The 144,179-nt window shown below is 47.5% G+C and overlaps 2 protein-coding genes and 2 pseudogenes across 5 annotated transcripts; 3 read left to right on the top strand and 1 right to left on the bottom strand.

Moving 5' to 3' along the window:
• The first annotated feature begins 72,342 nt into the window (after window positions 1-72,342).
• Window positions 72,343-116,528, top strand: LOC125537133 (AUGMIN subunit 3). 4 transcript variants are annotated; one of them, XM_087543849.1, is made up of 18 exons: window positions 72,343-72,768; window positions 73,421-73,457; window positions 73,629-73,732; window positions 74,143-74,338; window positions 74,793-74,859; window positions 74,987-75,090; window positions 84,867-84,906; window positions 86,015-86,069; window positions 112,368-112,487; window positions 112,834-112,903; window positions 113,417-113,474; window positions 113,563-113,618; window positions 113,701-113,856; window positions 115,335-115,446; window positions 115,516-115,666; window positions 115,873-115,948; window positions 116,022-116,117; window positions 116,221-116,528. In XM_087543849.1, the coding sequence occupies exons 1-18, from the start codon at window positions 72,377-72,379 to the stop codon at window positions 116,347-116,349; spliced, it is 2,019 nt and encodes a 672-aa protein (XP_087399975.1). In that variant the 5' UTR covers window positions 72,343-72,376; the 3' UTR covers window positions 116,350-116,528. The 4 variants fall into 4 exon arrangements, with proteins under 4 accessions (XP_087399975.1, XP_087399976.1, XP_087399973.1 ...); XM_087543847.1 differs by having other exon boundaries at window positions 72,351-72,768; window positions 112,356-112,487; XM_087543848.1 differs by having other exon boundaries at window positions 72,432-72,768; window positions 112,356-112,487; window positions 115,525-115,666.
• Window positions 100,778-104,176, bottom strand: LOC147985037 (uncharacterized). Its single transcript, XM_087543851.1, has 2 exons — window positions 103,938-104,176; window positions 100,778-102,029 (listed from the first exon to the last, which is right to left on the bottom strand). Exons 1-2 carry the CDS (start codon window positions 104,174-104,176, stop codon window positions 101,567-101,569), a joined length of 702 nt encoding a protein of 233 aa, XP_087399977.1. The 3' UTR covers window positions 100,778-101,566.
• On the top strand, window positions 102,684-106,631 carry LOC147985036 (uncharacterized; annotated as a pseudogene).
• On the top strand, window positions 105,989-107,014 carry LOC147985035 (uncharacterized; annotated as a pseudogene).
• Window positions 116,529-144,179: the final 27,651 nt, after the last annotated feature.

The raw sequence follows: 144,179 nt of genomic DNA, 5'->3' as shown, positions 1-144,179 counted from the left end.
CGAAGGGGGACTTGCCGGTTGTTGAGTGTCTTGCTCGGTTGTAGGCGAACTCGGCGATAGGTAGGCACTCCTCCCACTCCTTGATGTTCTTCTTGATGAGTACCCGAAGTAGAGAGGAGAGTGTGCGGTTGGTAACTTCCGTTTGGCCGTCGGTTTGTGGATGATACGCCGTGGACAAAAGTAACTTGATTCCGAGCTTGGCGCATAGGGTCTTACAAAAGTAGCTAAGGAACTTGACATCGCAGTCTGAGACAATAGTCTTTGGCACTCCATGTAGACGCAATATTTCCCTACAAAAGATATTAGCAACATGTGAAGCATCATCTATCTTGTTGCGAGGAATGAAATGTGCCATTTTTGAGAAACGGCCCACAATGACGAATACCGAATCCTTCCCATTTCGAGTCCTAGGCAAACCAACTACAAAGTCCATGCTAATATCTTCCCATGGTTGATATGGAATTGGTAGAGGCATATAAAGGCCATGAGATTGAGCTTTGGACTTAGCTTTGCGACATGTAGAGCAACGGTTGGTGAAACGATTGGCATCGCGAAACATCTTTGGCCAAAAGTAGTTCTTCGAGAGCGTGGTGAACTTCTTGTCTCGTCCAAAATGTCCCATTAAGCCTCCTCCATGAGATTCCTGCAAAAGCAAGAAACGAAGAGAAGACTCGGGGATGCAAAGTTTTTTAGCTCTCATAAGATATCCATATTTGATGTAATAGCGTTCCCAAGATGTGTGCGATAAACAGTTGGCATAAGGAGTAGAAAAAGTAGGATCATACTCATACAAGTCTTTGATATGCTCAAAACCTTAATGTACTTGATGACAAACACTTGACATCCAATTCAAGTTGAGTGACAAGCATGCATATGCGGGAAAGGGCATCCGCCACAATGTTTTCTTTGCCCTTAATGTACTTGATGACATAAGGAAAAGACTCAATAAATTCACTCCATTTAGCATGACGCTTGTTGAACTTGGTTTGGCCCTTAAGATACTTGAGCGTTTCATGATCGGTATGAATGATAAACTCATGTGGGCGAAGATAGTGTTCCCATTCATGCAAAACGCGGACTAAAGCATATAGCTCTTTGTCATTGATGGGATAATTGAGTTGCGCGCCGGAGAGTTTCTCACTAAAGTAAGCTATGGGGCACTTCTCTTGCGTTAACACGCCTCCTATGCCATTACCACTAGCATCGCAATGAATTTCAAAGGGTTTGTCAAAGTTTGGTAAAGCAAGCACGGGAGCATAAGTAAGAAAGTTCTTAAGCCCATTGAAAGTGGTATCTTGGGATGGTCCCCAAGCAAAACGTGCATTCTTCTTGCTCAAAGCATGCAAAGGCGAAGCAATGGTGCTAAAATCCTTCACAAAGAGACGATAGAAACCTGCAAGTCCAAGAAAGCTACGCACTTGTTGAAAATTGGTTGGTTGTGGCCAAGTCTTACTAGCATTGATCTTGGACTCATCAACATGAACACACTTAGAAGAAACAACAAAACCCAAGAAAACGAGCTTATCAACGCCAAAAAGGCATTTCTACATATTAGCATAGAGTTGCTCTTTTCGAAGAGTTTGCAAAACGGTTCGAACATGGGTGACATGATCTCTAAGAGCTTTGCTATAAACAAGGATATCATCAAAGTATACCACAACAAATATACCAATGTAAGGGCGAAAGACATGATTCATAAGACGCATAAAAGTGCCCGGTGCTTCCGAGAGACCCATAGGCATGACTAACCACTCATACAAGCCAAACTTGGTTTTGAAAGCGGTTTTCCATTCATCACCCTCTTGTATGCGTATTTGATGGTAACCACTCTTGAGATCAATTTTAGAAAATATAGTGGCACCGCTAAGCTCATGAAGCATATCATCTAGGCGTGGAATCAGATACCTATAGCGAACGGTGATAGCATTGATAGGTCTACAATTGAAGCACATGCGAAAGCTACCGTCACGTTTTGGCACAAGAATGACCGGGACGGCACTAGGGCTCAAACTTTCACGCACATGTCCATGGTCCATGAGATGCTTTACTTGTCTTTAAATTTCTTTGCTTTCTTCGGGGTTGACGCGGTAAGGAGATTTGTTTGGAAGCGGTGCTCCGGGGATGAGGTCGATGCGGTGCTCAATGCCTCGTAGTGGAGGTAGTCCCGAAGGTACCTCATCGGGGAAAACATCGTGATATTCCTGCAAAAGAGAAGACAACACTAGAGGAAGAGTGTGAGAAGTGTTAGTTTGTGGTGCATTGTCCTTGCACACAAGGACGTAGTGTAGGACACTAGATGGGTTCTCACACACTCCTCATATCTCACTTTTGGTGGAAAATAGAACTAAGTTCTTCTTGTCGCTCATCGTGGAGGTGTTCGATTTGGGCTTGTGGCGCTCACTCTCTTTTTGGTGGCTCACTCTCTCACTATGATCTCCACGATGGGTTGCTTGCTTATCGGCGACAACTTGGCTTGGAGACATGGGACGAAGTACATACTCCTTGCCCTTCATCTTGAAGATGTGGTGGTTCGTTCGGCCGCTGTGGATGACTCCTCTATCGAATTGCCATGGGCGTCCAAGAAGAAGATGGAAAGTGGTCATTGGAACAACGTCGCACTCCAAGATGTCTTCGTAGGCGCCAATTTTGAAGGAGACTTGTACTTGGTGATGAAGCTATGTACCTAGGGTAGGGTCATGGACCTGTCCAACATACCCTCCCCAAGGACATCTTTACAAAGAATCAGAAGCAGTCGAAGAGAAATCATCATCCACTCGACCGTGGAGATGCGCTCACTCGACCACCTTGAAGACACTCGACCACCAGAAGATGAGGAACCCTCCACTCTGCAACGGTTAGGACTTAAACCATAGCATTATGAGCATTTATGACATTTACTGTAGACGTTACCAGTAACGCCTTTCCTTTATGAGCATTGAACTCTATGTAACGGAGGGGAGCTGGGGTCCTGGCGCACTCTATATAAGCCACCTCCCTCCTCTGGGACAAGGGTTCGCACTTTTGTAAACACACACACACACACACACACACACACATATATATAATCCAGTCGACCACCTCAGGGCACCGAGACGTAGGGCTGTTACTTCCTCCGAGAAGGGCCTGAACTCGTAAAACTCATGTGTACAACTACTCCATAGCTAGGATCTTGCCTCCTCATACCTACCCCCCATTCTACTGTCAGTCTTAGATCCACGACAGTTGGCGCCCATCATGGGGCAGGTGTCTTAGCGACTTATTGGAGAAGTTGCAATTTTTTCGATCCCCATCATCATGGTTTCAGGCGGAGGTTTGGCCGAGGGCCGCGAGATCCGTCTCGGCGCGCTCGTGTTTGTCGCCGACGACTCCGCTTGGCTTTAGGAGGCACCACTCGACATCGACGCGCTCCCCGCTCGCGGGGCGATGCACTTTCACGCGTGCGTCCACGGCGTCCTCCTGCGGCAACCGTCGACCCAATACCAGTCGACTCCAACGGCTTTCCCCCTCCCTGCGACCCGCCGGAGCAAGCGCACCGGCCGGTCGAGGATTCAACGGTGGGTGAAGCATGCGGTGGCCCGCCAATCGGCCACCCCTCAAGTCGTGGCGCTTGAGCCCGACGAGTCTCTCTACGGCCTGTTCGATCCGTCGACTGGCTCCATAGAGACTGCATCCGTGTGCGGCAGCAATGACTCGACAACTGAAGTCCTGATGGTCAATGGACCATGCGGTCCTCCTGGCTTCGATCGTGAAGACGGAGGTGACGGGAACGGCGATCCGTCGCGCGTTAACAAGGAGTACCGCCCCGAGCCTCTCTCCTCGCAGCAGAGAGAAGAACTTCGTCGCCAAAACATGGATGCCTTGCATGCTCCTATAGTTGGAGAAACACCCGAGGCCCAGGCCTTGGAACAGGCTCGCTTGGCCAATCTGGCTGAGCACACTCGGCTGGAGAACCTACAGCGCGCACTCAACGATCGCGCTCGTCAACGTGCTCCTGAGTCCAGCCGACGCCAACTTTTTCCACCTCCGGCTCAGGTATACCGGACACCAATCCAAAACCTAGCAGCTGCTGCCCGGATAGCAGAGTCGATTCAACCTTCCCAGTCAGAAGCTGGCCGAGGTCTGGCGCAGATCAGGGCCTTGCTCCGGGCAGCAGGAGAGCAGAATACGGTCGTGTCTTAATCGCGGGATAGGATCCATAGCAGATCTATGGTCGCAGATATGGTCCAGTCGACCCATAGCCCGAGATCGCCCCCGAGGCGTGAGGGACGTGGAGAGCGGTGTGATTAGTACAGAAACCAGGAGCAGTATGATCGTTGAGCTGATCACGATGGTCGCCGTCGAGTGCCCACGCCTCCTCCAAGGAGTGGGTCATACGTGCCGCGGCCACATGAAGACAGGCGCCCTAATAGCGTCGGAAGAGGTATTCCAGTCGACCCCAGGGAGCCAGGCTTTGATGCGAGATCTATTCTCGTACAAGGCTTGGTCGACAAAAACAGAGCTCATCGAGATGGCCATGACAGAGGCCCGCAAACCAGCAATAGGGTGCATGTCTCTGGCCCAGAGTGCTTCAGCAGAGCTATCAGAGCTGCAGTGATTCCCCCCAACTTCAGGTTGGCGACTGGAGTCAGTAAGTTCACCGGAGAGTCCAAGCCTGACACCTGGCTCGAAGACTACCAAGTGGCTGTCCAGATTGGTGGCGGCAATGATGAGGTGGCCATGAAACACCTTCCTCTGATGTTGGAGGGCTCGGCTAGGGCGTGGCTGAATCAGTTGGCACCTGGCAGCATCTATACTTGGGAAGATCTCGCCCGAGTGTTTGTCAGAACGTTTGAGGGTACTTGCAAGCGGCCAGCAGGTTTGACAGAATTACAGTGTTGTGCCCAAAAACCGAATGAAACTTTGAGAGATTATATCCAGAGGTGGATCACCCTGCACCACACGGTGGAAGATGTGTCTGATCATCAGGCAATTTGTGCTTTCAAGGAAGGCGTCAGGTACTGGGAGTTGAACCTGAAATTCAGTCAGACAGGAAACATGACTCTGACTCGGATGATGGAAATCGCCACAAAGTATGCCAATGGTGAAGAGGAGGAACGACTGCGGAGTGGCAAGCACAAAGCAGTCGCCCACGAAGCTGGAGGAGGAAACTCTAGTCGGAAATAAAAAACACAAGGCTGAACCAGCTGCTCCGGGTGAGGCCTTGGCTGTGGTTCAAGGAAAGTTCAAGGGGAATCCCAAAGGGCCGTGGAACCCCAAGAAAGTAAAAGATCAGGATGGAAATGACGTGTTGGATCTGCCGTGCCATATCCACACTAAAAAGATGAAGAAGGTAATTTCATTTACCCGAAGCATACCACTCGACAGTGTCGGCTCCTGATCCAGCAGTTCCGAGAGAAACAACCCAAGGAAAAGGAGAAGGAGACAAACAAGGCTGAGAGTGAAGGGGAAGATGATGATGGTTATCCTCACGTGAATTCCACTCTGATGATTTTTGCTGATGTTGAAAACAAGAGTTGATTGAAAGTCATCAACAGAGAAGTGAACACGGTCGCTCCGGCGACACCCAGTTACTTGAAATGGTCACAGACTGCCATTACATTCGACCAGTCTGATCACCCAGCGCACATCGCCACCCCGGGGAGGCAAGCACTGGTGGTCGACCCGGTGGTCGAAGGCACTCGACTGACAAAGGTCCCGATGGACGGTGGCAGTGGCCTGAACATTCTGTATGCAGAAACGTTGAAAGGAATGGGCATTCCGATGTCTAGACTCAGTGAAAGCCATATGAGTTTCCATGGGGTCATCCCAGGCAAGAAGGCTACGTCCCTCGGTCAGATTGCACTCGACGTGGTTTTCGGTGATGCCAAAAATTACCGCAAAGAAAAGTTGACATTTGAAGTCGTGGATTTTCAGAGTGCATATCATGCAATTCTAGACAGGCCGGCTTATGCACGATTCATGGCTCGACCTTGTTACGTGTACCTCAAACTGAAGATGCCAGGTCCCAGAGGAGTGATCACTATCTCTGGTAATCGGAAAAAGGCGGAAGAGTGTTTCCAGAAGGGCTCAAAGATCGCCGATGCCTAGATGGTCGTGGCAGAATTGCAAGAATAGCAGAAAAATGCAGACCCGAGTGCCTTGTTGCGAGCGAAGAAGCCAGCCACGGATTCAGCATTCCAGTCGTCTGGCGAGACGAAGTCTGTTCACATCCACCCGACGGACCCCAATGCAGCTCCGACCCACATTTCGACCACACTCGACTCCAAACAGGAAGAAGCGCTCATCTAGTTCCTCCGTGAGAACTGGGACATCTTTGCATGGAAGCCTTCTGACATGCCAGGTGTTCCCAGGGGACTGGCTGAGCATCGTTTGAGAGTCAACCCGAAAGCGAAACCAGTCAAAGAGCATCTTCGATGGTCCGCCGTCCAGAAAAGAAAAGCAATCGGCAAAGAGGTGGCTCGGCTTTTGGCAGCTGAGTTTATCCGAGAGATTTACCACTCCGAGTGGTTAGCCAATGTTGTCATGGTCCCAAAGAAAGATGACTCACTCTGCATGTGCATCGATTTCAAGCATATCAATCGGGCCTGCCCGAAAGATCACTTCCCTCTCCCTCGCATCGATCAGATAGTCGACTCGACTGCTGGGTGCGAGCATTTGTCCTTTTTGGATGCCTACTCCGGGTACCACCAGATCCGTCTGTACGGACCTGACGAAATAAAGACAGCTTTTATCACCCCGTTCGGGTGCTTCTGTTATGTCACAATGCCATTCGGCTTGAAGAACGCTGGAGCCACATTTATGCGAATGATTCAGAAGTGCATGCTCACTCAGATCAGTCGGAATGTGGAAGCATACATGGATGACATTGTGGTCAAGTCACGTAAAGGTTCCGACCTGCTGATCGACCTCGCTGAAACCTTTGCCAACCTCAGAAGGTATGATATCAAGCTCAATCCATCAAAGTGCACGTTTGGAGTTCCAGGCGGAAAGTTGCTCGGTTTTCTTGTTTCCGAACGAGGAATCGATGCTAACCTAGAGAAAGTAGGCGCTATACTCCGAATGAAACGCCCTGTGCGTGTGCATGATGTCCAGAAGCTTACTGGTTGCTTGGCCGCCCTAAGTCGATTCATTTCTCGCCTCGGTGAAAAGGCGATGCCTTTTACCGACTGATGAAGAAATCAGATAAGTTCGAGTGGACTCCAGAAGCTGATACAACATTTGTAGAGCTAAAAGCCCTGCTTTCCACCCAGCCGGTGCTTGCTGCTCCAATCAGCAAAGAGCCTCTTTTGCTCTATATAGCACCACTGGACAAGTCGTCAATACAGTACTTACGGTCGAGCAGGAAGAAGAAGGAAAAGCGTACAAAGTTCAACGCCCAGTTTATTATATTTCCGAAGTCCTGACCCCGTCAAAGCAGAGATATCCTCACTATCAGAAGCTTGCCTATGGAATTTACATGACCACGAAGAAGGTTGCACACTACTTCTCAGGTCACTCTGTTACAGTCGTCAGCGAAGCTCCATTGTCAGAGATTCTGCACAACAGGGATGCAACTGGTCGAGTGGCAAAATGGGCGATTGAACTCCTTCCCTTGGATATCAAGTTTGAGGCAAAGAAAGCTATCAAGTCCCAAGCAATAGCATATTTCCTCGCCGAGTGGATCGAATAGCAACTGCCGACTCAAGTTCACTCTGAGCACTGGACCATGTTCTTTGACAGATCCAAGATGTTGAACGGTTCTGGTGCTGGAGTAGTTCTGGTATCCCCCCGAGGAGACAAGCTCAGATATGTCCTCCAGATTCACTTTGATTCCTCCAACAATGAAGCAGAATATGAAGCACTCCTGTATGGGTTGTGCATGGCCATCTCACTCAGCGTCCGTCGCCTCATGGTCTATGGCGACTCAGATTTGGTAGTTAATCAAGTGATGAAGGAGTGGGACGTCAGAAGCCCAGCCATGACTGGTTACTGCAACGCGGTGAGAAAGCTTGAGAAGAAGTTCGAGGGGTTAGAACTCCACCACATCCCCCGATTGAAAAATCAAGCAGCCGATGAATTGGCAAAGATAGGTTCCAAGAGAGAAGCCGTTCCCAGCAATGTGTTCTTGGAGCATATTCACACGCCGACAGTTCAGGAAGACCCTTTCACTGAAGAGCCCCCACAACCCAAGAGCGCCACGGATCCGACTGAAGTCGAGGTCCCAGCTGTGGTCGACCTAATCATGGAGGTTCTGGCCATTACTCCCGATTGGACGGTGCCCTACATTGAGTACATCCTCAGGAAAGAGCTCCCAGAGGATGAAGAAGAAGCTCGACAGATCGTCCGCCGATCTAATGCTTTTACTGTGATAAGAGGGCAGCTGTTCACAGAAAGTGTGACTGCAGTCGGTCAGAAGTGCATAACACCAGAAGAAGGTCGAATGATCCTCAATGACATCCACTCGGGGACCTGTGGCCACCATGCGTCCTCTCGGGCCATCGTGGCTAAAGCATACCGAGCTGGATTCTATTGGCCACGAGCAAATGAGATGGCGAAAGATATAGTCAACAGATGTGAAGGCTGTCAATTTTACTCCGATATGTCTCACAAGCCAGTGTCAGCCCTGAAGACCATTCCCCTCGTCTGGCCCTTCACTGTTTGGGGACTGGATATGGTCGGACCGCTGAGGACCGGCAAAAGCGGCTTCACGCACGTGCTCGTTGCAGTCGACAAGTTTGCCAAATGGATCGAAGCCAAACCTATCAAGAACCTTGACGCTAGCACCGCTGTCAGTTTTATCAGAGAATTGACATTCAGATATGGAGTCCCACACAGCATCATCACGGACAACGGATCAAACTTCGATTCCGATGAGTTCAAAATTTTCTGCGCCTCTCAGGGATCTCGAGTCAACTATGCTTCTGTTGCTCACGCGCAGTCGAACGGACAAGCAGAAAGAGCCAATGGCATAATTCTCAAAGGACTGAAGCCCCGACTGATGCGTGATCTCAGACACGCAGCAGGTGCTTGGGTTGATGAACTTCCGTCAGTTCTGTGGGGTTTAAGGACAACTCCTAATCGATCGACTGGAAGAACTCCTTTCTTCTTAGTCTATGGAGCTGAAGCTGTTCTGCCAAGTGACTTGCTCCACATCGCGCCCCGAGTAGAACTCTTCTACGAAGCAGAAGCAGAGCAGGCCCGGCAGGATTCAGTCGATCTCTTAGAGGAGGAAAGAGAGATGGCCTTGATCCACTCGACCATTTATCAGCAAGATTTGCGTCGATTCCACGCCAGGAATGTGAGGGGTCGGGCCTTTCAAGAAGGAGACTTGGTTCTTCGAGTGGATCAACAGAAACCACACAAGCTCGCTCCAACTTGGGAAGGCCCCTTCATCGTCACCAAAGTTCTCCACAATGGAGCATACCATCTTTATAGTATCGAGCATCAGAAAGACAAGCCATGGGCTTGGAATGCGGAGCTGCTCCGCCCCTTTTATACTTAAACACTCGTTTGAATGAAATGTAATAAGCAACACCTTTTGTAATTCATTTATCAAAGACAAGAGCTTACAGTTCTCTCATTCGATTGTGTTGTTCTTATTTACTCCTGAAATCCCCCAGTGGGTGGGCTTAGTCGCGAATCCGTTCCGCCTAAGTTTGAAAAAATCCTACCAAGTGGAGAGCAATTCTCCCACTCGGGGGCTTAGCTGCAGTCGAGCACTCGCCTAAGTTCTCTCACTAAGAAGCTTAACAGCACTCCAGCACTCGCCTAAGTTTGAAAAAATCCTACCGAGTGGAGAGCAGTCCTCCCACTCGGGGGCTTAGCTGCAGTCAAGCACTCGCCTAAGTTCTCTCACTAAGAATCTTAACGCAGTCCAACACTCGCCTAAGTTTGGAAAAATCCTACCGAGTGGAGAGCAATCCTCCCACTCGGGGGCTTAGCTGCAGTCCAGTACTCGCCTAAGTTCTCTCACTAAGAGGCTTAACGGTAGTCCAGCACTCGCCTAAGTTTGGAAAAATCCTACCGAGTGGAGAGCAATCCTCCCACTCGGGGGCTTAGCTGCAGTCCAGTACTAGCCTAAGTTCTCTCACTAACAGGCTTAACGGTAGTCCAGCACTCGCCTAAGTCTGAAAAAACCCTACCGAGTGGAGAGCAGTCCTCCCACTCGGGGGCTTAGCTGCAGTCGAACACTCGCCTAAGTTCTCTCACTAAGAGACTTAACGGCAGTCCAGCACTCGCCTAAGTTTGAAAAAACCCTACCGAGTGGAGAGCAGTCCTCCCACTTGGAGGCTTAGCTGCAGTCGAGCACCCGCCTAAGTTCTCTCACTAAGAGGCTTAACGGTAGTCCAGCACTCGCCTAAGTTTGGAAAAATCCTATCGAGTGGAGAGCAATCCTCCCACTCGGGGGCTTAGCTGCAGTCCAGTACTCGCCTAAGTTTAAGATCCATCCCTATCCGCAAGGACGATGAGGTGCAGGTCGACTGCAACCTTCTCCTTTGGAGCTGCGGCACAAATACAACGTCTGCTCCATCCCTATCCGCAAGGACGACGAGGTGCAGGTCGACTGCAACCTTCTCCTTTGGAGCTGCGGCACAAATACAATGTCCGCTCCATCCCTATCCGCAAGGACGACGAGGTGCAGGTTGACTGCAACCTTCTCCTTCGGAGCTGCGGCACAAATACAACGCCCGCTCCATCTCTATCTGCAAGGACGACGAGGTGCAGGTCGACTACAACCTTCTCCTTCGGAGCTGCGGCACAAATACAATGTCCGCTCCATCGTTATCTACAAGGACGACGAGGTGCAGGTCGACTGCCACCTTCTCCTTCGGAGCTGCGGCACAAATACAAAGTCCGCTCCATCCCTATCCACAAGGACGAAGAGGTGCAGCAAGCAAAGTCCATCCGAAGGCAAACACAAGCACATTCGGAGATAAACCAAATTCAGATAAATACTAAAAGGTTCCAAGCAGCAAATCAAAGGTACTCGGGCACCAAGCCCGAAGGAGTTTAACGGTTACAGAAACCACTCGGCATTCCGAGGCAAATTTAAAGTGTATCCAAGTTGCATAAGATTGTTCACTCGGCCGGAGGAGGGCTGGCAGGCTCCACGAACGAGTCCAGATCGATCCCATCAGCGATCTGAGTGGCGGCAACAATGAAAGTCTCCATGAAGGACTGGAAGTCGTGCTTTTTGGTGTTAGCGACTTTGATCGCAGCCAGCTTGTCTTCACGAGCCTCCTTGCAATGGACTCGCACCAGGGACAGCGCCACATCAGCACCACACCGGGCGGAGGATTTCTTCCATTCTTGCACTCGGTCAGGGATCTCGTTCAGTCGAGTCATTAGAGATTCCAGATCATTCTGAAGCGTCGCCCCCGTCCAAAGCGTCAAGTCGATTCGACAGACAACCTCCTTCAGGCGTGCGAGGTAGCTTGTGGCGCTGGCAATACGGGACTCTAGTCAGAGCACGTTCATCGCAGTTTCGTCGCAGACCGGGGAAGCGATAGGGTCCAGACCTGTCTCGACCCTTCCAGTTTCTTCGTCAAAGTCTTGACAGAGTTCTGCAGCCAAAAGTCAGCTCAATCAACCGAGCAAAATCCGATGGCAAGCATCAACACAGTCGGATTAAAATAAATACCTCCCAGCATGAGATAAAGCTTCTTGGTGAGGGTCCTCAGATAAGCTTTTGTGTCATTCCTCTTGCGGATCGCAGACTCCAACTTTTCGTTCAGGACGACCTTATCCTTCTTTAGGCTGGTCACTTCGCGGTTAGCTTCATTAAGACAAGATGTCAGTCTAGTCACCTCTCCTTCAAGCGTTTCAACTGAAGCAAGCTTCTTGTCTGCGAGAACGGTTTTGTCTTGGGCTGCTTTTTGCGCGGCGGCGAGGTTCGAGTCCTTCTTGTCCAGAGCCAACTTCATTTTCTCTACAAAAGAAATAATCGAATCAAAAAAGAGATCAAAGAGATATATTGAAGTTCAGTCGGCAATCAGTTACCTTCCATACCAGCGGCCTTGTCTTGAGCTTTTTTTAGATTTTGCTGAGCCAATTCCAAGTCTAAGTTGAGTTGCCTCTGCTTCTCTTCGAGTTCGGCAAACTTGGAGATAAGAGTACAAGACTTCTGCAGGAGGCAAGAGACAGATCAATCGATAGGTTCGAAGGCAGTTCATTTCTGAGTGAATAAAACCTAAAGAAGTGGACAACAAGCTGTTCAGACCCCAGTCGACTGCCAGCAGTCGACCGCGATCCCGGGGACTACACCCAGTGGGTGCACTTGGTGTGCCCCCACCGGTTCTGATCACACTCGACTGGCCTGCCGGAGTCGAGTGCAAGGAGTAAAAAAAGAGAGAGAAAGAACAATTGCGCCGTCAAGAAAGAAGAACTCAGACCACAGTCGACTGCCAGCAGTCGACCGCGGTCTCGGGGACTACACCCAGTGGGTGCACTTGGCATGCCCCCACCGGTTCTGATCCCACTCGCCCAGACCGAGTGGAAGAGCGAAACTACCAAAAATGACAACAACACCCAGTGGGTGCTCTAATGCAGCGCGAACAACAGGAGATTGTGCAGAAGAAGATTTTTCGAGAACAAAAATAGTCGGAAAGTCTACTCACCTGGACGTTGGCCCGAAGGGTGGCACTAGCGTTGTAGGCAGCCTGACTGCTCTCGTGCACTATCTTCACCCGCTCCATCATCATATCAGCCTGTCGGATGGCTTCTGCAGCCTCTTCCGACTAGTTGTCTGGGACGGGGTAGCTGGTGAGAAAATGTGCAGACGACCCAGGTGTGGCTGCTTGAGGCTCCATGATGTGGAGTTGGATAGTTGAAGGAACCATAGGCGCGGTCGACCGCGTGGGATGCCCACTCGGCAAGGGTGCAACAAATGTCACAGTGGCCCCGCCCGCATCTTCATCTTGACAGACAGGAGGCGTTGCAATTGGTTCTTGCCGAGCCACCCTGCCAGCTGTTACCTTCTTGCTCTTCCTAGGCTTAGGAGCCACATCTTCGTCGTTGTGCGGAAGGTCAATGATGTTGGGTGGAGCTGCAAGACAGAACATTCGACCCCAAGTGAACCACTCGACCCTAAAAGGATCAAGAATCGAAATCGCAAGAGTTCATACCTGGGTTAGAGGTTATCGCATCCTCCATTTCCTCGTCCCGGTACTGGTATGAAGAGGTCCCTGACGTAGCAGCACTGCAAAGGCCCGCATTCAGTCAGTTACACCCAGTTAATCGAATCCACATAAAGGACAAGTCAGATGGTTACCCGGAGATAGTAGGAACGGTCACTTTGATCCGAGGCAAAGCTTTGGGTGGTTTGTAAGAGATGGCTTTCGGCACTTTCGGCGCTGGAAGCGGCGTGACCTTGGATTGCTTTGGAGGCTTCTCAGTCGACGTCGGGGAAGACGTTCTGGGCCGCTTCGAGGATTTCCCGATCGGCGTAGCCACCAAGTCTGGAGCGCGTGCCGGGTCATGAGTGTGCTTGGACCTCCTCTCCCTGCGAGGAGGCGAGTCGACTTCTTCCTCATCAGTCGATTCATCGCTCTCCTCGTCCTCCTCGGCTTCCGAATGCTCCTCGCCGCTCTCGCCCCCGCTGCCTTCTTCTTCAGCGCCGGGGTCCTGCACTCCGTTGGGCATCGAGTACATTTCAATGAGGGCCTGAAAGGATAACAATCAAAAGACATTCAGTCAACCACAAACGGGACATCACGTGGTGAATCGGAAAGATACTTGATAAAACAGAAATATACCTACTCCGGCTGGTGCGAGTTGTCAAATGGAATCACCCTCCTGGATCCCCGAGGGTTGTCTTTGTTGCCAGTGATTCCCCTCAACCAGTTCTCCAAGATATCCTCGCTAACCTCCTCCGGGTGGATCCGAGTGGTATCCTCGAGCCCAGAGTACATCCACATCGGATGATCGCGCGCCTGAAGAGGTTGGATGCGTCGACCGAGAAAGACCTCCAGCAGATCCATCCCGTTCACTCCGTCGCGGACAAGCTGGACGACCCATTCAACCAGCTCCTTGACCTGCGCCTTCTCTTCTGGAACTACCTTCAGGGGAGCAGGCTTCTCCACTCGAGCCAAGGAAAAAGGAGGAAGTCCAGTAGACTGGCCAGGGGTTGGCTGATCCTTGCAGTAAAACCAAGTCGACTGCCAGCCCCGGACCGAGTCAGGAAGGATCATCGCTGGGAAAGTACTCTTGCTCCTCATCTAGATCCCTAGACCACCACACATCTGGATCACCCGCGTCCTCTCGTCACTCGACTTGGCCTTTTTGACCGACTGGGAACGGCAAGTGAAGATGTGTTTGAAAAGCCCCCAGTGCGGTCGACAGCCCAAGAAGTTTTCGCACATGGACACGAAAGCGGCCAGATAGACTATGGTGTTCGGAGTGAAATGGTGGAGCTGAGCCCCAAAGAAGTTCAAAAAACCCCGGAAGAAAGGGTGGGGAGGCGGTGAGAATCCGTGATCTACGTGGGTTGCTAGGAGGACACACTCACCCTCTCTAGGCTGCGGCTCGATTTCGTCCCACAGGAGCCGCGCCGACTTGTGGGGATCAATCCCCCCTCCACCAGGTCGTCGAGGTCGTCCTGCGTGATTGCCGAGCAGATCCAGTCGCCCTGGATCCAGCCCGCCGGCAGGCCGGACCTCGACGAGGATCCGCCCCGGCTGGTCTGCTTGCCCTTCACCTTCGCGGTTGCCTTCTTCGCGCGTTCCAGCGCCACCGTCTTATCCTTCCCCATGGTGGCGGATCGAGCTCGAGCGGAGGTCCGGCGACGAGGCGGAAGTGAGAGTGGCGGAGGGATCGGGAGAAAGAGAAGAGAGAAGAGAGAATGGTGGCGTGCAGAGCAGAGGCCTGGCCCGAGACCTTTTATAAGGCCTTCCACCGAGTGGCTGACTGGTGGACCCAAGCAATCTAAACAAATCCTGCAACAGTCGCGCGCGTGATACGTGGCGAAAAAGGTGGCGCAGGGATCGAGGAGACTTACCTAATCCGTCCTGATAACCTCGGCTCCTCCCGTCTGGCGCGCTTCCCAAAATTCGAATCCCGCGAGATCAGCGGAGAGCAGAACAACCTGTCAGACTGAAGACAAACACCCTCTACATCATCATTCGGAATTCTACCATGAAAGTTCACTCGACAACAACCAAGAATGGACCAAGGCGATTGAGAAAGGAGTCGACGTCGTCTCCTCAACTCATTGTTTCAGGACAAGGCATATTCATAGCACAAAGAGTGGGTTGGAAGTGTTCTCAACCCCTTCCTTACTCAAAGCCTGATCCATTCGGGGGCTAATGATGAAGCTATGTACCTAGGGTAGGGTCATGGACCTGTCCAGCATACCCTCCCCAAGGACTTCTTTACAAAGAATCAGAAGCAGTCGAAGAGAAATCATCATCCACTCGACCGTGGAGATGCGCTCACTCGACCACCTTGAAGACACTCGACCACCAGAAGAAGAGGAACCCTCCACTCTGCAACGGTTAGGACTTAAACCATAGCATTATGAGCATTTATGACATTTACTATAGACGTTACCAGTAACGCCTTTCCTTTATGAGCATTGAACTCTGTGTAATGGAGGGGAGCTGGGGTCCTGGCGCACTCTATATAAGCCACCTCCCTCCTCTGGGACAAGGGTTCGCACTTTTGTAAACACACACACACACATAATCCAGTCGACCGCCTCAGGGCACCGAGACATAGGGTTGTTACTTCGTTCGAGAATGGCCTGAACTCGTAAAACTCGTGTGTACAACTACTCCATAGCTAGGATCTTGCCTCCTCATACCTACCCCCATTCTACTGTCAGTCTTAGATCCACGACACTCGGTTCTCGACTTGGATGGTGCCAGATTCTCTAAGGCATTGCACTTTGTATGGATGTGGGTGCTTTGTCTTGGGCAATTGGAGCTTGGAGCAAAGTTCTTCACTTGCGAGATTATGACAACTCCCTCCATCAATGATAACCTTGACGGATCGTCCATTGATGCCGGCCTTAGTGTGGAGGATGTGGCATCGTTGGTCTTCTTCTTGGTGATGTTGGAGAGTTAAGACCTTGGAGACAACGAGAGCGGGACTTGAATCTTCATCGCAAAAGACTTGTTCCTCTTCATCGTTTACTTGCCGGTGCATGGTGACTTGCTCTATGGCGTCCATTTCTTCTTCACTCATTGAGTCGTAAGTGCCGTTGTCGTTGAGGATCATGGTCCGCTTGTTGGTGCACTCATAGGACTTGTGGCCTCGGCCTCCGCATGTGAAGCATTTGAAGGAACTTGTCTTGACGGTCTCATCAGTTGGAGTGGATGATGATGAAGCTCTCGGCTTGAAGTTGCTCGTAGTAGGAGGATGACTTGGAGTTGACGAAGCTTTCTTGGAACTCGACTTGTCGATGTTGCTAGTAGAAGGCTTGGTAGTCGGTGTTGGAGTCGTTGAAGCTTGTTTGTTGGAGAAACCATATGTCTTGAAAGAGAACTTGGCATACTTGAAATCATATGCACTTGGCGTTCCGCTTTGGTGGCTTGATGCACTAGCTCGATGAGGTTCGAGTATGGATGGAAGTCGGCGATCTTCTTGATAGGGTGGTTGAGTCCATTCAAGAAACGTGCCATAGTTTGCTCATCATCTTCCGTGACATTGGGTCTTATCATTGCAATCTCCATTTCCTTGTAGTTCTCTTCAACTCTCTTGGTTCCTTGCTTGAGTAGTTGGGAGTTTGTTGAAGAGGTCGCGGTTGTAGTAGGTAGGCACGAAGCATGCTCTCATGACATCCTTCATTTGTGCCCCAAGTAGTGATGGGTGGTTCACCTCTTGCCTCTCGGCGCTTGATAACTTGTTCCCTCCAAATGAGGACATAGTCTTGGAACTCAAGGGATGCCATCGCGATCTTCTTCTCTTCTTCATAGTTGTGCAAACGGAAGATTTTGTCGACCATCAATGCCCATGAAAGGTACTCTTCGGGATCGTTGCTTCCGTTGAACTTGGGCATGGTGAACTTGAGTTTTCCGTAGCGTTGCTCTTCATTGTGTTGGGGTCGGGGATGATGATGCCCGTGTTGTAGATGATTGTCAAGATCGTGTTGCTGTTGGTGAGGAGGGTTGTCAACTTCATGTTGCTCTTGTCGTGGAGGATTTCGATTGTCGTCTTGCTCTTGATGAACTTGGTGTTCTTGGCGATCTTGTGGAGGAGCTTGTCGAGCTCGAGGAGGATCTGAGGAACTTGACGATGCACGCGAGCTTGAAATCTCCGTTCTTGAAATTCTTCGTGAAGTGCTTCTCCTTGTTCTCGAGCTTGTCGGCATCGGTTGGCTACGACTCTACTTGAATCTTGGAGGGCTTGTTGCACCGCAAGTGCTTGAGCTTCACGGAGTTGTTGTTCTTGGCGTTGTGCCTCGGCATCTTGTGCAACTTGGTGTAGACGCGCTTACTCTTCCTCTTCATGTTGGCGTTGTCGTTGCCATTCTCGTGCTAGCGCAAAAGCCTCTTTGGTTTGATGTCGTCGAAGCTCTTAATAATCGGTGTCGTGTAGCGGATTGAGGCTTGCTTGATGATCGTTGCGCGCGACACGGTGTAGAGTGTTCGATGTCGGTGTACTTGAGCCGGAGAGGGTGAAGTCGGAGTGTCGACTTGAGCGAGCCTTCTTGATGAGGATGAAGTGGAAGAAGAGCGGTTGAGCAACAAAGCGCGAATTTCGTCCATCCTTGCGTCATTCTCTTGCTTGTGATCGTCGAGCTTGTGGTCAAAGTAGTCCCGTGTACGTTGCTCGGAGAGTCGCGGGTCGGCGGCGAGGTTGTCGATGCGTTCACTCATGGCTTGTTGCTCTTGATGCAAAGCACGTTGTGCACAAAAGAGGTGACTCTTTGTGATGTAGGAGTTCATGTCGTTGTCGTGCTCAATGAAGAGTGGGTCGGTAGAAGTACTTGGCCTATCCATCATTCCAAGACAAATGTGAGTGGTAGAAAGAGAATAACGAATACCAAATGTACCTTGTCCGAAGTTGAAATGTATCGATGCTTCACGAACCAAGATAGCAATTGTGTATGCGATGACAACTTTGTGACACAAGAGATGATACCAATATATGCAACAATGATGTATGTATGCTATGGGAAGTATGATCACTAATGTGCACAAGTCTCGTTGCTGGCAATACTTAATGGCTAGTCTCGATGGGTAAGCAACACAAAGGAATAAGGCTATGATGGCTATCAATGTAATGGCAAGAGTGATATTTCCAATACCAAGACGAGGTTACCGTTCTTTGGTTCCACGTCCGTAAGCAAGAAATTCAGTTTCGTCAGGGTCGGTCGGACGTCCGGTCTGGGCCGGTCGTCGGATGTCCGGGCTGGGTCGGACGTTCGGTTCCTGGGCGAAAATCGGGCACGGGATGAACAACTAGGGTTCGAGGTGGAGATGGCGAAAAAGGTGAAATCCTGGGGATTTTGTGGATGGAAAGGGTGGGGAAAGGGGGGAAAGCTAGATCCACTAAAAACAAAGCAAATCCACAGATCCAAACCAACAAAATCTCAACACACTAACAAATCAAAAAAAATCTTGGGGCTATTTTTGTGGGGAATTTTCGAATTAGGACGAAAAACAACAAAAACAAGGTTAGCAACACAACGGGGAGGCTCCGAAATCATGATCAACGTGGCTCATGATACCAAGATGATGTAGGGTAGGAACCCTATAGGCCGATCTTTCATGATAGGAGCGGATCCCGCGATGAACACGAAGAAACGAGGACGGAAACAAGGGAAATCATGGGGGAAACACAAGAGAAACACTAAACCAACATGAACAAGTCACACATGTGCTAGATCCTCGAATACATAGGGTTCACATGGTACACGATCAACCAAGGACGATACAAGGGTAACGGTCTTCTCCGTGAGGAGGTCTTGATGTTCTTCCCTAAAGAGGGGTCTTGAATCCTCTTGGGGGATCTTCTCCGTAGGAGGCTTGAATCTCCGAGGAGAAGGTAACCAAGTGGATGAGTGAAGCTCTCACATGAAATATGAGCTAATCCTTTGCTAACCCTAGCTAGAAGGAATAGGAGGTCTATATATAGTCTTAGTGGAAAAGAGGGAGCGAAGGGGTACATGGGCTGCGGCCCAACTCGAAAACAGCACACAGGCGTCGGACGTCCAGGAGTCACCGGTCGTCCGGAGGCTCGCGAGGGTCCGTACATCCGGTGCCTGTCGGACGTCCGTAGATTCGGCTCGGGTGGTCTTCTGTCGGACGTCCGGCCGGGGTCGGCCGTCCGGGCGTTGGCCGTCCACTGAGTTCCGGAAATCCGTAGATTTGGCTCGGGTGCGGTGGCGTCGGTCGTTCGGTCTGGGTCGGACGTCCGGAGCCTGGAGATCATCGGACGTCCGGTCCTGGCCAATCGTCCGGAGCCTGTAGCTTCCTCTTCATCACTTCTTCTTCTCTGTCGTCACACCCACCTTCCTCTTCCTCTTCTCCTTGCTCCTTAGCTTCTCCATGATACCTGAGCATGCACAAAGTGTCCGTATGAGGTAGTAGCCATGTCTCATGTGCGTCAAACTGGAATTGTGAGAGGAGAGATGTCACCTTGGTTTCAAGAGCTCTTGCACGTGCTCGTGTCATGGGTCCAAGAGGTGTCGTAGGAGATGTAGTTGGGTCCATGGGGATGGCCTTGGGATGCTCTGCATCACTAGACAATCAAACACACAAGATCCACAAAGTACATGAACAACATAGGGAAAGATACAAGGTAAGGTTCATCTCCAAAAGGAGGTATTGACGATATCCTAGACGGATCTTCCCATGAAGGGGTCTTGACGATATATCCCGCGGGATCTTCTCCTAGATGGAGGTCTTGGCCTCCAATGGAGTAGTAGTCTCTCTCTCAAGAGTAGAGTGGTACAAGGAGCAAAGCTCTCTATCAAATGAGCTACCACTTTGCTAACCCTAGAAAGGATGAGGGGAAGGTCTATTTATAGTCTAAGCCATGAAGGGGTATGTGGGAGAGAGAGACAAGGCCAAAGGCCCGGCTGTGCACAGGCAGGGTCGGACGTCCAGTCGGTGTCGGACGTTTGGTCGCTCGCGGGGGCCCGGTCGTCCGGAGGGCGTCGGACATCCGTCGTTTTGCTTCGGGATGGGTGGCATCGGATTTCCGGAGAGCGTCGGACGTCCAGTGCCTGGGACTTGTCAGACGTCCGGTGTTCGTCGGTCGTCCGGCGGCTGTAGAGGGTCGGACGTCCGGTGGCTTCCGGTCGTTGTAGATTTTGCAGCTCCTTCTTCCGTCTTCTCTTCCAGGCTTCCCTCGCGGATGGTGTAGTTGTACACTTGCGCTCGCACTCCTCCTCGTCGTCCGTACCATTCCGACAATACATATGCATGCACACGAGTGGAGTGTCACGTAGTATACCATCCTCAAAGGGGTCAAGTGAGCACGTGTAAAGGAGATGATTCACCTTTGTGTATGTGAAGTAGATGTCGCATGTGTCACTTGCCTAATGGAATCTTGACATGGTGATGTCCGTAGGATGCTCCGCATCAAGAATCCTCCTTTTTCACCCACGCCTTCTTCTCGCTCCTGCCTTCCCATCTCCAAGCTCCAACGCCCAAACTTCAGCCTTTCCCACCGCCACCAACCCCTCCATCCATGTCTGGATCCGGTTCTAAGGGCAAGTGGGAGGCCTCCTATGTCACGGAGAAGGACATCAAGGAGCTCCGAGGTGCGGGCTACTTGCCCGCGGATATCACGCACCGGCTTCCCAACAAGGATCAGATCATCCCCACTCCGGAGCCTGGCGAGAGGGTAGTGTTCATCCGCCATTTCCCGCGAGGTCTAGGATTTCCCCTTCATCCCTTTGTCTGGGGCCTCATGTTCTACTATGGGCTAGATTTCCATGATCTAGCCCCAAATTCTTTCTTCACATCTCGGCGTTCATCGTTGTGTGTGAGGCTCTACTCCTCATCCCCCCACACTTCAGCCCATGGCTTAAAATCTTCAACGTGAAGTCGAAGGTAGTCGACGGGTAGCACGCGGATTGCGGCGGCACTATGGTGAGAACGCTTCCCAACACCATCTGGCCCAAAGGGGCTTTCGTGGAGATAGTCAAGGTGTGGCAGTAGGAGTGGTTCTACATCACCAAACCCCGCGATGCCAAGTGGGTGGCCACACCTGACTTCAGATCCAGACCCCCAACAAGACTCACCTCGTGGAACGCCAAGGGCCTTGATTAGGGGTCCCAGCCGGAGGTGATGATGCTGCAAAAGCGCATCTCCAATGTGTTGGGCAAAAACACCGGACTCACAAACGTGATCTAGGTGATGCTCTTCCGCCGTGTTCTCCCCTGTCAACTCCGGGCCTCCCCTATATGGGAGTTCAATCCGGATAAGCCCCGGACCTTGAAGCGCTTCTTTGGCACCACACACAAAGATATATGGAAGCAGCTTTTGAAGGCCCAGAAGAATTGGCCCATGGAGACCGAGGACAACGGGGTATAAATTGAGAACCCGGCCTCAATGGTTAGCGTGACCCTTTTGAAGACTTATTTAATTAACACTTCGGATGTGATAAAATTATATTTCCCCTTTTCAAACAGGGCTGGATGAAGAAAGCAGAGCAGATCGACTGCCTGACGCCACTGCCAGAGAATCCTACCACTCCCTAGCTAACGGAGATGCTGATTCTGGTGCCGTATCAGGCGCCAGAGAAGAAGGCCAAGAAAAAGGGCAAAGAGTCCAAGGGCGGCCCTCACCACAAAGGTCCTTTGGACGCCATGTCCGGAGAAACCGAAGCCCTCTCCTCTCACGATGGAGACGAGGAAGAAGAACAAAAAGCGACTGCCCCCGAAAGGGGAGGAAGAAGAAGAGGACGGCTCCGAAGACCCGGATGGGGAGGCGTCCAAGAGGGGGAAAATCGTCCTCCAAGACAGTTTGGATTCAGAGTCTGAACAATTCCGTAAGAAGCTACCTAGGGCGAAGCCCCTGGCCGCATCATAAGTGTTCGGATACTCGTTTTTTATTTTTAGTCATCCCTTTCTATTATATAAGTTATTTCGTTATGTGCTCTTCAGCCCTCCATGCGAGCTTCCGAACACTCCATTATCAGAGGGGAGCTCTCTGTTGCCCGAGATGGCAAAGAGCAAGACGCCGCCACATGCCTCCTCACCTCTCGCCATGGATGACACTAAGGTGTTGTCCCGAAGGACCTCTCCAGGCCGCGGAGGGGTGGGCGAGGCTGTCAAGAAGGCGCCCAAGGGCAATACCTTGGTCGCTGAAGACATAGGGGAACCGATCCCTATGGCAACCGACGGTGGGGATCCCCAACAATCCAGGCCCCAACCAGACACCGTTCCGGAGACCAATGCAGCTCCGAGATCAGGTGAGCACCCCCCTTCAATAGAGGGGGGAGGAGCATCGGCTCCACTGGCGACCTCCACTAATCCAGAGGCGCCGAACACTCTAACGAAAGCACTACAATGTTCTTCCATCATGGAGGAGCACCACACCCTGATGGGTGCGGTAGTAGAGAAGGTTCAGTCTACTAAGAGCGGACTAAACAAAGCCTTCCATAGCCTACTAACATGCTTTGAGGTATGCGACGTAATGTCCTAAAACATTTTTTGTTTCGTATAAAGGAATGTACCTGTATATAGACAATAGCCCCTTAGCCTCTGTCTGGTTTGAAAAGCTGGATAGAGTATCCATATAGTATTCGATAGAGTTGACATATTGTTCTATTGTTGTAACAGGCTTCCCTACTGGCGGCGACCGCCCAGGCCGCAAAAGTGTCCGAACTCAATCGGAAGCTTCAGTTGGCCGATGAAGAGATCAACCGCGTGAACAAGCTGTTTGATGAAACGCAAGGTATGCCTATAGTGTTAAAAGTGTAGCTGTATCTCATAAGTAATAGTTATATTCGGAAACTAACTCATGTAATGCTTCGATTATGAGCATAGTTGGGGAAGCCGAGGTCGAGACCCTCAAAGGCGCCCTGATGAGGACATCAATACCATTGTTACACCCACAACCCCTGCTGCTATACATACTGGACCGATTACTAGAGCTCGCGCACGCCAATTGAACTATCAGGTACTTTCGTTTCTTGGTAACGATTCTAATGTTCATGAGAATATGATGCTGCCTAAATTGGATACATTTGTTTTGCTTACAAATGAAGGGCTTAGCTTGGACAAGAAAGATAAACCTTGGAGCAAGTTCAAGCATGGAGATGATGGCATGCGCAAGGGGAACAAGAACGGAGTTACAAGTGATGATTCCAGGACTCTGAAGCCACCATAATGAGTGCATGAAGCATGGGACGGAATATACAAGATTCCACTTCATAAATTTCGTCCAGAGGCTATTTTAGGTGCCGCGTCACCTTATTATTGGGCCAAGCCCATGTATTTTCGAAGTACTTAAGTATAGGCTGTTTTTAGAGTCCGTATGTGTGGGGAAACAAGAGTTAGGGTTGGTTTCGGACCCCACCCTCAAGGGCCACGAAATTCCCCCCCTCTTCCTCCATATATACAGCCCTTAGGGCGTCGTTTAGACTTTGGGTTTTGTTTAGATTAAAAGTTCACCATAGCTGCAACTTCGCGTACTTCGTTTGTGTCCAACGACCAGACCAAGACGTCACAAAACCCCACCTTGATCAATAAAGCTTTCATCTTATATTCGCAATATCCCGATTGCAATCTCAGTTTCTTGCTTGTTCTTGGTTTGCTCGCAGGAAACAGACCCTCGTGGTCAGGTTGATCGTGCTCCGGCGTGGTCAATAACCCTCGGAAGTTGGTTTAGCGATTGCTAAGGCGCGACGTCTCGCACGTTCGTAGTCGGATCGTCAAGGTCGACTCCCACAGAAAACGATAGCCACCATCTCATCAAAACATCGGGACACCTTTGCCTTTAGCAAGTGGTATCAGATTTTCAGGTTGCTCGGTGAGATTTTTACAGTTTTTTTAGATTAGATCGAGTCTGTTCTTCATACCTATAGTCCACGAAAAAGCCAAAAAAATTAGGGTTAGTTCATCCTATCCGAACCAATCAGAGCCTTTGCATAATCTTTTCTGTATCCTCGGGACATCTTTTTTGTATCTCATAAGTAATAGTTATATTCAGAAACTAACTCATGTAATGCTTCGATTATGAGCATAGTTGGGGAAGCCGAGGTCGAGACCCTCAAAGGCGCCCTTGCCAAATCCCAACAAGAGGCAAAGGCTAACAAGGCTGCCGCTGACAACGCTGCTGCAGAGCTGAAAACCGAGCAGGCCACCCGCCGTCAACACGAAGCTCGGGTGGCCGAAGTCGAGCAGGAGATGAAGGACGCCATCCTCAAATGCGAGGAACTGGAGGAGAAGACTTTGGCCCAATCGACCAAACTCGCCAAGGCTCTTCAGGAGGCTAAGGAGGCGCGTGTCAAGTCCCGGAGTGCTCGCGAGAAGATCTGGCTAGCAAAGCAGATAGCAGCTGGTAAAGCCTTTCTTTTACAGAGTATATTCAAAGGTCAAAGATATGCTTTGCTTACTCAGGTGTGGAGTTCTATAGATGCGTTTGCGGATCTACCGAGGAGTGCTGCCGAGGCCGCATAGTTCTTCCGAGCCTAGGAGGGGAACTCGACCGAGAAGCTGTTTTGGTCGTAGTTTATTACGCCGGAGCATCCGACGGCCTTGAACGACCTGATGAAATGATAGAGGCTAAGGTGTGCCGATGTTTCGATGAGATGGTGGCTATCGTTTTCTGTGGGAGTCGACCTTGACGATCCGACTACGAACGTGCGAGACGTCGCGCCTTAGCAATCGCTAAACCAACTTCCGAGGGTTATTGACCACGCCAGAGCACGATCAACCTGACCACGAGGGTCTATTTCCTGCGAGCAAACGAAGAACAAGCAAGAAACTGAGATTGCAATCGGGATATTGCGAATATAAGATGAAAGCTTTATTGATCAAGGTGGGGTTCTGTGACGTCTTGGTCTGGTCGTTGGACACAAACGAAGTACGCGAAGTTGCACCTATGGTGAACTTTTAATCTAAACAAAACCCAAAGTCTAAACGACGCCCTAAGGGCTGTATATATGGAGGAAGAGGGGGGGAATTTCGTGGCCCTTGAGGGTGGGGTCCGAAACCAACCCTAACTCTTGTTTCCCCACACATACGGACTCTAAAAATAGCCTATACTTAAGTATTTCGAAATTACATGGGCCTGGCCCATTAATAAGGTGACGCAACACCTAGAATAGCCTATGGACGAATATTATGAAGTGGCATCTTGTATATTTCGTCCAAGGCTTCATGCACTCCTTATGGCGGCTTCAAAGTCCTGAAATCATCACTTGTAACTCCGTTCTTGATCCCCTTGCGCATGCCATCAACTCCATGCGTGTTCTTGCTCCAATGTTCATCCTTCTCCAAGCTAGGCCCTTCATTTGTAAGCAAAACAAATGTATCCAATTTAGGCAGCATCATAATCTCATGAACATTAGAATCATTACCAAGAAACGAAAGTACCTGGTAATTTAATTGGCGTGCGCGAGCTCTAGTAATTGGTCCAGTATATGTAACAGTAGGGGCTGTGGGTGTAACAATGGAATTGATGTCCTCATCATCCTCCCCTTCTTGAAATGAAGTCGTCCTCGACGGAAGTGCATCTTCCTCACCCAAATAAGGCTTCAAATCTGCAATGTTAAAAGTGGGACTAACCCCAAAATCTACAGGTAGCTCAAGTTTATATGCATTATCATTTATTTTCTCTAACACCTTAAAAGGACCATCAGCACGTGGCATTAGCTTTGATTTGCACAGATTAGGAAATCTATCTTTACGCAAATGTAACCAAACAAGATCTCCAGGCGCAAACACAACATGTTTTCTACCCTTATCTCCAGCAAGTTTATATTTAGCATTCATACGCTCAATGTTTTCCTTAGTTAACTCATGCATTTTTAAAATCAATTCAGAACGTTCTTTAGAATCAAAATTAACCTTCTCTGAAGATGGAAGAGGCAACAAATCAATAGGTGCACGAGGTAGGAAACCATACACAATTTCAAAAGGGCACATCTTAGTAGTAGAATGCAATGAACGATTATAAGCAAATTCAATATGAGGCAAGCATTCTTCCCACATTTTCTTGTTATTCTTCAAAACAGCCCTAAGCATAGTAGACAATGTTCTGATGGTCCTTTTGAAATTGCGTCTCATGATCAGAATCGTCTCCACCGTGTTCTTCACGTTAATAAGAGCCAAAGTCTCCTCATCATAGTCACTAGCGGACTCATACCCACCATCCTCAGTAACAATCATCACATGCTTAGATGGGCATTCTCTCGCATAATGACCTCCACCCTTGCAACATCGACAAATAGTATCATGTGTTTGCCCTGTTGATGCCATGGATGAAGAAGAGCTCTTTGCAGGCCCAGAAGGTGTGCTCTTGGCAGATAGTGGTGATTGTGCCTGCTTTATTGTATCACGGTGGGAGGTGGCAGCCGACGGAGGCGCCGGTGTAGCAGAACGTGTGGAAGTAGATGATGCACGTGGTGTCCATGATGAAGGTCGACCTGCAGAAAAGTTAGTCTGCGCCAATGCCTGTCGATCCTGCACTTCACGTTCAGCTTTACAAGCAAGATGGAATAAACGAGTGATATTAGTATACTCCTTATACTCTAGAATCGTCTGAATCTCTCTATTTAATCCACCCATAAAACATGCAAGCATAGCTTCATTCTCCTCAACAATACCACATCTAATCATGCCAGTTTGTAATTCCTGATAATATTCTTCTACAGAAATTTTTTCCCTGTCTTAAGCGCTGCAATTTTTGAATTAATTCACGTTGATAATATGGTGGAACCCAACGAGTACGCATAGCAGTTTTCAAAGCAGCCCAAGTAGCCGGAATAGGATATAATCTACAATGCTCAGACCACCAAACACATGCAAAACTAGTGAATGCACAAACAGCAGCAGGAACACGTCTCTCCTCGGGATATTGTAAACATGTAAATCGTTGTTCAGTTTCTAACTCCCAAGTAAGATATATATCAGGAACATATCTACCCTCAAATGGTGGAATATTCAATTTTAGTTTAGGGAGATGGTCATGATCTCGTACCTGAGGGTGAGCCCTACCATTGCCATTATTTGCATGTGGACGACCTGGTGGTTGCTATGCTGGTGGTGGCACGTAGTTCTGATTTTGATCAACCTCATCCTCATAATCTCCCACATAATCATCCTCCTCCACATCAGCAGTAGGAGCCACAGAAGTATCAACAGCAGCACCAGCAGTTTGGCCCGACTGAAGAGGGACACGACTCGCTCGGCGGAGGGCTGTTTCCCGACGTGGAGGTAGTCGATGTTGTTGCTGTTGTTGCTGCAGAGGTGCGGCAGGAGCAGCCGGTGGTGGTGGTGGAAAACGCGAAAGCAATTCAGCAAACTTGTTATCGAGATTTGTTTCAAACGTCTTCTCCATGCCATCTATCTTCTCCATGGCCTCTTCAAATCTGTTTATCACATCTTGCACCTGTCCACTCATCATTTGCTGAAACGTATCATGAAGCTCCTTGTTCGTCAAGTTCTCCCAGTCAGTCTCGTCGGCTTGTGATCCTGGCATGGTTAGCAGTAATAGAAACACACAAGAATATGATGCTACAGACTACTAACAAGTGGTGGTGGTGGCGGGTGTCACAAATCCGTCAAGCAAATCTCAAATTCTTACCAGTTCTTACCCAGCAGCAGGCGGTGATCGGCAACCGTTGTAGTCAAAACTCTCAAAAGCTTGGATAGAGCGATTGCCAGGGAGAGTCAAACGCACGACGTAGATGTATGTGGAGCTGGGAAGGCTTATAGTATGGTAGCAAAAAGGGTCAGCAATAATCAATTCAGAGATGCAAAGTTGAATAAACGCTCAACGATGGTACTGTGCTGGTCCTAGGCTAGACCGTGCTAGAGACGCGAGCCTAGAACACTAACAAAATCACGGCGCTGCACGTAAATAAGGGAAAAGCACACTCTGGAACTCTTTTTTTCGCTCTTTTTTTTGCGCTCCTTTTTTTTGCGCTCCTCTTTTTTTGCGAAAAATCACTATAATGGCGAGTGTCTCAAAACTCTTCCCTCGTCAAACTGATAGGATGGGCACGAAATTTTTTTTTTCACTTTTTTTCAGAAATCAGGGCAGCGACGACGAAAAAAGTGCGACAAAAAATCACTATGATGGCACGTGGCTCAAAAGACTCAGAAAAGCCTAAAAATAGGATAGGGAAAAAAATTGCCCGTGAAAATTTTGGCCTAAAAACTGCCCGTGGGTCTCCAGACTTTTTTTTTCCAAGACCTACGCAGGCAAGGAAACACGAATCGGAATTTAGATTGATCTCAAGAACAAACCTAATATGAGAAGAACTCGGATTGGTGGTGGATATATGGTTGTGGTATATGGCAGCGGTGGTGGTATATGGATACAGATTGGTGGTGGTATATGGATACGGATTGGTGGTGGTATATGGATATGGATTCAGAGCGGTGGCGGGTAAGCAAAAGTGGTAGATGGGCGATGATGATGGTGCGGCGGCGTCACAACTTATGACCAGAACTCGAAACTCTAAAAGACTAGACTCTAAGACCAGCAACTTGACACGATGATGCAACCGCAAATTCAACAAAGCAAAAACCCTAAAAAGATTATGCAAAGGCTCAGATTGGTTCGGATATGATGAACTAACCATAATTTTTTCTGGCTTTTTCGTGGACTGTAGGTATGAAGAACAGACTCGATCTAATCTACGAAAAACTGTAAAATCTCACCGAGCAACCTGGAAATCTGATACCACTTGATAGAGGCTAAGGTGTCCCGATGTTTCGATGAGATGGTGGCTATCGTTTTCTGTGGGAGTCGACCTTGACGATCCGACTACGAATGTGCGAGACGTCGCGCCTTAGCAATCGCTAAACCAACTTCCGAGGGTTATTGACCACGCCGGAGCACGATCAACCTGACCACGAGGGTCTGTTTCCTGCGAGCAAATGAAGAACAAGCAAGAAACTGAGATTGCAATCGGGATATTGCGAATATAAGATGAAAGCTTTATTGATCAAGGTGGGGTTCTGTGACGTCTTGGTCTGGTCGTTGGACACAAACGAAGTACGCGAAGTTGCAGCTATGGCGAACTTTTAATCTAAACAAAACCCAAAGTCTAAACGACGCCCTAAGGGCTGTATATATGGAGGAAGAGGGGGGAATTTCGTGGCCCTTGAGGGTGGGGTCCGAAACCAACCCTAACTCTTGTTTCCCCACACATACGGACTCTAAAAATAGCCTATACTTAAGTATTTCCAAATTACATGGGCCTGGCCCATTAATAAGGTGACGCAGCACCTAGAATAGCCTATGGACTAATATTATGAAGTGGCATTTTGTATATTTCGTCCAAGGCTTCATGCACTCCTTATGGCGGCTTCAAAGTCCTGAAATCATCACTTGTAACTCCGTTCTTGATCCCCTTGCGCATGCCATCAACTCCATGCGTGTTCTTGCTCCAATGTTCATCCTTCTCCAAGCTAGGCCCTTCATTTGTAAGCAAAACAAATGTATCCAATTTAGGCAGCATCATAATCTCATGAACATTAGAATCATTACCAAGAAACGAAAGTACCTGGTAATTTAATTGGCGTGTGCGAGCTCTAGTAATTGGTCCAGTATATGTAACAGTAGGGGCTGTGGGTGTAACAATGGTATTGATGTCCTCATCAGGAGGGATAGCATATTTGTTGTTGTGGATAGATTCTCGAAAATGGCACACTTTATACCATGTCATAAAAGTGATGATGTTGTTAATGTTGCTCATTTGTTCTTTCATGAAATTATTCGCTTGCATGGTGTGCCAAATACTATTATTTCAGATCATGATACTAAATTTCTTAGCCACTTTTGGAGATGTATATGGGCTAAGTTGGGGACTAAACAGCTCTTTAGTACTACTTGTCACCCCCAAACTGATGGACAAACTAAAGTAGTCAATAGAACATTGTGTGCTATGCTTAGGGCTGTTTTAAAGAATAATAAGAAAACGTGGGAAGAATGCTTGCCTAATATTGAATTTGCTTATAATCGTTCATTGCATTCTACTACCAAGGTGTGCCCTTTTGAAATTGTGTATGGTTTCCTACCTTGTGCACCTATTGATTTGTTGCCTCTTCCATCTTCGGAGAAGGTTAATTTTGATGCTAAACAACATGTTGAATTGATTTTAAAAATGCATGAGTTAACTAAGGAAAACATTGAGCGTATGAGTGCTAAATATAAACTTGGTGGAGATAAGGGTAGAAAACATGTTGTGTTTGCACCTGGAGATGTTGTTTGGTTACATTTGCATAAGGATAGATTTCCTAATTTGCGCAAATCAAAGCTAATGCCACGTGCTGATGGTCCTTTTAAGGTGTTAGAGAAAATAAATGATAATGCATATAAACTTGAGCTGCCTGCAGATTTTGGGGTTAGTCCCACTTTTAACATTGCATATTTGAAGCCTTATTTGGGCAAGGAAGATGAGCTTCCGTCGAGGACGACTTCATTTCAAGAAGGGGAGGATGATGAGGACATCAATAACATTGTTACACCCATAGCCCCTACTACTACATATATTGGACCAATTACTAGAGCTCACGCATGCCAATTAAATTATCAGGTACTTCCGTTTCTCGGTAATGATTCTAATGTTCATGAGAATATGATGCTGCCTAAATTGGATACATTTGGTTTGCTTACAAATGAAGGGCCTGGCATGGATAAGAGGGATGAACACTGGAGCAAGACCAAGCATGGAGATGATGGCATGCGCAAGGGGAACAAGAACGGAGTTGCAAGTGATGATTTCAGGACTTTGAAGCCATCATAAGGAGTGCATGAAGCCTTGGACGAAATATACAAGATGCCACTTCATAAATTTTGTCCAGAGGCTATTCTAGGTGCTACGTCACCTTATTATTGGGTCAGACCCATGTAATTTGAAATAGTTAAGTATAGGCTGTTTTTAGATTCTGTATTTTTGGGGAAACAAGAGTTAGGGTTGGTTTCAGACCCCTCCTCCAAGGGCCACGAAATTCCCCCCTCTAGCTCCATATATACAGCCCTTAGGGTGTCGTTTAGACCTTGGGTTTTGTTTAGATTAAAATTTCGCCATAGCTGCAACTTCGTGTACTTCGTTTGAGTTCAACGACCAGACCAAGGCGTCATAGAACCCAACCTTGATCAATAAAGCTTTCATCTTATATTCGCAATATCCAGATTGCAATCTTAGTTTCTTGCTTGTTCTTTGTTTGCTTGCAGGACATAGACCCTCGTGGTCAGGTTGATCATGCTCCGGCATGGTTAATAACCCCTCAGAAGTCGGTTTAGCAATTGCTAAGGCACGACGTCTCACATGTTCGTAGTCGGATCATCAAGGTCGACTCCCACAGAAAACGATAGCTATCTCATCGAAACATCGAGACACCCTCGCCTCAATCACTAAGCTAAAGGAGCAAGAGACCACCAAGGAAAAACCTCCCTTGCCAGTCAGGCGAGCCCGACGAGGTCGAGGTTGCCCCGAAGACAAGTCTCAGGGCTATCCCGGCAGGCCTGCCAGGCACGATGAGGGAGGACTACCCCGCCAGGGCTCCACCGCTCCACCTCACAACAACACAAGTCATCGATCGGTGCGGCATCGAGTCCCCAAGAGACTAAGTGGTTGTTATTTGGCACGTGGCATCCACTTCCGAAGGAAATCACCTCCAAAGGACACCCGTCCAGAGACATGTCACCCAGTCAGGCGAGAAGGTGGTCGAACAGCCTAGCAAGGCTTGTCGAGCTACGCTATGATGTGACACTAGGCGGCGCATTTAATGCGCCTTGTCCTGTCTACGGAGTTAGGTATGATAACACTATTTGCTATCTAATCAGTACACAATGACTGATTTGCCATTATGGTGACCACTTGATCTATAAAAGGAGGGTCGTGGCAACCTTAGAAAGGATTCGGGCCTTTGTACACTCATACGCGTGCAGCTGCTCTCACCCCGAGGCAACCTTGCCGGGCTAGAGTATTGCGTCTCCACTACGGTCCCCTCATCAATCCGCCAAAGCAGGAGTAGGGTTTTATGCCTCGCGGCGGCCCAAACCTTGGTAAAAACTGCTCATGTGATCTCTATCGTGCTGCTCTGCACCCTCCGCTCTTTGTGCAATGTGCTCTTCCACCTGCCGAACCATAAGGGGCTGATGTCCCCATAGGTGGCCGTGTTTTCCCATGACATCTTTGGCGCGCCAGGTAGGGGGAAGCGCTTGCGCGAACCCGAGAGTGTACGCCGCGCGTCCTCTTCATCATCGTTTTCTTCATCGACGGCTTCATCATCCATATGCCCAAGAAAAGATGGGGAATGACGGAGCGGAAGGGAAGCGAGCGCTACCGCTCCCCCACCCATCCCATACAATCTTCGTCGCCTCTCTGCGCCGCAGCCGCAGAAGCGGTGGAAGCTAGGAATGGTGGCCGCACGGCTGCCCCAAACGGGTCAGGCAACATGGTCGTCATGCAAGCCCTGTTCAGGAAAGGGGCAAGGTGCGAGGGTACAAGGTTTCTCTCTCTGCCACTCTCACTTATGATGTAGGGTGGAACCCTAGATGGCCGATCTTTCATGAAAGGAGCGGATCCCGCGAAGAACACGAAGAACACGAGGGGAAACAAAGAGGGGAGGGTCGGCCCTCTCTATTGCGCGCCCAAGGGGGAGTCCTACTCCCAGTAGGAGTAGGTTCCCCCCTTCCCTAGTTGGAGTAGGAGAAGAAGGAAGAGGGAGAGAGAGAGGGAAGGAAAGGGGGGCGGCCCCCACCCAATTTGGATTGGGCTTGGGGGTGCGCCCTCCACCTGGCCGCCTCCTCCTCTCTCCCACTAAGGCCCAATAAGGCCCATTGACTCCCGGGGGGGGTTCTGTAACCCCCCGGTACTGCGGTAAATGCCCGAACTCTTCCGGAACCATTCCGATGTCCAAACATAGCCTTCCAATATATCAATCTTTATGTCTCGACTATTTCTAGACTCCTCGTCATGTCCGTGGTCACATCCGGGACTCCGAACTACATTCGGTACATCAAAACACATAAACTCATAATACCGATCGTCATCAAATGTTAAGCGTACGGACCATACGGGTTCGAGAACTATGTAGACATGACCGAGACTCACTTCCGATCAATAACCAATAGCGGAACCTAGATGCTCATATTGGTTCCTACATATTCTACTAAGATCTTTATCGGTCAAACCGCATAACAACATACGTTGTTCCCTTTGTCATCGGTATGTTACTTACCCGAGATTCGAGCGTCAGTATCTCAATACCAAGTTCAATCTCCTTACCGGCAAGTCTCTTTACTCGTTCCGTAATGCATCATCCCGCAACTAACTCATTACTCACATTGCTTTCAAGGCTTATAGTGATGTGCATTACCGAGAGGGCTCAAAGATACCTCTCTGAAAATTGGAGTGACAAATCCTAATCTCGATTGAGGGAGTCCTGGATTAGGGGGTGTCCGGATGGCCGGACTATACCTTCGATCGGACTCCTGGACTATGAAGATACAAGATTGAAGACTTCGTCCCGTGTCCGGAAGGGACTTTCCTTGGCGTGGAAGGCAAGCTTGGCGATACGGATATGTAGATCTCCTACCATTGTAACCGACTCTGTGTAACCCTAGCCCTCTCCGGTGACTATATAAACCGGAGAGTTTTAGTCCGTAGGACAAACAACAATCATACCATAGGCTAGCTTTAAGGGTTTAGCCTCTCTGATCTCGTGGTAGATCTACTCTTGTATTACCCATATCATCAATATTAATCAAGCAGGACGTAGGGTTTTACCTCCATCAAGAGGGCCCGAACCTGGGTAAAACATCATGTCCCCTGCCTCCTGTTACCATCCGACCTAGACGCACAGTTCGGGACCCCCTACCCGAGATCCGCCGGTTTTGACACCGACATTGGTGCTTTCATTGAGAGTTCCTCTGTGTCGTCACTTTTAGGCCCGATGGCTTCTCTGATCATCAACAGCGATGCGATCCGGGGTGAGACTTTTCTCCCCGGACAGATCTTCGTATTCGGCGGCTTTGCACTGCGGGCCAATTCGCTTGGCCATCTGGAGCAGATCAAAAGCTACGCCCCTGGCCATCAGGTCAGATTTGGAAGTTTGAACTACACGGCCGACATCCGTGGAGACTCGATCTTCGACGGATTCGGGCCACAGCCGAGTGCGCCGCACTGTCATGATGGGCATGATTTAGCTCTGCCGCCGAACAGTGCCCTGGAGGCCGCACCCACATCAGCTCCGACCCCTAGCTCGGAGCCGATCACACCAATCGAGGATGGGTGGTTAGACACCGCCTCGGGGGCTGCAATCTCTACGGTTATCGAGCCGAACACCAGCCCTATTCTCTGCAAAGCCCGTGACTCCAAGGAGCCGGACTCCTCTCCAGACTCCGATCCCTTCGCGCCTCGACCGATCGAACCCGATTGGGCGCCGATCATGGAGTTCACCGCCGCGAACAACTTTCAGCACTCGCTCTTCGGCGATATTCTGAATTCACTGAAGTCTCTCTCTCTTTATCAAGAGAGCCCTGGCCGGACTATGGTCAACAAGGTTGGGATGCGGATGATGAAGAAATTCAAAGCCCACCCACCACCCACTTCGTAGCCACTGTCGATAATTTAAACGACGTGCTAAACTTGGACTCCAAAGACATCGACGGTATGGACGACGATGTAGGAGATGAACACGAACCAACGCCTATAAGGCACTGGACAGCCACCTCATCTCATAATGTATACATGGTGGACACACCCAAAGGAAGCGACGAGGAGGAACACAAGGATGCAATGAGGGATCGTTCACTCGAAAAGCAATCAAAGCGGCGACGCAAGCGCCGCTCCAAGCCCCGCCTCGACAGAGACAGCAGCCATACAGACCCAGCCATAGAGCAGGACGAGCCAGCGGACGACGAACATGCCTTCGAGCAAGCGTCTGAACAGGGAAACTTGGATAAACAACCCGAACACCCCGTCCCCGGCGAAAACAACAGTCTGGACAACCTTACGCCGGATAAACTCATGGAGCAGAAGAACCTCCACAAAAGGCTCGTCGCCACTGCGCATAGCCTGAAAAAGCAGAAGCGGAAGCTCAAAACTGCGGAAGATGCACTCAGAATCAGATGGAGCAAAGTACGCAACGCCGCAGACAAATATGCCGGCAGTCGCCGTACAAAAAGCTATCCAAAACGAAAGCTGCTGCCTGAATTTGACGAGGAGGCCTTAGAGCCCCCGCGGTCAAAAAATACGAAAGCCATCCGGTCGGATGGACGACCGCATGGCCAGCATGGAGCGGCAAGCGGCACCGCACACAAGCCGGCACGCGATCCACCAAAGGATCCGCATCAAAAAGATGGCCTAGCCAGATCTATATACGGGCCAAGAAAGCAAGCTCTAGTAAGCAATGCAACACAACAAATATCCGAACATCACGGCACACCCAAATACAGGGGTGCCGCACACCCCCTATGTTTCACCGATGAGGTGCTGGACCATGAATTTCCAGCGGGATTCAAGCCCGTAAACATAGAGGCGTACGACGGAACAACAGACCCTGGGGTCTGGATCGAGGATTATATCCTCCACATACACATGGCCAGAGGAGATGACCTCCATGCCATAAAATACTTACCCCTCAAGCTTAAAGGGCCAGCCCCGCATTGGCTCAAAAGCCTTCCCGAAAACACCATCAGAAGTTGGGAAGAGCTTGAGGATGCTTTCTGGGCAAATTTTCAAGGGACCTATGTCCGCCCTCCGGATGCAGACGATCTCAGTCACATAACTCAACAGCCCGGAGAGTCAGCCCGGAAATTCTGGAACAGATTTCTTACTAAAAAGAATCAGATAGTCGACTGTCCGGACGCTGAAGCCCTAGCAGCTTTTAAGCACAACGTTCAAGACGAATGGCTCGCCAGACACCTCGGCCAAGAAAAGCCAAGAACAATGGCCGCATTGACAAGCCTCATGACCCGCTTTTGCGTAGGAGAGGACAGCTGGTTGGCAAGATGCAGCACCAGCGACCCAAGTACATCCGAAGTTAGGGATGGAAACGGAAAACCCCGACGCAGCAAGGACCAGCGCCGGAATAAGGGAAACAGCCCAAAGAGCACGGCGGTCAACGCCGGATTCAAAAGCTCGCGGCAGAATTAGAGAAAGCCGCCCCTCAAGGATAACAGGGACAAGCTATCCAACTTAAACAAAATCTTGGACAAGATATGTCAAATACATAGTACTCCCGGGAAGCCTGCGAACCATACCCACAGAGATTGTTGGGTTTTCAAGCAAGCCGGCAAGCTCAACGCCGAACACAAGGGGCTCGACACACCAAGTGAAGACGACGACGAACCCCACAAGCAGAGCACCAGGAAACAAAAGGATTTCCCACAAGAAGTCAAAATAGTAAACTTACTTCATGTGACAAACAGAACGGCGCCACTAGAGATACGCGCCATATGGCCTATCCCAAAGGAGTCTCGCCAATGGTTGTTAAAACCAATCACCTTCGACCATCAGGATTACTCTAGAAGTATCCGGAACGCAGGCTGGACTGCCTTGGTATTAGATCCAATAGTCGGTGGACTCCATTTTACAAATGTCCTGATGGACGGCGGCAGTGGTCTAAACCTGTTATACCAGGACACAATCCGCAACATGGGGATAGACCCAACAAATATTCGCCATAGCAAAACCTCCTTTCAAGGGGTAACGCCAGGCCCGGATGCCCGTTGCATGGGTTCTCTCCAGCTAGAAGTTATGTTCGGCTCCCCCAATAACTTTCGTTGCGAACAGCTAACTTTCCGCATCGCCCCATTCTCAAGTAGCTATCAAGCACTGCTGGGACGCAAAGCTTTCACCCGCTTTAACGCAATACCGCATTATGCATCTCTTACACTTAAGATGCCCGGTCCACGAGGCATCATCTCATTAAAGGGAAAACATTGAGTGTTCCTCCCGCGCGGAAAACAATGCGGCTGCCTTGACAGCCCCACAATAAAGCGGCTTCACCAGCCAAAGCATCTAAACAGTTCGTCAAGACCACGGACACGGCTAGACGAGTCCGGCATAAACATACAATTGATAAAGGCTTAATAGCCGTATACCCCTGTACTAGGGGCTCCGCGCATATAAAACAAGAGACAATAAAGCTCAATTTTACCCATTTCGATTTATACTTTGTCTATTTAGTATAACTCATGTTCGGCACGATCTTTCCTTAACTAAGTTCCTCTCTTTTACAGATGAACACAATGCTACGCCCGTCCAGGATACGGCACAACGGAGACACAGGCGCAGATGTGCAGCAGGGACCCGTTCCAAGGATTCTTTTCAGATTAAGACCCTGCGTAAACCTTTTTTACTGTCTCTTGTTGATACACATCCCCTAGTTTCTTGGTATAACCAAGGAGGAGGCTGGCATTTTGGCATGTGGCCACGTCAGAGTTTTGCGCGTACCTGGACACTAGGGGCTTATTACTAAGGGCGTTATCCCGCCCGCCCTCATAAAGACCGAATACCCTAGGGAGTGTTCGGCGTCGCGAGTTTGGCCTTATATGCATCAGCTCTGAATCATGCCTTTGGTCAAACGTTGGGTTTGCCCGGCTCCTGTGTTTTGCTGCCTTACGTTCCGCTCTATCGGCTAACGCGGCACCAGTAGAACTACTGCGATTGTGCCCCGGTTCGGCCAGGCGAACACCTCAGTAGAGAAAGCCGAAAACTGACTGTCATGATATAGCGTGAGACTGGTCAACCACTCAATGACATACTGGAATCTTTAGGATTCCTCCGCATTAACGAAGGGTCGTTTCCCGGCCAGGCACATACGCGCCCTGAGTTCGGGCGAGCGCAGGAGCCACCAGGGGCTATATAAGTAGCCTCAATGTCAAACTCCTATGGCTAAGTGAAAGTATAAAGCATCATAGTCTGATTACCTAGTTCGCTGTGCTATCACCTCCTTTGTAGGACCAAGACGTTGGATCAAGTGTGAAAATGCGCCTTCTGCGAACACCCCCGCATTATGTGCGTGGGGGCTGAAGCCGACGACTGCCATCTTTCAGATTATATATACATATATGTTAAACGGCCGCACAGGAGGTATCATAATACTTGCAGGCACAAGTATAAAAAGCTTCTACAATTTATCAAAATATTTTTTTACAATAATACATGCTATTCAAATATAGTATCCTTCGAGCACTGCGTCTCTATTAAACGAGCGCCTTGCAGAACTTCCTGAAAATAGCGCTCGGCAGGTACTCGGCTTCCATCCGAGTCTGGGGATGCAACAGTGGTGGCTTCCATTTCCGCCTAGTATGTCTTGACACGGGCAAGAGCCATCCGCGCACCCTCTATGCACGCTGACCTCTTAATCGCATTGATATGCGGCGCCGCACCAAGGAACTGCTGCACCAAGTTGAAATAACTTTTCGGCTCTGGTCTCTCTGGCCACAGATGACTCACGACATACTTCATGGCGAGTCCGGACAACCTATTTAGCTCGGCCCATTCGGCTAAACGATCGGCTAATGACAGTGGACGCTCTGGATTGTGGAACTACGACCAAAAGAGCTTTTCCACTTCGCGATCTTCTTGATCTCGGAAGTGCTCGGCCGCATCTGCGGCACTCACTGCTAAATCCAGATAGGTGTCCGCCGTACTCCACATCTAGTCTAACGGAGCATGTTTAGGATCACAGAACTTCCTCCGCAGCATAAAGGGCTTTCCAGCCGCGATTTCTCCGGCCTGACGCAGCTCCTCCTTCACAGCTCTCATCGCAGAGCGAGCATCCTTGGCATCGGCAACGGCCTTCTTCAGGTCCGTCTGTTCCGCCCGATCTTCTTTTTCAAGAACCTTGCAATGGTTAGCAGCATTCTTCAGCTTCACGGCCATTTCCTTCTTGCTTCGGCAGTGAGCAGCCTGTTCGGCTTTCAGCTCTTCAATTGCCTTTCCGGCAGCCGCATCACTTTTCCTGGCTTGCTCCTTGGCTCGGGCAAGTTCCGCCCGAAGATTCTCCATGGCAGCAGCACCATCTGCATCAAGCGCACACATTGTAAGATACTAGCATAAAGCTCCTCTTACCAGGTGTCGCCGAAGGAATTACATACCTTGTGCCTCGTCAAGCCGCTTGTTGACAAGCGCAATGTCGGCATCTGCCACGTCAAGTTGCCGCTTTAGCTCGGCAAATCCATCAGTTCGGCTGGCCACCGGACACTTCGCCACCTACGTATAAAGGCGGCATATTAGACCTGGGATTATGATCCTCTGTGCGCCGTCACTTTTGACAACACACAGAGTCTCAGGGGCTACTATCTACACAGGGCGCATCTTATTTATGCATAACTGTCCAAAAAGGGTACATTATTTCGCGTACCTCAAAACCCGTCAGTAAACTCCTGACGGCCTCGTGCAATCCGCTCTCTGCGGATGAAATCCTCTCAATCACCGTACCCATCAATGCACGGTGCTCCTCTGAGATAGATGCTCACCCTAGCAGATCCTTTAGCTCCTCCGACCGCGCACCAGACGGCGCCGGACTCGTCCGATGGCCCTTTTCAAGGGTCGAACGCGGAGGGCTTTGGAGGGCCATATGACTACCTTCCGGCCCCGCCAGATTCGGAGAAACCCTCCGTGACGATACCTCAGGGTCGCCCGCCTCGCAAGGCGGTACGGCAGGGGGAGGTGTTCCGCTCTCCATCATCTCCGGAAGAAGATCCCTCGAAGACGAGCTCTACTGAGAAGGGCTAAGGTCCGAGCTACAAGGTAAATTTTCGATTACTTTTCTCAGATATAAAGCAGGGATTTCTCTCGTTTCTTAAAAAGAAAACTCCTCTTTACTTACGGCTTGGTGGAGGGCTGATCCCCTTGAGGGCATAATTCGGCTGAAGTATCCCCCAGCACAGGACCCTCTGGCGAAGATTTCTTCTCCCGCTTTAAGGCCATGGTCTCCGGGTCTTCAGAGGCGGTCCTCTTCTTCCACTGAGGAGAGGAATTTTCGATTCCTCCCTTCCGGACAACCTCCTTTGAGGAGGCTGTAGCTCCCTTGTCCCCTCCCTCGCTTCCCTTTGAAGGCACAACCTCCAACATCCTGACTAGCACGGGACCCGGCGTGGTCTCGGGGAGGGGGGCCGGACACCTGATTAGCTTTGCTTTCGCTATCCACTCCTGTTTAAAGGACAGCTCTTTTAGGGGCAATTTTATGATAAATATACGGATAGCGAGTCCGGGCACAAGGCTACTTACTTGAGTATCCGAACGATTGCAGCTCAGACCTGCGTCCTCCGTAGAATCCGGACACACTACTTGTGGTCCGAAGAACAATTTGTACATCTCCAAGGGCGTCATGCCAAGAAAATGTTGGAGAAGTCGTGGTCCCTCCGGGTTGAACTCCCATAGGCGGAGGGGGCGACGTTTGCAGGGCAGAACTCGGCGAATTAACATAACCTGCGTCACCATGACCAGACTGATGTCTCTTTCTAGGAGATCTCGGATGTGGCCCTGCAACATGGGCACGTCCTTTGCCGGCCCCCAGTCCAGCCCCGTATTGACCCATGACGCCAGTCATGGCGGGGGACCCGAGCGAAAGGCAGGTGGCGCCACCCACTTAGGGGCCCTGGGAGCGGTAATATAAAACCACTCTCGCTGCCATAAGCTGGACTCCTCTTGAAAAGAGCCCTCGGGCCATGGAGTACCAGCATTCTTGCTTATAAAAGCACCTCCGCACTCCGCATGCCGTCCCTCGATCATCTTCGGCTCTACTTTGAAGGTCTTGAGCCATAGTCCGAAGTGAGGAGTGATACGGAGGAAGGCTTCACACACGACGATGAATGAGGAAATATGGAGGATGGACTCCGGGGCTAAGTCGTGAAATTCCAGCCCATAATAATACATGAGCCCCCTCACGAAGGGATCCGTCGGGAAGCCTAGCCCCCGAAGGAAGTGAGACATGAACACCACACTCTCACCGGGCTTGGGAGTGGGAATGACCTGCCCTTGAGCAGGCAGCCTATGCGAGATTTCGCCGGTCAAGAACCTGGCCTCTCTCAACTTCAGCACGTCCTCCTCCATGACGGAGGAGGGCATCCATCGGCCTCGAAGGTCGGAACCGGACATTGTCAAAGGTCCGAAGCGCCTGAAATCTGGAGCCTTGGGTGTTGGAACTCGAGGCGAAGGGCGAACTCGTTTAAAATTGAAAGAAAGGAGTAAGGCCTTGGTCTCTTTATAAGAGGTTGAATACCAAGGGCCTTCCCCGTGACCGTTTGGGACTCGCCTTTGATCAAGAAAATATACCAACGGGTATGGTTGGGTTACCCACGCCCGTATTGATGAGAATCCCGGAATAAGGGGACATGATCTCTGCTTTAACAAGACGTGCCAAGGAAACCGCCTCGCTAAACGCGCTAAGGTGGGACAATAAAACGATTCGAATAAAGACTTGGCCGTGGTGTGATGTCATGCTACGGAATACGTCAGCAGATTAGATTTGTGTAAATATTATTCTCTCTATGGCAATATGTTGGAACTTATTTTGTAGAGCCGTACACTACCTTTGTGTTCAAAATCTTCTATGAAGTACTTGGAGGAGGAACCCGCCTTGCAATGCCGAAGACAATCTGCGCGCCGGACTCGTCGTCATTGAAGCCTGGTTCAGGGGCTACTGAGGGAGTCCTGGATTAGGGGGTGTCCGGATGGCCGGACTATACCTTCGGCCGGACTCCTGGACTATGAAGATACAAGATTGAAGACATCGTCCCGTGTCCGGAAGGGACTTTCCTTGGCGTGGAAGGCATGCTTGGTGATACGGATATGTAGATCTCCTACCATTGTAACCGACTCTGTGTAACCCTAGCCCTCTCCCGTGACTATATAAACGGGAGAGTTTTAGTCCGTAGGACGAACAACAATCATACCATAGGCTAGCTTTTAGGGTTTAGCCTCTCTGATCTTGTGGTAGATCTACTCTTGAATTACCCATATCATCAATACTAATCAAGCAGGACGTAGGGTTTTACCTCCATCAAGAGGGCCCGAACCTGGGTAAAACATCGTGTCCCCTGCCTCCTGTTACCATCCGACCTAGACGCACAGTTCGGGACCCCCTACCCGAGATCCGCCGGTTTTGACACCGACATCGATCCATTCCAACTCAACAAACACCATCGGGGACACCTGTAGAGCATCTTTATAATCACCCAGTTATGTTGTGATGTTTGATAGCACACTAAGTGTTCCTCCGGTATTCGGTAGTTGCATAATCTCATAGTCATAGGAACATGTATAAGTTATGAAGAAAGCAATAGCAATAAACTAAACGATCATAGTGCTAACATAATGGATGGGTCAAGTCAATCACATCATTTTCTAATGATGTGATCCCGTTCATCAAATGACAACTCTTATCCATGGCTAGGAAACTTAACCATCTTTGATTAACGAGCTAGTCAAGTAGAGGCATACTAGTGACACTCTGTTTGTCTATGTATTCACACATGTAGTAAGTTTTCGGCTAATACAATTCTAGCATGAATAATAAACATTTATCATGATATAAGGAAATATAAATAACAACTTTATTATTGCCTCTAGGGCATATTTCCTTTAGTCTCCCACTTGCATGGAGTCTTAGTCATCTTGCCCATGAGGCATGGTTCACAAGCATCAAGAGATTCCAAAAGACCATCAGCATGGAGTTTATTTTCATGCGCTTTACACTAATATGACCTAAACGGCAGTGCCACAAATAAGTTTCACTATCATTATTAAACTTATATCTTTTGGCTTCAATACTATGAACATGTGTATCACTACTATCAAGATTTAGTAAAAATAGACCACTCATCAAGGGTGGATGATCATAAAAGATATTATTCATATAAATAGAACAACCATTATTTTCTGATTTAAATGAATAACCGTCTGCATCAAACAAGATCTAGATATAATGTTCATGCTTAACGCTGGCACCAAATAACAATTATTCAGGTCTAAAACTAATCTCGAAGGTAGATGTAGAGGTAGCGTGCCAACGGCGATCACATCGACTTTGGAACCATTTCCCACGCGCATCGTCACCTTGTCCTTAGCCAATCTTTGCTTAATCCGTAGCCCCCTGTTTCGAGTTGCAAATATTAGCAACAGAACCAGTATCAAATACCCAGGCGCTACTACGAGTATTAGTAAGGTACACATCAATAACATGTATATCAAATATACCTTTCACTTTGCCATCCTTCTTCTTCGCCAAATACTTGGGGCAGTTCCGCTTCCAGTGACCAGTCCCTTTGCAGTAGAAGCACTCAATCTCAGGCTTAGGTCCAGACTTGGGCTTCCTTACTTGAGCAGCAACTTGTTTGCCGTTCTTCTTGAAGTTCCCCTTCTTCCCTTTACCCTTTTTCTTGAAACTGGTGGTCTTGTTGACCATCAACACTTGATGCTCCTTCTTGATTTCTACATCCGTAGCCTTTAGCATTGCGAAGAGCTCGGCAATTGTCTTATCCATCCCTTGCATATTATAGTTCATCACGAAGCTCTTGTAGCTTGGTGGCAGTGATTGAAGAACTCTGTCAATGACACTATCAACTGGAAGATTAACTCCCAACTGAGTCAAGTGATCATGGTACCTAGACATTCTGAGTATATGCTCACTGGCAGAACTATTCTCCTCCATTTTGTAGCTATAGAACTTATTGGAGACTTCATATCTCTCAATCCGGGCATTTGCTTGAAATATTAACTTCAACTCCTGGAACATCTCATATGCTCCATGACGTTCAAAACAACGTTGAAGTCCCGGTTCTAAGTCATAAAGCATGGCACACTGAACTATTGAGTAGTCATCAGCTTTGCTCTGCCAGGTGTTCATAACATCTGGCGTTGCTCTTGCAACGAGTTTGGCACCCAGCGGTGCTTCCAGGACGTAATTCTTCTGTGCAGCAATGAGGATAATCCTCAAGTTACGGACCCAGTCCGTGTAATTACTACCATCATCTTTCAACTTAGATTTCTCTAGGAACGCATTAAAATTCAACGGAACAACAGCACGGGCCATTTATCTACAACAACATAGACATGCAAAATACTATCGGGTACTAAGTTCATGATAAATTAAAGTTCAATTAATCATATTACTTAAGAACTCCCACTTAGATAGACATCCCTCTAATCATCTAAGTGATCACATGATCCATATCAACTAAACCATGTCCGATCATCACGTGAGATGGAGTAGTTTTCAATGGTGAACATAACTATGTTGATCATATCTACTATTGTGACGCCCCTGATTCAATCGTACACTAATCATACATGCAAACGTGTACGATCAACATCAGGGACTCATGGGAAGATATCACAACACAACTCTACAAATAAAATAAGTCATACAAGCATCATATTACAAGCCAGGGGCCTCGAGGGCTCGAATACAAGAGCTCGATCATATACGAGTCAGCGGAAGCAACAATATCTGAGTATAGACATAAGTTAAACAAGTTGCCTTAAGAAGGCTAGCACAAACAGGGATACATATCGAAAGAGGCACAGGCCTCCTGCCTGGGATCCTCCTAAACTACTCCTGGTCGTCGTCAGCGGCCTGCACGTAGTAGTAGGCACCTCCAGTGTAGTAGGAATCATCGTCGACGGTGGCATCTGGCTCCTGGACTCCATCGTCTGGTCGCAACAATCGGGTATAGAAAGGGGGAAAAGGGGGAGAAAAGCAACCGTGAGTACTCATCCAAAGTACTCGCAAGCAAGGAGCTACACTACATATGTATGCATTGGTATCAAATGGAAAAGGGGTAGCATATGTGGACTGAACTGCAGAATGCCGGAATAAGAGGGGGATAGCTAGGCCTATGAAGACTATGCTTCTTGCAACCTCCATCTTGCAGCAGAAGAAGAGAGTAGATGGTGAGTTAACCAAGTATCATCGCATAGCATAATCCTACCTGGCGATCCTCTCCTCGTCGCCATGTGAGAGAGCGATCACTGGGTTGTATCTGGCACTTTGGAAGGGTGTATTTTATTAAGTATCCAGTTCTAGTTGTCATAAGGTCAAGGTATAACTCTGGGTCGTCCTTTTACCGAGGGATATGGCTATTCGAATAGATAAACTTCCCTGCAGGGGTGCACCACATTTCCCAACACGCTCGATCCCCTTTGGCCGGACACAGTTTCCTGGGTCATGCCTGGCCTCGGAAGATCAACACGTCGCAGCCCCACCTAGGCACAACCGAGAGGTCAGCATGCCGGTCTAAATCCTATGGCGCAGGGGTCTGGGCCCATTGCACACCTGCACGTTGCGTGGGCGGCCGGAAGCAGACCTAGCCTCCCTAATACAAGAGCAGGCGTTCCAGTCCAATCCGGCGCGCGCCGCTCAGTCGCTGACATCACGAAGGCTTCGGCTGATACCACGACGTCGAGTGCCCATAACTGTTCCCGCGTAGTTGGTTAGTGCATATAGGCCAGTGGCCAGACTTAGATCAAATACCCAGATCTCATTAAGCGTGTTATTTTGAAATAACCGCGGACGCCGACCAGGGCCAGGCCCACCTCTCTCCTAGGTGGTCTCAACCTACCCTGTCGCTCCGCCACAAAGATCCACTCAGAGGGTCGTCGAGACAAACGTCCTTTCAGACCCAATCCGTGAATCACTCGCGGGTACTCTTCGAGCCGACCCGTCTTTAGTCTCCACAAGCATCATATATTATGTATAAGTATATACCCGTGATCACTTCCCGAGTGATCACGGCCCGATAGTATAGCATGGCAGACAGACAAGAATGTAGGGCCACTGATGATAAACTAGCATCCTATACTAAGCATTTAGGATTGTAGGTAAGGTATCAATAACTGTAGCAACAATGACATGCTATGCATTAGGATAGGATTAACAGAAAGCAGTAACATGCTACACTACTCTAATGCAAGCAGTAGAGAGAAGAATAGGCGATATCTAGTGATTAAGGGGGGGGGGCTTGCCTGGTTGCTCTGGCAAGTAGGGGTCATCAGCAACGTAGTCGGTCGGGGCACCAGCAGCGGCGTCAGTCTCGTAGTCTACTGGAGAGAAGAGGGGGAGAAACAATGAATACAATTCAAACAGATTCATATCGATGCATGACATGACAAGTAACGGTGCTAGGTGTGCGCTAACGCAGTATGAGGTGATACCGGTGAAGGGGGAAAACATCCGGGAAAGTATCCCCGGTGTTTTGCGTTTTTGGACAGATGAATCGGAGGGGGAAAGTTACGAGTTTGCTATGCTAGGGATGTGTGGAGGACGAACGGGCTGCGTATCCGGATTCGTCTCTTCGTTCTGAGCAACTTTCATGTACAAAGTATTTTCATCCGAGTTATGGATTATTTTATATGATTTTCTAAAGTTTTAATAATTTTCTGATTTTAACTATTTATTTAAATTCGCATTATCCAGAATAGTAAATGATGATGTAAGCATGACATTAAGGTGACATCAACAGGTCAACTAGTCAATTGACCAGTCAAACTAGACACGTGGGTCCAGTGGGACCCACATGTCATTGTCAGGGGCACTAACAGGGGGTTTAGACTAACTAAATGGGTTAAATAGCAGGTGGGGCCCAGTAGTCAGTGAGAGATTAAGGTTTTAATTAACTAATTTAATGGATTAGCAATTTATCTATTTATTTTTATTCATTTATGGCATGGGGCCCGCATGTCATAGACACAGGGGAGCCACATCAGCGTTGACCGAGTCAATGGGTTGATACGTCTCCAACGTATCTACAATTTTTGATTGCTCCATGCTATATTATCTACTGTTTTGGACATTATTGGGCTTTATTATCCACTTTTATATTATTTTTGGGACTAACCTATTAACCGGAGGCCCAGCCCAGAATTGCTGTTTTTTTTGCCTATTTCAGGGTTTCGAAGAAAAGGAATATCAAACGGAGTCCAAACGGAATGAAACCTTCGAGAACGTGATTTTCTCAACGAACAAGACCCAGGAGACTTGGACCCTACGTCAAGACACAAAAGAGGAGGCCACGAGGTAGGGGGCGCGCCTACCCCCCCCCCCCCCCCCCCCCGGCGCGCCCTCCACCCTCGTGGGCCCCCTGTTGCTCCACCGACGTACTCCTTCCTCCTATATATACCTACGTACCCCCAAACAATCAGAAACGGAGCCAAAACCCTAATTCCACCACCGCAACTTTCTGTATCCACGACATCCCATCTTGGGGCCTGTTCCGGAGCTCCACCGGAGGGGGCATCGATCATGGAGGGCTTCTACATCAACACCATAGCCCCTCCGATGAAGTGTGAGTAGTTTACCTCAGACCTACGGGTCCATAGTTAGTAGCTAGATGGCTTCTTCTCTCTTTTTGGATCTCAATACAATGTTCTCCCCCTCTCTTGTGGAGATCTATTCGATGTAATCTTCTTTTTGCGGTGTGTTTGTTGAGACCGATGAATTGTGGGTTTATGATCAAGTTTATCTATGAACAATATTTGAATCTTCTCTGAATTCTTTTATGTATGATTGGTTATCTTTGCAAGTCTCTTCGAATTATCAGTTTGGTTTGGCCTACTAGATTGATCTTTCTTGCAGTGGGAGAAGTGCTTAGCTTTGGGTTCAATCTTGCGGTGTCCTTTCCCAGTGACAGTAGGGGCAGCAAGGCACGTATTGTATTGTTTCCATCGAGGATAACAAGATGGGGTTTTCATCATATTGCATGAGTTTATCCCTCTACATCATGTCATCTTGCTTAAGGCGTTACTCTGTTTTCATTAACTTAATACTCTAGATGCATGCTGGATAGCGGTCGATGAGTGGAGTAATAGTAGTAGATGCAGGCAGGAGTCAGTCTACTTGTCTCGGACGTGATGCCTATATACATGATCATACCTAGATATTCTCATAACTATGCTCAATTCTGTCAAATGCTCAACAGTAATTTTTTCACCCACCGTAGAATACTTATGCTCTCGAGAGAAGCCACTAGTGAAACCTATGGCCCCCGGGTCTATCTTCATCATATTGATCTACCAACACTTAGTTATTTCCTTTTGCTTTTTTACTTTGCTTTTATTTTACTTTGCATCTTTATCATAAAAATACCAAAAATATTATCTTATCATATCTATCAGATCTCACTCTCGTAAGTGGCCGTGTAGGGATTGACAACCCCTTATCGCGTTGGTTGCGAGGATTTATTTGTTTTGTGTAGGTACGAGGGACTCGCGCGTAGCCTCCTACTGGATTGATACCTTGGTTCTTAAAAACAAAGGGAAATACTTACGCTACTTTGCTGCATCATCCCTTCCTCTTTGGGGAAAACCAACGCAGTGCTCAAGAGGTAGCAAGAAGGATTTCTAGCGCCATTGCCGGGGAAGTCTACGCAAAAGTCAATATACCAAGTATCCATCACATACCCTTATCTCCCGCATTACATTATTTGCCATTTGCCTCTCGTTTTCCTCTCCCACACTTCACCCTTGCCATCTTATTCGCCCTCTCTCTCTATCCGCCTTCTCTTTCCCGTTTGTCTCTTTTTGCCTGCTTGCTTTTTGTTTGCTTGTGCGTTAGTTCGTTTACTTGTCGTTATGGCTAGTCCCTTATCTACTCCGTTGTCCCCTGAGTTTGAAGTCTTTCACTTCAAACAAAGACTAGGAGAAAACTTAAAAGATGCTTGTTTGAGAATAATGGAGTCTTATCGTAATTGTACCTTTAAAGTGAACCTGAGAATTTTGCTTCGCAATTTCTATGTTGGATTAAATTTGTCTCATAGACAACTCTTGGATTGCGTTGCCAAAGGCAATTTTATTGAAATCGATCCCCATATTGCGCTTGAAATTATAGAAGGTATAGTGAGAACACTACCTCAACAAAAGGGGCCTCATCCTACTCAGGAAGAGACACAAGTTTTTGAAAAAAAATGTGAAGTTACTAAAATCTTGCAGAAGTCTCTTGAACCTCTTAAGAACGTTAGTGGAAATATTCACCGCATGAATATGTTGATTACCCTTTGCAATAAGCGGTTGGATTCGTCAGATCTAAAAAATTCAGAATATGAAGAGAAACGTAAAGAACCTCCTGGATTCGAGCTTGATTCTGCTAAAAAGTTGAAAACCAAAGATGGCAATACCTAGATCTATCCTTGCTTGTTATGCCTAGCTAGGGGCGTTAAACGATAGCGCTTGTTGGGAGGCAACCCAATTTTATTTTTATTCCTTGCTTTTTGATCCTGTTTAGTAATAAATAATTTATCTAGCCTCTGTTTTGGTTGTGTTTTTTGTGTTTAATTAGTGTTTGTGCCAAGTAGAACCGTTGGGAAGACTTGGGGAAAGTCTTGTTAAAACTTGCTGTAAAAAACAGAAACTTTAGCGCTCACAAGAACTGCCGTCATTTTTATTTGGAAAGTGATATTTAGTTAATTATGTTTGCAGATGATTAATAGGTAAATTCCTCACGTCCAGCAATTTATTTTAGAATTTTTGGGGTTCCAGATCTTGCGCTAGCTACAGATTACTACAGACTGTTATGTTTTTGACAGATTCTGTTTTTCGTGTGTTGTTTGCTTATTTTGATGAATCTATGGCTAGTAAAATAGTTTATAAACCATAGAGAAGTTGGAATATAGTAGGTTTGACAGAAATATAAAAAACAAATGAGTTAATTACAGTACCTCGAAGTGGTCTTTTGTTTTCTTTCGCTAACGGAGCTCACGAGATTTTCTACTTTGAGTTTTGTGTTGTGAAGTTTTCAAGTTTTGGGTAAAGATTTAATGGATTGTGGAACAAGGAGTGGCAAGAGCCTAAGCTTGGGGATGCCCATGGCATCCCCAAGATAATATAAGGACACCTAAAAGCCAAAGCTTGGGGATGCCCCGGAAGGCATCCCCTCTTTCGTCTACTTCTATCGGTAACTTTACTTGGAGCTATATTTTTATTCACCACATGATATGTGTTTTCCTTGGAGCGTCTTGTATTATTTGAGTCTTTGCTTTTTAGTTTACCACAATCATCCTTGTTGTACACACCTTTTGAGAGAGCCACACCTGACTTGGAATTTGTTAGAATACTCTATGTGCTTCGCTTATATCTTTTGAGTTATATAGTTTTGCTCTAGTACTTCACTTATATCTTTTAGAGCACTGTGGTGGATTTGTTTTATAGAAACTATTGATCTCTCATGCTTCAATTAGTTTATTCTGAGAGTCTTAATAGCATGGTAATTTTCATAAAATCCTAATATGCTAGGTATTTCAAGATTAGTAAAATTTTCTTACGAGTGTTTTGAATACTAAGAGAAGTTGGATGCTTGATGATTGTTTTGATATATGGAGGTAATAATATCAAAGTCGAGCTAGTTGAGTAGTTGTGAAATTGAGAAATACTTGTGTTGAAGTTTGCAAGTCCCGTAGCATGCACGTATGGTAAACGTTATGTAAACAATTTGAAACATGAGGTGTTATTTGATTGTCTTCCTTATGAGTGGCGGTCGGGGACGAGCAATGGTCTTTTCCTACCAATCTATCCCCCTAGGAGCATGTGCATAGTACCGAGGTTTTTGATGACTTGTAGATTTTTGCAATAAGTATGTGAGTTCTTTATGACAAATGTTGAGTCCACGGATTATACGCACTCTCACCCTTCCGTCCTTGCTAGCCTCTTCGGTACCGCGCATTGCCCTTTCTCACATTGAGAGTTGGCGCAAACTTCGTCGGTGCATCCAAACCCTGTGATATGATACGCTCTTTCACACATAAACCTCCTTATATCTTCCTCAAAACAGCCACCATACCTACCTATTATGGCATTTCCATAGCCATTCCGAGATATATTGCCATGCAACTTTCCACCATTCCGTTTATAATGACACATTCTTCATTGTCATATTGCTTAGCATGATCATGTAGTTGACATAGTATTTGTGGCAAAGCCACCGTTCATAATTCTTTCATACATGTCACTCTTGGTCCATTGCATATCCCGGTACACCGCCGGAGGTATTCATATAGACTCATCTTTTGTTCTAGCATCGAGTTGTAATCATTGAGTTGTAAATAAATAGAAGTGTGATGATCATCATTTTCTAGAACATTGTCCCAAGTGAGGAATTATAAAAAAAGAGAGAGAAAGGCCATATAAAAAAAGAGAAAGGCCAAATAAAAAAATGAGAGAAAAAGAGAGAAGGGACAATGCTACTATCCTTTGCCACACTTGTGCTTCAAAGTAGCACCATAATCTTCATGAGAGAGAGTCTTTTGTTTTGTCACTTTCATATACTAGTGGGAATTTTTCATTATAGAACTTGGCTTGTATATTCCAACAATGGGCCTCCTCAAGTGCCCTAGGTCTTCGTGAGCAAGCAAGTTGGATGCACACCCACTTAGTTTCTTTTGTTGAGCTTTCATACATTTATAGCTCTAGTGCATCCGTTGCATGGCAATCCCTACTCCTTGCATTAACATCAATCGATGGGCATCTCCATAGCCCATTGATTAGCCTCGTTGATGTGAGACTTTCTCCTTTTTTGTCTTCTCCACATAACCCCCATCATCATATTCTATTCCACCCATAGTGTTATGTCCATGGCTCGCGCTCATATATTGCGTGAAAGTTTATAGGTTTGAGATTACTAAAGTATGAAACAATTTCTTGGCTTGTCATCGGGGTTGTGCATGATGAGAGCATTCTTGTGTGACGAAAATGAAGCATGACTAAACTATATGACTTTGTAGGGATGAACTTTCTTTGGCCATGTTATTTTGAGAAGACATAATTGCTTAGTTAGTATGCTTGAAGTATTATTATTTTTATGTCAATATGAACTTTTGTCTTGAATCTTCCGGATCTGAATATTCATGCCACAATTAAAAAGAATTACATCAAAATTATGCCAAGTAGCACTCCGCATCAAAATTTCTGTTTTTATCATTTACCTACTCGAGGACGAGCAGGAATTAAGCTTGGGGATGCTTGATACGTCTCCAACGTATCTATAATTTTTGATTGCTCCATGCTATATTATCTACTGTTTGGGACATTATTGGGCTTTATTATCCACTTTTATATTATTTTTGGGACTAACCTATTAACCGGAGGCCCAGCCCTGACTTGCTGTTTTTTGCCTATTTCAGGGTTTCGAAGAAAAGGAATATCAAACGGAGTCCAAACGGAATGAAACCTTCGGGAACGTGATTTTCTCAACGAACAAGACCCAGGAGACTTGGACCCTACGTCAAGACACAAAAGAGGAGGCCACGAGGTAGGGGGCGCGCCTACCCCCCAGGCGCGCCCTCCACCCTCGTGGGCCCCCTGTGGCTCCACCGACGTACTCCTTCCTCCTATATATACCTACGTACCCCTAAACGATCAGAAACAGAGCAAAAACCCTAATTCCGCCGCCGCAACTTTCTATATCCACGAGATCCCATCTTGGGGCCTGTTCCGGAGCTCTGCCGGAGGGGGCATCGATCACGGAGGGCTTCTACATCAACACCATAGCCCCTCCGATGAAGTGTGAGTAGTTTACCTCAGACCTACGGGTCCATAGTTAGTAGCTAGATGGCTTCTCCTCTCTTTTTGGATCTCAATACAATGTTGTCCCCTTCTCTTGTTGAGATCTATACGATGTAATCTTGTTTTAGCGGTGTGTTTGTTGAGACCGATGAATTGTGGGTTTATGATCAAGTCTAACTATAAACAATATTTGAATCTTCTCTGAATTCTTTTATGTATGATTGGTCATCTTTGCAAGTCTCTTCGAATTATCAGTTTGGTTTGGCCTACTAGGTTGATCTTTCTTGCAATGGGAGAAGTGCTTAGCTTTGGGTTCAATCTTGCGGTGTCCTTTCCTAGTGATAGTAGGGGCGGCAAGGCACATATTGTATTGTTGCCATCGAGGATAACAAGATGGGGTTTTCATAATATTGCATGAGTTTATCCCTCTACATCATGTCATCTTGCTTAAGGCGTTACTTTTTTTTCATTAACTTAATACTCTAGATGCATGCTGGATAGCGGTCGATGAGTGGAGTAAAGTAGTAGATGCAGGCAGGAGTCGGTCTACTTGTCTTGGACATGATGCCTATATACATGATCATACCTAGATATTCTCATAACTATGCTCAATTCTGTCAATTGCTCAACGGTAATTTGTTCACCCACCGTAGAATACTTATGCTCTCGAGAGAAGCCACTAGTGAAACCTATGCCCCCCGGGTCTATCTTCATCATATTAATCTACCAATACTTAGTTATTTCCTTTTTCTTTTTACTTTGGTTTTATTTTACTTAGCATCTTTATCATAAAAATACCAAAAATATTATCTTATCATATCTATCAGATCTCACTCTCGTAAGTGGCCGTGTAGGGATTGACAACCCCTTATCGCGTTGGTTGCGAGGATTTATTTGTTTTGTGGAGGTACGAGGGACTCGCGCGTAGCCTCCTGCTAGATTGATATCTTGGTTCTCAAAAACTGAGGGAAATACTTACGCTACTTTGCTACATCATCCCTTCATCTTCAGGGAAAACCAACACAGTGCTCAAGAGGTAGCATGGGTCAACCTGGCCCACCCGTCAGCGACACAAGGGGGGCCCATGCTTCAGGCCAGCTCAGCGACGGCCGGTGACTCATCAGAATCACGTCGGCGATCTCGTTCGCGGCGGCGCATCCTCGGGCATCGTCGGAAATCGCCCACAGGGCATCATTTTGGTCGCGGCCGGGCGCGTTAGAACGGCAAGACGACGATGACGCGACGGTTGGTGGTGGTTTCCCGGGTTGCGGTGGCCGGAGACGAGCAGTACGACGTCGCCGGCGGCGGGGTGTTCCGGGCGAGCAATGGCAACGGTGATGCGGCGCGCTATTTAGCAAACAGAAGGGCGGTGCGAGGCCTACGTGCGCGCGCGAGCACAATGGCACGAGCCCGGGACCAAAGGGTCACCGGACGGCTATCGGCGACGAGCGCGGGCGACAACGCGTACGGGAGAGCTACGGCAAGCTAGCGAACACATGTAGAGGCTGGGGAGGATCTAGGGGTGTGGTGAGTGCAATCGGCACTGGCTCGTGACCATTTGGTCACCGTAGACTCGTCGGCGACGAGCTCCGCGGCACTGCGTTCGGGTGTTACGGCGACAGCTAGCTAGGGCGCGCGCGAGAGAGAGAGAAGGCAGTGGGGGCTCACCGAGCGGCACACACGGTGGCCCTTGGGGGTTTAGTAGCGGCAGGGGCATCGCCGGAGTTGGTGAAGAGCGGCGGCGAAGCTCGTCGGAGCAGAGGAGGAAGACGGCGGCGTCGTGGGCGTTGTGGTGGCTCCGAACTCCAACGGGGTGCACCAGTCGAAGCAGAGGACGACGGCGGCCCTTGGAGACACAGTGGGGCGGCGAGGTGGGCACGGTGGCCGTGGCTAGGTCAGAGCCATGGCGGCGGTGGCGCTCGGATGTGGTGGGGTGGATCAGAGGGGAGAGGGAGAGGCCGAGAGGGAGCGTGATGTGGAGTGGGGAGGAGACCCGAGGAGGCGCGGCGCTGGTGATCTTATCCCCTCCCGGCGCCAGTGCCGGCGAGGCGGTTGGGCGGGAGCGCGCCCCTGTTCCGACCCGGGTCGAGGGAACAGGGAAGGGAGACGAGGCAGGGGGCCGGGCCGGCTGTTGGCTAACTGGGCCAGGTGGCCCAGGGGGTTGGGGGGTTTCTTTTCTATTTCTCTTTTGTTTTGTTTTTCTGTTTTTCTGTTTTTATTCTTTTTTTCCTTTTTTTCTTTTCTGTTTTAAATCATTTTAAAATATTTAGGCAACTTCTAAAAATGGGTTTTCTCCACAATAATTACCAGTGCAATATTTGGCACCCACCGAACATTTTTATTTCAATGTTTGAAAAAAATATCGTTCGACTTGATTTTGAATTTGAATTTTGTATCGGTTTCGAAGCAACACGAGTTTATCAACAGTAACTGAAGTGACGTGTCATCATTAGCAGAGTTTTACTATAGCTTAATTATCTGGGCGTTACAACTATATGATTCACGCTCGACCTTTCGGTCTCAGTGTTCCGCGGCCATATCTGCATATGCTAGGCTCGTCAAGTTTAACCCGAGTTTTTTGCGTGTGCAAAACTGGCTTGCACCCGTTGTATGTGAACGTAGAGCTTATCACACCCGATCATCACGTGGTGTCTCGGCACGACGAACTGTAGCAACGGTGCATACTCAGGGAGAACACTTGTACCTTGAAATTTAGTGAGAGATCATCTTATAATGCTACCACCAAACTAAGCAAAATAAGATGCATAAAGGATAAACATCACATGCAATCAAATAAGTGATATGATATGACCATCATCATCTTGTGCCTTTTGATCTCCATCTCCAAAGCACCGTCATGATCACCATCGTCACCGGCTTCACACCTTGATCTCCATCGAAGCATCGTTGTCGTCTCGCCAACTATTGCTTCCACGACTATCACTACCGCTTCGTGATAAAGTAAAGCAAATACATGGAGATTGCATTTCATACAATAAAGTGACAACCATATGGCTCCTGCCAATTGCCGATAACTGTGTTACAAAACATGATCATCTCATACAACAATTTATATAATCATGTCTTGACCATATCACATCATAACATGCCCTGCAAAAAACAAGTTAGATGTCCTTTACTCTGTTGTTGCAAGTTTTACATGGCTGGTACGGGCTTCTAGCAAGAACCATTCTTACCTACGCATCAAAACAACAACGTAGTATAGTGGTTGTTTTTTGATCTTCAGAAAGAACCATCATTGAAACTGATTCAACTAAAGTTGGAGAAACAGACACCCACTAGCCACCTGTGTGCGAAGCACCTCGGTAGAACCAGTCTCGCGTAAGCATACGCGTAATGTCGGTCTGAGCCGCTTCATCTAACAATACCATTGAATCAATAATCCACTAGTGACGGCAAGCAATATGTATATACCCACGCCCACAACTCCTTTGTGTTCTACTCATGCATATAACATCTATGCATAGACTTGGCTCCGATGCCACTGTTGGGGAATGTAGTAATTTCAAAAAAAAATCCTACGCACACGCAAGATCCATCTAGGTGATGCATAGCAATAAGCGGGAGAGTGTGTCCACATACCCTCGTAGATCGAAAGCAGAAGCGTTTAGTAACGCGGTTGATGTAGTAGAACGTCTTCGCGATCCAACCAATCCAAGTACCGAACGCACGGCACCTCCGTGATCTGCACACGTTTAGCTCGGTGACGTCCCTCTTACTCTTGATCCAGTTGAGGCCGAGGGAGAGTTTCGTCAGCACGACGGTGTGATGACGGTGATGATGAAGTTACCGACGCAGGGCTTCGCCTAAGCACTACAACAATATGACCGAGGTGGAAATATGTGGAGGGGGGCACCGCACACGGCTAAGACAACTGTCAACTTGTGTGTCTATGGGGTGCCCCCTCCCCCGTATATAAATGAGGGGAGGAGGGGAGCGCCGGCCCTCTCTATGGCGCGCCTAAGGGGGAGTCCTACTCCCAGTAGGAGTACCCCCCCTTTCCCTAGTTGGAGTAGGAGAAGAAGGAAGAGGGATAGAGAGGGAAGGAAAGGGGGTCGACCCCCACCCAATTCGGATTGGGATTGGGGGCACCCTCCACCTGGCCGCCTCCTCCTCTCTCCCACTAAGGCCCAATAAGGCCCATTGACTCCCAGGGGGTTCCGTAACCCCCCGGTACTTCGGTAAATGCCCGAACTCAACCAGAACCATTCCAATGTCCAAACATAGCCTTCCAATATATCGATCTTTATGTCTCGACCATTTCGAGACACCTCGTCATGTCCTTGATCACCGATACGTCTCCAACGTATCTATAATTTTTGATTGCTCCATGCTATATTATCTACTGTTTTGGACATTATTGGGCTTTATTATCCACTTTTATATTATTTTTGGGACTAACCTATTAACCGGAGGCCCAGCCCAGAATTGCTGTTTTTTTTGCCTATTTTAGGGTTTCAAAGAAACGGAATGAAACCTTCGGGAACGTGATTTTCTCAGCGAACATGATCCAGGAGACTTGGACCCTACGTCAAGAAATAAAGGAGGAGGCCACGAGGTAGGGGCGCCTACCCCCCCCCCCCAAGCGCGCCCTCCACCCTAGTGGGCCCCCTGTTGCTCCACCGACGTACTCCTTCCTCCTATATATACCTACGTACCCCCAAACGATCAGATACGGAGCCAAAACCCTAATTCCACCGTCGTAACTTTCTGTATCCACGAGATCCCATCTTGGGGCCTGTTCCGGAGCTCCGCCGGAGGGGGCATCCATCACGGAGGGCTTCTACATCAACACCATAGCCCCTTCGATAAAGTGTGAGTAGTTTACCTCAAACCTTCGGGTTCATAGTTATTAGCTAGATGGCTTCTTCTCTCTTTTTGGATCTCAATACAATGTTCTCCCCCTCTCTTGTGGAGATCTATTCGATGTAATCTTCTTTTTGCGGTGTGTTTGTTGAGACCGATGAATTGTGAGGTTTATGATCAAGATTATCTATGAACAATATTTGAATCTTCTCTGAATTCTTTTATGTATGATTGGTTATCTTTGCAAGTCTCTTCGAATTATTAGTTTGGTTTGGCCTACTAGATTGATCTTTCTTGCAATGGGAGAAGTGCTTAGCTTTGGGTTCAATCTTGCGGTGTCCTTTGCCAGTGATAGTAGGGGCAGCAAGGCACGTATTGTATTGTTGCCATCAAGGATAACAAGATGTTTTTTTATCATATTGCATGAATTTATCCCTCTACATCATGTCATCTTGCTTAAGGTGTTACTCTGTTTTCATGAACTTAATACTCTAGATGCATGCTGGATAGCGGTCGATGAGTGGAGTAATAGTAGTAGATGCAGGCAGGAGTCGGTCTACTTGTCTCGGACGTGATGCCTATATACATGATCATACCTAGATATTCTCATAACTATGCTCAATCCTGTCAATTGCTCAACAGTAATTCGTTCACCCACCGTAAAATACTTATGCTCTTGAGAGAAGCCACTAGTGAAACCTATGGCCCCCGGGTCTATCTTCATCATATTAATCTTCCAATACTTAGTTATTTCCTTTGCTTTTATTTTACTTTGCATCTTTATCACAAAAATACCAACAATATTATCTTATCATATCTATCAGATCTCACTCTCGTAAGTGACCGTGAAGGGATTGACAACCCCTTATTGCGTTGGTTGCGAGGAGTTATTTGTTTTGTGCAGGTACGAGGGACTCGCGCATAGCCTCCTACTAGATTGATACCTTGGTTCTCAAAAACTAAGGAAAATACTTACGTTACTTTGCTGCATCATCCTTTCCTTTTCAATAAAATCCAACGCAATGCTCAAGAGGTAGCAAGAAGGATTTCTGGCGCCGTTGCCGGGGAGGTTCGCGCAAGTCAAGATTTGACTCCCGACAACGAGCCATTTCTGGCGCCGTTGCCAGGGCGTCTACGCAAAAGTCAACATACCAAGTACCCATCACAACCCTTACCTCCCGCATTACATTATTTGCCATTTGCCTCTCGTTTTCCTCTCCCCCACTTCACCCTTGCCGTTTTATTCGCCCTCTCTCTCTATCCTCCCTCTCTTTTTCCGTTCGCCTCTTTTCCGCTTGCTTGTCGTTATGGCGAGTCCTCTATCTACTCCGTTGTCCCCTGAGTTTGAAGTCTTTCACTTCAAACAAAGACAAGGAGAAAACTTAAAAGATGCCTGGTTGAGGATAATGGAGTCTTATCGTAATTGTACCTTTGAAGTGAAACTGAGAATTTTGCTTCGCAATTTCTATGTTGGATTAAATATGTCTCATGGACAACTATTGGATTGCGTTGCCAAAGGCAATTTTATTGAAATTGATCCCCATATTGCGCTTGAAATTATAGAAGGTATAGTGGGAACACTACCTCAACAAAAGGGGCCTCATCCTACCCAGGAAGAGACACAAGTTTTTGAAAAAAATTGTGAAGTTACTAAGATTTTACAGAAATCTCTTGAACCTCTTAAGAATGTTAGGGAAATATTCACCGCATGAATATGTTGATTACTCTTTGCAATAAGCGGTTGGATTCTTTAGATCTAAAGATTTCAGAATATGAAGGGAAACGTAAAGAACCTCCCGGATTCGAGCTTGATTCCTCTAAAAAGTTGAAAACCAAAGATGGCAATACCTAGATCTATCCTTGCTTTTTATGCCTAGCTAGGGGCGTTAAACGATAGCGCTTGTTGGGAGGCAACCCTATTTTATTTTTATTCCTTGCTTTTTTCTCCTATTTAGTAATAAATAATTTACTTATCCTATGTTTTGGTTGTGTTTTTGTGTTTAATTAGTGTTTGTGCCAAGTAGAACCGTTGGGAAGACTTGGGGAAAGTCTTGATATCTTGTTGTAAAAAACAGAAACTTTAGGGCTCACGAGAACTGCTACCATTTTTATTTGGAAAGTGCTATTTAGTTAATTATTTTTTAAGATGATTAATAGATAAATTCCTCACGTCCTGCAATTTATTTTAGAATTTTTGGGGTTACAGATCTTGCGCTAGCTACAGATTACTACAGACTGTTCTGTTTTTGACAGATTCTGTTTTTCGTGTGTTGTTTGCTTATTTTGATGAATTTATGGCTAGTAAAATAGTTTATAAACCATATAGAAGTTGGAATACAGTAGGTTTAACACCAATATAAATAAAGAATGAGTTAATTACAGTACCTTTAAGTGGTCTTTTGTTTTCTTTCGCTAACGGAGCTCACAAGATTTTCTACTTTAAGTTTTGTGTTGTGAAGTTTTCAAGTTTTGGGTAAAGATTTGATGGATTATGGAACAAGGAGTGGCAAGAGCCTAAGCTTGGGGATGCCCATGGCACCCCCAAGATAATCTAAGGACACCTAAAAGCCAAAGCTTGGGTATGCCCCGTAAGGCATCCCCTCTTTCGTCTACTTCTATCGGTAACTTTACTTGGAGCTATATTTTTATTCACCACATGATATGTGTTTTGCTTGAAGCGTCTTGTATGATTTGAGTCTTTGCTTTTTAGTTTACCACAATCATCCTTGCTGTACACACCTTTTGAGAGAGCCATACATGATTTGCAATTTGTTAGAATACTCTATGTGCTTCACTTATATCTTTTGAGTTATATAGTTTTGCTCTAGTACTTCACTTATATCTTTTAGAGCACGGTGGTGGATTTGTTTTATAGAAACTATTGATCTCTCATGCTTCACCTAGATTATTTTGAGAGTCTTAAATAGCATGGTAATTTGCTTAAATAATCCTAACATGCTAGGTATTCAAGATTAGTAAAAAAAATATTATGAGTGTTTTGAATACTAAGATAAGTTTGATGCTTGATGATTGTTTTGAGATATGGAGGTAATAATATCCAAGTCGTGCTAGTTGAGTAGTTGTGAACTTCATAAATGCTTGTGTTGAAGTTTGCAAATCCCGTAGCATGCACGTATAGTAAACGTTGTGTAACAAATTTGAAACATGAGGTGTTCTTTGATTGTCCTCCTTATGAGTGGCGGTCGGGGACGAGCGATGGTCTTTTCCTACCAATATATCCCCCTAGGAGCATGTGCGTAGTGTTTGGTTTTTTATGACTTGTAGATTTTTGCAATAAGTATGTGAGTTCGTTATGACTAATGTTGAGTCCATGGATTATACGCACTCTCACCCTTCGATCATTGCTAGCCTCTTCGGTACTGTGCATTGCCCTTTCTTACATTGAGAGTTGGTGCAAACTTACCGGTGCATCCAAACCCCGTGATATGATATGCTCTTTCACACATAAACCTCCTTATATCTTCCTCAAAACAGCCACCATACCTATCTATTATGGCATTTCCATAGCCATTCCGAGATATATTGCCATGCAACTTTCCACCGTTCCGTTTATCATGACACATTCATCATTCTCATATTGCTTAGCATGATCATGTAGTTGACATAGTATTTGTGGCAAAGCCACCGTTCATGATTCTTTCATACATGTCACTCTTGGTTCATTGCATATCCCGGTACATCGCCGGAGGCATTCATATAGAGTCATCTTTTGTTCTAGCATCGAGTTGTAATCATTGAGTTGTAAATAAATAGAAGTGTGATGATCATCATTCTCTAGAGCATTGTCCCAGGTGAGGAATTAAAAAAAGGAGAGAAAGGCCATAAAAAAGAGAAGGCCCAAAAAATGAGAGAAAAAGAGAGAAGGGACAATGCTACAATCCTTTACCACACTTGTGCTTCAAAGTAGCACCATAATCTTCATGAGAGAGAGTCTTTTGTTTTGTCACTTTCATATACTAGTGGGAATTTTTCATTATAGAACTTGGCTTGTATATTCCAACAATGGGCCTCCTCAAGTGCCCTAGGTCTTCGTGAGCAAGCAAGTTGGATGCACACCCACTTAGTTTCTTTTGTTGAGCTTTCATACATTTATAGCTCTGGTGCATTCGTTGCATGGCAATCCCTACTCCTTGCATTAACATCAATCGATGGGCATCTCCATAGCCCATTGATTAGCCTCGTTGATGTGAGACTTTCTCCTTTTTTGTCTTCTCCACATAACCCCCATCATCATATTCTATTCCACCCATAGTGTTATGTCCATGGCTCGCGCTCATATATTGCGTGAAAGTTTATAGGTTTGAGATTACTAAAGTATGAAACAATTTCTTGGCTTGTCATCGGGGTTGTGCATGATGAGAGCATTCTTGTGTGATGAAAATGGAGCATGACTAAACTATATGATTTTGTAGGGACGAACTTTCTTTGGCCATGTTATTTTGAGAAGACATAATTGCTTAGTTAGTATGCTTGAAGTATTATTATTTTTATGTCAATATGAACTTTTATTTTGAATCTTTCGGATCTGAATATTCATACCACAATTAAGAAGAATTACATTAAAATTATGCCAAGTAGCACTCCGCATCAAAAATTCTGTTTTTATCATTTACCTACTCGAGGACGAGCAGGAATTAAGCTTGGGGATGCTTGATACGTCTCCAACGTATCTATAATTTTTGATTGCTCCATGCTATATTATCTACTGTTTTGGACATTATTGGGCTTTATTATCCACTTTTATATTATTTTTGGGACTAACCTATTAACCGGAGGCCCAGCCCAGAATTGCTGTTTTTTTGCCTATTTTAGGGTTTCAAAGAAACGGAATGAAACCTTCGGGAACGTGATTTTCTCAACGAACATGATCCAGGAGACTTGGACCCTACGTCAAGAAATAAAGGAGGAGGCGACGAGGTAGGGGGCGCCTACCCCCCCCCCCAAGCGCGCCCTCCACCCTAGTGGGCCCCCTGTTGCTCCACCGACGTACTCCTTCCTCCTATATATACCTACGTACCCCCAAACGATCAGATACGGAGCCAAAACCCTAATTCCACCGCCGTAACTTTCTGTATCCACGAGATCCCATCTTGGGGCCTGTTCCGGAGCTCCGCCGGAGGGGGCATCCATCACGGAGGGCTTCTACATCAACACCATAGCCCCTCCGATAAAGTGTGAGTAGTTTACCTCAAACCTTCGGGTCCATAGTTATTAGCTAGATGGCTTCTTCTCTCTTTTTGGATCTCAATACAATGTTCTCCCACTCTCTTGTGGAGATCTATTCGATGTAATCTTCTTTTTGCGGTGTGTTTGTTGAGACCGATGAATTGTGGGGTTTATGATCAAGATTATCTATGAACAATATTTGAATCTTCTCTGAATTCTTTTATGTATGATTGGTTATCTTTGCAAGTCTCTTCGAATTATTAGTTTGGTTTGGCCTACTAGATTGATCTTTCTTGCAATGGGAGAAGTGCTTAGCTTTGGGTTCAATCTTGCGGTGTCCTTTGCCAGTGATAGTAGGGGCAGCAAGGCACGTATTGTATTGTTGCCATAGAGGATAACAAGATGTTTTTTTTTATCATATTGCATGAATTTATCCCTCTACATCATGTCATCTTGCTTAAGGTGTTACTCTGTTTTCATGAACTTAATACTCTAGATGCATGCTGGATAGAGGTCGATGAGTGGAGTAATAGTAGTAGATGCAGGCAGGAGTCGGTCTACTTGTCTCGGACGTGATGCCTATATACATGATCATACCTAGATATTCTCATAACTATGCTCAATTTTGTCAATTGCTCAACAGTAATTCGTTCACCCACCGTAAAATACTTATGCTCTTGAGAGAAGCCACTAGTGAAACCTATGGCCCCCGGGTCTATCTTCATCATATTAATCCTCCAATACTTAGTTATTTCCTTTGCTTTTATTTTACTTTGCATCTTTATCACAAAAATACCAACAATATTATCTTATCATATCTATCAGATCTCACTCTCGTAAGTGACCGTGAAGGGATTGACAACCCCTTATTGCGTTGGTTGCGAGGAGTTATTTGTTTTGTGCAGGTACGAGGGACTCGCGCGTAGCCTCCTACTGGATAGATACCTTGGTTCTCAAAAACTAAGGGAAATACTTACGTTACTTTGCTGCATCATCCTTTCCTCTTCAAGGAAATCCAACGCAGTGCTCAAGAGGTAGCAATCACATCCGGGACTCCGAACTACATTCGGTACATCAAAATACATAAACTCATAATACCGATTGTCATCAAACGTTAAGCGTGCGGACCCTCTGGTAGTTATTTGCTCCAATGATTCTTAAATATTCCATAAAAAATCTCCGTGAAGTTTCAGCTCATTTGGAGATGTGCAGAACAGGTAACTCTGACGTAGCTTTTTCAGGTCGAGAATTCCAGCTGCCGGTATTCTCCCTCCTTGTGTTAACCTTACATATTATGAGATAAAAGGCATTAGAATTACTCCATAAAGCATTATTATGCATAAAAACATCATAAATAATAGTTGGAAAACATGATGCAAAATGGACGTATCAGGGTGTCAAAGGAGCTCTCAAGTGATCTCAGTAGCTTCAGCCGGAGTCTAGTATATAGTATGAAGATGAACACTTTGATAAAGACTTTGACGAAGACTTTGAGGATTTCTTCTTCTTCTTGTCGTCAGAGTCATATTCCTTTCTCTTCTTCTTTTTCTTTGCTTCCTTATCTCATTGAGGACATTCAGGTATGTAGTGGCCTGGCATCTTGCATTTGTGACATGTTCTCTTCTTGTAGTCACGAGTGGAAGCCTCATCATTCTTGGAGCTAGATCTTGAAGACTTTCCATAGCGATTATTCTTGGAGAACTTTTGGAACTTCCTCACACGCATTGCTAGCTCTTTGCCAATGTCTTCAGGATCATCAGAACTACAGTCATATTCTTCAGATGAGGATACAACCTTTGCCTTCAAAGCACGAGATCGGCCGTAGTTGGGTCCATAGATATCTCTCTTCTCAGATAGCTGGAATTCATGTGTGTTGAAGCTTCAAGTATGCCAAATGGATCGAGATCTTTGAAGTCAGGGCACTCTTGGATCATCAAGGCCACAGTGTGATGACCCACAAGTATATAGGATCAATTGTAGCCCTTTCGATAAGTAAGAGTGTCGAACCCAACGAGGAGCAGAAGGAAATGACAAGTGGTTTTCAGCAAGGTGTTCTCTACAAGCACTGAAATTAGAAATAACAAGTAGTTTGATAGCAAGATAATTTGTAATGAGAAAGTAACGGTAATGACAAATAATATGCAGAAAGGTAGCATAATCCTTTTGTGGCAAGGGACATGCCAAAACGGTCTCTTATGATAAGCAAAGTGTTCTTGAGGGTACACGGGAATTTCATCTAGTCACTTTCATCATGTTGGTTTGATTCGTGTTCGCTACTTTGGTAATTTGATATGTGGGTGGACCGGTGCTTAGGTGTTGTTCTTACTTGAACAAACCTCCTACTTATGATTAACCCCCTCGCAAGCATCCGCAACTACGAGAAAAGTATTAAGATAAAATCTAACCATAGCATTAAACTTTTGGATCCAAATCAGTCCCTTACGAAGTAGCGCATAAACTAGGGTTTAAGCTTCTGTCACTCTCGCTACCCATCATCTAATAACTACTCCACAATGCATTCCCTTAAGCCCTAATAAGGTGAAGTGCCATGTAGTCGACGTTCACATGACACCACTAAGGGAATCACAACACGCATATCATCAAAATATCGAACACATATCAAGTTCACATGATTACTTGCAACAAGATTTCTCCCGTGACCTCAAGAATGAAAGCAACTACTCACAAATGATAATCATGCTCAAGATCAAAGGGGTATTAAATAGCATAATTGATCTGAACATATAATCTCCCACCAAATAAACCATGTAGTAATCAACTACAAGATGTAATCAACACTACTAGTCACCCACAAACACCGATCTAAGGTTCTGGTACAAAGATTGAACATAAGAGATGAACTAGGGTTTGAGAGGAGATGGTGTTGTTGAAGATGTTGATGGAGATTGCCCTCCCCAAGATGGGAGAGTTGTTGGTGATGATGATGACGATGATTTGCCTCTCTGAGAGGGAAGTTCCCGTGGCGAAATCGCTCCGCTGGAGGGCAAAAGTGCTCTTGCCCAAGTTCCGCCTCGAGGTGGCGGTGCTTCGTCCCGAAAGTCCCCCCCTTATTTTTTCTAGGTCAAAATGAATTTTATACCAGAAGAGGGGCACCAGAGGTGGGATGAGGAGGGCACAACCCACCAGGGCGTGCCCGGGGGCCCTGGCGCACCCAGGTGGGTTGTGCCCACCTGGTGGGCCCCCTTTGGTAGTTATTTGCTCCAATGATTCTTAAATATTCCATAAAAAATCTCTGTGAAGTTTCAGCTCATTTGGAGATGTGCAGAATAGGTAACTCTGACGTAGCTTTTTCAGGTCGAGAATTTCAGCTGCCGGTATTCTCCCTCCTTGTGTGAACCTTACATATTATGAGATAAAAGGCATTAGAATTACTCCATAAAGCATTATTATGCATAAAAACATCATAAATAACAGTTGGAAAACATGATGCAAAATGGACGTATCAGGGTGTCAAAGGAGCTCTCAAGTGATCCCAGTAGCTTCTTAACTATTTCATGCTTGGTGATCTCAGTGGCGCCAAGTGCGCGAAGCTCGTTTGTGATATCAGTGAGGCGGTCGAAAGTGAGCTGGACATTCTCAGTATCATTCCTCTTGAATCAGTTGAAGAGATTGCGAAGCACATCAATTCTTGAGTCTCTTTGAGTTGAGACGCCTTCATTGACCTTGGACAGCCAGTCTGAGACTAGCTTCGCAGATTCTAGAGCGCTCACATGGCCATACTACCCTTTGGTCAGATGACCACAAATGATGTTCTTGGCGGTTGAGTCCAGTTGCGCAAACCTCTTGACATCAACAACGGTGACACCTTCACCGACCTTGGGAACGCCAGTCCTGACGACATACTAGAGGTCGTTGTCAATGGCTTCAAGATGCATGCGCATCTTATTCTTCCAGTAGGGGTAATCAATGCCATCAAAGATGGGACACGCAACAGAGACTTTGATTATCCTTGCGGTCAACATAGCTAAAACTCCAGGTGGTTAAACCGAATCACATAGAACAAGGGAGCACCTTGCTCTGATACCAATTAAAAGTGCTAGTTATCGACTAGAGGGGGTGAATATGATTTTTATGAAAGTCTTCAAGATAGGCAATGTCTTCGAAGACAGACAACCAAATACAACCTATACTAAATGCAGCGGAAGATAAACTATACTAGCCAAGCCACAATCTAGTATATAGTATGAAGTAAGCACGGATACAAATAGCAGCTAGGTATAGTGGCTTCATACGTGTGTTATCCTGCAATTCTCACGAACACATTAGTACCTCAACCACGTTTGTCATCAATACTCCAAAACCAACTAGGGGTGGCACTAGATGCACTTACAGGCACGACCGGGCAAGCAGACCGCCCTAGAGAGGGATGGGCCTGACCCTTGCCGTAAGTCCTCGAGACGGGGCGACATGCTCACTGATCGTCTTCGCGCGCTCCCAAGACACTAACAGGGTTGGATATGTGATCTGAGTAGGCCTCTGGCCTTTTCGCACTAACCACCATGCGAGAATAAGTATGGGCACTCGGCGGCGTACGATTCTCTGAAAGCTCTTTGGACGTCAGCGATTGAGCGGCGCGTGCCCGGTTGGATGGTAACTGCCTACACTTGTATAAGGAGTCGGGTCTTCTCCAGGCCACGTATGCAATGCGCAGGAGTGCAAACGGCGATGTGCCCAAGACCTCTGAGCGCTTAGGTTGTAAACCGGTATGCTGGCCTCTCTGTTCAGCCTAGGTAGGACTACGGTGTGTCGATCAGCCGAGGCCGGGCATGACCCGGAAAAGTGTGTCTGGCCAAAGTTAATCAAGCGTGTTGGGTAATTTGGTGCACCCCCGCAAGGAAGTATATCTATTCGAATAGTCATGTCCACGATAACGGACTCTCGGAGTTGTATATGATGGCTCCTGGATTGCTTTCTAGCATGGAGTCGAGGAAGGATCTGTGGTCGATACTTAACTATACTTGTTACTTATAATATGCTAATATGCACTCTTCTAATGCTGCAAGACGCTGCAAGATGCTAGTCTTCGATAGGCTAGGCCTTCCCTTCTATTCTAGCATTTGTGCAGTCTAGTCCAAACATATAGCCCCATTCATTTGATATCGATGTATACTTAGTATAGATCTGATGTAATTCTTGCGAGTACTTTGGGTGAGTACTCACAGTTGCTTTGCTACCTCTTTCCCCATCTCCCGATTGCTGCGATCAGGTCCAGGAGCCAGCTGATCCCACCGACGACTACTACTACCCCGACGGAGCCTACTACTACATGGAGACAGCCGACGACCAGGAGTAGTTAGGAGGCTCCCGGGCAGGAGGCCTGCGCCTTTTCGATCTCGTTATTATTGTTTTGCTGGCCTTCTTAAGGCAGACTTGTTATGTTTGTACTCAGATGTTGTTTCTTCCGCTGACTTAGGTACTCATGCCTTCATGGCACTAGCTTGTAATGTGAAGTTGTATGACTTTAATTTTGTGTCTAGAGTTTTGTTGTGACATCTTCCCATGAGTCTCTAATCTTGACCGTGCACATTTGCGTGTATGATTAGTGCATGATTAAGTCGGGGCATCACATAGAGGTACATGGGCCTCAGCCCAAGTCATGCACGCAGGCAGGGTCCGGATGATCCGGGTGTCTAGATCGTCCGGCTGCATCGTAGCATTCGTCGCGGGTCTGGTTGTCCGGATCGCAGTTCAGATGATCCATGTGTTGGTATGGATGATCCAGCTTCACTCGGTTGAGTGTTGTGGCTTCGGGCACGTTATCCGGATCGTCCGGGCCGGGGTTCCGATCATCTGGGCTTGGTCCGGATCATCCGGGCGACGGTCCGAATCATTTGGTCAAGCTCTGGCTTGCTGCTTTTCTTCTCCGTCTTTGCGTTCTTCTCCCTCCATCATGCGACCTTGCTCCTCAGCTTCTTCATGGTTGGTCCTTGGTACCTGGCCATACAAAGTGTCTCCGTTTGAGGTAGTAGCCATGTCTCATGTGTTTCAAAAGGGAGTCGCGAGAGGAGAGATGTCACCTCGGTCTCGAGATCTCTTGCACATGCTCGTGTCATCGGTCCACCTGACACTTGGGAAGACAAAGGTAGGCCCATGGGGATGACCGCGGGATGCTCCGCATCACCTTCTTCCTTCACCGGCTTAATGCCGGCTTGTTACTTGACCCTAACCTTCATGCATATGTTTGAGTAATTGTATTAGTTCTTGAGGATATGGTTGAACCCTATATGATTCTTGGTATGATCCAATATTACATGTTCTTGATTCAAGTTAGTATTCTCACGAGTGCTGAGAGGAGGCCTTGCTCGCACTATTGTCATGATTGACCGTAGAGGACCTACTGTCGTTGTGAAGGATTGGGGCATTGAGGTAATTCAAGGTGACATTAAAAGCCTTTGATTCCCTATCATCACAATTGATAAGGGAGTATAGAGAACCCTTAGAGAGGCCGCGTCCACGGGGTAACCCTTAATTATCATGAGTTGAAAGCCTATGGAGAAGACTATGATGGTGGCGTGCGTGGCATGAAGTCTACTTCAAGTAGAACATGTTCTGAACCCAGCTCCGCTCACTTATGCATTTGACCAGTTACTAGAGGATACAATAGTTCATATCTGGTAGTGATTCTAGACCCCCCCCCCCGAACATTTATTACTCAAGCACCTTCACCACTAACTTTGCATCTTTTTATTTCCCGTTTTTACTCTCTTATTAGTAGTTTAGTTAATTACCCCTTTTATTCCAGTTTCACTAGCAACTTATAGAGTAGACTATTTTCAAACTCCGGTTTGGGTGCGTACGTGGCTACATGAAAGTGACAACGTAATTGCGGGGTTTATGGTGCCTTCCTATAAGCTCCATGTGGGTTCATCACTCTACTTATCATAACTAAAGTGCTACAACAGCCCTGTGCACTTACAGGACATGAGCAACCCCTCTCCAAGTGCCATGGGGCAGATATAGTGTGCCGCCCCTTGAGCTAGCCCATTACAAGGACGGGTTGATGAATATGTTTATTGCATGCGTTACTACTGATAACTGAAGGTTTAATTGCTAGTAAAGCCATGCGTCGTGCTCTTTGGTCGCTTCAGATCCCGTGCAGTCTCTTTACCTCCCTTATCCAAGTGCGGGTGGGTAGCCGAGTGATTGCGGAGCGGCCGAGTGGCCAGACAACATCCGATTGGATGGATGACATCCGAGTGAAATAATTATTGGTGAACACCTGAATGCGCTTGTGGCTCGGGGGCCTCGCTGCTGTTGATGTGGGGTCCTAGATGTTTGCTTCTGACCCTACCCGTAGTAGGTAGTAGGTGGCCCATCACTACCCCCTTACACAATTCTCAAAACCGCATTAGTGACCTCATCTTTATAAATACATCAGTGTCTTTAATAAAAATATGCTAGAAATCTGTCCAGTAAAGGAGGCTTGTTTTTTTAGGGATCTAGGGGTCTTTGGACCAGCATGACACGACCCTTTTATAAAAGAGCCGACGTTGACCGTCAGTGCTAGGCCTTTAAGGGCATGAACTAAGGTGGCATAGGGATATGCTGCTTTATAAGAAAAAATAATTTGAGGCATTTATATTAATTTTTTCTCCCCAATGCAAACTATCACTAGTGGGTATCATCAAGCAATACACATACATGGCATGCATCTCTACTCTTTACTTTAATTTTTTCACCTTTTTACATCGAAACACATTTTTTTCTCTTCAAGCACCCACTTTCTGTAGAGGATCTTACATCTGATCTTAGAGCATCTCTAGCCGCGCCCCAACAGGCCTTTCCCAAACGTTTTTCCTGCGCCGGCGCCCAAAAAATGGCCCAGTCGCGCCCCAGGTGCCCGTTTTTCATCGGCTTGAGCCGAAATTGACACCGACGTACCCAGGCCGAACCTGACACGCTGGGGGCCCGAGGGCGCCGGGGCGAGCGTTTTTGACGCGAAAGAACCGCGGGCCAGCCGCGTCAGCGAGACGACGCCTCGTCTTCCCACAGAGCGCCTCGGTTTCCCGCGGGGAATCAATGGCAAGGCTGCCGCCTCACGGGCGGCGCGGCGACGCCTCCCCTCCCGCCACGCGTACACACGGCGCGAGCTATAAAACTCGCCGCTGGCCACACCAGCCCGAGCCCAAACCAACCGCCGCACCGCCGAGCTCCCCCGTCTTTGTTCTCTCCCGTCCGCGCCGCCAAGCTCCCCCGTCCTCCCCTTCCCTTCCCTCTCCAGCGATGGCTGAACGCTTCCCCAGCGACGCCACGACGGCCAATGGCTTTGGCCGCCGCTTGGTCCAGGAGTGGGAGGCGTGGCTGCTTTTCGAGGCCAACATCCCGGCGTCGCCGGACATGCGTGCCGGGCCGATGGGGTGGAGGCTCAGCAACGACGCCTCCTCCCCCGGTGCCCGACGTCGACGCGCGCCCCGGCGTCTTCATCGCCGAGGTCGACCGCGTACGGTCGTCCCTCACGGAGGAGCAGTGCGCCCTCCCTAGTACGTCGCCGACAACACGTGACATGGGTGGACTACTTCCAGCGGTGGCAGGCGCAGCGGCTGGCGTCCACGAACGGGGCGCCAGGGGTGGGCAGCATCAAGAACAGCAACGGCCGCCGCGTCTGGTGGGGCGTCCTGGGCCGCACGCTCCATGAGGTGCTGCAGTACCTCAAGGGCGGCAATAACCCGCTGCTGGCATACCCTGCCGCGGCGTCCGTCCCACCCCTAGGCGGAGCGCTGGGCCATGGGCGCCCAGGAGGTTCGGCTCCTCCTTTTCTTCCTCGTCCTCCCGCTCCTCCTCCCACTCTTCCGGCTCGCCGGCGCTGTTCGGCGTCAAGGCCGAGCCTGCCGCGGAGGCGCCGCTTGGCCGGCGCACCTGCAACAGCGGCATCGTCATCAACGAGGGTGGCAGGCGCGCCCCCTCCTCGGCTCCTCCACGCTTCCTCAAGCCAAAGAGGAAGCCGGGGCTCGCCGCCGTCAAGACGGATCCGAGGCTCCCCGTCGTGAAGACGGAGCCCGGTCTCGCCGGCGGCGTCAAGGAGGAGGAGCTCGACGACGCGGCGGCCTTCAAATGGGCGCGCGATGACTGGGCGCAACTCCTTTTGAGACCGCGAAAGCAGAGCCGGTTACGTCCATTGGGGTAGCTGGAGCTGGAGCGCCAGCGCGCCGCCTACGAGCGGTTTGAAGCTCGGCGCCGTGGCCGGGACGAGGGAGGCGTCGTCGTCCTCGACGACAACGACGACGCGCCGCCACCACCGGTCCACCTTAGAGACGCCGGACAGGGGTCCAGCAGGGGCGGCCACGCCGTCAAGAAGGAGAAGGCCGCCGACGACGAGGAGGACAGCGGCGACTTCGCCGCGCTCAGCGACTTCTTCGCCCCGTACATGTCTTTTTTTAAATAATTTATGTAATGCCGAACATGTTGAATATTAATGTCAGGTTTGTCGAATTTAGCCGAACTTTGCCGAATTCAGGTTTTTTAAAATAAAAAACCCACGTCTGGGGCGATCCCCAGGAGGCGCGTAAAATCGCCGCATGGGGACAACGGCTGGAGATGCTCTTAGGCCTTCTACAATGGGAGATGGTTGGGGAGGTGCTTAGAAAAATAAACCGGATTTTTCTGAAGTACCGGTGCCTATTTCTATAGAAGAGTCCATTCTACCTTAGGCCTTCTACAATGGGAGGTGCTTACGGGAGATGCTTAGAGAAATAAACCGGACTTTTCTTAAGCACCGATGCTTATTTATATCGGGTAGACGCTTAACTAAGCGTCTCTCTTATAGAAATAGGCATCGATGCTTCAAAAAATCTCGGTTTATTTTTGTAAGCATTGCTCTAACAAGGCCTTACATGCCTATATGCATTGGCCAGGCCGTGCCGCCCATATGGCCAGCTTTGGCGGCCCCACCAGTTCCTCACCCATGTCAAAAAAAAAAAACCTCACCCATCCCGCGGGCCCACCACTACTCCCATTTCCGCACGCATCGATCAACGCGACACCGCCGGCGATGAGCGCGAAGCAGCTCTGCGACGCCTTGGCCGCCGCGGGGTTCGACAGCGGAGATCCGCTCGACCCGGAGAGCCTCGATTGGGCGTTCCTCCAGGGAGACGACTCCAGCCGCGTGCTCGCGTGGATCGCCGCCCGCCTACGCCGCGCCAACGTCCTCTCCGCCTCCGACCTCGAACTGTACATACCGATCTGTCCCGCGAACCCTCTAGAAATTTCTCTAATCGTAGCGTGTCCAGGCGCTAGGTAGCGCAGGTGCAAGGATTGTCAAGGTCGTCTGCTCGGTGGGGTTGTTTCGAACGCGATGGGAGGGGCATGTGTCTGCACCGTGAGATGTGCAATGTGCATTTGCAATGCAAGGCGCTGTTCGGGCTTGCGGGTGGGGTTCTGGTTCGAGTTGGCCTGAAAATTACTCCCTCCGTTCCAAAATAGATGACCCAATTTGTACTAAAGTAAATAGTATAAAGTTGGGTCATCTATTTTGGAACGAAGGGAGTATGGGTTTGGATTCAATATAGTAATGTGATGTGGAGTACAAAGTTGTCTGTGAATCTCAGGGAAGTGGAGGGCTTTGGAGAGAAAAGCGCACAACTGCAATGTTCGTCGCCACATGCTTTTATTTTTTGAACAGACGCCACATGCTTTAGGAATGTGATTCATCATACCATAGCACTATCTATTCTTTAATTAAGGATAACAGAAGTTTTGCTGCATGAAGAATAGCTGCAGATTGTGATTTTAAATCCCGTATTACATCATGATTTCCCCTACACGTACTGATTCTCTTCCTTCTGAGGCTTAAACTGGTCTTCTTGTTTCGTGGACTATGCAGCTATGATCAGCTTGAACTAGAAGGGAAGCTTTTGGAGGTATGGAGATTTTTAACTCCATTTGTTCATTAAACTTAGTTGGACTATTAAGTTATTACAATTGCTCATATAATTTTTTTTGAAAGAAATTGCTCATATAATTTTAGTCGATTGTTGGAATATAGCTGTCTCGGGCTAGGGATATGATCCTAATATGAGTACCATTTTTAGGGGAAAGACTTGGATTCCGCTTTCGACAGTATTTCGGCGTTCTCAGAAACTGGAGAGAACCATGAATACACATTCTTGTCGGAAGAAAGTCTGGGAGACATCCGGTATGCCATGTTGCTCTAGTGTTATCCAACAAGTGATTCAATTGGTATTGTGTGGCCCTCGTCTTTTGAGCTGCATTTCCCCTTTACCTTTCCATCACCAATATCTGCAGAAACAGCAACTTTGCTATGTTTTTCTCCCATCATGTTTTTTTTTATCTTACTGCATATCTAGTTCGTTTGATTTTGCGTGTGTTATACAATGGAATTACTGCCTAAATCTCTGATCTGCTAAGTTCTGTAACACCATCAAGTCTGATTTGGATATCAGAGGGTCTAGCAAGTAGCTTAGTAGTCACATACTAGAAAAAGAAAGAGAATTAGTCAAGGTTTGCTCAATATTAGCATCTAGCTTGCTAACAGTATGTTTTAATCTCTCCATTGACCAAGGATTTTCTTTTGATTTTTTCTAGCGACTCAAAACTAGCACTTAGAGCTGAAGTTTCTGATTTGGAAAAAAAGCTCGCTTCTCTGGAATGGCAGCTTGATTTGCTTACAGCACACGCTACCACCATCACGCAGGGAAAGAAATCCCGCACATCTGCTAAAACTAGCGCAACTGGAAAACTTGCGAGATTTGATGAGGAACTTGCCAAGAGAAGTTTAGAGGTAAAATGTTGGTTTCTCTTGTCAACCTGGAAACAGTATACCATATACCACTGTCCTTGTGTCATTCCCTGCTGTATCGTGTTAAGTAACTGTAGTCTGCACTGCTCATTGTCTAGTTTATAAATCAGCGGGAGCATGGCAGTACTCTGGAATTAACCAAGTAACTAGCTATCATTTGTGGCTGATATTTGTGGCCGATTACTGGTCGTGTTCACTCAAAAAGACACACGTTGGCAGCAAAAAGAGTTTACTGGACTTCAAGTTTACACAAATCTATACATATGTTTAAGTTCTTTTATATTATCTTCCTGTCTGACATTTGATAGGTGAGAAATACCAATTGTGGTTCTTTCTAATTGGCTTTATTATTTCTTATAGGAATTCGTTGCAGTACTATAATAGAAGAATTTGTTATGTGACGGTTTGTTTTTCCATTTCCCCTCCTTTGCTTCAGATGAATGAAGTACTTGGAAAACTTGTTGCTACGATCCAGGAGTTGTCTTACTATCATTCAGAAACTGGTATTAGTGTTGCCCTTCACGTGTAAAATTGCACATCTTACCATTTGTTACTTAGATTGACATGCGTTGATAACTGGATACCTCCATTTTGATTCACGTGCATCTCATTTTATTTTATTCATTATAGATATTGGCGTCTACCTGTCATACTGTGATTTCCAATCATATGTAATCAGTAACCTGGCTTGTACCAAAGAACTTAACACATGGTTCACTAAGAAGTTTGAGAAGGTGTGTTAATCTATCATGATCTCGCTGTTCCTATATTAACTGATTTATGTTCAACAAAACATGCAAATATCAGCTCAAAATCATACATGGTCATACACATAGTGTACAGCGAATTGATGCATGGGGATTCTAATATTTTGCCAAGTCGCTAAGATCTAAGATATTCACGCGCTGGTGCCTTTTGTAAAAACCAAACCTGTCTTATCTTTGTTCATTTTCTTATTTGCACTAATTATCAAGTTTACGTTCTCAATAATACCTTGTTTGAATATTAATCTTAAACACTATACGAAAGGAGAAATTAGCTTAGTGCAATAATTTACTACACCATCATATATGTAGATAAGAAATAACGAAGAAACAATATGATAGATTAACACAAAATTTAAATAATGGGTCTACCCTTTTATGTAGAAAAAGGTAAATATTTTTATCGAGTTGCAAGAACCAGTTCATTCAAAAGTTCAAATTTATGGGGGGAAGTGTGGGCAATGTAATTATACTAAAACAGTCCCCCTCACATCAATCTCATCACCAAAGCGGCGGACAAGAACAACATGAACATCAATAGGCGCCTGATTGGGAATTTTCGTGGTGTTTCAAACCAACTGGAGTTGGAAGAATTACACCTTGCTGAAAGAAAATACACCTGGTCCAATGCCCAGGCAAACCCCGTATTGACAAAGTTCGACCACTTCTAACACTCTGATGACTAGGACTTGCTATTCCCCAATGACCACCTCCAAGCCGTCACCACGGCTTGCTCAGAACATGCCCACCACGGCTTGCTCAGAACATGCCCCTCTGTTCCTACAGGGTGACGTGGAGGAAAGAAGAAAGCGTTCTTTCAAGTTTGAGGAGTTCTGGCTTCGGCTCCCAGGTTCCATGAGATTGTGGCCTCGGCATGGAATAAGCCTATCCTTGATCAGAACACCATCCGTCGCATTCACATCAAGCTATGGCGCACGGCGAAGGCACTCAAGGCATCCAGAGCGTGAGAGTTCTCAAGACTCAGATTGTGATTGTGAAGGAGGTGATTTGGCGCCTAGATCAGGCGGAGGAGAATAGACCCTTGTTTGCGGCAAAGCGTGATTTGAGGCGTAACTTGAAGACTATGTACTTGGGCCTCCTCTCTTTCCAAAAGATCAAGTTACGGCAGCGCTCTCGCCTTACTGGGATCAAGCTTGGGGATGCAAACACCAAGTTCTTTCATGCGAGGGTCAATGGCCGCAGGCGAAAGAACCTCATTCAGACGCCGTTTTCAACCACCGCAGTGGCAATCACCAAGGAGGACAAGGAAAGGGTGTTGCTATCACACTTCCAAGAACACCTCGGCACGCCATGCTCGAGATCGTCGGGGCTTCTATGGGAGAACGTGGACATCCAGACCCACGACCCGTTTGATCTGGATGCTCCCTTTCATGTTGATGAGATGAAAGCACTCGTCTTCTCCTTCCTTCCGTTAAGTCACCGGGCCTGGATGGCTTCATTGGAGCTTTCTTCTAGTCTTGCTGGAAGATCATAAAGAATGACGTGTTTGCGGCAGTCCGTTGCGTGGCTGCCCTTCGGGGGGGGGGGGGACTGCGCTTCCCTCATCAACTCCGCCAACATCATCATGCTTCCGAAGAAGCTTGACGCGCTCGGAGTTGGGGACTACCGTCCGATCAGTCTGATCCATGGCCTCTCGAAAATCTTCTCCAAGCTCTTGGCTAATAGGCTTGCCCCCCTCCTATCGACGATCGTCTCCAAGTGCCAAAGCGCGTTTGTTTAGAAACAGTGTATACTCGACCACTTCATGCATGTTTAGAACTTGATTAAAGATCTTCACAGAAGGAACATTCCGGGCCTTTTCCTCAAGCTTGACATCTCAAAAGCCTTTGACTCTGTGAACTGGGCATACTTGCTTAAGGTGTTGCAACGTCTAGGTTTCGGGCAACGTTGGCGGAACTGGATCTGCCTATCCTTGGCCTCCTCCTTCTCCAGGTTCCTGCTCAATGGCAACCCTGGCACATCTTTCAGTCACGTCCATGGTTTGCACTAGGGGGGTCCGCTTTCCCCTATGCTCTTCATCCTGGCCATTGATCCGCTGTAGAAGATCCTTCAGTTGGCACACAGAGGGGCATTCTCAAGCCCATCCGTGCATGCGTGGTGTGTTACAGGATCCCCCTCTTCGCGAAAGATGCCAGTATTTTTGCAAACCCGGACAAGGATGAATTGCGCCCGATCTCTGCCATCCTCGCGGCGTTTTGTGATGCTAGGGGCCTTGTCACCAACCTGGCAAAATCTGAGGTCTTCCCCATCCGCTGCAACGACATTGACCTTGTGGACATCCTGTCGACATTCCCGGCCAGGGTCGCGGCTTTCGTAGGACGCTAACTGGGGTTTCCTCTCTTCCTCTTCACTCCTGTCGACTTCGCAAGGCCGACCTTCAGCCACTCATTGACAAAATCTCTGGAAGACTTCCGGGATGGAAGGGGAAAAACGTTGAGAAGCCTGGAAGGGTGGCCCTGGCTCTGGCCAAATCGGTCCTCGCCGCCATTGCCACCTTCCACCTCACCGCTCTTCCCTTCCCGAAATGGCCGTGGAACAAGATCAACAAGATTACCAGGGGATTCATTTGGGCTAAAGATGACCAAGAGCAGGCATCTGGGGGCACTCGCTGGTTAACTGGAAAACCGTGTGCCACCCGAAGGAGTTGGGAGGCCTGGGCATTGCTGATATTGAGCGTTTTACTGAAGAAGGCTTTCGCCCCGCTTTATAAATAAAGCAAACCACCACAACCACAAAGTACCACAGAGGTCCACACACACACAGTCGCACAACATAGAGTACAAGAGGGTTCTGCTGAGGGCATAGCTCAACAAGCCCTGAAGAAGGGAAAACAAGGGCGGTGACACCGCAACTAAGAAGCTAATCCGTCTCGGGTGGAGGAGGAGGAAGCGGCGGCGCCAAGTGAAGAGCCATCGCGCGAAGGTCAGCAATGATGATGCTAATGGCGTCCCGGTCCTGGTGACGGCTAAGCGGCCGCCATAGCTGCAAATAACCACACATTTTGAATACTGCGTCAGTGGCACGTCGAAGAGGCACACGCTGGATGGCAAGCTTATTACGCACGGTCCAGAGCGTCCAAGCAAGGACCCCAATGAGCAGCCACCTAATGTGGCAGTCTGACGGGGTTGATGCCTGGACCTCGGTGAAGAGGTCCGGGAAGTTGGTGTTGCACCAACTACCCCTGACTACCTCATGGAGGCAGCTCCAGAGGAACTGGGTGGAGACGCACGAGAAGAAAATGTGATTCGAGTTTTCCTCAGTCCCACAAAGGGGACAAATCCCGTCGCCCGGGCCATTCCGTTTTAACACCTCCACGCCGGAGGGCAGCCAGCCGCGGATCCATTGGCACATGAAGATCCTGATCTTGAGGGGCCCACGGATAGCCCAGATCATCTCGAGGGCCACCGGGCCTGGGGTGGGGGCAATGGCCTGGTACAGGGACTTCGTGGAGAATTTGCCCGAGGCCTCTAGGCACCACGATAAGCGATCATGCGTCAACGTTAGATCAGGCTCGTGAAGCGTGACAGCCTCTAGGAGCTCATGCCAGGCGGCGATATCCAGGGGCCCAAATGGCCGCCGGAACGTGAGACGCCCTAAGTTAGTAAGGGCCGTCTCAATGGAGATCCTAGGCTCCACCGCGATGGAGAAAAGATTCGGGAACCACACAGCGAAAGGGGAGTCCCTAGCCCAACGGTCGAACCAAAACAGGGTGGCTGTCCCAGAGCCAACCGTGATGGAGGTCCTGATGCGGAGAACCAGGAGCAACTGGATGACGGACTGCCAGAACTGGGAGCCCCTTGTTCGAAGGCAGAAGGCAAGAGGTTGGCCGCGTAAGTATTTGTTCCGGATGATTTGCAGCCACAGACCTCCCTCGCCATTCGCAATGCGCCAAAGCCACCTCGTCAGGAGGGCCAGGTTCATGCATTTGGAGGACATGATGCCGAGGCCGCCTTGGTCCCTAGGTTTGCAGATGTCGGTCCAACGAACCGTATGGTATTTCTGTTTATCTCCATCACTGGCCGAGTTGATGAGGATCGTCCGAGCCGCCTTAGACAGCCTTCTCCCCTGCCAAGGCTCGATACGGTGCTGAAGCTTGAGCACCGAGGGCCGTAGGTCCACTACGGAAAGCCGAGAGTCGCTAATGGGGATCCCCAGGTAGGTGGCGGGGAAAGAACCAAGCCGACGGTTGAGTCGGTTAGCTATACTTTGGCTCTTAGAGGGAGAGTAGCCTAATACCATCACCTCACTCTTATCGAAGTTTATTTTGAGACTTGACAACTGCTGGAAGCATAGCAATAGAAATTTCAGGTTCGTGATATCGGCCGTCGAGCCTTCCACCATGATAATGGTGTCGTCGGCATATTGGGGGAGGGAAACACCACCTCGCTCCGTTAGGTGCGGGACTATGCCGTGGATGTGGCCTGCGGTATTCGCCTTATCAAGGATAGTCACCAAGGCATCAACCACCATGTTGAACAGAAATGGAGAGAAGGGGTCACCCTGTCTAACCCCACATAGGGTGGGGAAATAGGGACCGATCTCTCCGTTAATGTTAACCGCAGTGTGCCCAAAGGTAACCATCTGCATAACCTGGGCGACCCAGCGATCGTCGAACCCTTTCCTAAGCAACACTTCCCGAAGGAAGGTCCAGCTAAATGTGTCATAGGCTTTGTGGAAGTCAATTTTCAGGAAGACTGCTTTGAGGTTTTTGGACCGGACCTCGTGCAAAACTTCATGGAAGACAAGAACCCCGTCCAGAATATACCGGCCTTGGATGAAGGCGGACTGGTCAAGGTGGGTGATGCGGTCGGCCAAAGGGGCCACCCTATTGGTGTACCCCTTTGCCAGAATGCGAAAGATCACATTAATCACCGTGATCGGCCTGAACTGACGAATGTCCGAGGCTCCAGGCACCTTGGGGATCAATGTGATGATCCCGTAGTTAAGACGGTGGAGGTCAATGGTGCCCACATAGAACTCCTCAAAGAGGGCCATGACCTCCGGTTTGATGACAGTCCAGAAGGTCTGGAAGAACTTCACTGGTAGGCCGCCGGGGCCAGGGGCGGACGATGGGTTCATGCCTCTAATCGCCGCCCAGACTTCCTCCTCACTGAACGGAGCCGCGAGGGCGGCATTTTCCGCGGCCGAGATGCACTGGGGGCCGACGCAAAAGTCCGCAGCTAGGGCCAAGCCTCCCCTAGGGTGTGTGTGTGGAAAAGAGGGCTTTATAGAAGCCATCGACATGAGCGCGGACGCTGCAGTAGGGTCTCTCCGTCCCAAAAGCAAGTGGATGGTATTCCGCCTCCTACGACCATTGTCGATGGCCTGGAAATAGGCCGTATTGGCGTCACCCTTGAGGACCCACTTTTGGGTCCCTCGAAGTCACCAATATGCCTCCTCGTCGGTGCAGATGACCGTGAGCTGATCCTTAAGGTCGTAGCGAAGCAACCACGCATCAGGGGTTAGTCCCACCAAGTCAGCCTGGAGGTCAAGAGCCTGGATGGAGGCGAGGAGGGCATTCTTGCGATACCGCAGGTATCGGCCGAGGTTGGCGCCCCAACACTACATAAACTGTCGAGAGCGCTTGGCACAAAAGTGCCAATCATCGACCGCCGAGAAGGACCGGTGCGGAGCAAGCCGGGCCTCCAGCCAGCGGTCACGAACGGCCTCGGCGAAACCGTTCTGGTTAAGCCAGAACGTCTCGAAGCGAAACCTAGGCGTAGGGGGCGGGCGGTCGTCCTGAGAAGACAGGAGCAGACGGACATGGTCCGAGCCAATCCGGGTGATGGCTTGGAGGGAGGTGAGGGGGCAACGAAGCTCCCACTCCGACGAGACCAAGACGCGATCCAGAACGGAGCTGGTCGGGTCCGCCTAGCGGTTGGTCCAGGTGAATCTGGCACCAACCCTATCTAATTCCCGAAGACGGAGCTCAGCGATGCAATCATTGAACATCTGCATCCGAGGGTAGTTTACTAGATCGTTGCTCTTATCCTCCGCAAATCGGAGGAGGTTGAAGTCGCCACCCACTACTACGGGCAGATGCGCGGCCGACACCTTCGTCTTAAGTTCATCAAGGAAGGACTCATATCGGCGGTGGTCAGCGGGGCCATAGACGATAATGATCTCCCACTTGAAGTCGAGAGCACGTTCGAACAGCTCCATACTGACGTAGAACTCACCCCTATCCATACCACCTACCTCAAAGGTGGCATCCTTAACACCTAGCAGGATGCCACCCGAGTGTCCGGCGATCCCACTTGTAAGGAGCCAATGCCAAGCAAATAGGTGGGTGCTCAATCGCTCAAGCTCAGACAAGGAGAACTCTGTGCGCATGGTTTCTTGGATTGCCATGATGTCTATCCGCTCATCTTGCATGTACTCGATGAGTTGGCGGCGACGGCCATCTTGGCTGAAGCCGCGGATGTTCCAGAAGAGGGTTCGCATTAAGCCGCCATCGGGGGGCTACTTGACCCCAGGACACGGGAGGCGCTTTGGGCGCGAAGGCGGCGGTGCGGGAGCGGGTGCAGCCACGGATCTCCAAGGCCGCTTGCGGGGCCTGGCTATCCGACTGGGTGGATGTGGGAGGTCCACTGGCCGCGGGGGCAGGGGGCGCAACCATGCGTGCGCGGGCCTCAACCAACCTCCCATCAAGGATTTCCCGGGCATGAATTGCCTCGATCTGAACTAAGGGTGGAGCCACCTCCCTCCTGAAAACTATAGCCGAGTCAGCCGCGACCTTAGCTAGATGCCCTAGCGGTGCCGACTCTAGAGCAGAAAACGGGCATGTAGATGAACTAGTTGGGATGACTGGGGTACCTGGCTTGAGGTTGCCGGCCGCGGCCTGAAGCTCTGCCCGCTCCGGGATGGGCAGAGAAGGGCTATTAGCTGGCCGAGCAGCATCGATCCTGGCACTGCGATGGGAGGACGTCACCGGAGTCGAGGTCGAGCGCCCATGCCTGGAGTAGGCAACGGTCCGTGGCGGGTGGGAAGGCACAGCCATAGGAGTAGACAGGACGGAGGCCACACCACTGCCAGTAGCTGACAGGGGGGAGGTGGGGGTGGCGGTAAGGCGAGGAGAGGCTGGAGGAGACGCGAGGATCGGAGCCAGAGACCGGAGCAGGCCCACGTCGACCCTCTCCCACACATCTGTAGGTCTAGCCGAGGTAGTGAGGTGGCCGCGGCCAGAACAGCGAGGGAGCCCTCTGGCCCGGGAGCACCGATGGGACCAGCCGGGTTGGACGCTAGGTGCCTGGGGCCGTCGGCAGGGAGCAGGGGGAGGCCGCAGGGCAGTCGCCAGGGAGCATTTGGGAGGCATTGGCATTTTGGGTTGACGCGTTTTGGGCGTGCTCTTCGACTGCACTGGCATTGGCATCAGTGGAATGACCTGGACAGTCCATGGGTTGGCTCCCAGCTGCTGTGCGACCAAGCAAACATGGCATTTTTCCTAGCTTCCACCATCATCACCATCGACAATGGACGCACGACGCTTTTCTGACATGACAATTGGAGCGGTAGGGCCCCCCTCAAGGAGCTTGCACTGAAGCTCTACAAAATTGCTACCCGCAAGCACAGGACAGTTCATACCAAGCTTAGTGGGGAGAGTTGGATCAAGACGGTGTCCAGACAGCACTCGGTGGCCTAGCTAGGGGAATTTGTTGGTCTCTCGGAATGGCTCAGTCAAACCCAACCCTTGCCAAACCAGGAGGACTCCATCTCCTTGAACTTGACGGCCAATGGGGTCTACTCTTCCGCTTCGGCGTATGCGGCTCAATTCCTTGGATCCCACCCTAGGTTTGTGTCCCAAGATTTGGACCGTGCATTCGGAGCTCAAATGCAAATTCTTCGCATTGCTCATTCTCCATGGCAGAATTCTTACGGCTGATAGGCTGACAACTCGCGGATGGCCCCATGACCCCATGTGTCAAGTGCCTCCAGGCTCTGGAGACAGCCACTCACCTGTGCAAAGGCTACCCTTTTTCCGTTGCTGTTTGGAGCCATGTGAGCACCTGAGGTGAAAACCTACCTGTGTCCTCTTACCTGCCTGAACCTGGCGGAGTTTCCGAATGGTGGTATGACATCATCGCCTTGAAAGTCCGCAAGCGGGAGGAGCGGGAGGCTCGTCTACGCCCTATGGAACATATGGAAAGAGAGGAACAGACGCATTTTCTCGGGCACCCTTATGACACACCTTGAGGTGGCCATGTTGGCTTTGGAGGACATTAAGCAGCGCCATATGGCGTTTGGCGGCGCCATGCCCACCATGGGGGTTGGCTGAGATGCCTTTTCCATTTTTGGTAGCTTGGTGGTTTTGCCACGTCCCCCCCCCCCCAAAAAAAAATGTGCGCCCCTCTGTACATATTTGCTCCTGCCGGTTCGTCGAAAAAAAAACTCTGATGCGGGGCTAACTCGATGTAGGCCGATCTTTCACGATTGGAGTGGATTCCCTCGAAGAACACGGGGAAGGACGGGGAGAAATCACATGGGGAAACACTCAAGAACAAGTCCAATCACACATCCACTAGACAATCAAACACATAAGATCCACAAGGTACATGAACAACAAAGGGAAAGATACAAGGTAGAGTTCATCCCAAATCGAAAGGAGATGGGGGCTTGAATCCTAGAAGGATCTTCTCTGTAAGGTCTTGAATCCATCGGGTTCTTCTCCTAGATGGAGGTCTTGGCCTCCAATGGAGTAGTCTCTCTCTCTCTCAAGAGTAGAGGTAGGTAGGTAGGAGCAAAGCTCACATACAGATGAGCTATCACTTTGCTAACCCTAGCTAGGAGGAGGTACGGGGGTATTTATAGTCTAAGTGGACGAAAGGGTAAGTGGGAAGGGATACAAGGCCAAAGGCCCGCGGCTGCGCATAGGCAGGCAGTTATCAGACGTTCGGTTGTTGTAGGACGTCTAACGGTTCGTGGGGGACCGGACATCCGGCGGGCGTCGGAAGTCCGTCGTTTTGCTTCGAGATAGGTGGCACCGGATTTCCGGTAGTCGACGGACGTCCGGTGGCTGGAGGTCGACGGACGTCCGGAGGTCGTCGGTCATCCAGCCGCTGTAGCACGAGTCGGCTGGGGTACTTCTTGCTGGTTTGGGCATGGGCGTGTCGGACGTCCCGTGGACGCCGGTCGTCCGGGCGCTGTAGAGGGTCGGATGTCCGGTGGCTTCTGGTCGTCCGGTCCCTATAGACTCCGCAGCTCCTTCTTCCGTCTTCGCTTCCACGCTTCCCTCGCGGATGGTGTAGGCATTCCTTGGCGCTTGCACTCCTCCTTGTCGTCCGTGAAGCTCCGGCAATACCTATGCATGCACACTAGTGGAGTGTCAAGTGGTATGCCATCCTCGAAGGGGTCAAGTGAACACGTGTAAAGGAGAAGATTCACCTTTATGTATGAGAAACAGAGGTCGCACGTGTCAATTGCCAAACGGACTCTTGACATGGTAATGTCCATAGGATGCTCCACATCAAACTCTCCCTCACATATTGCCTCCCGCAGGCCTAACCATTGACCTAGTGGGTATTTTTAAGTTTTGCCAGCCATGTCTTGAGCTCGATAACTGTTGACAGTGTTGTGCACCAACAGTTCACCTGAAAGCTCAATCTTATGGGGAAATGTGGCAATACACGTATACTTAACAACAACTTGAGGCTAAATTTACTGTTAGAACATTGGATCATACTTTTACCATCATGTGCTGAGCAAGTCTCCTATTTGGGGTTTTGCAGGGAGCTCTCCGGTTTGTTGCCAAAGAAGACATGCCAAGGGGTGAGGATTCATCTACTTGCTCCTTGCCATAATTACGATTTTCTTATGTCTACTATCTCCATACTTTTTATATGTTCTTATTTTTCAGAGCCAATAAATGCAGATTTTTTTTCTATATTCTCTTTTGCTCTGAAGCACCGATACGGCCAGAAGTGCCATGTCCACGTGCAGGATGGCGCCGATACGGCGATACACACGATACGGCCGCAATACGCGTATTCCAGGAGTATCTTGATTTTTGATTAAAACAAAAGAAAAAAAAAGCAAAAGAAAAAAAAACTGATATGGTGGAGGACATGGTGTTGACCCGGCAGGATATGGTGCCCGTAGCCCAATAAAAGCCCACGTGACTAACCCTAACATTGCTCTCTCACTTTCTGTGCGGTCACTAACCCTAACATTGCTCTCTCACTTTCTGTTCGACCGCACGAGGACACACAGGTGGAATATCATTTTATTCTTACCTCTTAAAGTCCCGACTGGATCTGTCGTTCCCTCTATTTGATGTTATTTTTATGCATTCCACTGCTGAAGTTGGATACAGGTGATGGAAAGGCTATAAATCCTTTTTCATGTGTCAGCATAATGTGTTATTTTATTGCTGCGATGAGAAATGTTGAATGTACCAATTTTATATACCCAGCTAACATAGGACTGCACTATTGTAAGCTGACCATGCTATTCTATTTGACACCTCAAGTTTTCTGGTAAAATTTTATGCTTAGCTACCGTACTTGTTTTGAGTTTTCCCACAATGAGTGCATCTCTAGGTCTGATTATGCTTAATTGGCTTAAATCGAGTTTCAATTCTGAATGGAGCTATTTAATATCTGTCTCCCTGAGTTCATGTCGGGTTAGAGAATGGAGTCAACAGCTTGTCCAAAATCAAGAAGATAAGAGCGGCACCTTTTCAACCAAGCCTTTGGTATCTGCCATTTACTGGTCCTAGATGGGCTTGGCTGTTGTGTTCTCTATTATTGATATCTTAATGTATACTTTAATTTCACCAAGAAGTCGCACTCAGTAATTCCATGCAGGTTTTCAACATCTAGGTTATGAACTTCCAGAGTGAATTACAATAAACAAAGTTTCTTCCTTTTCTTTGCAGGGGATTCTGAAAAGCCTCATCATTTTGTGGTTGAACTAAAGCGAATTAATTCAGTGTAAGTATTTATCAATCTGTCGATTACGCTGATTTATTTATTTTTGGTTTACTACTCCAAATTGCTGCATCTTCAGTATGTTAAAACCCCCTTTATTTGTTACCATATGAAAACTTGGAACTATGGCATCCATCACCTGTCATGTCTCCACCTAAGGATAGATATGACGATTCTTGTTGCAAGACATTGTTGATATGATTAGGTTCTGTAAGTTAGTGCTTCATCTTCTATTGAGAAGCTGGCGTCGAGCTTGCTGGAAGGCATGGAAGGCAAGGACCTCTCGAGTAGAACTCTCGGTCGATTTCGGCGCTAGGGCTGGAATTCAAGCCTAGCCGACTTGTTAGAGCTCGGCTTGATTCGTTAACATAATGAGCTCAGTGATAGAGGCGAGGGTCCCGATCTTTTGATGAGATGATAACTATCGATTTGGTGGAATCGACTTTCACGATCCGACTACAAACGCGCACGACGTTGCGCCTTAGCAATCGCTAAACCAATCTCCTGAGGTTACTGACGATGCTGGAAGCACGATCAGCCTGACCACAAAGGTCTATTCCTGCACGCAATCGAAGAACAAGCAAGAATATGATAATGCAATCTGAATATTGTGAATATATATGAAGTATAGATAATGGTGGGGATCCGTAAGCGGTCTTGGTCTGGTCGTTGGACACAAACGAAGTACATGAAGTTGCAATGGCTAACTTTTAACTAAACAAATCCCAAGGAAAAAGCTACTAGATGGATCTACTTATATAGGAGCAAGGGGTGGCGGCCAAGGAGGTGGGAGGACGTCCCAAGGCAGCCTAAAACTAACCCTAGGTCGTACAAGACTCATGGGCCCAAGTGGAGGTGATGCAACACCTTTGGGCTTGTAGTTTGACTCGGATTCTGCTGCAACGTCAGATTGTTTCGTCCATAACTCAATGCTCCGGACGAATTTGAAGGTGAATCCAATTGGGTTGGAAAGAGCACGAAATCTAGTTTCCAACAAAAAAAGAATCACCCAATTCGGAGTCCGTATGAAAAAGTTGTTGGAGTTTTGAGTCAGGTATGTCTGTGCAGTCCGAATCTGAATCCAGAACGTGAAAGACTTGGACTCTATCTTCTCTTGGCCCAAAAGTGACGTGAGAGGACTTTTTGAACAGAACCTAAACTTCTCCTTTCCCCTTATCTTCATATGTGGATTGTACAAATGTCCCATACACCTGCAATTAGACAAAACACAAAAGTGTGTGAAGTATTCTTGTTCTGGATAACATAAATAGATTATTGAATAGTTTGCATTAGAAATCACCTGACAAATATGCATGTATGCAATATTTTTGGTCGTATCCAAGGTAGTCATGTCCTCATCATCCTCCCCTTTTTGAAAACAAAGCCGTCCTCGGCGTTGCTTAATCTGAAATGTGGCTAACAAAAGAGACAAGGTGTACATGTTGTATATGTATATGTCATCCATTTTAACTTCCCTTGATTTTTGCACATATGACACATGTATACATGAGTAACTTTCATAGTTCATAAAATCTAAAGCCAAAAAATTATCACAAGAAGTAGAAGGCATGAAAATATTGCAACTCAGTTTGCACATATAAGTGAAGCTCTTATTCATTTCAAAAGATTGGCAATGTTCATCATTAAACCATCCCAAGTTTGATGAATAAACCTTACTTGCATCAAATTTACATGCTACAACATGCTTAAATAAGCAAACATGCAATAAGTCATTGGACACAGAATCATCACCAAGATTGGAGGTCATATCAAAATGATTAAACATTGGTTCTTTTGCATCAACAGTTAATTCAATGGGTGCACTCAAAATTGTTGATATTTCAGTTGTTTGATCACATGACGCATTCATGACAGTAACAAGATTCTCTAAAATAGGTGGTGTGCTCAAATCAACAGGTAACTCAATACATGACGCATTCAAGTTAACTAGGCATGCAACATTCTCATGTAAAGTTATATCATCAATACCTTTACTGTTACCTTGTCGCAAAGATGTAGCTGATGTAGGTACGGACGTTGACAATGTACCATACCCTTGAGATGATGTCGCGCTCATAATCCGAGGTGCAACGGTGGAGGAACCAACCGGCGGTGGTGAGCATGAACTGGAATAGTAGTTGTTGTAGTCATCTAATGCATCCTCCTGTATCTGTCTCTCAAAGGTACAAGCACGGACATACATACCAGTAATGCAACGAGGAATATACTGAAATCTTGCCTGAATATCATGGTTCAAACCACCAAAAAATCTATTCATTGTATCATTCTCAGATTCTTCTATGTCACAATGATGCATATAAGATTTGAACTCTTGGTAGTAAGCATGAACAGTGTTGTTGCCTTGTTTAAATTGTTCAAATTTGCGAAGCAATTCACGACGATAGTAAGAAGGGAAAAATTGTTGTCTCATTACAGCTTTCAAAACTTTTCAAGTTATGGGTTGGTTATCAATGTTTTTCTTACAATGTACACTCCACCAAACAGAAGCAAAACCAGTAAATGCTCTAGTGGCTGCTCGCACTCGCTCAAGTTCAGAAAAGTCATGGTGACTGAAAACTTGTTCTGCTTCAAGCTCCCAAGCTAGATAAGTAGTAGGATTAAATCTACCCTCAAATGACGGTAAAAAGATAACCTGACCATGTGCTTGTGTGTGTTGTCCCAACTCTCGTGATGGTGAAGATGTGTCCGTCGTCCAAGAACTTCTATCTTCGGAACCTGTCATGACTAGTAGAAACAAGAAACAAAATTCAAGAATAATGTTCCTATGAACTACTAGGGTGTGGTGGTAAAGCACTCACAGTAAAGCAAATATCAATATCTTACAAGTTCTTACCAAGCAGCAGGTGGTGACAGGCAACCAGCGGTGTCAAATAACTCTGAAGATTGTGTAAAGCGATTGCCAGGGGAACGTACGTATACACGGTGTAGAAATATGTGGAGCTGGGTTGGCTATATATGGTAGCAAAAGATTAGCAATAATCAATTCAGAGATGCAATGTTGAATAAACGCTCAACGACGGGACTGTGCTGGTCCTAGGCTAGACCGTACTAGAGACGCGAGCCTAGAACACTAACAAAATCACGGTGCTGCACGTAAACAAGGGAGGAGCACACTCTGAATTTTTTTTCTCTTTTTTTCACTTTTTTGCAATTTTTTTCTCTTTTTTTTCCTCACACTTTTTTTCTTTTTCTTTCTCTTTTTTTTTCTCTAACTTTTTTTTATTTTTTCTCTCTCCCTCTTTCCAAAACAAACTAGATAAGATGCAGATTGGATCTAGGGAAGATGGGAACGATCTCAACTATGATTATGACAATGAACGGTGGGTAGCACGTGGAGGAGATTGATGGATGGGTGGTGGACAGCGGAAGGGATAACGATGCAGCGGCGGGGTGACTAATGTGAACAGATCTCGAAACTCTAAACGACCTAGACACTAAGACCAGCAACTCAACACGACGATGCAACCGATAATTCAACTATGTAAGCAATGAAAAGAAAATTGCAAAGGCTCAGACTGGCTTGGACAAAGAATGAATAGATCTAACTTATTTTTGTGGCTTTTTCTTGGACAATAGGTAAGAAAATAAATCTAATCTAGGAAAAACTGGAAATTCTCACCGAGCAACCTGAAAACTGATACCACTTGATAGAGGCGAGGGTCCCGATCTTTCGATGAGATGATAACTATCAATTTGGTGGAATCGACTTTGACGATCCGACTACAAACGTGCACGACGTTGCGCCTTAGCAATCGCTAAACCAATCTCCCGAGGTTACTGACGATGCTGGAAGCACGATCAGCCTGACCACGAAGGTCTATTCCTGCACGCAACCGAAGAACAAGCAAGAATATGATAATGCAATCTGAATATTGCGAATATATATGAAGTATTGATAATGGTGGGGATCCGTAAGCGGTCTTGGTCTGGTCGTTGGACACAAACGAAGTACATGAAGTTGCAATGGCTAACTTTTAACTAAACAAATCCCAAGGAAAAAGCTACTAGATGGATCTACTTATATAGGAGCAAGGGGTGGCGGCCAAGGAGGTGGGAGGACGTCCCAAGACAGCCTAAAACTAACCTTAGGTCGTACAAGGCTCATGGGCCCAAGTGGAGGTGATGCAACACCTTTGGGCTTGTAGTTTGACTCGGATTCTGCTGCAACGTCAGATTGTTTCGTCCATAACTCAACGCTCCGGACGAATTTGAAGGTGAATCCAATTGGGTTGGAAAGAGCACGAAATCTAGTTTCCAACAAAAAAAGAATCACCCAATTCGGAGTCCGTATGAAAAAGTTGTTGGCGTTTTGAGTCAGGTATGTCTGTGCAGTCCGAATCTGAATCCAGAACGTGAAAGACTTGGACTCTATCTTCTCTTGGCCCAAAAGTGACGTGAGAGGACTTTTTGAACAGAACCTAAACTTCTCCTTTCCCCTTATCTTCATATGTGGATTGTACAAATGTCCCATACACCTGTAATTAGACAAAACACAAAAGTGTGTGAAGTATTTTTGTTCTGGATAACATAAATAGATTATTGAATAGTTTGCATTAGAAATCACCTGACAAATATGCATGTATGCAATATTTTTGGTCGTATCCAAGGTAGTCATGTCCTCATCACTCAGTTTGAAACTCGGCTTGACTCATGTAACTTGCGTGCTAGCTCGTTAAACTTGTTATAGATATGGATAATAAAGTATATATTTTACATACGCAATTAATCTACAAAAATATACTTGTAGGCCCATATATTTCTTCACAAATCACAACAATGAACAATTTACACTAAAGGGAGCTTAGTGCATTCCACACATGACAATAATCAACAACAATATTTTATCTTATTTCATTTCTGATGTGGAAGAATCTGTTGCTGGCATCCCCGTCCTGAAACCTGATCTGTCGAATCCTGATGTGAAATTTCGCCTTCTCCTAGAGCTTGCCTTAATGTGGAAGAACCTGGTGCTAGTATCCTTGTCCCAAATCCTGATCTGTCGCGAACGCTGACACATTCTCGTGCTTTCCACCGCTGCGATGCCCAGCAACCTATGTTTGAGGGCTTTGTGGAAACCCAACTCCTCCTGAGTCAGAACCCTCTCCTCTTGGGCTTGATCAAGCCTTGGAATTATTTCCGAGGCCACCGCAAATTGGAGCCTGAGATTCCCAACCGTCTCCGAGCTCCATCGTTGGATCGCGCTAGCTGTTCTGGATAACTTGATGTGGAGGGACCTAAGCGCATTTGTGCCCAGCACTGGTATGTTCCAAGCCGTGGCCACAATCTGCTCCAGCCCAGGCAGTTTGAACCAAAAGGCCTCAAAACGGAAGCACCTGTCGTCTTGTATTGCTGCTCGCCTATAAGAAGCATGGGGCAGTGGTCGGAGATCATTGTGGACGCCACATGGAGCGCGCATGCTGGGAAGAGGCCATCCCAGGCCGAGGAGTAGAACATCCGATCCAACTTGCAGAGCGCCACATCCCCCCTTTCATTTGACTAGGTAAAACGCCTCCCATTGAGCTAGATCTCCTTTAGGTCTAGCCGATCGATCATGGATCTGAATGAGCCCATAATCCTCCTATTAAAGTTTTTGTTGTTTTTATCTTGCGCCTTGAGACTGATGTTGAAATCCCCGATCACTAGCGACCTGTCCGAGTTGGTTGGCCTAATCTGCTGGAGCTCTTGGATGAAGAGCAGTTTGTCGGTGTCGTCCTGTGGTCCTGTGGTCTAGCTTTACGACCACTCCGAACACCCTCGTTTGGCGTTGGAGGGCGGATGGCCAGTACTCTTCCCAGAGCTGTCATGACACCCTCTTTCAGAGAGCGGTTCATTGTTGCTCCTGGAAGCTCAATTGGAAGGGTCAAGTCCTTCATCTGGCTACCATGCTGGATTGCCGAGCGGCTTGCGCGTTGGCGGTTGCAGCATGCACCTCGCTGTGTGCTTTATGACCAGTTCAAGGAGATGATGGCCCATCTGATGGGGAACGAAGCATGAAAATAAATAAAATTCCTACGAACACCCAAGATCTAATCTAGGAGATTCATGGCAACGAGAGGGAAGTGTGTCTACATACCCTTGTAGACCGAAAGCGTTAGCGTATGTAACACGGTCGATGTAGTCGTACTCTTCATGATCCAATCACGATCCAATTCGATCTAGTGCCGAATAGACGACACCTCCGAGATTAGCACACGTTCAGCTCAATGGCGTCCTCTCCTTGATCAAGCAAGCGAGGGAGAGGAGGTAGATGAGATCAGAACCAGCACAGCGGTATGGTGGTGGTGGTGGCAGCGGAATTCCGGCAGGGCTTCGCCAAGCGCGTATCGGAGAAACGTGGGATGAGTTGGGAGAGGCAATGTGTTGTAGGGTGAAACCCTAGAGGGGATCTTTTCACACTTGGAGGGGGAAAAGAGGAAGAACACACAAGAACACAAGGAGGAAATCACTCTAACAAACCCAAATAACACATCCACTAGAGTAGCATACAAGAGATCCACAAGCATACATGAACAATTCAAGGAAAATAGCACTAGGGTAAAAGTTCTTCCCTAGGTGTGAGGTCTTGATATCCAAGAGGATCTTCTCCAAGAGGAGGTCTAGATCTCCAAGAGGAGGAAGATGAGCAAAGCTCTCTCTTTGTCTATGTAATACTTTGCTAACCTCTCAAATGAGCTAGGGAAGGAGTTTATATAGCCTAGGGACAAAATAGAAGGGAGAGAGGGATACAAGGGTCAAAACCCCAATTGCACGCATGCACTCTCCGAAGGGGCCGGGCACCCGGGGTAAAGGGGTTTGGGCACCCGGAACGGACAGGGACATGCGCTCAGGTTCGGCTGGGCACCTGGACCGGTCAAGAGCCGGCTGACGGTGGGCCGGGCACCCGGGGGTCCCAAGCCCGGACACCCGGGGTGGCGCCAGGCGGCTTGAGCAAGGAGCCAGGCACCCAGGGCTCCAAGGCCGGGCACCCGAGGTCGGCTGGGAGCAGCGCGCAGGGGGCTGCGGGCACACGGGCCCTCCATGGCCGGGCACCCGGGGCTAGCAGGGGACGCACCCAGGTTGGGGCCGGGCACCCGGAGCCAAAGTGGCCGGGCACCCGGAGTGTCCAGGGTCTCCCCTTCTTCATTCTTCTCACTCCATTCTTCCTTCTCCTCGTCCATAGGTGCTCGGGTCTCCATGCTAGCCTCTTCACGATCATCACTTTGGTACCTAAGCATGCATAACACTTCCGTTTGAGGTAGGAGCCAACTCTCGTGTGAATTTGAATGGAGCTCGAAGAGGGAGGAGTTAACCTCGTTCTCTATGGCGCGTGCACGTGCTCTTGTCACTGGTCCTCTCGGTGCTTGTGGTGGTGATGGAGTGTCCATGTGGATGGACGAGGGATGCTTCACATCATCCCCCCCCCCCTTGGGAGAGATCCGTCCACGGATCGTGATCTTCATCACCATGGTACTTGGCCAAGTCTTTGACGTTGAAGCTGTTGCTTACGTTGTATTTGTCACGTGGAATGTCGATCTTGTAGGCGTTGTCGTTGTAGCGTGCGAGCACCTTGAATGGTCCATCGGCTCTCGGAAGTAGCTTGGACTTGCGCTCCTTGCGGAGATGCGACCATACTAGATCGCCCGGTTGGAACACCATCGATGACTTGTTGATGTTGAGCTTGGAGGCGAGGCGGTGTACTTGACGCTTGATCGTGGAACGTGTTTCTTCATGCATCTTCTTGAGGTAGGTGGCTTGCACTAGCGTCGATGTTCGCTTGTTCTTGTAGCGGTAGAGGAAGGATGTCCAACGGCGACAAAGGGTTGAAGCCATAGACAACCTCGAAGGGGGACTTGCTAGTGGTAGTGTGTCTTGCGCGGTTGTAGGCGTACTTGGCAATGGGTAAGCACTCCTCCCACTCCTTGATGTTCTTCTTGATCAACACGCATAGGAGAGTGGCGAGCGTCCGGTTGGTGACTTCCGTTTGGCCATCTGTTTGAGGATGATATGCCGTGGAGAAGAGTAGCTTGATTCCGAGCTTGGCGCATAACGTCTTCCAAAAGTAGCTTAAGAACTTGACGTCTCGGTCCGACACAATTGTCTTTGGCACTCCGTGTAACCTCAAGATTTCCCTACAAAAAAGATTTGCAACATGTGAAGCATCGTCTATCTTATTGCATGGGATAAAATGAGCCATTTTAGAGAATCGGTCCACAACAACAAATACGGAATCATTGCCATTTTAAGTCCTAGGTAATCCAAGCACAAAATCCATGCTAATATCTTCCCATGGTTGATGTGGAATAGGAAGTGGCATACGTAAACCATGGGATTGAGATTGTGACTTAGCTTTGCGGCATGTAGAGCACCGGTTAGTGAAGCGTGAGACATTGCGGAACATCTTGGGCCAAAAGCAGTTCTTGGAGAGCATGGCAAAAGTCTTGTTGCGTCCAAAATGTCCCATGAGTCCGCCTCCATGAGCCTCTTGCAAAGGTAACAAACGAAGAGAAGACTCGGGGATGCATAGTTTGTTAGCTCTCATTAGATAACCATCTTCGATATAATATCGTTCCCAAGATGTATACGTCACACACTTAGCAAAAGGAGTAGCAAAAGTCACATCGTGCTCATACAAATCTTTGATATGATCAAATCCGACAACATTCAATTCAAGTTGAGTAATTAACATGCATTTGCGGGAAAGAGCATCCGCCACAACATTTTCTTTGCCCTTAATGTACTTGATCACATAAGGGAAAGATTCAATAAATTCACTCCATTTAGCATGCTGTTTATTCAACTTGGTTTGACCTTTTAAGGTACTTAAGTGTCTCATGACCGGTATGTATGACAAACTCATGTGGGCGGAGGTAATGCTCCCAAACATGCAACACACGCACTAAAGCATACAATTCTTTGTCATAGATGAGATAGTTAAGTTGAGCACAGGGAAGTTTTTCACTAAAATATACAATGGCTCGCTTTTCTTGCATCAACACTCCACCAATTCCGTTACCACTAGCATCACAATGAACCTCAAAAGTTTTGTCAAAGTTAGGCAAAGCAAGAATCGGAGCATGAGTAAGCAAAGATTTGAGCTCATCAAATGCGGTAGATTGCAAAGGTCCCCAAACAAAGGGAGCATTTTTCTTACTCAAGGCATGCAACGGGGCGGCAATAGTGCTAAAATCTTTCACAAAGTGACGATAGAAACCCGCTAGACCAAGGAAACTACGCACTTGTTGCAAATTAGTTGGTTGTAGTTTTAATTGCTTCAACTTTTGACTCGTCAACATGGACACCCTTGGAAGAAACAACGAAACCCAAGAAAACAAGCTTGTCAACACCAAAAGTGCATTTTTCCATGTTGGCATAAAGACGTTCCTTTTGAAGAGTTTGCAAAACGGCCCTAACATGATTTACATGATCTTTGATGGATTTGCTAAAAACAAGTATATCATCAAAGTAGACCACAACAAACACTCCAATGTATGGACGAAGCACGAAATGCATAAGACGCATGAAAGTACCGGGAGCTTTCGATAAACCCATAGGCATAACTAACCACTCGTACAAGCCAAATTTAGTTTTAAAAGCGGTTTTCCATTCATCACCTTCTTGTATGCGGATTTGATAGTAAGCACTTTTGAGATCAATTTTTGAGAAAATAGTGGCACCGCTAAGCTCATCTAGCATATCATCAAGGCGAGGTATGGGATGCCTATATCGAATGGTGATAGCATTGATGGGTCTACAATCGGAACACATGCGAAAACTACCATCTTTCTTAGGCACTAGGATAACCTGAACGGCACAAGGGCTTAAGCTTTCATGTACATGACCGTTGTCGATGAGTTGTTGTACTTGCCGTTGGATCTCCTTAGTTTCTTCGGGGTTGACGCGTTATGGAGCCTTGTTCGGAAGGGGCACTCCGGAGACGAGGTCTATCCGATGTTCAATGCCACGTAGAGGAGGAAGTCCGGGAGGTAGCTCATCGGGAAATACATCCGTGAATTCCCGCAACAAGTTAGAGAACACTAGAGGAAAAGGATTAGGAGTGTTAGTTCTTGCCACCTCATCTTTGCATAGTAGGACATAGTGGATGACACTCGATGGGTTCTCACACACTTCTCTCATCTCTCTTTTTGTGGCTACGAGGATTAAGTTTTTGTCTCTTGGCGAAGAGTCACTCAATTTGGGCTTGTGGCGCTCACTTTCTTTGTGGTGGTGCACTCTCTCACTAGTATCTCCACGAGGTGTGGATGCTTGCTTGTCAGTGATCACTTGGCTTGGTGACATTGGTCGTAGCACGTACTCCTTGCCCTTCATCTTGAAGCTATAGTGGTTTGTTCTTCCGTTGTGGATGACGCTGCGGTCGAATTGCCAAGGTCTTCCCAAGAGAAGATGGCACTCGGACATAGGAACCACGCCGCACTCCAAGGTGTCCTCGTAGGCGCTGATCTTGAAGGAAACTTGCACCGTATGCTCCACTTGAATTGTGCCGGAGTCGCTTAACCATTGGACCTTGTAGGGACGAGGATGCTTCTTCTTGACCAATTGCAGCTTGGAACATAGCTCTTCACTTGCCAAGTTGTGACAACTTCCTCCGTCGATGATGACTTTCACGGAACGCCCGTTGATGCCGGCCTTGGTGTGGAAGATGTGGCACCGTTGGTCTTCCTCTTGGTGGTGTTGGAGCGTGAAGACCTTGGAGACCACGAGAGAGGGACTTGAATCGTTGTCACAAAATACTTGATCATCTTCATCTTCGTTCACGCGCCGGTGCATGGCCACGTGCTCAAGGGCTTCCATTTCTTCTTCGCTCATGGAGTCGTATGTGCCATCATCGTTGAAGATCATGGTTCGCTTGTTGGTGCATTTGGAAGACTTGTGTCCTCGGCCACCACATGTGAAGCACTTGATAGAACTTGTCTTGACAGGGTCATTTGGTGGCGCCGAAGATGAGGGAGTCTTGGATTTGTAGGTGCTTGCCGGATGACGAGTCGAGGAAGGCGTAACTTGCTTGGAACTTGACTTGTCGCCGGTACTTGGTGATGCTCTAGTTGAGGTAGGAGGTGCCGAAGTCGCGGGAGCTTGGTTGTAGGAGCCGTAGGTCTTGGACGAGTACTTGGTGTATTTGAAGTCATCTTGCACTTGTCGCTCGGCCTTGGTCGCTTGGTGAACTAGCTCGAGAAGGTTGGAGTATGGTTGGAAGTCGGCAATCCGCTTGATTGGGTGGTTGAGGCCGTTCAAGAAGCGTGCCAAGTTTGCTTGTCATCTTCCTTGACATTGGCTCTTATCATGGCAACCTCCATTTCTTGGTAGTATTCTTCCACCGTCTTCGTGCCTTGCTTGAGGAGTTGCAACTTCTTGAAGAGATCACGGGTGTAGTGTGCAGGCACGAAGCGAGCTCTCATGACATCCTTCATTTGCGTCCAAGTTGTGATTGATGGTTCGCCTCTTGCTTGTCGTCGCTCGATTACTTGTTCCCACCAAATGAGGACGTAGTCTTGAAACTCGAGGGAGGCCATGGCGATCTTCTTTTCCTCGTCGTAGTTGTGAAGACGGAATATCTTGTCCACCTTCAATGCCCATGAGAGATATTCTTCGGGATCATTGCTTCCGGGGAACTTGGGCATGGTGAACTTGAGCTTGTCGTGGCGGAGTTCTTCGTCGTAGTGGCGATTTTGATGTTGCTCTTGACGAGGAGGAAGGTCCTCAAATGCTCGTTCCTCGTGATGTCGCTCTTGTCGTGGAGGAGGACGAGGCATGTGCGCTTGGTTTCTTCTTTCTTGTTGCTCTTCAAGTCGAGCGGCTTCTTCTTGTCGTGCTTGACGAAGTGCTTCTTCTTGTTCACGGACTTGGCGGTTGCGCTCTTCGACGGCTCTAGTGGCCTCCTTGAGTGTGCGTTGAGCTTCGAGTGCTTGAGCTTCACGTTCGAGGGCTTGTGCTTCACGACGCTCTTGTGTTGTCGAATTGCATCACCGTCTTGAGGTGGTTGACGTTGCACTTCTGGAGGTATTTGCTCTTGCTCCATTGCTTCTTGTGCTTGTTGTCGCGCCCTTTCACGTGCCCGGACTCGGTCTTGTAAGCCATTGCCTTGGAATGGATTTTCGTGAGCTTGGCGATCTTGGGGGTCATCACGTCGAGGAAAACGAGCTCGTGGAGGACTTGCATCGTAAGAGGAGTGGTCCGAAGATTGCCGACTTGAGCGGCGGCTTGAGTGGCGCCGTCTTGACGAAGAGGTTGAGGAAGACGTGCGTCTCACGATCGTGTTGTGGAATTCTTCCATTTGTGTGGTGAACTTGGCGTCGATATAGTCGCGGTTCCTTGCTTCCGATTGACGAAGGTCGGTGGCGAGTTGTTCACTGCGTTCACCCAAGGCTTCACTTTCTTGATTGAGAGCTCGTTGCACGATGAAGAAGTGGCTCTTGGCGATGTAGTCGCGATCATAACCTTGCTCCTCGAAAAGTGGGTTCGCCGAAAAACTTGGCCTATCCATCATAACCAAGTGGGGCGAGTAGGAAAATGAGAGAACAATACCGAAGTTACCTTTTCCGAGGATTGTGGATGTATCAAGTGTCGCTCAATGTAATGCCACGATAGGAGAATTGGTACCGGGTTTGTTTCTCACACCTAGACAAGTAAAGCTTATGGAGTAACTCGGTTAGGATGGTGGCAAAAATTTCAAGCAAATGTTAGTCAAGATATCGATAAGGTTGAGAAGGTTCACAAAATTACAAGTAAAGCAAATAGATCAAACCCAAGAAAATCACTAGGAACTCACACACGAACGATTGATGGGATCCGCACAACCAAGGAATGAGCTCAAAATGTGAAACCACGGAAAATGCTCTTGTTGTACGGATGCTAGAGAGACGCTAGCTCGATTGCTCAAATGGGCAAGATACGCTTGTGCACCAACCTATGAGAGAAACGTGCCGTCTTCAATCCGAACCATACTATGTATGCAGTGACCAAGATGATATATCGATGCAAAGTGGCTCAATGCTATTGCTTACAAGCTCTTTGTTTCTCCTCTTTTGCTTAAAAGCTTTTCTTTCTTTCTCTTTTTTTTCCACTATGCTTGATGCTCGAGCCAAATATGATATGAGACAAGTATGTAAGATATGCACGGGAGAGACTTAGGACACAATGATGATAGCAAGATCACTACGGTGCACAATAGCGTGGCCCGGCAATTCTCAACTCGCTAGTCTCGATGGATAAGTGACGCAAAATGGCTCGGGTTATCAATGCAAAAGCAAGGAAATGAACGAAGTGTCGTCGAGGTTACCGTCCTTTCTTACGGTTAGCGGTGTCAACGGTGAATGCGATGATGAATGGCGGTGATGTCGATGTCACACGTTCCTAAGTAGCCGAAACACCTTAGGAAACGGAAAACGCAACTGAAAATCTGTCAAATGCGGAAGGTGGGTGCTTTTATGGTGAATTTTTTGATGGAGGCAAATGGTGGTGGTAATAATATATGGGGATGGGGGATGTCAAGAGCTTCCAAACGAGCTAAAGAAGACGAAAAACGGACTTGGGAGTTGGAAGTTATGGCCGAAACGAAGGTGGAGTTGGGCTGTTTCACGCGCACGGGGGGGGGGGGGGGGGGGCACCCAGGGGTGGGAGGTGCGGGTGTCCGGGGTGGTCCGGGGCAAACAGCCCGGGGGTGCGGGTGCCGGGGGTGTCGAATTTGGGCTAAATTTTTTGGGAGATGGTCAAATTCGGCGGGTTTCGTGGTGGGAAGGGTCGGGATTGATGGGTAGGGGCTAGATCCACTTGCCAAACAACAAATCCATGGACCAAAACAACCATATCTCACAAGATCCAACAAATTGCAAGAACAAATTTTTTGGGGCTATTTTTGTGGGGATTTTTGAATTAGGACGAAAAACAACAAAATCAAGCTAGCAAATGGGGGGATGGGACTCCAAGATGTGAATCAACCTTGCTCATGATACCAAGATGTTGTAGGGTGAAACTTTAGAGGGGATCTTTTCACACTTGGAGGGGGAAAAGAGGAAGAACACACAAGAACACAAGGAGGAAATCACTCTAACAGGGCCGGCCCTGGGGTATGGCCGACGGGGCGACGGCCCAGGGCCCAGGCGAGGGAGGGGCCCATGATGGAGTACTTATATATACTATAGCCCAGCAAAAAATAGGTAAAAAATACAAAAGAATTAAAGAAAAGAAATAAGAGGCCCATCAATAGCTAGCTAGCGACCCTTGATCGATTAGCAAACACGAAGCATCAGGCGCCGTGACACACGGCAGTTGCCAGGCACACGACTGCTCGTTTTTCATCGCCTGTGACACCCGCATGCCTCGTCGCCCTCGCTTCGGCCGCCGCTGCCCGCTGGAGCTGCGAGCGCCGATGCTGCACGGCAGTCCGGCAGCCCGGCCATCCGGCATCCGGCAAGGCGGCACCACGACAATACCTATACAAGTATACATCCGACTGCAAGTCTTGATTCTTGAAGTCTACAACGCCACCGTCTCCAATCCCTGAAATTCTACAAGTGAGTACGTTTGAACGTTTCCATCCATGTTTCTCAGTTCTTGTCCATCCCCCAAACCCTAATTTGATAATTTTAGTAGTTTATTTATTCTTTATTTAGTATGTACATATTCAACTATACCATGATCCATCCTCCAATTTCAGTATGCACAAAATTTTAAAATTTTCTAATCCAATCTATTAATTTTTTGTCATTCTATGTACATGTCTAGGGTTTCATTTTGCGATCTTTTTAGTATTATTGTTGTTGATAGAGTCATTTCAAATTTTGTTATTATTGTTCTTGATGGAATCATTGAATTATTATAGTCAAATTTTAAAGTAAAGATGTGTGATTGAAAGTTACTCTTAATAAGTTATATATACTCCCTCTGTTTTTATTTACTCCGCATACATATTAGAGTTGACTGAAGTCAAACTTTGTAAAGTTTGACCAAATTTATAGAAAACAATATAAATATTTAGCATAACAAATCTATATGATGTGGAAATACATTCAACAGCGAATCTAATGGTATTGATTTGTTATTGTATATGTTAATATTTTTGTCTATAAACTTTGTCAAAGTTTGTAAAGCTTGACTTTGACCAAAACTAATATGCGGAGTAAATAAAACGAAGAGAGTATATATATAATGCACATGCATACATATATATGGTCTTAGGACATAGGGGTCATGTCGTCGAGTTCGCCTAGGGCCTTCCAAAACACAGGGCCGGCCCTGCACTCTAACAAACCCAAATAACACATCCACTAGAGTAGCATACAAGAGATCCACAAGCATAATGAACAATTCAAGGAAAATAACACTAGGGTAAAAGTTCTTCCCACTAGGTGAGGTCTTGATATCCAAGAGGATCTTCTCCAAGAGGAGGGCTTGATCTCCAAGAGGAGGTCTAGATCTCCAAGAGGAGGAAGATGAGCAAAACTCTCTCTTTGTCTATGTAATACTTTGCTAACCTCTCAAATGAGCTAGGGAAGGAGTTTATATAGCCTAGGGACGAAATAGATGGGAGAGAGGGATACAAGGGTCAAAACCCCAATTACACCCAGGCACTCTCGGAAGGGTCCGGGCACCCGGACCGGACAGGGACATGCGCTCAAGTTCGGCCGGGCAACCGGATCGGTCAGGAGCCGGCTGATGGTGGGTCGGGCACCCGGGGGTCCCAAGCCCGGGCACCCGGGGTGGCGCCAGGCAGCTGGAGTAGGGGGCCGGGCACCCGGGGTCGGCTGGGAGCAGTGCCCAGGGGGCTGCGGGCACCTGGGCTCTCCATGGCCGGGCACCCAGGGCTGGCAGGGGCTGCGCCCAGGTTGGGGCTGGGCACCCGGAGTGTCCAGGGCCTCCCCTTCATTCTTCTCGCTCCATTCTTGCTTCTCCTCGTCCATAGGTGCTCGTGTCTCCATGCTAGCCTCTTCACGATCATCACTTTGGTACCTACGCATGCATAACACTTCCGTTTGAGGTAGGACCCAACTCTCGTGTGAATTTGAATGGAGCTCGAAGAGGAAGGAGTTAACCTCGTTCTCGATGGCGCGTGCACGTGCTCTTGTCATTGGTCCTCTTGATGCTTGTGGTGGTGATGGAGTGTCCATTGGATGGACGAGGGATGCTCCGCATCACAATGGGCAAGGCCGCAAGGGTGAAGGGGTGGCTGCCCCCATGCGCCTCCCCTCTCTATATATAGGCTAGGGGGCAGCGGAGGGCGTCCAAAACACTCTTAGGGCCGGCCACATGGGAGAAATCCCTTTAAACTTGGAGATAACATCTTATCTCTAGATTCAACCCTTTAAATTTAGAGATAAGACCTATCTCTAGATTTAAACGACACGTGCCTTGGGGAATGGTGCGGCCAGCCCATGTGGGCTGTAGCCCCACCCCTCAGTCCATGTGGGCCCTTCCCGGGTCGTTGGGCCCCATGGTGGAACCCCCAAAACATTCTAGAACCTTCCCGGTACTCTACCTAAAATTCCTGAACATTTCTGGAACCCTGAATATGACTTCCCATATACTCCCTCTGTCCGGAAAAGCTTGTCCCTCAAATGGATGTATCTAGCACTAACTTGGTGCTAGATACATCCATTTGACGGACAAGCTTTTCCGGACGGAGGGAGTATAAATCTTTACCTCTGGACCATTCCGGAGCTCCTCGTGATGTCCTGGATCCCATTCGAGACTCCGAACTACTTTCGGACTTTCCACTATTAATATCTCAACATTACCCTAGCGCTACCGAACATTAAGCGTGCGACCCTGCGGGTTCGAGAATCATGCAGACATGACCGAGACACTTCTCCGATCAATAACCAATAGCGGAACCTAGATGCCCATATTGGTTCCTACATATTCAACGAAGATCTTCATCCGTTGTACCATGATGTCGAGGATTCAGATAATCCCGTATGCAATTCCCTTTGTCCGGCGATAAGTTACTTGCTCGAGATTCGATCGTTGGTATATTCATACCTAGTTCAATCTTGTTATTGGCAAGTCTTTTTACTCATTCCATAATACAAGATCCCATGACTAAACTCATTAGTCACATGAAGCTTCTTGTGATGTTGTATTACCGAGAGGGCCCAAAGATATCTCTCCGTCACATGGAGCTACAAATCCCGGTCTCGATCCATGCAACCCAATAGACACCTTCAGAGATACCTGTAGAGCACCTTTATGATCACCCAGTTACGAAGTGACGTTTGATAGCACACAAAGTATTCCTCAGGTATCCGGGAGTGGCATGATTCCATGGTCTGAGGAACTGATACTTGACATGAAGAAAGCTATAGCAAATAACAACTATCTTTTGCTAAGCTTACGGTTGGGTCCGTCCATCACATCATTCTCCTAATGATGTGATCCCGTTATAGCAAATAACAACTATCTTTTGCTAAGCTTACGGTTGGGTCCGTCCATCACATCATTCTACTATGGTTAGGAAACATTAACCATCTTTGATCAACGAGCTAGTCCAGTAGAGGCCTATTAGGGACATGGTGTTGTTTATGTATTTACACATGTATATAAGTTTCCGGTCAGTACAATTCTAGCATGAATAATAATACAAGTGCTCGTCCCGGGCACGGCGAGGCGCAGGGCGGTGACTGCCGCGGCTAGATGCAGAGCGCAACGAGGAGCTACCTGAGAGCACGGGTGTGCGCGCGGGTGCTCAAGGCGCGACGAGTGCGGACGGATCCGGAGCGGGGTGCACAGGCAGCCACGGTAATCACAGCAAAGAGAACGAACTCCTCTGGAACACCGAGAGCACGGGAAAGGTACGGACAAAGCGATGCCTACGGTGATCTATTGACGATGAGAAGGAGCAGGAAGGAAGGCACGGCTCACCTAGCGTTTAACGGACATGGATGAGTGGCCGGGGAGGCGACGGAGGGTCGACTCGAGCTGCTAACTGAGGCGGCGTCCGCTGTTGCGAAGCAGAGGAAGCAGTGGAGGTGGCCGTCGATGTAGGACTTGGCGTTCCCTTGGTGATGTAGTGGAAGTAGAGGAAGTAGGGGAAGAAGAGGCGGCTCCTGGACACGCTCAAGCTCCCTGGGCTTGCCGTCGGACGTGTCGGTGACGTGCATGGGCTCTCTCTCACTCACGGTTCTCCTAGGGGAAGGGGAACAGCGGCAGGGGAGAGCCCCCTTGGGTGGCGGCGGAGATGGGGAAAACCTAGGGGAGTAGGTGCAGACGCCGAGGACTTATAGGAGGGGTTAAACGACGCGCCTTGGTGTTCGTGACGGGCTCATGGCGTTGAGCCGAAGCTCCTTGCCTGGAGGTAGGAGACGGCGACGGGAGGGAGCAGGTGACCGTGAGGGAGAGGTGGCTGGGCCGGATCGGGAGGAAAAGTGTCGCGCCTGCAGATGATAGCAGTTCGTCATCTGCAGCGGACTGGAGCAATGCAAGTTCAGTCTGAACTTAACTGAACTTGCAACACCCTGCGTGGTGATCTGGGCTTGGGCCTTGTAAGCAAGTCGTGCTGGGCTAGGGTTGGCCCATGTAGTCAGCTACTTATGTACCGAACGAAGAACGATCGAGGCATCGAGAAAGTAAATCAGTTGAACCATCTCCTCCTCCCACACGCTTCTCACCTACTCCCTTCTCTGCTTCTCCCCCAATTCTAGATCGAGATCTCTGGTTCATCACAAATTGGTATTCAGAGCCTAGAAATTGTTTTCCCACCTCGGTCTCTGCCGCTGATCTCTCACACTCTTGGTCGTCGGTAAAATCCACCGGGTCAGGTGAATTCGCTCAAAATCCCGTTCGGGGTTTGGTCGATTTGGAGCGAGGCCACGACGCCATCCAAACCTTTGGCGCAGACCCGCCGCGTGCTCGATGCCATGTCAGAGACCACCGACAAAGCTACAGAACTTGCTCGAGACGGTCATCCGCCGCCTGGACGCGAATCGGAAGACAACCGACGAGTGGCCCCAGGCGCAGCTCTCCTACAATGACCAGGTCTCCGCCGAGCTCAAACTCCTCTCCAAACAGATTGATCTCACCCAGGCCGATGTGGATGAAGCTCGCAAGGCCGTGCCCACGGCCGATCCTATCGCCACAGCAAGTGCGGGCACCATGTCCCCTTTGGCGACCGTGGACTCCTCCACGCATGGACCACCACCACCGCCGACCCGCCCCACGCCGACCCCCCTCTATACGGATGGCGCGACGCAGCTTCCGTTTGCCAGGCTGGTCAACCACGGCCCTCCGCTGCTGATCACCGGGGCCCCTTCACCGACAGAGCACGCCACAACAACTACTACGTGAAGCCGCCCAAGCATGATTTTTCTCGGTTCGATGGCACTTCACCTTGCATCTGGCTCGAGCATTGCGTGTCCTACTTCGAGCTCTATTGCGTGCCGCCTCACAGTTGGGTGACCAGCGCCGCGCTATACATGGAAGGCCTAGCGGTGATGTGGCTGCAGGCGTACAGATACAAACACCCTGGAGTCAATTGGGCAACATTTAGAGCAGCAGTAGAGGAGGAATTCGGACCAGAGGAGTTCAAAGTACAGATGCACACATTGGTTCAACTGAAACAGACAGGCACAGTTCAGGAATACCGTCAGGAGTTCGAGACAACCATGTATCACTTGCTCTCCTTGGATCCGACATTGAGCCCCAAGTTCTTCATCTCGCAGTTCCTGCTGGGCCTCAAGGACGAGCTCCGTCTTGGCGTGCGGCTCCAGGCACCAACAAGCATCACAAGGGCAGCTGTGTTTGCACACATTCAGGAATAGGAACTGGAGAAACAACGCGCACAACGCCACAGAATCACACCGGTGGGACGACCACCACCAATACCCAACGCCCCAGTACCAGCCCGCGCAACTGTAACCTTGCGGCCAGGCGGGGATGACTATGCCCGTGAGCGTCAGCTAAAGGAATTCCGGTGAGCCAACGGTGTTTTCGCTGTGGAGACAAGTACTCGTGAGCATCAGTCCAAACGAAGTGGGCAAATTCTCATAATTGAGGTGGGCGATTTTGGTGAAATTCTATCGGATGGTACAGTGCGCGCCCTTCAGCTGTTGGATCCACCAGCAGGGCAGGAACCGGAGTGCTGCTCGCTGTCTCATCACGCCCTCTCCGGCGAAGAGGCGCCATCAACTATACGGCTACGAGCTCAAGTGGGCGATCAAGTCATGCTTCTGTTAGTGGACTCAGGAAGCACACAGTTTTGTCAGTGAGTCGTTCGTCAATCACCTGTCTGTCAAACCTGAAGCTCTGCCGCCAGTTTCTGTGCGTGTGGCCAATGGCCAACGGCTGCGATGCGACAAGATCGTCCGTTCCTTGCCATGGGAAGTTCCAGAGCACACATTTCACACTGATTTGCGTGTGTTGCAGTTGGGTGCCTACGATGGAGTTCTGGGTATGGACTGGCTGTCACAACACAGCCTGCCACTGGCAATTGAAGACAATATCATTTGAAACTGCAGGCAAGACAGTCCGCCTCCAAGGCGTCAAAACCACGGATCTGCCACGGATTCCAGAGTCGGATGCGTACGAGCTGCAGCGCATGCAGATAGCCAATGACATATGGACTGCTGCACTGGTCACAGTGGTACGGGTCGAGAAGACTGAGCCTACCCCAACCCCCCCCCCCCCCCCCCCCACGCCCCCCCCCCCCAACATTCAGAAGTTGTTAACTGAATACTGAATATGAAGATGTGTTTGCAGAGCCGTGCACTCTACCACCACGGCGGCAGTACGACCATGGTATCAACTTGGAGCTGGGCACAACACCCATCAACACCAAGCCGTACCGCTACTCACCCGCACAGAAGGACGAAATTGAAAAACAAGTTCAGGATATGCTGCAGTCTGGTGTGATTGCCCATAGTCTGAGCCCTTATGCTGCACCTGTCCTGCTGGTGAAGAAAAAGGATGACAGTTCGCGGTTTGTGTCAATTTCAGACGACTGAATTCGGTTACGATCAAGAACAAGTTCCCCTTGCCGATGGTGGATGAATTACTGGACAAATTGGCCGGCGCAGCCTACTTCTCCTAAATTGATTTGCGTGCGGACTACCATCAGATTCACATGCGGGAGGAAGATGAAGAAAAAACAGCATTCAAGATGCATCACGGGCACTACCATTTTCGAGTGACGCCCTTTGGTCTCTGCAACGCCCCGGCCACATTTCAATGCCTGATGAACACGGTGTTTGGGAGCCACATGCGTAAGTTCATCATCATTTTCCTTGATGATATCTTGGTCTTCAGCTTTCACCTGCAGGAACACGAAGAACATCTCCGGGTGACACTGAATCTCCTGCGAGAGCACCAGCTGTTTGCCAAGGCCTCGAAGTGCTCGTTTGCTCAGACAGGCATAGAGTACCTTGGCCACATCATCTCCAAGGACGGGGTGGCAACCGACCCCAGCAAGACCAGCGCCATGGACGCATGGCCCGTGCCAACTACACCAACAGAGCTCCGCGGTTTCCTTGGCCTAACGGGCTACTACCGCAAGTTCGTCCCCCACTACGGCATCATCGCCAAGCCGTTGACCCAGCTGCTTACCAAGAAGGGATTTCAGTGGAGCGACAAGGCCCAGGACGGTTTCGTCATGCTCAAGAAGGCCATGGTGAGCACGCCCGTGCTCGCGCTCCCAGACTGCAACCGCCTGTTTGCCATCGAGACCGACGCCTGGGACACGGGCGTGGGTGCGGTACTCACGCATGATGGTTACCCCGTGGCCTACATCAGCAAGGCGCTGGGAGTGCGCAACCAGAAGCTTTTCACATATGAGAAAGAATTTCTAGCGGTGATGATGGCGATCGACAAGTGGCGACCATATCTCCAGCATGCCCCATTCGAGATCTTCACTGACCACAAGAGCCTTTGTGCCCTAGGTGACCAGCAACCGGCAACTGAACTCCAAAGAAAGGCCATGGTCAAGATGGTCGGTCTCCAGTTCTCCTTCCGCTACAAAAAGGGCACCGAAAACACTGCTGCGGATGCGCTGTCTCGAGTCGGCCACCTCCTGGCGCTCGACGCGCTCTCCATGTGTCAACCCCAGTGGCTCCAGGAGGTCGCCAACTCCTACAAGACTGACCCGGACGCACAGGAGCTGCTCGCCAAGCCCGCCATTTTGAACACGAATGACCAAGGCCGCACCCTGCAGCAAGGCGTCATCAGGCAGCGCGGCCGCCTATGGATCGGCACAAACTCCGCACTGCAGACCAAGCTGATCTCCGCGCTCCTCCACAGCACCGTCGGCGGCCACTCTGGCGCCACGGCCACCTACCACCGCGTCCGCAAGCTGTTCACGTGGCCAGGACTGAAGCGCGCAGTTGAGGATTTCGTCAGACAGTGTACAATATGCCAACATGCTAAGCACGAGCGCACGCACCTGGTCGGCAAACTTCAACCTTTGCCCATACCGCAGGAGCCATGGCATGATTTGACCATGGACTTCGTCAAAGGACTACCAAAGTCAGAAGGATATGACGCAATCATGGTCGTCATTGACAGGCTCACCAAGTACGTGCACTTTGTCCCGCTCTGCCACCCCTTCAACGCGGCGCAGGTAGCCCGTGCCTTCTGGGAAAACGTCATCAAGCTGCACGGCGTCCCCCATTCCATCGTCTCCGACAGAGACAAAGTTTTCACCAGCGTGATGTGGCGTGAGATCCTTGCCGCCGCCAGGACCAAGCTGCTGTATTCGATGGCGTACCACCCGCAAACTGACGGCCAATGGAGCGCGTCAATCAATGTCCGGAGATGTATCTCTGCTGTGCAGTTCACGGCACTCCCAAGCAGTGGCGCAAATGGCTTCCGACGGCAGAATTCTGGTACAATTCCACGCACCATTCCTCTCTGAACTGCTCCCCTTTCAAGGCCTTATACGGAAAAGAACCCAACCTGGGGGGTCTGCCGCACCTGAGTTCTGCATTGCCGGATGGCACCCCGGCGGCTGAGTTGGACTGGGCCATGCACACGGAGCTGCTACGCGCCCAGCTTGCACGAGCTCAACACCGCTTCAAGAAACAAGCAGATCGGCACATGGCGGAGCGCGCCTTCGACGTCGGGGAACAAGTTCTCCTCAAGCTGCAGCCGTACGCGCAATCCTCCGTCGCCAACCACCCATGCCGCAAATTGGCATATAAGTTCTTTGGACCGTTCGTCGTCACCGAGCGCATCGGCACCCTGGCGTACCGTCTCTAGCTTCAAAGTTGTTTTGGACATTTTTAGACATTTTTAGAGATAGAAAAATAAACCAAGTTAATTCAAAGTTGCTCCATTTTTGAACTCAACCAAACCAACTTCAAATGAGCTGCAGTTTGACAGAGAGGTTGTAGGCAAGGTGCAAGATTTATAAGGAAAGAATGAACATTTAATGGGGCAGAGAAGAATTCACTTGCAAAATAAAAGAAACAAGAAGGAAGGGAGAGGTGATGGTGCATGGGTCATATGCATAGAGCTAGCAACAACACAAGAAGAGTGCAATGCACATGATGAGCATGATGAAATGCAAAATGACAAGAGGCACAATGCAACATAAAAAATGGTGGGCATGGCATGCAACAAATAAAAGAAACAATGCAAAACAAGAAGCTGAAGTCATATATATCGATGCCCACATGGAAATAGATCATGACAAAGGTTGGATATATTACAAAGTGGGACTCATCACTTTTGGGCTGTTACAGTCCTGCAGAGATATACACATACGGTTGAACAAACCGAAGGCACGACAGACGATGAGGCACCCGCGGCGCGTCCGCGTGGCCGGACGATGCAGAAGTTCGCACCAGACGGAGACAGCCACACGAGTAGCCACGCCCATGCATGATGCAGCGTGCGTGAACACTGGCACCGGCCACGTGAATACGTGATGGATCTATGAGCCAGCATGCACGCCTAAGCAGGCGAGCACAACAGCCCGCGCACGAGAAATATCTCGCCTTCATGGGCACGTGTGAAGCCTTGGGCGCAGCGTAGCAACCGTTCCAGTCGAAGATGCCGGTGGAGTCTCCACCAAGGTCGGAGTAGAGGCACGTAGATGACAAACGGCGGCGTGCGACGCAAGCTGATCTAAGATCGAAAACCAAAAAAAAAACGCCGATCAAGACGACCGGCGAGAGAGAGAAACCCAGATCAAGGATCGGGAAAAAGACTCTAGTGCTGCCGATCAACATGACCGGCGCATGAACCCTAGATACGGGCGGCGCGGCCCCCGATGGCGATTATGGAGATCGACCGCTCCGGGGGCGGCGCGCTGCAGAAGTGGCGGGGGGCGGCTAGAGTTTGGATCGGTTAGGTTGATACCATGTTAAAAGGGAATAGAGAAGGACCGGTGGAATTGTTGATGTATTGCTTGAGTCTCGTGGGCGTATATATAGGAGTACATGACCATCTTGGAGTACAAGACAAGCTAGAATAATTCCTAGTCTATCCTTTGTTTCCTAATAATCATAATACTCAACAGGCTCGAGCAGAGCTTTTCTCCGCCTGCAGCCATCCATTGTATATTGCTACAGGGACGGTACCCTAGCACTGACCGCACTGTACGAGGAAAGAAGCAGGAGAATATCTGCGGTGCAATGCGATGCTCCGGGAACCATCATCACAAGCATGTGCGCGCGTGGCGCAGACGACCATACTCCGCGGATACAAGCTAGAGCCAGCCTACTCAGTCAAATATTTAGCCAATGAGAGCCTCCGCGAGGGGCCCCGTGAGGCACTATAAATAGGGGAAGGCTGCGGCCTCAACAGGGGTGACTGATTCATGGAGAACACAAGTCACACATTGTAGCCAGTCACCATATGAAATAAAGGGCAAATGCAGGAGTAGGGTATTACACCAACACGGTGGCCTGAACCTGGGTATTTCTTGCGTGTTCTTCCTCCCGTTCTTTCTCCTTCGATCGATCATGACCTAGGAAGCTAGACGTGTTCAGTCCCTGGCTGAATTCTCAAAAGTATTGTAGCTAACAGCACAATGTCCGATTCTTAGACACCGACAGTGCGTGTCATGAGGTGCTCTCCTGGATCTGATCTACGGACCCCCCCCCCCCTCTGCTGAGGGGGATGCCTTCGTGGACTAGTGGCAACAAAATTGCCGATTCGTCCCCACCTTGGCCTGGAAAGGCCTTCAATGGTTTTAATGCTGATGGCCTGGTACATTTGTAAGCACTGCAGTGCGATCATCTTTGACAACGCTCTGGTCAGCTTAGCTCGTCTCCTTGACACGGTAAAGGCGGAGGCGGGGCAATGGGTGATGGCAAGAGTGCATGATCTACCGGCTTTGCTTCCGGTGGTGGCAGCACCTAGCGGCTAGGGGTGTGGCGTTGTATACATCGGGTGTTGCTCTTCCGAGGGCTTGTGCAAACTCCTCTCTATCAATGCATCTAAACGCGAGGCTTTTGTGTTTTCTCGAAAAAGTTCTGCTCCCCCCATTTTTTTCCTAAGGCATATTCTGGTCATGCGCTGGGATTAAGGATCCGTTAAGGAAAATGACCATGGTAGCGATCATGTAGGAGATAATAGTTAGTACACTCTATTTCAAAATGATAGGTGTATTTTGACTATTCAAATTTGAATTTTGACCTTAAATTTTGTATACAATTTTCCTTAATACAAATCATAATCTCAAGAAAGTGCATTTGAATATCCATTGGTATCAATTTATGCCTTATTAATTCATTCCTGAACTCAGCTCATCTACTCTCGGTGAATAGTAAAATAAAACAATACTAGAAAAATAAAAAAAATCTGATTTTTTTTGTCAACCAAGACACTCGAATGCGTGTTGTTCGGGAAAAAAATTCATCGTGTTCGGACATTTGAGGAGCTCGTGGCAAAAAAGACAATCGGTCCGAACAGTGAGTGAACAGTAAACTTTCTCACAGACCCCAATTTTTTTTTCTGGGAGTTACTCAGATGTCCAAACACCACCAAATTTGGCATGGACATCACGCAGTCGAACATCTTCCATGCAAAAAAAATCAGATTTTTTTTTGAATTTTTCTAGTATTCTTTTACTGTTCACGCAAGGGAGCAGATGAGCTCGGAAGCCGAATTGCTGCGTCCACTGTTCACCCCTTTCTTTAAAAATGTATGTCGGAAATTCAACATCTATGACAGATATAAGTACTCGAGTGTTCCTTCAGATACCACATGACATGGACTCAGATTTATATCTCTTCTTTGACGTTTTGATGTCTGTTGGATATTATCTTTTAACAGTCTACCTTATAGTCACCATCAAATTGAAGAGCCATTCTACTTGTTGTACTAAGGCTTCTCTCCTATTAAAAGATTTGCTAAAAGTAAAAAACAGTACATCGAAGCACAAATGGAACATGCTAATGAGGAGGCTACACTTTCGAAGCTGAGAGCTCAGTTGGCATCCCAACACTCATATATTCATGAAGACATCCATTCTCTAAGGTATGTATGACAATAGTAAACTGGAGTTAGCATAATATAATTATTTGAGAATGGAAGTTTTCAGAACAATGTATATTCCTTCTTGGCCATCTCTAATAAGGGAACTGCTTGGTTCTTGCTGTCGTCACTAATTTTACTTCCGTAGCTTGGGCACAATAAGTAGAGATTGAATAAAGTCTTGTAGAGAACACTTCTTTTTTTTTGTATGAAAATGGTTAGGCTGTGTGTATTTTATCCTTGTTATATGGTACTGCAGTGGAGCTTTTGTTTATGTGCTGTTCTGAATTTGTATAATTCCATAACTTATGTATCTGCTGTATTGTGGATTTTCTTATTTCGTTCTCAGGAGGAGAAATTCTGAACTTACAGAAGAGCTGAAGGATCTCTCCCTTCAAGTGCAGGAATGCCTATCCGAGGTATATTCTAAAACAAGAATTTAGTTCCTAATATATCATGAACCACCTAAAAGTTTTTTCCTCTATGGATGCTTCAGAATTGTTAAGCTGACTGTTTGATGCCTTGGGTGAATAATGTTCTATTCCTATGAGCATTATGTGCTTTATCGATGATATGTTACAGGCCCCTGCCGGATAAGGGAAATATAGGAGGCAGTGGGAATAGTTTTTCCTAGACACCTTGGTCATATCACGAGCTCATGGCTGTTTCAGTGGAGTTACTACATGAATGGACAATGAAGCTAAATTTTGTGAAGAGTGTACCTACAGACCATGAGCGTGATAGCTTATTTGTCTATTAAGGAGCTTGTATCCTCAATCCATAGTCCCAATACACTCTTTTCCCACTGTCTCAAGTAAAAATTATATGTTTGCCCCTAATTTAGCTAACCCGTACTTTATCTGCCATGTTTCTATTTTGTTTGCTAGATTGTGTCATAATTAATGGTCTCTTTTCATTGTTCTTTTCTCTAGACTGTCGCGAGCTTGTGTTCTGACCTGGCTCGACTTGAGGGTGCAAATATTCTGCAAGGTGTGATCTTGTCATGACTCAGTAAGCATTTGAAAGTGTTTTGCGGTATTGAGCTTGGTGCTTCATGTTGCTACCTATGACCTTCTAGGGGATCATAACTTGATTGTTCATCGCCAGGAATGCTACATAAGCCAGCAAAAAAGGGTACTTGCTATTACCCTGTTCTGGTGGAGACCGACGTCCTACCAAACTAAGTGATAATGTAGACATTTCTTCTTTGTCGCAGTTCATCAATCATTTGGTGAATCAGCTTGCTGCTCATCGGTTTCTGGCGATAGCCTGCCAGCTTGAAAGACGGACAAAAATTTCGAGTGCCTATTCATTGTTGAAAGCTACAGAAATGGAGCTGCAGAGCTACGTATTAGCTGTCAATAGTCGCCTGGTATTTGTACTGCTTGCTGTTTTATCACTGTGTGTACACTCATATATTTCAGGCTGCAGGTGGGAGTGGGCTGCGGTGGGACTCATCCACCCATCCCACTTAAAAGTGTTTAGTGGGCACCCGTGGAACACTGCAAAATATTGATGGGCTATCCCACTTAACCCATCGGGAACCCACTAGACCCACTTCTTCTAGCCCTCGGTTAGTTTCTAGAGCAACGGCTTGCTGACGATAGCTCCCGTATCACCCACGTCGCACATGAGCTCGTCAACGCAGGGGTATGGTGGCACCAGCGGCTTGGCGAATTCCTCCAGCCGCACGTGGCGTACGCCTCCACGAACACCACCACCTCCGCCGTGCAGTCCACCACTAGCTTCTTCCCGTGTGGGAGCTCCTGCAGGCGACCAGCCATGGGGTAGTAGTGCACCAGGGCATCCTCCGGGCCGGCCTTGAGGAAACCCACCAGTTGAGCCGGCGCCCCTCCGTGGACGAGGCACCGGAAGAATTCGATGACATCACCAGCTCAGGCTTGACGAAGAACAACAAAGAGGACGGCTGCGCAGGTGCACAATCCCTATCAATTGCACTGGATCGATGGAAAGTTGAGTTCTTCGACATCTCCCATGTCCCACCACCATGTATTCCTGTTTGTTCGGAGCTAAAACCGATCACGCATTGCGGCGGCACTGGGTGCCGGGCAGTCGAGCACACCGACGTGGGCGAGCAGCACCCATAGCTGCATCATGAACTCGTTGCCGGTGCCGAGCACCTCGGTGTGGATGTCCACGTTGTCCGTCGGCGCGAGGAACAGCAGTAGCTCCTCCAAGAACTCGCCCAGCACCGCCCAGCGCCGCCTGTAATCCTGGCCCAGGGCCGCCCCTAGCTGCCCGCCCAGCAGTGCTGCCTTCTCCGCGATGGTGCTGCTCCACGCCCTCCGTGTACTTCTGCTTGTCGGCCTCGATCTTGTGGAGCCTCGCCAGGATCTCGTCCTTGTTCCTGCAGCTGGTGAGGTGGCACCGCGTCTGCCACACCACCGTGTCGAAGATCTTCTCCGCGTTGTAGCTCGGGCCCGGCAGCATCTCCGGCACGAACGCTGCCAGTCACGCGCAGTAGTTGGGCAGCTTCGTCGCCACCAGCCGGGCGCAGAACAGAACATGGGTACCTCGGCGCGAGGGCAAGCTCCATGGCATTCTCTTACCCTGTTGCTTATTGTTACGTTCATCTCATTTTCTTGATGATTGGTTCATTTGGCGGGACTCCCACTTCTACCCACTTAACTCTGCTAAGTTTTCGTGGCTTGTCCCCCTGTACCCACCAATTTCTAATGGGACGGAGTGGGTCGAGGTGGGACGCCCACGGGGAGTCCCACCTGCAGCCTGACTATATTCACTTGAAAGTTAATGGTGTAGTTTAGCTTGTTAATATTCACTTCATGTGTACACTCTTATAAAATAGAGTATATACTGCACAATACATAGGACCAATATCATCTAATTGGCGAAGCCGCGTCTAGCATGATCGAAGAAGGGTCTATTGATGACCGGGATACTTTTCTCCATGCTGTGAGGGATATTCTTAGCAGTTACTCAGGTAAGCAGGGTTTTTGCACAAATCATATGGTGCAACCTACTGGAAGTAGGAATAATTCATTCTTCCCAGTTTTTGTAGGTTCTCAAACAATGACACCAACATATGTTTCAGCATGTGCTTTGGTTGAGCAGATATCTGAGTTGGAGGATGAGCTCCACTGTTATCAGCATGAGCTTGAAAATGTTCTTCCACGTGAACGGGGAAGATTTATCGATGAACAGTGAGTTGACCTCTCAATTGTGCACAAAACATTTCTTCCCTAGATAAATTTCACCTTTCTTCAATATATTGGGTGGTTGAATCTTGCTTACTGCACATCAGCAAGAGGAGGTTCACACTAATACTCATTGAGACATTGACAAAAGTTGTGTTGATAGAGTTATATGTTAGATGCAATCACTCCCATGATTTTTCATAATTTTGCAGATGCAGGATGGTCCAAATACTCGAGCAGATTTTATCTGTACCCGTTACACATATGCTACCAAAATTTACACCATGGGTACATTCTCATCGCATCTGTCTACCCTTTCCTACTCTGTTCCGTTGCTAGTAGCTCACCATGTTTTACTTAGCCACTGGCGCAAGCACTTGAAGAATTGGAAATGATCAGCTATGAAGTCTCTGCTTCTGTTAATGAAGTAATGATGGCTCGAGAGGAAAAGACCAAGGTCTGTTGCTTCCTCGTGTTGGTAGCACTCAGCTGTTTTAGCATTTTTGGTGTAGTTCTGTATGGATTCAGTCATCACTTCAATATTTACAAATGTTGTGCAGATGTTACAGCAGCCTTCACGCAATGCACAGCAGGAGAGACGCGTATTCGCCGATTTCTTCTGCCATCCAGGACGGCTTGAGAATCAAGTCAGAGAGCTGACTTCTCGTGTTAGAGGAATCCCGGAGTAATGTTGGGTAGGGTGGTCAATAAGGCAAGTGCAGAGTCTTGTTTGCATTCTTGTCTTGCTCAGCTCGAAGTCTTTCCTCCGGAGTTTTTTTTTTTTTTTGAAAACACAAGACTTATTCATTCAAAATAACAAGTACATCGTTTACGAGGAGGGTACAATTTCACCCGAAGCCTCCTAAAACTAGTCACTAGTCAAAGAAAATCTAGCTAGCTTAGCAAGCTCATGAGCAACCTTATTCGCTTCCCTAAAAGAGTGTTCAAAACTAGTATTCACGAAGCCCTAGATTTTTGGTTTGGGCCGAGCTGGATTTGAACCAGCATAGACATTATCAACGAATTTACAGTCCGCCCCCATTAACCACTCGGGCATCGACCCAAGAAGAATTTATTCTAGGGTTTTTACTAATCTATGTTTAACCTCCTTTCATAATACTCCTAGGGTTTTTGCTAATCTATGTTTAACCTCCTTTCATAATACTCCCTACCCTTAGGGGAAGTCGAATCCCCGCTGCCTCCTTGAAAGAGAGATGTCCTGAACCACTAGATGATAGGGGCACTACTAGACGATAGGGCCATATACAACCGCTCGTGATTATACTATAATCGTAGTATGTGCAGTTTTTTGGAATTGCCAATATACTCGAAATGTATAAATAGATCCAAAGCAAAGAGTTTTCCAACTTTTCTGTTATGTTTTCATCTAGGATTTTTTTTTAGAAAATACACATGCCCCAAATAATAACAATCATAAAAAATTGCCGTGACGTTCCTGTAGACCGTCCTCCATTCTTCATGGTTTCAATGATCTTCAAATTATCTAAGTTAATGACCGAGGCAATTGTAACCCGCCTTTTGCGTAAGTATATGCCTTATCTTAGTGCCAAAGCTTCAGCCTTGAGGACGGCATATGTATACCAATTAATTCTCTAATTACCCCCTATAATGAATTTGCCTTTATCATCTCTTAAGGCAGCTCTAGCCGTGCGTCCAAGCAGGTCATGATCAAAAGAAGCATCCACGTTAAGTTTTATAAAAGCTGTAAGATGCTGGATCCAACCCCCTCTTTTCATTGTAGACTTTGGAGAGAACACAATGACATAGTTTGTCTTTAGAGCACATATCCCCATAGAACTCTGGTTAGCATATTGAGTTTTCTTCTCATGCACCAGTTTACGACTTAAGTACTAGGCCGTAATGGCGATCAACTCACGAGCATTCTAAAGACCCAAGATAGCTTGCTTCGGCTGAAAGAATAAAAACTCAAGAACGATCATCTAGTGAGCATTCTAAAGACCCAAAATAGCATGCTTATGCAGAAAGAGTAAAACTCAAGAACACCTTCACCAGCATGATCAACTTCACAAGCTCTTTTTAATTACTTCATCCATCCCCATTTTTTTTTTCAAACCTCCTTTGCTTTGGACATTGAAGCCACAGATGCTCTGTATCTTCTGATCCAGAGGAACAAAATGAGCATTGGGGTGGAACTTTTAGGTGTCTATTAGCTAGTGTAATGTGACATGGGAGAGTCATGCAATCTGCGCTAAATCTTAAACCAAATAGAATTAACTATGATTTGTCCCGTTTCATTAGTACGTCCAAGTTTCCTTGTGTGTTGGTGCTCGTTTCCTTATGTGTTGGTGCTCTCATTCCACAACATAAGCTGACCGTACGAAAAATATACCATTTTTTGAATAGATCCAAGCAACAAAATTCAACATGTCATTTTTTAAACATTAGTACAGACGCAAGCGCTCATATACACGCGCATACACTCACTCATATGAACGCACACACGCACACCCTATCCCTATGAGCATCTCTGAAAGACTGAGCCGGCATATCATCTTGAGATTTACGAAGTCACCGTAGGCACCTCGTCGTCGACGGGAACGTCTCCTCCCACTAAATGCGCATCACCAGAAATCCTGAAATAAATTCAGGAATAAATGCGAGCACCAGGATTTGAACCCTGGTGAGCTGGGGATACCACAGTCCCTCTAACCATCCAACCACAGGTTGGTTCGCAAATTCAACATGTCATGTTGAGGAAGAGGTATTGCGAGGACTTGTTGTGCATCAATTGGCCACAACATTTGTCTAACCAGATTTTCATCCTAGTTATTAGTGACATGATGAATTAAATCAAAAACCTTAGATATCATATATCCCCTTTTACAAGTGATAAATTTTCTATTAGCACAATTCAAGATCCAAACATGTTCCCAAATATCAATATTCTGACCATTCCCAGCATGCCATGATACTTTGCCAGGTAAATGAGGCTCCCTTTTAAATTAGTATTCAAAATGGTAGCACATAAGGACTCCGGGTTCTCAAGAAGATGCCATGCTTATTTTGTCAACATCGCCAGATTGAAACAATGAACATCACAAAAACCTATGCCCCCTTGATTTTCGGAAATGTACATTTTCCATCAACCATCCAATGGATCCACTTCCGATTGTCCTTGTCACTTACCAAAAATGTGTCATCGCGTCAACGAATCCTTTGCAAGTTTTTTTAGGAATTGTAAAGGCGAATGTACAACAAAATTGAGAAGGATTTCCTTCCCTCGTGGATAATAATTTTTCTTTCCATCCACTAATTTTCACGGTAATATATACAATCAATCAGGCACTGAAAATAATCAGACTTGTCCATACCCACATTAGCTGGCAAACCTAAATATTTGTCACTGAGAGTCTCAGTCATAATATTCAGAGCAGATATTGCTGTGCCCATTGAGTAATGGAATCCAGGGGTTCCAAGTCAGAAAAATATATATATTCAGAGTGGTACAAATTTGCTCCCTAATCTCCACTTTCCTATTGGGACTAAAGAAGATGCTAGATTTATCAAGGCCCACCATTTTCCTTGAAGCGGCGGAAATAGGAATCCATAATAGATCTCAAAGCTCGACATTGCGAGGGTTAGCTTTCATAATGATCAAGGAGTCATCAGCTAACAGAAGATTTATATAGAAGTGGCCTCTCTGCATACCTTCACTCTAGATTTTTCCATTCTCCTCTGCATGCGACAAGCGAGTAGTCGGACCCTCGACACATAAAACGATAGATAAGGAGATTACATGTCTCTGATAGCGTGCAAGTGCACAAGCACATGAAAATGGTCTTTGTTCCTCGTAGTGAATTATTATGGAGTGTCTGCAAGTTAATGAAGGTCCGAAGCAATGCGAATACAAAGGTTGAAATATAGGTGAAAGGTGACAACAATTAAATAAAAGTGCGAGAATAAAATAAACGTGAGAGAGTAATGAAAGGTTTTGGAAGCAATAGGGTGAAGGCGTTCTCAGGGAGTCTGGATTCCCCACTAGTATGTACCTAACGTAACTATGCTAATATGTAATTCTAGGTTGGATCTCTACACGTCGTATGCTTCTACAAGTGGCCAGAGCCAAGTATAAATATGTGCATACTTGCAGCGGTCGCATATCACATACGCCACCACCATTCCACCTTGAAAGTACTAGTTATCGACTAGAGGGGAGGAGGGAGGGTGAATAGGCGGTTTTTATGAAAGTCTTCGAGACAGGCAATGTCTTCAAAGACAGGCAGTTAAAACAACAACTAAACAGAACACAACAGAAGATAAGCTACCCGAGCCATACAATAGAGTCAGAGTACAATACAGGGAAAGCACGAAGACACGTAGCAGCTAGGTAGATGGATCAGAATAGGAAGACAGTGTGAAGCCAAATATGCAATCAGAGTGAATGTATTCACACATAGTATTCAACCAGAGCAGGCACGTAATGACTTCATGAAGCTAAACGCTAAGTAAAGAAGTGAAGTGATGGAACCGGTTGCTTAACGAAGACAAGGATTTGGTAGACTAGTACCAGTTGCTGTGACAACTATACGTCTGGTTAGGGAGGTTGAGATTGAATTCAGAAGGCCGCGTCTTCACCTTATTCCACTTGAGCTAAGGTCACTTAGTCCTCGCCCGATCACTCAGGTATAAGTCTTCATGGTAGACTTCCAAATCTTCACAGACTTCGTTCACCGGCGATCCACAATGACTCTTGGATCCTCAGAACGCAACGCCTAACCGATTGGAAGATCACAGTCTTCAAGTGTAATAAGTCTTCAGATCACGCAGACAGAAAGACTACAGTGATGCCAAATACTCTTTGGGCTCTGGGTGTTTTGGGTTTTGTCCTCGCAAGGATTCTCTCTCAAAAGCTTCGGAGGTGGGTTGCTCTTAAACGACAAAAGTCGTATACTAACTCTGAGCAATCACTAATTTATGATGGAAGGGGGGTGGCTATTTATAGCCATGGGGCAAACCGACATGATTTGTCCAAAATGACCCTTGGTCATTGGGGAACCGACACGTGTCCAACGGTCAGATTTCAAACACACGCGACGGCTTGACTTGGTCTACAAGCAAAGCCGACTTATCCAACTCAGGATAAGATTTTCTCTCATTGTCTTCACACGAAGACATAGGATATGGGTTGAGCATCACGTCAGTTTTCAGACTTTGTTCACTTGAACCCCACTTGACAGTTCGGTGGTTTCTATGACTAAAGAAAGAAGAAAATGAAACTCGAAAGAAACTACGTCTTTGCACTTCATTGTCTTCAAGCGAATGTCTTCAGACATCATTATCTTCGATGTGAATGTCTTCGCAAACCACCAATAATGTCCATACGTTTTTAGGGGTCATCTTCGATGGGTAAACCGAATCAATAGGGACTTCTACATGTGTTCTCCCGTGAATCTCACAAACACATTAGTCCCTCAAACATGTTTGTCGTCAATACTCCAAAACCAACTAGGGGTGGCACTAGATGCACTTACAATCTCCCCCCTTTTTGGTGATTGATGACAAACTAGTTGAAGTTTTCAACAGGGATAAAAATATGTGAAAGTTAAGGAGCGTGGTCATTGGCTTCATGGAGTTGAAGGGCTTCCCTTGAAGATGTGCATATAAGTAGTTTGCTTTTAAATGTGTTTGCTTTGTGGAGATCTCCCTCTTTCCATGAAGTCAAATCATAGTGCATACATATATGTATTGAAGATAATGACATGCACAATGATAAATGGGCGTCTGTAGAATGACTTCATGCGCATAAGATAGGAATTCAGCCGCGCATAACAAAACAACAGCAAATGTAGCAAATGTCCCATCTGGACTTCAGTGTTACAACTCAAAAACCAAATGTTCACGACCGAGAGTTGCAAACTTAACAAAAATATAGCACCGACCCAATAAACCCGCGACTATCAACCCACATACTTCTCCCCCTTTTGTCATCGAATGACCAAAAAGGAATGAAGACATAGGGTGTCTAAGCGTTCCCAGAAGGCGATGGTGAAGATGTTGTAGCCGGGTCAACGTTGGAGTTGGGTAGTGCAGTAGGGCCTGATGCAGCATCTTGGTGCAGTGAAGCTATTGCCGGTGAAGTGGCGTCGTCCTCCTCAGCAATAATGCACAACAACTGTTGGAGCGGATGATGAGTAGTCTAAATCTTCAATAGACGGTGTAGGATGCCACTTAGCTGATTTTGGGGTCTTGGAGTCAAACTGGAAACGCTATGTGAAGCCATCTGCAATGAGATCATCTTCAGAACATAGCAGTGTGAGGCTCTTCCAAACACGCCGGCAGGCTTCATGAGCAACAAAGGAGTTCTTGGTGGAGAGGTTGCGGATGCGATTGACATCAACAAGAAGACTTTGCATCTGGCGTTTCATCCACTCGTGATGCTTATCATGCTTTTGATGAAGGGAAACAAGGAGTTCCCTATCATTCAATGTACGAGCATGCTTCTGAGGCCTCTGTGGTACTGTGTTAGTGGTCGCATCAGTGTTAGCACGATGAGGCAGACGGAGCTGACCTACAAGTGGACCAGGAGCAATAGTATTTTGGACATGAGTGGCTTCAAGAGGAGCAGAGAAGTTTTGATAAGCGGCATTGTCTTCACGGAGTGGTTCTTTGGCTGGCTGAGGATAAATGGTTTCATGTGACATATCAACATTAGGCAAGAAGACAACATGATTGCGAGCTGAAGCTTGATAGTTGATGGTGGAGAGAAGCTTAATCAGCCGCATTATCCATGGAGCATAAAACTTCTGCCCAATAGATCAATGCTTGAAGCCTCCAGCTGCCTGATGAAGAAATCATGCGTGTTGAAGCGTATGCCATTGAGTATGTAGAAGACGTCTTCATGATGCCTTCTAGCTTTGCAGAAGATGAGTGCCCTTTGATTGGCCACAGAGTATGCCTTACAATGTGATAGATGGTGCGGGGAAAGTACTCGAGGTCAGTTACAAAAAAATGAGTGGGGTACTCAGCATCAACAGGCAATGGCTTCATCATGGAGAGCATCTGGCTCATGTTGGGCTCTGGCTTTTGAAAGATGCTTTCTAACTCCTTTTCATAGGCTTGACAACCTGGCTCATAGAGATCACTAGGAGTGAGTGGGCAGGTGTAACGCCCCGAGACCGATGCGCCAGGTGTCTTCCTGTTATTCGCCGACGTTGCCATGTCATTTGATTGCGTGTTGCATTTCATCATGTCATCATGTGCATTGCATCATCATGTTTTTGAAACTTGCTTCCGTCCGGGTCTCCCCGTTCCTTCCGTTGTCCGTTCTGAGCCCAGACACACTTGCACGCGCCCGTGGCACCTCCGAAATATTATTTTATAAGTGGTCAGAAAATGTACTCGGAATGGGTTGAAAGTTGGCGTGCGGTGTTGTTATGTTGTCAGTAGAACGCCTGCCAAGTTTCATCGCATTCGGAGTTCGTTTGACGCCCCAACGATTAACTATAGCGACGGTATAGCCGGTCATTTGTCGGACGTTTTCGGTCTCCGAAAACGGTTGCCGGGCTGCCTTCTTTCCTCTCCTCTCAGCCCAAGCCCCTCTGCACAGGCCATCACCTACCGCCAGGCCCAACCTAACCTCTCTCGTCGGCCCGCTGCCCTCCTCGCGCGCGCGTCCGAAAACTGTCCCGGACCCAACCCGGACAGTCGTCACCGTTGGGTCCGAATCATCCCCAAACATCCCTAAATCGTCATCGGTTTCTCATTTGGACTCCCTAGCTATTTATTCGCGATCGTTTGATCGGATGGACCATATAGCCCCTAAACTTAATCCCTCCGCTATATATAATAGGACCAAACCCTAAAATCTAGGGAGATGTCCCATCCATCAAATCCTCCTCGCCGCCGCCGCCCACTGACCATCTCCCTCGGGATCCCTCCCGATCCACCCACTCGGTCTCCCCCTTCCTCGGGTCTTGTTCGATTCGTCAAATCGATACAAAATCCATCGGGCCCACCACCACCTCCTCTCGATCCATCCTCGCACCCGAGCAGGAGCGCTCGGCCTCGTCTCCCTGCGCCGTCATGCACCCCGCGTCCCCGAGCACCTCCCCTCGCTGCCCAACGGCGCCGCCGACCAGCTACACCAGCGCCAGCGTGCCCGAGCTTCCTCGCCTGAGTTCAGGGAGCACGAGCCCTTGTCACTGCGCCGCTAGGCCAGCTTGCCAGCCGGCGACTTCGACCTCATCCACCAGGGCATCGCCCTCATCCACCAGGCCAGACCACCCGCTCCTTCTCCCTGTCCTCCTCTTCTTCTCGTTTCTCCCTTCTCTAACCTCTCCCTCCCTCTCTTGTGCCACAGGAGCAGCACCATGGATGACAGCGCGCCCGAGCTCCTTGAGCCCTGCTCGGAGGGGCCAAGCCACCGGAGCTCCATTCCCTCCGCATCTGCTCCGTTCCCTACCTCGACTACCTTCACCGCGATCGGATCCGGCGAGCTCCGCGTCTGAAGCCGCCTCCTGCGTCGAGCACCATGGACTTCCTCCGCCGCTCATCGCTGCCACGGGACACCGGCGCCCCGACCTCCTCATCGCCCCCGCGCCTACAGGTCCCCTGCCTCGCCGCCCCTTGCTTGGATCCTGCCGTCGACCCGCCGGCCCTGCAGCCCCGTGCCAAGACCCATCTGCATCCGCCACACCCTGCTTCGTGTCCTGCTCGCGCATGACCGTGCCAAGGCTAGCGCCCAGCCTCTGCTTCATCTTGACCTCGCCCTTTGCTTTGATCTCCTTCGCGTTGACCGGTCGCATGTCGCGGGCCACGTCTGCCGCATCGAACCACAACCGCACGTTGAGGCCTAGCCGCTGGCCAGTTCCGGCCCAGCGAGGTGAGAACGCGCCCAGCGCCTCCTTTGTATTTTTTCTCTTTCTTCTCTGTTGGCCCAACAGTGCACTATTTGGCACATGTAGTTTTTTTAGGTTCTGTGATTTCCCCCTTTTTCGAGTGTGTTACAGTTTTGCAGAATAAACCCTCATGTTCATGCATATCCTAACTCGCAAACCGTGCATCGGATGGAGATGTTTTATATATGAAAAATGCTTAGAATTATGTGTAGATTAATAATTTGCCACTTTCATGCATGTTAAAAATGTTTAAAATGATGTTTGCTTATATATTTGCCTAATGCCATGTTAAAATGCTTTATTTCATAACTTAATAACCGTAGCTCCGAACTTAATAAACTTTATATGTAAATGGGGTAGAAAAATGTCTAGTTTAACATGGTGGCATCATCTTACATGTTTAACAACTCTAAAATATGCTTTAGGGCAGAACAGTACCAAACCTAATATATGCACATGAGGAGTTTCCGGATTTGTTGTTTGTTGTTCCGGCCTCATTTAAACTTGCCTAGATAGGTAGTTTTCATTTGATTCACCTCTTGCCATGCTAACCAACATTTAATATTGTTGAGCACATAAATGGGAGAGAACTAAATAAGTCACATGGTGTTTCGTCAATATGCAACTCGTTGCATATTGAGCTCCACTTAATTTGTAGTATTGTTTGTGCATATTGCCATGCCATGCTTATTTAAACCGGACATGCATCATACTTGGTTGTGCATCATGCCATGTTATGTGATGGTTGTTTTCTATGTTGTTTGCTTCTTTCCGGGTTGCTTCTCGCGTTAGCTTCGGTTTCGTTCCGGAGTTGTGAGGATTCGTTCGACTACGTTCGCTTGTCTTCTTTGTGGTTTCGGTCTTCTTCCTCGCAGGATCTCAGGCAAGATGACCATACCCTCAAAATCACTTCTATGTTTGCTTGCTAGTTGTTCTCTCTATTGCTATGCCGCGATGCCTACCACTTGCTATATCATGCCTCCCATATTGCCATGTCAAGCCTCTAACCCACCTTTCCTAGCAAACCGTTGTTTGGCTATATTACCGCTTTTGCTCAGCCCCTCTTATAGCGTTGCTAGTTGCAGGTGAAGTTGAAGCTTGTTCCATGTTGGAACATGGATATTTGTTGGGATATCACAATATCTCTTATTTAATTAATGCATCTATATACTTGGTAAAGGGTGGAAGGATCGACCTTATGCCTGGTGTTTTGTTCCACTCTTGCCACCCTAGTTTTCGTCATACCGGTGTTATGTTCCTTGATTTTGCGTTCCTTACATGGTTGGGTGTTATGGGGACCCCTTGACAGTCCATTTTGAATAAAACTCCTCCAGCAAGGCCCAACCTTGGTCTTACCATTTGCCTCACCACCACCTACCCTTCCCTCGGGTCGGCCAACCCGAGGGTCATCTTTATTTTAACCCCCCCCGGGCCAGTGCTTGTCTAAGTGTTGGTCCGAACAGAGCCACTTGCAGCGCCACCTCGAGGAAATTTGAGGGTTGGTTTTAGTTGTACGTAGTGTTCATCCGGTGTTGCCCTGAGAACGAGATATGTGCAGCTCCTATCGGGATGTCGGCGCATCGGGCGGTCTTGCTGGTCTTGTTTTACCTTTGTCGAAATGTCTTGTAACCGGGATTCCGAGTCTGATCGGGTCTTCCTGGGAGAAGGAATATCCTTCGTTGACCGTGAGAGCTTGTGATGGGCTAAGTTGGGACACCCCTGCAGGGTTTGAACTTTCGAAAGCCGTGCCCGCGGTTATGGGCAGATGGGAATATGTTAATGTCTGGTTGTAGAGAACCTGACACGTAACTTAATTAAAATGCATCAACCGCGTGTGTAGCCGTGATGGTCTCTTTTCCGCCGGAGTCTGGGAAGTGAACACGGTTCTGGTGTTATGCTTGAACGTAAGTAGTTTCAGGATCACTTCTTTGTCACTTCTAGTTCACGACCGTTGCGTTGCTTCCCTTCTCGCTCTTATTTGCGTATGTTAGCCACCATATATGCTAGTGCTTGCTGCAGCTCCACCTCACTACCCTTTCCTACCCATAAGCTTAAATAGTCTTGATCTCGCGAGTGTGATATTGCTGAGTCCTCGTGGCTCACAGATACTTCCAAACAGTTGCAAGTGCCGATGATACCAGTGCAGGTGACGCAATCCAGCTCAAGTGAGAGCTTGATGAAGATCTTGTTCGTTGTGTTGTTTCGTTCCCTATTGATCAGTAGTGGAGCCCAGATGGGACGATCGGGGATCTAGCAATTGGGGTTTTCTTCTTTTATTTGGTTCCGTAGTCGGACCTTGATTGTATTCTGGATGATGTATGTTTAACTTGTATTTGTGTGAATTGGCGATTGTAAGCCAACTCTTTATCCCTTTCTTATTAAGTACATGGGATCGTGTGAAGATTACCCCTGTTGCGACAAACCTACCATGCGGCTATGCCTCTAAGTCGTGCCCCGACACGTGGGAGATATAGCCGCATCGTGGGTGTTACAAGTTGGTAATCAGAGCCTTCCCCGACTTAGGAGCCCCCTTCTTGATCGAATCGCTGACGTTGTTGAGTCTAGAAAAATGTTTTGAGTCTTAAGGATTATATATATCAGAGAGTAGGATTCTTTTTACTCCCCAGTCCCTTCGTCGCTCTGGTGAGGCCTCCTGGCGTAGTAGTGTTGACTCTTCTCTCCTCAAATTTCACCGAATTTTTTTAGGATCACGCGGGTATCTTGGAATCATTCCGATGGTTTTGTGACGAGAACATTGTTCTTGGTGCCTCCTGACATTTAGGGGTTGTGGCAGTGTCCCGGGGAGTTGAGCTCCGAGGTGTTGTCGTCACAATTTTATCGTTGCAGTTCTGGAATACCTGAGTTCGCCGACATCGAAAATCTCTTTTATGCAGTTGTTGGTGAGATAACCTCGACGCCACCCAGTACTGGGGCGGGAGTTCGGGAGTATTGCCATTACTCGTATAACAGATGCTTTTCGAAGGTTGAGGTAAATGATTTCCGGAGGTTTCTTGGTTATGTGTTGAAGGATGGATACATCTGGATGTAGGATTTGCTAGTTTTGGGTGAGATATTATGCTTCCCCTGTATCCCCAACACCTGATTCATAACCAGAAAGTTTCGGGAGTTTATAAGTGGGAATTCAAGTATCTTGTAGGATATCTTTCCACCAGACACATGATACGATATGGGATCTATCATATGTTTGTTTTCGGCTTATTTTGCAAGCCAATCCTTTGTTTTGTTTTTTGTTGTGGTATTCGAGTTGCTTCGAAGTCAAATGTTGATTCCATACCTTTCCTAAGCGGTGTTCTCATATTTTATGAGAATACTAATCCTTCATGATAATCGAGATTGTCATGTCAATCCTTTTCAACTGACGTGTTTCTCTTCAAGTGGATCCGATCACTTTTCAACATCCATAAGATCAACTCAAAGTCTTCTCAACATTGTTTGTTTCATCCGTCCTAAGTTGCCTTTGTTTTCCCGCCCTCCCACCCCTTTTTCTTGAAGGACTAAGATTTCTTAATCAAGTATCCATCTTATTGATGTGAAGTCTCTTCATTCTTTTCTTTCAATGTTTTTATCCGGTGATCCTCAGGAAGATACTAACGAAGCTTCAAGTTCGTCATTCTTCTTTCTTTTCTTCTTCGGTGGATTCAAGTCAAGATTTTTCGATCATATCCTTTTCTCATTTCAAATGCCTTCTCATGTCGGTGCACCTCTTAATCATCCACTTCTCGCTATGCAACTATTCTGGAGTGCTCAAGATATCTCGAAGATTCATGTTTCCACTCTTTATTCGTTGAAGCTTCAAGCCATTTAATTCAACCGGCGCATTCTCTCGTTTAAATTGTTCAACGGTGTATCCTTTGAGTGGGCCCTAACCCACAGGTCTTTTCCCAGTATCTTACCAGACTCTTCTATTTTCTCAGAGCTATTCTCAAATCTTCTAAAGTTTGACATAAGAATGAATTGTCATCAGTCATATGTCTTTCTCCAAGATCTTTCAAATGCTTTTCATCGTTGGTTCAACCTTTCTAATTTTCATCCCGGGGTGCCTCAAAAATTCATGGTGGTGTTTCCCATCGTCATTCTCTGCATTTAAAGACCGAAGAAGAGTTTTCCTCCAAATCTGATCCGTTCTCTCAAAGATTCGTGATTCTAGATTCATGCCATCCTCTCATAATTGTTTTCGATTGTGAGAATTCTTTTCACCCATCCGGAGCAATTCAGGAGTCTTTTCACTTTGATTCTTCGTAGCCCATCATTTCAGAATTATGCATTCCAGCTTTCAGCTCTCGTTCTCCAAATCTTACCGGTGCATCATTCAAATATTCTGTAATCAGCTCGTGATCTATTCGTTCTCATGTATCTAAATTCCTTCAAGTATCTTCATTCGTTTTCCAATTTTCCCGGTAAATTGTGCCTTTGCTATGTTCATTTTCAATTCTTACGGTGGTTTGTTCAATAATTCTCTTCCATTGTTATTGTATCAATTCATTTGTTCTTTCAAATTCTACTGGTGGTCCATTGAGTTTGCGCTATATCTCTCTTAATCATTTCTATGGGAATAAGTAGTATGCCAAATCCGTTGCTTGTCATCAATTTAAATTGGTGAAGGATGCGCATAACATAATTCTTATTCTTGCTTCATCCAAGGGATTGATTCATTCCTCCGGAGTTTGTTCACGATGAGTACATTCTCGGTTCAAGTGCTTCATACTTTCCCGGAGTTCCAAGATCTCTCAACTATATCACCATGAAGATTCATCTAAATCTTTGCAAGGATTCACCTTGTGTTTTCAACTTCTCTTTCTTTCTATCATCCTTTTATTACCAGAGTTCTTCATGGAGGCTCTACATGGTGGTTCGTAAAGGATTCCTTTCATTCTTCAATTGTTCTTCAAGATTTCTCTCGAAGTTTTGATTCGCCAAGCTATACTCTAAAATAAACATGGTGCTCTACACATATTTTGTTTTGAGGAGTTCAAGCCTTCTTCATCTTGCATTCCGCAGTGCAGTTCTTCCTATCTTATCTTTTGAGGTGGTGTTATGTCACTCTTGACAATTTCCCTTCGTGTGTCATGATTCAACAGTTGTCAAGAATGAGATAGCTAAACCCATCAATTTCTTCGAGCATGAGCTCTTCTCAACCATTCAATCTCTTCATTGGAGTTATCTTTGGTTATATTTCACCTAAAGCTTTCCCTAAGGATTGTTGCTAATTATGGTGCTCATAAATGACCCAAGTTCTTCATTTATTTATCCTCCCGGTGAGATAGTTTCTCGTCTCCTTGTTCATATCAATCCAATCTATTATTTCCGTTAGTGGTAGAATTTCACCTCATAGTTTTGAGATGTTCTCCATAAGCCCACTACAAGCTTGTTCTTTTCGTTGTTGGTTTTCCAACAACTCTGTCATAACCTTCTTGGAAGGATGCTTTCCAAGTTCGTTTGTGGCAGAAGTTGGCATTTTCTTCTCCGTCCCTTTATCCCAACAATCTAGCTTCTATTCTCTTGTTCCAGAGGCATTGTGAGGTTGCTCTTTTCAATCATCATCTCGAATTTGCGAAGATCATGTTCTTTTCGTGCTTATCCATTCAACCAGAGTGTCGTGCTCTCTTTTCAAGTTCTTCCCATTCTGTTAAGTTTTGCCTCCCTTCCCAACCGGAGTGCTGTCTGAGATCTTTCTTACCCCTTGTGCCTTTTTTTTCAATAGTTCCGGAGGCAGTGTGTTGTTGATTTCATCAAGTATCCTCTCATCTTGTCAAGATCATGTTCAATTCCTCCCATTTATAGTCGGAGTGCTGTCCAAATTATATCATTCTTTTTCCTCCTCTATCTTGTGTTAACCGGAGTGTTGTGTCTATCATTCCTCTTCTAACCGGACTCTCATCCAAGTACTTTCATTTTGCCAAACTCATATTCTTTACCTTCCATTTCCAGCCGGAGTGTTGTCGTAATTGATCTTTATAGTTTCTTGTACATCTCGTTTCTGCCGGAGTGCTTGCATGTACTTCTTGTCCATTGCAACCCTTTTTCTTATGTCTTTCTACATACAAGGTTCTAGTAATGTTCCTTGTTCCTTTTTTTTCTAACGGAGTGTTTTCAACTTCGTTCATCTCCATTGTATTCTTTCTTTTAAGTTTTCAACATCTCAAGGTTCTTTGGTTTCACTCTTTTGTCAAAGAAGCAACTTAGTTTGACCTCTTCCCTTTCCTCTTCCGTTTCCCCCGGTGCCATCCTAGATCTCGGGACCAGATCCTCTCGTAGTGGTGGAGTGTTGTAACGCCCCGAGACCGATGCGCCAGGTGTCTTCCTGTTATTCGCCGACGTTGCCATGTCATTTGCTTGCGTGTTGCATTTCATCATGTCATCATGTGCATTGCATCATCATGTTTTTGAAACTTGCTTCCGTCCGGGTCTCCCCGTTCCTTCCGTTGTCCGTTCTGAGCCCAGACACACTTGCACGCGCCCGTGGCACCTCCAAAATATTATTTTATAAGTGGTCGGAAAATGTTCTCGGAATGGCTTGAAAGTTGGCGTGCGGTGTTGTTATGTTGTTAGTAGAACGCCTGCCAAGTTTCATCGCATTCGGAGTTCGTTTGACGCCCCAACGATTAACTATAGCGGCTGTATAGCCGGTCAATTGTCGGACGTTTTCGGTCTCCGGAAACGGTTGCCGGGCTGCCTTATTTCCTCTCCTCTCAGCCCAAGCCCCTCTGCACAGGCCATCACCTACCGCTAGGCCCAACCTAACCTCTCTCGTCAGCCCGCGGCCCTCCTCGCGCGCGCGTCCGAAAGCTGTCCCGGACCCAACCCGGACAGTCGTCACCGTTGGGTCCGAACCATCCCCAAACATCCCTAAATCGTCATAGGTTTCTCATTTGGACTCCGTAGCTATTTATTCGCGATCGTTCGATCGGATGGACCATATAGCCCCTAAACTTAATCCCTCCGCTATATATAATAGGACCAAACCCTAAAATCTAGGGAGATGTCCCATCCATCAAATCCTCCTCGCCGCCGCCGCCCACTGACCATCTCCCTCGGGATCCCTCCCGATCCACCCACTCGGCCTCCCCCTTCCTCGGGTCTTGTTCGATTCGTCAAATCGATCCAAAATCCACCGGGCCAACCACCACCTCCTCTCGATCCATCCTCGCACCCGAGCAGGAGCGCTCGGCCTCGTCTCCCTGCGTCGTCATGCACCCCGCGTCCCCGAGCACCTCCCCCTCGCTGCCCAACGGCGCCGCCGACCAGATACACCAGCGCCAGCGTGCCCGAGCTTCCTCGCCTGAGTTCAGGGAGCACGAGCCCTCGTCACCACGCCGCTAGGCGAGCCTGCCAGCCGGCGACTTCAACCTCATCCACCAGGGCATCGCCCTCATCCACCAGGCCAGACCACCCGCTCCTTCTCCCTGTCCTCCTCTTCTTCTCGTTTCTCCCTTCTCTAACCTCTCCCTCCCTCTCTTGTGCCACAGGAGCAGCGCCATGGATGACAGCGCGCCCGAGCTCCTTGAGCCCCGCTCAGAGCGGCTTAGCCGCCGGAGCTCCATTCCCTCCGCATCTGCTCCGTTCCCTGCCTCGACGACCTTCACCTCGATCGGATCCGGCGAGCTTCGCGTCTGAAGCCGCCTCCTGCGTCGAGAACCATGGACTTCCTCCGTCGCTCATCGCTGCCACGGGACACCGGCGCCCCGACCTCCTCATCGCCCGCGCGCCTACAGGTCCCCTGCCTCGCCGCCCCATGCTTGGATCCTGCCGTCGACCCGCCGGCCCTGCAGCCCCGTGCCAAGACCCATCTGCGTCCACCTCGCCCTTCTTCGTGTCCTGCTCGCGCATGACCGTGCCAAGGCTAGCGCCCAGCCTCTGCTTAATCTCGACCTCACCCTTTGCTTTGATCTCCTTCACGTTGACCGGTCGCATGTTGCGGGCCACGTCTGCCGCATCGAACCACAGCCGCGCGCTGAGGCCCAGCCGCTGGCCAGTTCCGGCCTAGCGAGGTGAGGACGCGCGCATAGCCTCCTTTGTATTTTTTTCTTTCTTCTCTGTTGGCCCAGCAGTGCACTATTTGGCCCATGTAGTTTTTTTAGGTTCTGTGATTTCCCCCTTTTTCGAGTGTGTTACAGTTTTGCAGAATAAACCCTCATGTTCATGCATATCCTAACCCGCAAACCGTGCATCGGATGGAGATGTTTTATATATGAAAAATGCTTAGAATTATGTGTAGATTAATAATATACCACTTTCATGCATGTTAAAAATTTTTAAAATGATATTTGCTTATATATTTTCCTAATGCCATGTTAAAATGCTTTATTTCATAACTTAATAACCGTAGCTCCGAACTTAATAAACTTTATATGTAAATGGGGTAGAAAAATGCCTAGTTTAACATGGTGGCATCATCTTACATGTTTAACAACTCTAAAATATGCTTTAGGGCAGAACAGTACCAAACCTAATATATGCACATGAGGAGTTTCCGGATTTGTTGTTTGTTGTTCCAGCCTCATTTAAACTTGCCTAGATAGGTAGTTTTCATTTGCTTCACCTCTTGCCATTCTAACCAACATTTAATATTATTGAGTACATAAACGGGAGAGAACTAAATAAGTCACATGGCGTTTCGTCAATATGCAACTCGTTGCATATTGAGCTCCACTTAATTTGTAGTATTGTTTGTGCATATTGCCATGCCATGCTTATTTAAAATGGACATGCATTATACTTGGTTGTGCATCATGCCATGTTATGTGATGGTTGTTTTGTATGTTGTTTGCTTCTTTCCGGGTTGCTTCTCGCATTAGCTTCGGTTTCGTTCCGGAGTTGTGAGGATTCTTTCGACTACGTCCGCTTGTCTTCTTTGTGGTTTCGGTCTTCTTCCTCGCGGGATCTCAGGCAAGATGACCATACCCTCGAAATCACTTCTATCTTTGCTTGCTAATTGTTCGCTCTATTGCTATGCCGCGATGCCTACCACTTGCTATATCATGCCTTCCATATTGCCATGTCAAGCCTCTAACCCACCTTTCCTAGCAAACCGTTGTTTGGCTATGTTACCACTTTTGCTCAGCCCCTCTTATAGCGTTGCTAGTTGCAGGTGAAGTTGAAGCTTGTTCCATGTTGGAACATGGATATTTGTTGGGATATCACAATATCTCTTATTTAATTAATGCATCTATATACTTGGTAAAGGGTGGAAGGCTTGGCCTTAGGCCTGGTGTTTTGTTCCACTCTTGCCGCCCTAGTTTCTGTCATACTGGTGTTATGTTCCTTGATTTTGCGTTCCTTACATGGTTGGGTGTTATGGTGTAGCGTCCCGACCCGAATGGATCAAGTCTCTGTGCTTAAGTGTCATCCCTGGATCGGTATGCTGACACACACAGTACTCGAGGATTTATAACAGAGGTAAATCACATGTATAAGTAACGTAAATACTATTACCTCAATCCAAATAGCGGAAGTAAAAAGGTTGTGGGTTGCCATCAACACCAACGGCAAAGTTGAGTGTAGAAATCGTAACCCTAACGTATCACTTACTCGTCGTAAGATAATCCTGCAACATGAGACGTTGCAGCCACAGAGGGTCAGTACATTGAATGTACTGGCAAATTCACACCATAGAGAATGATGAATAAAGGCTATCACTACATGCATATTTGGCTGGTGGAAAAGCTCTATGGTTATAAGGTTTTTGCGAAAAGCCAATTTTTCCCTACTGCAAAGGAATAAATATTATTTAACTACCATGGTGGTTGTTGAACATTGAGAATGGTTGACAGCATTCTCAATCCCAATTAAATAACATCATTAAACCCAACAAAATTAATTTAAAGTAACATGATGAGATCAATAGGATAATCCAAGAACTAGATACTCAATACGTCCATAACCGGGGACACGGCTAATCATGATTAGTTTATATACTCTGCAGAGGTTTGCGCACTTTTCCCCACAAGACTCGATCTCCTCCGTTGGATTTCTCGCACTACATGGTGTTTGAGAAACGGATGACCGAGACATAGTCTTTCAGAAGCGTTTGCACCTTACGATGGGTAGAACGTACCACCTACAACCCCTACATCTGCTAGTCTACCACTGTAAGAGTTCACACGACTTAATCAACTATGCTAGAGCCCATAATAGCTTGTGGCTGCACACGGAAGTTTCTAGTATGAATAGTCTCATGATCCCTTTGAGCCTGGATGGTAGACCGTAGGATGATCACACGGTATATCCCCGGGATCTCCTAGGACAAGACTGGTATATCCCCAGGTGTCCGGGCAAGTCCACTGGTATATCCCCAGGGTGCCCCTAGCAATCCACCCAGATATGTATTTAAGTTGCCACCTTAAGTTGAACCATTAAATAACAATCTCACATCTGTCATGGATACTCTCAAAACCCAATCCACGTCTACGAGCATAGCATGGCAATATAAGCATAACGTAAAAGTAACTCCCAAAGGTTTGATAGTAACAGGGCAATAGGTTCCTACCTCATCAACTACTTCCCAACCCACAATTTAATTAGATCCTAATCATGCAATGTTTGAGGATTGAAACTAATGCATAAAAACTGGGTACGAAAGGGGTATGATCAAAGTGTGAACTTGCCTTGCTGATGATCCGCGAAACCTAGAGATTCGAAGTAACAAGCGGCGCACTCCGGGTCTTCTACCGCAGACAAACAAACAAGCATACAATAAGTACTCATCTAATGCACATGTAAAACTCAAATAAGAGATCTAACCAGAAGGTTCAACTTAAGAACTCCGGTTGGCAAAAGAAAAATCAAATCGAACGAAGCAACGAAAGACGAACGGCGAAAGAAAACAACTTCGTTCTAGTAATCTGGATCTAGGGCAAATTTTACAGTAGCAAAATCTTGTTTAAGTTGGTTAAACGGTTAGAGGGTTTCGAGGCGAAACTCTACGCGCTTCAATCTCCTGATTTCGATAAACGAGCGAAAAATTATACTAAAACGAAAATCGGATCAGGAATCGCGATCAGAAAAATCGCGGATTTAATCCGAGAAAAAGAAAAACGACGAACGCCGAATTTTTTTTCGGCACGGAAAACAAGGCGCGACGAACCTCGGGCGGCGGGATCGTCAGCGGCTCCGGCGGCGCGCGCGGATCGAGGCGGGGCTGATGGGCTGGGGCGGCTCGGGGCGGCGCTATTTAAAGGCTGCCCCCGGGCGGTGTCCCGCTCGGGTACGGCCCGAAGTCGGTTCGTTTTTTTATTATTCCGCTCGGAAGAAAAATAAAAAGAAATACTAAACGGACTCCAAAAATTCCGAAATAAATTTTCACGGGCTTCTAAAATCAAGCCGCACAAGGTGAACATTTATTTGGGCCCTAAATGCAATTTTGAAAAACGCACTTTTTTCCTAAATTCAAATAAAACACCGAAAAACTCCGAAATAAAATCTTATTTGATTTTATTATTAAATCCTCAATATTTCTTTATTTTGGGAAAGTCATTTTATTCCCTCTCTCATATTTTTGTAATAGAAATAATTGATGATAAAATAAATAAAATCAAATGATCCTATTCTCAAAATTTGAGAAAACTCAAATATGAAAATAACGAAATCCCCAACTCTCTCCGTGGGTCCTTGAGTTGCGTAGAATTTCTAGGATCAACCAAAATGCACAATAAAATATGATATGCATGATGATCTAATGTATAACATTCCAAATTGAAAATTTGGGATGTTACAGACCTACCCCCCTTAAGATGAATCTCGCCCTCGAGATTCGGGTTGACTAGAAAATAGGTGAGGGTGGTCCTTGAGCAAATCTTCCTCTCATTCCCAGGTGGCTTCATCCTCTGTGTGGTGGCTCCACTGAACTTTGCAAAATCTGATAACCTTGTTGCGAGTAACTCGATTGGCAAACTCGAGAATCTTTATTGGTTTCTCCTCGTGGGTCAAATCGTTATCCAACTGAATAGTTTCCAAAGGCACTGTATCTCTCAACGGTATGTCAGCCATCTCCGTGTGACACTTCTTCAACTAGGAAACGTGGAACACATCACGAACTCCTGACAGTCCTTCGGGTGACTCCAACTTGTTGGCCACTTCTCCCTATGCTCCAAAACTCGATAAGTCCTACAAATATCGGGGCTAATTTTCCCTTAACTCCAATTTGTTTAACTCCTCGCAGAGGGAACACATGAAGACATGCTCTATCTCCAATTTCATAGACTACCTCCTTGCGTTTTGAGTCTACATAACTCTTCTGCCTGGACTGAGCTACCTTCAGTCTATCTTGAATCAACTTAACATTCTCTTCTGACTCCTTGATCACATTTGGTCCAAACAACTGACGGTCTCCAACTTCATCCCACATACTCTTGGGGTTTCACATATATCGAGACAAAACTCGTATTCATTTTGTCCGAAACCCACTCAGTGGAGTATCCTTATCTTTTCCAGTGGTCAACGGTTCTTACAGGGTACTACCACCCTTAAAATGCACAAATCTTCCATAGACTATATTTCTCATATCATCAGAAATGGTCAAAATTCTTCTTCATAGAGTAACAACTCATAAAATCCATATCAGTACCAACAATGCTAACTTTATTCCTTCTCAAATGATCACAATCTCTCGCTTTTCCATTACATGTCTCAACTCAACACCTCAATATAAAAGAGAATGTTCTCACTTCTACTACTCCATTTCTTTTGTTGCAACTCAACTATCTAGCACAAGTTTCCTTCTCCTTGGGGCATTCTCTGGCAAAGTGCCCTGCTCCATTACAACTAAAACATATTACTTCTGACAAGTATCGAGGTTTCCTTTTTGGGCAATTGTTGAGGTAGTGCCCTGACTCCTTGCACCTATAACATGTGATATGAACCAGATCCTTCCTGGGCTCCAATCGGTTTCTCTTCCTGGACTTTTCCATTCCAATCAGGGCTTCTATTTCTTGTGGGTCATACTCTACTTCCTCTGTCGGGAATTCTACTAGATCCCCATTCATACAATTCTGGGAGATGTGTCCTTCTTCTCCACATGAATAGCAAGACTTAGTGCAGGGTTTACTCGGGTCCTCTTTAGGTGTGTCCTGCACATCTTCCTTCATCACAACTTCTTCTAAAATTTCCATGAGGGCTCCTTTCATTACTTCTTTCTTCTGCTGGATGGTTCGTTGTACCATGGGGTAAATGTGACACTGAGCAGGATAGTGGGTAGTCCCTTCACACAAGAAACAAGTAATCTGCCTAGTTGGGCATTCTTCAACTGGGTGACTTTCTTCACAATTAGGGCATTCATCCTTGTGTTCTTTATGGGTGTGTCCTATTTCTCCACAAATCTTTCATGCACAAGGTTTCTTCATATCCTTTCCATAAGGCTTCAACTTCTGGGACACAAACCGAGACTTTGGCAAAGTCAACTTAAATTCTTTCCAAGTGGTTACTCCTTGCCATCCATTGATGGTTTGGTATATTCTCCACCAAGTAGCAGAACCTCTTTCAAAGCACTGAAGAGCATGCTGGGTCATATCCTTTCCGACTACAGGGTTATTCTTCATGTGATCCTCCATGTTCTGAATTCATTGGTCCGTCTCCAATTGACTCATCGGTCCAGAAAATATAAGCTCATCTTCATTCATCCTCTATTGGGTCCACGGGTTTGGGGTGAGATAAGAGATAGAGAGGGATACACAATACAAACAAAAGTTTTGAAAAGACAGATTTTATTGTGGCTGTCAGAAAACATCAAACAAATGACAGCTCACAATCATCGCATCTAACATAGGCATATGAAAGGGGTTTGGTCTTCTAAAGGTCAATAAATCTTCAAGGTCGTATAACTCTTTAAGCCTTGTTCATGCCTCCAATGGCTTCTTCCGATCATGCTTGTCTTTCTCAAGTCCTTTTTCCAGATCAACTCTGTTGATGCAAAGTCTCTCGTGACGTCCTTTAATATTCTGTAGTTGCGTTCCAAACTTCTGATTTCAACATCCTTCACTTGAACCATGGTCATACTGTCCTTCAGTTCCTGACAAATCTCCGGTATCTCGAGGTTGTAGCTCCTCCAGCTTGGCTACTTTCAGCTTCAGGGTCCTGAGTTCCTCATGAAATACTTCCTTGTCAAAATACTGCTTCTTGTAGGTCCATCTTAAACTTCTTGATGTACTACTCCAGATCTTGGTGATACACCGGCTAAGGTTAAAACTTCATCTTACTGATAGGTGCTCCATCAGCCTTCTTCCATCCAATCCATTCGGAAGAAAGCATCCTTAACTCAGCACGGTGACAATAGCATCAGCGGGCGATGACATCACGGATAACCGTGTTTCTGCTCTTGTCATTTCCATGCGCTATCTCTCCATAGTTGATATCTCCCGCCTTAGGGTTTTCTTGACAAAACTTTGAGTTCTCATGCTCTATGTTCCGGTCTTTCTCTGATACACCTTGATCTCGGGTATTGACAACCTTCATAATCTGTCAAGTTCCATAAGGGTAGCCTTCCTAGGTCATACAAATCTAGAAATTCTTCAGAGCCTTCAAATTCTCCTTGTCTTCGGTCTTCAACCGTTGTAGTTTCCATTATTCAGATGCACAGTAAAATCCTCTTCATTCCGAAGTGGTCTTAGTTGTCCGATATATTGTACTTCTTAAAGTGGTCTCATCAGTCGAATCTTCGTGTGGTCAAAAGGGGAAAGGGGTATGGTTTCACTAAAGGGAATTTTTGAATAAGCTCAGAAGAGAAGAGAGGTAAAAGATCTTTTTTTGAAAGGGAAAGTTGTAGAGAAAAATCTTTGCTATGGGCTTGCCATTTTCTAGGGTCACGTCCTACAGTCAACATGTGCTCTGATACCATCTTGTAGCGACCCGACCCGAATGGATCAAGTCTCTGTGCTTAAGTGTCATCCCTGGATCGGTATGCTGGCACACACAGTACTCGAGGATTTATAACAGAGGTAAATCACATGTATAAGTAACGTAAATACTATTACCTCAATCCAAATAGAGGAAGTAACAAGGTTGTGGATTCCCATCAACACCAACGGCAAAGTTGAGTGTAGAAATCGTAACCCTAACATATCACTTACTCGTCGTAAGATAATCCTGCAACATGAGACGTTGCAGCCACAGAGGGTCAGTACATTGAATGTACTGGCAAATTCACACCATAGAGAATGATGAATAAAGGCTATCACTACATGCATATTTGGCTGGTGGAAAAGCTCTATGGTTATAAGGTTTTTGCGAAAAGCCAATTTTTCCCTACTGCAAAGGAATAAATTTTATTTAACTACCATGGTGGTTGTGGAACATTGAGAATGGTTGATAGCATTCTCAATACCAATTAAATAACATCATTAAACCCAATAAAATTAATTTCAAGTAACATGATGAGATCAACAGGATAATCCAAGAACTAGATACTCAATACGTCCATAACCGGGGACACGGCTAATCATGATTAGTTTATACACTCTGCAGAGGTTTGCGCACTTTTCCCCACAAGACTCGATCTCATCCGTTGGATTTCTCACACTACATGGTGTTTGAGAAACGGATGACCGAGAGATAGTCTTTCAGAAGCGTTTGCACCTTACGATGGGTAGACCGTACCACCTACAACCCCTACATCTGCTAGTCTACCACTGTAAGAGTTCACACGACTTAATCAACTATGCCAGAGCCCATAATAGCTTGTGGCTGCACACGAAAGTTTCTAGTATGAATAGTCTCATGATCCCTTTGAGCCTGGGTGGCGGACCGTAGGATGATCACACGATATATCCCCGGGATCTCCTAAGACAACACTGGTATATCCCCAGGTGTCCGGGCAAGTCCACTGGTATATCCCCAGGGTGCCCCTAGCAATCCACCCAGATATGTATTTAAGTTGCCACCTTAAGTTGAACCATTAAATAACAATCTCACATCTGTCATGGATACTCTCAAAACCCAATCCACGTCTACGAGCATAGCATGGCAATATAAGCATAACGTAAAAGTAACTCCCAAAGGTTTGATAGTAACAGGGCAATAGGTTCCTACCTCATCAACTACTTCCCAACCCACAATTTAATTAGATCCTAATCATGCAATGTTTGAGGATTGAAACTAATGCATAAAAACTGGGTACGAAAGGGGTATGATCAAAGTGTGAACTTGCCTTGCTGATGATCCGCGAAACCTAGAGATTCGAAGTAACAAGCGGCGCACTCCGGGTCTTCTACCGCAGACAAACAAACAAGCATACAATAAGTACTCATCTAATGCACATGTAAAACTCAAATAAGAGATCTAACCAGAAGGTTCAACTTAAGAACTCCGGTTGGCAAAAGAAAAATCAAATCGAACGAAGCAACGAAAGACGAACGGCGAAAGAAAACAACTTCGTTCTAGTAATCTGGATCTAGGGCAAATTTTACAGTAGCAAAATCTTGTTTAAGTTGGTTAAACGGTTAGAGGGTTTCGAGGCGAAACTCTACGCGCTTCAATCTCCTGATTTCGATAAACGAGCGAAAAATTATACTAAAACGAAAATCGGATCAGGAATCGCGATCAGAAAAATCGCGGATTTAATCCGAGAAAAAGAAAAACGACGAACGCCGAATTTTTTCTCTCTTTTTTTTCGGCACGGAAAACGAGGCACGACGAACCTCGGGCGGCGGGATCGTCGGCGGTGGCGGCGGCGGCTCCGGCGGCGCACGCGGATCGAGGCGGGGCTGATAGGCTGGGGCGGCGCTCTTTAAAGGCTGCCCCCGGGCGGTGTCCCGCTCGGGTACGGCCCGAAGTCGGTTCGTTTTTAATTATTCCGCTAGGAAGAAAAATAAAAAGAAATACTAAACGGACTCCAAAAATTCCGAAATAAATTTTCACGGGCTTCTAAAATCAAGCCGCACAAGGTGAACATTTATTTGGGCCATGAATGCAATTTTGAAAAACGCACTTTTTTCCTAAATTCAAATAAAACACCGAAAAACTCCGAAATAAAATCTTATTTGATTTTATTATTAAATCCTCAATATTTCTTTATTTTGGGAAAGTCATTTTATTCCCTCTCTCATATTTTTGTAATAGAAATAATTGATGATAAAATAAATAAAATCAAATGATCCTATTCTCAAAATTTGAGAAAACTCAAATATGAAAATAACGAAATCCCCAACTCTCTCCGTGGGTCCTTGAGTTGCGTAGAATTTCTAGGATCAACCAAAATGCACAATAAAATATGATATGCATGATGATCTAATGTATACCATTCCAAATTGAAAATTTGGGATGTTACATATGGGGACCCCTTGACTGTTCGCTTTGAATAAAACTCCTCCAGCAAGGCCCAACCTTGGTTTTACCATTTGCCTCACCACCACCTACCCTTCCCTCGGGTCGGCCAACCCGAGGGTCATCTTTATTTTAACCCCCCGGGCCAGTGCTTGTCTAAGTGTTGGTCCGAACAGAGCCACTTGCAGCACCACCTCGAGGAAACTTGAGGGTTGGTTTTAGTTGTACGTAGTGTTCATCCGGTGTTGCCCTGAGAACGAGATATGTGCAGCTCCTATCGAGATGTCGGCGTATCGGGCGGTCTTGCTGGTCTTGTTTTACCTTTGTCGAAATGTCTTGTAACCGGGATTCCGAGTCTGATTGGGTCTTCCTGGGAGAAGGAATATCCTTCGTTGACCGTGAGAGCTTGTGATGGGCTAAGTTGGGACAACCCTGCAGGGTTTGAACTTTCGAAAGCCGTGCCCGCGGTTATGGGCAGATGGGAATTTATTAACGTCCGGTTGTAGAGAACTTGACACTTAACTTAATTAAAATGCATCAACCGCGTGTGTAGCCGTGATGGTCTCTTTCCGGTGGAGTCCGGGAAGTGAACACGGTTCTGGTGTTATGCTTGAACGTAAGTAGTTTTAGGATCACTTTTTGATCACTTCTAGTTCACAACCGTTGCGTTGCTTCTCTTCTCGCTCTTATTTGCGTATGTTAGCCACCATATATGCTAGTGCTTGCTGCAGCTCCACCTCACTACCCTTTCCTACCCATAAGCTTAAATAGTCTTGATCTCGCGAATGTGAGATTGTTGAGTCCTCGTGGCTCATAGATACTTCCAAACAGTTGCAGGTGCCGATGATACCAGTGCAGGTGACGCAATCCAGCTCAAGTGGGAGCTCGATGAAGATCTTGTTCGTTATGTTGTTTCGTTCCCTATTGATCAGTAGTGGAGCCCAGTTGGGACGATCGGGGATCTAGCAATTGGGGTTTTCTTCTTTTATTTGGTTCCGTAGTCGGACCTTGATTGTATTCTGGATGATGTATGTTTAACTTGTATTTGTGTGAAGTGGCGATTGTAAGCGAACTCTTTATCCCTTTCTTATTAAGTACATGGGATCGTGTGAAGATTACCCCTCTTACGACAAACCTACCATGCGGCTATGTCTCTAAGTCGTGCCCCGACACGTGGGAGATATAGCCGCATCGTGGGTGTTACAGCAGGGGTATGAGCTTGAGGATATCTTGAGCTTTGGCTTCATGATGGATATCGCCTGTCATCCACTCAAGGACTCTTCGAATCCCTGTTGTAACCTGGGATATGTAATGTGGCATAGAGTTGGAGTAGCAGTTCCTCATTCCAACATCTCAGAAGCAATCAAGAGCTTCTTCCAAGCAGGGTGACCAGCCATGGCATCACAACATAGGCGCTTGTGAGGAAAAATCATGTCCTGATTGTAGAGGATGCACATGTAGTAGCTTCGCTGTAGATGGCTCCAGAATTTGTCCGAAGACATCCGTGGATTCTTGACCTGTCAAAGAAGGTGTTGTGCTGCCTGAAGTTTAGCATGTTGAAAGAGCACTTAGTTGTGGTAGCACTGGAAAGCCTTGGCATACTTGGCATTGCTTCTGTGTCTGAGGCCTATGATCGACATGGTACTCATTCTGAGGTCCATGCACTTCTGGCGGTGTAAGAATGGGCCATCTGACACTGACCAGATCTCCTTCACGATTGGAATCCCTCGCCATGGTATGCGGGATAGGTGCAACAGTAGCAACATCAGAGGTGGATGGCTGGCTGTCTTCAATGGTGGTATTATCTTCAAGGTGTAGATTGGCTTCAGCCATGATGATATCACTGGCTTCAGTCGTAGTGGCAGCAGCATCAGTGGCTTCAACAGCTGGAGGTTTAGACACATTGACTTCAGGTGGGACATTATCTATAGCAGGAATCACACCATATTCTTCAGCAGTTTCATCGGCTGATGCAACCAGAATATCTTAAGCCTATTTGGCCTTAGATTCTTCAGCGGTATGTGAAGAGGCGGCTTCAGGAAACACTTTAGTGCCAGAGAGCTGGTGTTTTGCACACCCTCTTAAGGGATACTGGACATGGAGACAGAGGGCCTTGGGCCTTTGCGAAGCCTGCGGAATGCATGTGACGCTTGAGGAGACGACATTGTATTCTCCATGTCTTCTGGTGTTGCTTGGGGGAGGGGTCTCAAGCACTGGTGTAGTAACTTGAGCTGGTGGTGTGCACAGAATTACTTCATGCACGAGGGAGTTGGGGTGTTGCTCTTCCCAGAATTCATCTTGGACAATCGGTGTCATAGGACCACCAATGCTGATAGTTTCACAGTTTGATTGAACATCCGATGATACAG

The sequence above is a fragment of the Triticum urartu genome, chromosome 2A (assembly GCF_056163025.1).
Source record: "Triticum urartu cultivar PI428250 chromosome 2A, HENAU_Tu73, whole genome shotgun sequence".
In the NCBI taxonomy this organism is placed as follows: domain Eukaryota; kingdom Viridiplantae; phylum Streptophyta; class Magnoliopsida; order Poales; family Poaceae; genus Triticum; species Triticum urartu.
Note: the sequence above shows the minus strand (reverse complement) of the source record. Positions and strands in the feature narration are given on the sequence as shown.

Bases quoted from the DNA above. Each gene is read 5' to 3' on its own strand.
- LOC125537133 (XM_087543847.1), top strand. From the start codon at position 72,377: ATGCTTCAAAAAATCTCGGTTTATTTTTGTAAGCATTGCTCTAACAAG. The intron at 73,733-74,142 runs GTATGCCATGTT...GATTTTTTCTAG, and splicing joins GAAAGTCTGGGAGACATCCG to CGACTCAAAACTAGCACTTA. The intron at 113,857-115,334 runs GTATTTGTACTG...CACAATACATAG, and splicing joins TAGCTGTCAATAGTCGCCTG to GACCAATATCATCTAATTGG.
- LOC147985037 (XM_087543851.1), bottom strand. From the start codon at position 104,176: ATGCACGTCACCGACACGTCCGACGGCAAGCCCAGGGAGCTTGAGCGT. The intron at 102,030-103,937 runs GTGAGCCGTGCC...ATGCATGCGTAG, and splicing joins CCATGTCCGTTAAACGCTAG to GTACCAAAGTGATGATCGTG.